We start from the raw sequence: 144179 nt of genomic DNA, 5'->3' as shown, positions 1-144179 counted from the left end.
GTGGGGGACATCTGCATGGACCCCCCCCCCCACCCCGCATATGGACCTTACACTTTCCACTCTAACTCCAGGGTCAACTGAGGTGGTTTTCATCTTCCCTTTTTCCTGCAAAAGAATGTTTCTTGGGCCCCAGCACTTGAGCAGCAAAGACTTAACCGGAGCCCAAATTCAGTGCTAGCAATGCAGAGGAAAGACCACAAGGCTTGGCTTCTGCCCTGATCTTCTGGAAGAGATGTCTCAGGTCAGTCAAGCTCTATGACAGCAGGGCCCTCTGTCCTTGTAACATAATTGAGTCTGGGGTATAGGGATGCTTCTCTCTCCATCCTTCAAATTCACTGTGGCAGAAGGATCTGAGGCAAGTCCAGGGAAAATAAAGAGAAAATAACCATCACTAAGGGAAAGTATGAGCAAGTTCAGTCCTGAAGGATGGATACTGTAACTCACAGTAAAGTTTCATAGGGAAGGAGGGAAGGAATGAACAAATGAATGAAGAAGGAGAAGAAAGGAAGGAAGAAAGGAAAGAAGGAAGGAAGGAAGGAAGGAAGGAAGGAAGGAAGGAAGGAAGGAAGGACGGAAGGAAGGAAGGAAGGAAGTCAAGATATCCAGGCTAAATTTAGCACGAATGAAACAAGGAAGTAGTTTGGTGGCAGTGGCTTACAACTGTAATCCTACATACACAAGAGGCTGAGAATTGAGGATCACAGTTCAAAGCCAACCCTGGCAGAAAAGTCTATGAGACCCTTACCTCCAATTAACTACCAAAAAGCTGGAAGTGGAGCTGTTCCTCAAGTGGTAAAGCACTGGCCTTGAGCACAAATATTCAGGATAGTGCCCAGGCCCTGAGTTCAAGCCCCAGACCTCCACAAATAAAAAATAAAATAATTGTGTTTGAGTCTTCCTGTTTTGACTTCTGGCACTGTTACTGAAAGAATCTGTCCCAGCCATCCCAGGGGACCATGCAGAGGTAGTCATGGACAGGAGAAGAAGGTTTATAAGGAGGTTTATTAGTGGAGCCATATCTACCATGGGAGAGGGAGCAATATGGCATCTGCACCTTAATCCAGGTGGTTGTTTATGTAACTCTGGGGCTAGAGAGGAAGTAGGTAGGTCTGAGTGGCAAGTAAAGGGACCAATTATAGCTCTAGGGCAGGGAGTTCAGGTATGGGTGGAGCTGGAGGCTAGTGAAAGGGGCTGAGGACCTGGGGTGGGAGAAGTACTAAGTTACTAAAAAGCAAAGCCTCTTAGATGCCATGATAACAGAACCATTATGCTCTGAGGGCTGCTGCGGCTTCATGTAAATGACTCAGTAAACATGTCAGAATGTTAGCTATCCACAGAGATGAGTGTACAGTTGAGGGAGGTAAGGAAAGGTAGCAGTTAAGAAGCATGGTGAAAATAGAAAAGGACTGGGAATGTAGCTTAGTGATAAAGTGCTTACCTGGCATGCATGAAGCCCTAAGTTCAATTCCTCAGTACCACATAAACAGAAAAGGCTGGAGGTGGTGCTGTGGCTCAAGTGGTAGAGTGCTAGTCTTGAGCAAAAGAAGCTCAGAGACAGTGCCCAGGCCCAGACAGTTCAAGCCCCAGGACTGGCATAAATAGATAAAACATTAAAAATAAATAAATCAAGGTAAAGGAGAAAATGGAGCTTAGTTTATAGTGGAGAGAAAGGAGATAAGTTGTGTGATTGGGAATCACTCTAGTTAATGTTTAAAGGGGAGAGCACCAGGATGACACTTTGCATAGAAAAAGGGACATGGAGAAGGAGAGATGGAACAGAAGGAAGGACACTGGAGCCCTTCTACACTCCAGGCTTGGCCAATGATGCTAAGGTGGAGCCTGGATAGGGCAAAGATGACAAGGGGGTATGATGGACACGAAGATGGGACAAAGAGAAAGAAGATCCTATTTGCAAATTCACAGCCTCCTTAGCTCACTTCCCATGTGTCACAGGAAATAATCACTGTCTTGAAGAATTATTTTGAGAATCAAACCAATCAACAAATACAAGGCAGCTTTGACCTCACAAGGACTATAGCAACCTTGCTCCCTTTATCTCCTGCTCTGAAAATGATGTCTTCCATTTTTACTTATTTCATATGGGTAGGCTTGAAATCATTCCTGTGTCTAAACCTCCAAAGCTGTCTAGTTTCTGATTTCTCTTAATCAATATTCCTTTTGATTCCATGAGCCTTTTCAAATTTTTTCCTTTGGTTAGGTAATCATGTTCTGTTACATGCAACCAGGACACTTTAGCTGATAAATTCCGATCAAGTAAAGAGCGCTGTAAGTCTCTCTAACATGTGACTGTTGTCAAGAGTACAGTTGACTCCATCCTGATTAGGAAAACATGGTAGGAAATGTTGGGGGGTGGGGGAGTAGATTACATCACCCTGACCCCAAAATTCTGCTACTGTAAATGGCTTGCTTAACTCGTTTGTTGCTTGCTCTACTACCCCCTGCGTCAACCCCCTACATTTGTGCTGTGCTTTTACCTTTATAAACCCCAACTTGAGGACTGCTCCGGGTCACAGTGTCAGCACCTGAGTCTGCACTGTGTCCTGGCCAGTCAGTTCGCTTTTTGCTTCCCCAGTAAATGCATCTTTTTGCTTGAGACTGTCTCTAAGTGTTGGACTTTTGGAGGGATGTGGAATTTCCTCCCTTGAACCCGGTAACATGACAAGATCAGCTTCTGGTTAGCATAGGCATACTTGAGAGCGGTTGAGGGTCTCTATAGACAGAATAATGGCCCTCAATGATATCACATCCTAGTCCCCAGAAAACCATGACTATATTATGAATATTATCTAAATATACTATAATATATGTGTGTGTACACACACACACACACACACACACACACATACACACACACACACACTTGTCAGGATTTTTGTTAATTATTTGCAAGAGAGAGGAAAAATTGTCAGTATCCTTACTGATCACTCAGGAGAGAATAGCTGTAAATGCTAAAACGTCCTCATTCATCCTTGGGACAGTTTCCTAGCAGTGCAAACTTAGATTCAAATCTTAAGGAACTCCACAGAACTTGAAAGTTTTTAAGCAAAATATATTTTGAAACAAATCAGACATCTGGTAGAGGTAGCATTACAGACCATTTTGCAGATCCCAGTGTGTCAAGATTTTAAATTTGCCAACATTCTCTGCTTTAAGAATGACCTCTAATAATTCCAGCTGATCAAGCACTTTCTTGCTTTCTATCTACAATGGGTTACCCCTATAATCCTACCCACTCAGGCAGGTGAGACCTGAGGATCACAGTTTGAAGCCAGCCTGGGCAGGAAAGTCCATGAGACTCTTATCTCCAGTTAAGCACCAAAAAAAAGCTGAAAGTGGAGCTGAGATTCAAGTGGAAACTAGCCTTGAGCAGAAAAACTCAGACACAGTGCAAACTGAGACACAGTACCCAAGCTCTGGAGTTCAAGTCCAGGAACAGAAAATATTTTTTAAAAGAATGTCCTTTGATAATTCCAGCTGATCACTTTATTATTCATCCAAAATAGACAGAGCACAGCAGTGTACCTACATTTGTTTATTTTTCTTAATGATTTTAAGTGCCTTTTGATGATAAGCAGTGAGAATACAGAGGATTTTAGTCCAGCTTCTTTTTCTTCAACTCTATGTAACTGCTTTACATGTCAGAAGGAGTGACCATGGTAATATTTTCTGAGCAATAAGTGAACTGAATTGCACTGTTGAAGATGCCCAGGAGAAAATACTAATAACCTGAGGAAGTCTAATTGTTTTATAGAACCCCAGGGCTACTAAAAGAGAAGGATGGATACATTGTTCTGGGTGATCAGAACATGCTGCACCTCATTCTAGCTCACATGAACTGCATTGTAGGAAGCAACGCATCATCCTTAAATCCCTTCATCTCCCGATCTCCAAGCCACTGCCCAAGCTGCTCAAATAACAAATGGTACACGTAGACTAGGGCAAACATTTGAAATGCAAACCCAAAAGGACGATTTTATGGATCTGTACTTCAGGAAATTCAGGGAAGATGGAGGAAGCCAGGCTGGTATCATGTTTGAATCTTTCTTAATAATGACATATAATTAGCAGCTCAAGGGTACTTGATATATGCCTGTAGTCACAGCTATTCAAGAGACTGAAGTGGGAGGAATGTGAGTTCAAGGCCAGCCTGAACAACATAGGAAGACACCATCCTGGAGGAAAAAAAAATGTAAAATGCTATGTATTAAGGCCTTATTTACTGAAAATAAATATATCATTCTCCAACATTTGTTACTGCCATTTTTAAAAAATCTATAAAACAATATAAAAATAAAAATAAAATTCTATGGACATTTACAACAGAAATATGTGGTAAATTATTATTACCTTAAATTGTAAATTTGGATACGCCAAATAATACAGTAGTCACCAGCCCTGCTTGATGTGGGCAGTGTATAGAATAAAGCCCAGGAGTTATAGCAGCAGCTGGTGCACCAGAAGACAGGAGACCCCAAGAGCAATTCCTCAGGGAGCCGGCCATGAGTCCTGTGGTTGAAATGGGAATTTCCCATGCTGACTGAGAGCAAGGTCCTTGTCATAAAGTCCAACGTTTTGGAGGGAGGGGTATCTTTGTACTGGTTTTTATTGAGATATAATTAATATACTTCATAATTTACCCATTTAAGGAATATAATTCAATGACTTTGTCACATATTCACAGAGCTATGCAATCAGTATCACAATATTAGGCTATTTTCACTTTCTGAAAAGAAAAACCTCCCAGACCCCTGATGCCTATTTGCAGTCACTCCCTGCTTCTTGCTGGTGGCCAGTCACTGGCAGCCACTAATCTCCTTCATGTCCTTATAACTTTGCCTGTTCTAAATATTTAAACAGAATTATAAAAACAAATCACCTTTTATATCTGTCTTCTTTCATACTGTTCCAATATTCATGCATTTATATCAGTATTTCTTTTTCATAGCTGAGTAATATGCTATTGAGTAGATTTGCTTCTTTGGTGTTTTTGCTCATCTGTTGATGGACATTGGTTTGCTTCTATGTTTTTAAAAAATTTTATTGTAAAGGTGATATACAGAGGGATTACAGTTACATAAGTAAGATAATGAGTACATTTCTTCAATTTTTTTTTCTCAAGGCTAGCACTCTACCACTTGAGCCACAGAGCCACTTCTGGCTTTTCATATATATGTGGTGCTGAGGAATTGAACCCAGGGCCTCATGTATACGAGGCAAGCAGTGTACCAGTAGGCCACATTCCCAGCTCGTACATTTCTTTTTGAACAGTGTTACCCCTCATTTTCTCCCAGCTCCCCTTCATTCCCCCTAAGTTGTAAAGTTCATTTCCAACATAGTGTCTAGTGAGTATCACTGTTGCATTGGTTCTCCCTTTGTCCCACCGTTTCTGTGATTTTCCTTTCCCTTCCCCAAATCAGATAAATTTATACACAAGACGAAGGGTATCTAAATGAAAAACAGTGACAACAAGGAAGAAACCAAATGGGGTGAAGAGAAAAAAGAACTGCAAACAAATGCACTAAAAAAAGCTCTTGTTTCCATTTATTGGTGTTCATTTTGACATGCATCATTTTATATGGTCATTTGCATTGCTTCTATCTTTGATTATTCAAAATAGAGCTTTTGTGTACATTAATGTACAAAGTTTGTTTGGAAATCTGTTTCAAATGTTTTGGAAATATGATTAAAAGTAAAATTTTTGGAGCATGATAATTTTTTGTTTCACTTATTTAAAAGCAGCCAAACAATTTTCCACAGTAGCTGCACCATTTTACATTATAGTATATTATCTGAGGATCCCAGTTTGTCCATATCCTTGCCAACATTTGTTCTTTTACTTTTTTATATTATAGGCATCCTTTTTAGTGTAAAGTGGTTTCATGTTGTGGGTTTAATTTGCATTTACCTAATTGCTAATAACATTTAGCACCTTTTTGTGTGCTTGTTAGCTTTTCATATATCTTTCTCGAAGAAATAACTATTTCTATTCTTTGCCCTTTAAAATTTTCTTGTTCTTGTTGAGCAAAAAAAAAGGATTTTATATATCTAGGATACTAGACTCATCAAATGTATGATTTACAAGTAGTTTCTCCCACTATGTGCGTTCTCTTTTCACTTTCTTTTTTGCCAGTCATGGGGCTTAAACTCAGGGCCTAGGCACTGTCCCTGAGCTTCTTTTGCTTAAGGCTAGTGCTCTACCACTTGAGACACAGTGCCACTTCTGGCTTTTTCTATGTATATGGTATAGAGGAATTGAACCCAAGGCTTCATGCATGCAAGGCAAGCACTCTACCACTAAGCCCATTCCCAGCCCAAAGGGTATATTTCTTTTTTTTTTTTTTTGTTTTTGGTTGTGGGGCTTGAACTCTGGGCCTGGGTGCTGTCCCTGAGCTCTTCAGCTCAAGGCTAACATTCTACCACTTGAGCCACATCACCACGTCCAGTTTTCTGGTGGTTAATTGGAGATAAGGGTTTCACAGACTTTCCTGCCCAGGCTGGCTTTGAACTGTGATCCTCAGATCTCAGTGTCCTGCGTAGCTAAGATTACAGGCGTGAGCTACCAGCACCTGACATTTTTTTCTTTTTCTTTTTTAGCTTTTATATCAACTTTATTCTCAGAGCCAACCTGCATACAAGTTAAAAAGAAAACCAAACAGATCACTGTCAACTATTTTAGGAATCATATTCCTTCTTACATGTACCAAAAACTCATTCAACAGTGAGTTCTGGGTTGGAAAGGAGGATTTACTGTTTGCACAGCTCCAGTTCCATCTTTTTGTGTGTGCTTAATTGGAGGTAGTCATCTCATAGACTTTCCTGCTTGGGCTGGCTTTGAAATTTGATAATCAGATTTCAGCCTCCTGAGTAGCTAGGATTACAGGCAAGAGCCACTGATACCCAGCTCTTAGTTCTCTCATTTAAGAAACCATTTCCAGAGCCAAGATCATAAATACCTTCTTGTAGACTGTCTTCTAAGTTTCAGTCTTGGGTCCTTTTTGAATTAATCTTTATATACGATGAGATAGGTATTCAATTCATTCTTTTACATGTGGATGTCCAGGTGTTTTATAATCATTTACTCTCCCCCCACCCTCCATTTAATGGTTCTCTCTCCAATTCCCAACACAGTCACCAACAGGCCAGCAGGGGGTGGGTGGGGATGTAACTACATTGCAGCCACTCTTGTAAAACAAATCACCATTCTACTTTATAACAAAGTAAGATGAGATCCATTTTTGCTAACATAAGTACAATCAGGAGTGGCTTTTCAACTGCTGGCATCAAGTATGACATTTTTGTCTACCCAGTCTCAACAAGAATTTAATGTTATCTATACCCAGATAATATTCATATTATCCATCTTCTTCTCAGTATGTCTAATGCCCCTCATCACTGGTGAGTGTTCTTTCAAATGCACCTAACCACAACCTAGCTTATCCAAACCATATCTCTAGCCCTGCTTTGCCCACATACAGCTCACTGCTTCATAACCAGGGATATTAACTCTCACATCACTTAGGCTATTACTTTTACCTATGGTGCCCTGTGTTTTCCTCCTCCTTCCCATTTCCTACCTACAGACAAGTCCAATTTCTTCTCTACCTCCCCCAGGAAGCCTCCTCTGATTTCTTTCACTCCATTGTTATGTTTATGTGAATATGTTGTGGCAAATTATGACACTTCATCAGCCACCATCTTGTACAGCTTTGAACCTGTTCTATGCACTTCAGATTGTGTCTTCTGCATCCATTTCAATTTGGGTTTTTCCAGTCAAATTTCCCCAGAATACAGACACTGAGAAAGAGATTAGAATGGAGCAAAGTAATTACTCCCCTCAAGAGGGAGGCAAGATTATTTTCAACATGCCATGTGAAGCCACACCTTTTTGTTGTTGTTGTTGTTGGCCAGTCCTGGGGCTTGGACTCAGGTCCTGAGCACTGTCCTTGGCTTCTTTTTGCTCAAGTCCACTTGAGCCACAGCGCCACTGTATATGTGGTGCTGGGGAGTTGAACCCAGGGCTTCATGTATACAAGGCAAGCACTCTTGCCACTAGGCCATATCCCCAACCCTGTTGTTGCTGTTTCTCTTGTATTCCCTTCCTGTGCTCATACCCCCGCTACCACTGCATCTCATCTGAGTACCCAGGATACTATATATACATGTATTAGAACTAGGTAAGGGAAAGGGAATATCAAAATCGAGAGATAAAGGATAGAAAGACAAATGATTCCAAAAGCAATACTTACGAAACTATTTGGTGTAAACCAACTGAACAACTCATGGGGGGAGAGGGAAAAGGGGAGGGGGAAGCCGGGTAAAAATGAGGGAGGAGGTAACAAGCTGAACAAGAAATGTACTCACTGCCTTACATATGAAACTGTAACTCCTCTGTTCTTCACTTTGATAATAAAGGGGAGAAAAAAGAGGGAGGCAAGCAGAGGGGAGGCCAGTGGAGCCCACACAGAGAAGCTAGGCATCTTCTGAGAAATTCACCTCCTGCTGCCAGCCTTCTTTCTGCCCTCACTCAGAGATGTTGAATCAAGCCTGGGGCCATCATGTTGCCTCTAGGTAAGCATGTGGAAGAGCTGAAGGAAAAGTGAGAACCCTACAAAAAGAACCTAGAATGTCTTCTCTACCCTCAGAGCTCAAACAGAAAACTTTCATAGGAGGAAAAGAATAGATCACTCAAACAGTATTAAGGCAAAAATTTGTCCAAAGGAAGCCTATCCAAAGATCAGACTTTCAATAAAGTCCAGAAAAGAAAATTCAGATTGGGGAAGATAAAAAGAATGTGTTAGAATTGGAAATGATGAACATCATAGCAACACAAGGCAGAGGCAGAGTAATAGTTCACTCTCCTCCCACCCACAGGAGAACAAATTCTAGAAAAGAGGAGGCTCAGAACAACTGAGCATAGATGGGGCCAAGCCAGCTGGGGTGATCTATGTGACTTGAAAGTACTATTCACTCCCTCCCACTCAGAGCTAGTCAACACACCAGACAGCTAGAACCTCCAAAGCCTCTCCCTGCAGCTTTAACATCTGAATTGATTTGAGAAGTTTGCTGGGAAGGGTAAAAGTCTAAGGCTTCTGGAAATCAGAATATCTTCTGCCCCAGGCACCCTGGGACTTTCATTGGGGCTTTCATCTTGAAGTCAAAAGCAAGATTAAATCCATGCCTCTTTCAATGATGCAATGCTTTTCTTTAAAACTTTATTCACCAACAAGCAACACAGCACATTGCAAGGTCCTTCCTACCTCCTCCTTCCTCTCCTCCTCCTCCCACTTCTCCTTTCTCCCCTCCTCCCCTCCTCCCCCCTCCTCTTCCTCCTCCTCCTCCCCACCTCTCCCCTTCTCCTCCTTCTTTTTGTTCCCTTCCTGGGGCTTAAACTCAGGGCCTGTGCACTGTCCCTAAGCTTTTATGCTCAAGACTAGCACTCTACCACTTGAACCACATTTCAACTTCTGCTTCTTGCTGTTTTGCTGGTTTATTGAAGATGAGAGTCACACAGATTTTCCTATCCCCTGGGCTGGCTTTGAGCTGTGTTCCTCAGCTTTTAGCCTCCTAAGTAGCTAGGATTATAGGCATGAGCCACTGGTGCCCAGCATGCATGAACGCTTGCTAGCTTGCTTATTTCCTTCCTTCCTTCCTTCCTTCCTTCCTTCCTTCCTTCCTTCCTTCCTTCCTTCCTTCCTTCCTTCCTTCCTTCCTTCCTTCTCTTTTTCATTTCTTTTTTCTGTGTTGGTAGGGCCTTGTGCTTTTGCTTGACTTTATCACTCAACACTAATGCTCTACCACTTGAGTCACACTTTCACTCTTGGCTTTTTGCCATGTAATTGTAGATAAGAGTCTCAGGCCTGTGCTGAAACTCGATCCTCAGATCAATACACAGATCCTGAATAGCTAGTATTATCGTTCCAGTTCCATGTGTCTTTTCCATTTATTTATTTATGTTTTCGTCTTAGCTACAGAGGGTGTTATGGGGTTCAGAAATTGATTATCAATGAGACCACTCAGATGACAATCGGGGATTAAAAGAATTTTATTGAGGGAGAAAGTACTGTCATGCCAGGACTGCACTTGAGGTCGGGATCTCAAGATGCAGTCCCAGGCCATCTCAGAAAGCTGCTTTTAAACCCCAAACCACAGGAATGTTCCCTTTTACTAATTGTATTTGTAATGGAGTAACCCCCCCCCCCCACCAAGGGAGGGGATTCCTGGTTCCTACTAGAGTCCACCACTCAGTCTCCAGCAAAAAGATGATAAAAGGATGGATTTAGGGGGGGAGTGAAAAACGAACCGACCGGCCAGGGTCGCAGCCCAGACTCGGGAGCCACCACATGCAGCCTTTCAGGCCTGGTTATAACGTCAAACAACACATAGTCAAACCTGCCACACACAGGTGGCCAATGGGGTTACAACACTTACAGAGCATGCCAGGTCACACACAGGTGGCCAATGGAGTTACAGTCTGTCTTGCCATATCTGTTTGAACCAACCTATCATTCTTGTTAGAATTGGCGCCATGGATTTGGTAGGGCTCACATGATGCAGGTGGATATGCCTACTCATGGGGGGGCACAGGTTTAACCCTGAACATTCCTTGAGCCTTCTACAACTCAGTTGGTCAAGCAGTTTACACAATCTTATCACAGAGAAAGGGAACTTCCCTGGATAGAGAGGGGGAGATCTTAGCAAAGATGGAGTTGGCTTCTGCTCTCTTTAACTGAGATTGTGTCAATGTGACATCCCTCAACAGCCAATGATGGCGCTGGTCAGATCTGACCTCCATATTACAGTAGTGGCTCAATTTCTAGAAGTGTCCAGAAACTAATTCATTAGTTTCCAGAAATATCCAGAAACCAGTTTCACTACTTTCGATCAATGTCCAGAAACTGGTTTCAAACAGGTCAGGGCATCTTGACCATAATGGAAACCATCTAGCCATCTGGTGACAAAGCAGGATGTAGCTCTCCTGAGGGGGAGGGAGGTGTTACAGGTGTGGGCAATTGCAACTACACAATACAGAGCAAAACAGGTGTAGGCAATTGCAACTACATAATACAGGGCAAAGGGCCAGTTTCAGACAAGTTTCACATTGAACAATGACATTAATACTGAACAATATTAGCAATAGTTGTTGTATAAAGTTAGTTTAGTAACAGATTATTACATCATTTCAAGGGGAAGATTTTTACTGTAGTATGGAGGTCAGGTCTGGCCAGCACCATCGTTGGCCACATGTTGAGGTGTGCTTTCTGGCATCTTGTGTTCATGGGTGTGCCTGAATTCCTAGAGGAAGGGAAGTCCCATCCCCAGGTTATAGGTGTTCCCGAATCCCTGGTGACAGGGGTGGACCTTTGGCCTATAGGTTACTGAACCCGTCAATCAAGTGCCTGGGACTGGGAGCTTCCTGTGACCCTGCCCCCTGATCTGACCCTATTTAGGGTCAGATGATCTTAGGCGCCATTATGTCATGCTACATGTCTCTGTCTTTACATCCCGTGTCCTGTCTCCTGGCTCGTCTCCGGTCACCATGGCATCCCAAGCCAGCTCTCCATTGGAGCTGGATTGGTTTGTTGATATTGTTTTTGTTCTATTTTTCCTTTCTCACCTGTTTTCCGACAGTATTAAGAGTATTTGTAGGCTGCAGACCTTTGTAACAACTGACTGCCTGCAGGCTGCTAATGCTCTAGTAAAGACTCCAATATTCAATCCTTCAAAATGTGGCTTCTCAGATAATTTACTATGTAACATTATCATGCCATTTCCATTCATATGCAATGGATTTTATTCAGTCTCTATCACTTTCTTCCTCCCATTCTGTAATACAATCGAAGAGCCAGAGTGAAGAACCAGAGTAACTCCATATTGTACTAAGACCCCATTCTGTACCGACTGACCTTACTGTAAGCCCTAAAGACCATAAAATGCCCTGTGACAGAGAGTTCTCAGAAAAACCATAAATACCCATAAGAGTGACCAGCAGAGAAGAAAAACAAGTTTTGGAGTTACTCCAGAACTCCCCCACCCAGGTGTGGTTTCCAGTATCTAATTAAAACCCTGCAGCTGTGCATGTATCCCTCTTGCTACACCCCTATGGCTTAACCAATCAATTTTAAATGCATCGGTCCCTTGATCTGACCAATGACCCTTTCCAGATTCCTTCCTGCCACCAAATGCACCAAACATGCTTTAGAATTATTCTATAATTTTCCCATGGTGTGTGTTGATTTGTTAAAAGATGCTATGATGTATGCTAAGTCCCTGCCTTCCTCAAAGAAACAGCTGGAAGCCCTAGGCTCAGGGCCTCTTACGTCACCACGTGCTGAGGACTGAACCAGCCCAAAATAAACGCCCTTTTTGCTGCTTGCATTGGTCTTGGTCTCTGGTGGTCTCTTGGGGGATCCGAATTTGAGCATTTCACAATTTCAACAGGATTCCTTGTTCCTTGTATTTATTGTGTGTGTACAGATCCTGGGGCTTGAACTTAGGGGTTGAGCACTGCCCCTTAGCTTTCCCCCCCCCCCTTAAGGCCACAGCTCCACTTCTGGCTTTTTGCTGGTTAGTTGGATATAAGAGCTTCACGGACTTCCTTGCCCAGGCTGGCTTTGAAGAACAATTCTCAGATCTCAGCCTCCTGAGTAGCTAGGATTACAGGCATGAGCAACCAGTGCTAGGCTTCTTGTTCCATTCTCATATACGCAAACCACATATCTCCATGGACCAGATTCATGTTCTGTCACATTGGAGGGATATTTTTTGATAGCTCTTTATACATTATATATTTTATAACTCAGTGTGTGTGTATGGGTGTGTGTACGTGTGTGTGTGCATGTGCTGATACAGGGTTTAAGCTCAGGGCCTCAGTGCTATGATTTGGATTTTTTGCTCAAGGCTGGCATTCTACCACTAGAGCCACAGCTCCATTTTTATTCGCTACTGGAAAATAAGATTTCCTTTCTGGGCTGACCTGGAGCCATGATCCTCAATTTCAACCTCCTGAATAGCTATGATTACAGATGTGAACCACTAGTGGCGAGCCCTCTCTGTAAATCTGTATCTGCAATTTATCAAGTGTTATTTTTATCTTGTTCTGTTTTTCTAATGTATAATAACCTCAATGATGCAGTTTCTAATGCAGTTTGCCATTTCCAAATTATGAGCCTTGGAACTTCATATTCTTTTTTTTTTAAGTTTTTTTTATTTTATTAATTAAATTTTTTTGGCAAGGTGTTGTGCAAAAGGGGTACAGTTACATAGTAAGGAAGTGAGTACATTTCTTGTGATATCTTACACCCTCATTTTCTTTCCCTTCCCTAGATCAGGTAGTCATATATATAATACTCAGTGTACCAAAATCATATACAGTAACCACGTAGGGTATGCCAAAGGAAATTCACCTAGAACTTTAAATGTAACATCAACAATAGAATCCTCCTGTCTCCTTCTCTTGGAGTTGTTTTTGCTTATCTTTGTCTTATATGATCATGTGAACATAGCTGTTGAGCTATTGTAATCCACTGATAGGTCTATTCTACACCTTTTTATGTTGAGTAGTTGTTTGGTTTTTAGAGACATAATGTAAGGTCGCTGACTCAAACCTGTGGAAAAAACATTTGAAAAGAAGTTTGTTGTTTTGCAGACCTGGTCTCTACTGTCCCCCCCACAGTCATATATCAAGGAGGCCATGCCCCTTTGTTCTCTGTGTTCTAGGCTTGTCTCGCTCAACATTAATTGGAACTTCATATTCTTATTATCACTTTACTCTTTTACTTTTCTAGGGTTAAAAAAATTGCATCTATTGGTCTTTCTAGGGCTGGCGTTTCTCTTAAGAAGACTGGAACTAAATTCCTTGATCCTTGCTACCAGAGAAAACCTTAAACAACTACAGGCAAGGTGTGGGATGTAAATCATCCTGATGGATATGGTTAACTCTCAGACTTCATTCCAGTCCTCCTTTGTATAGTTGCCTTCTATGAACTTTTTTACAATGCAGAAAACGGCATCTGAGGCACACAAGCTGTTCTCTCCACTCTTTCTCACTCCTAGAGTTATTTTGCTTCTGTCTCCCCTATGGATGGGGATACAGGACCTGTAGCACCAGGGAGAACAACCACCATGGAATTCCAAACTCTGTAGAGCCTCCAGCTGGCATGGTCTGCCCTGGGATATATGACCTGTTTGTCCCCGGTCCTTGCAGCAAGCAGGTCTTTATTATTGTTGATTCTGGAAAATGTCCAGGTTTCTGGCAAAGGGTCCCTTACTAAAGGGCTCTGAATGAAAAAAGACCTATGTTTACAAGCTGAGGTTAAAACACAAACAAAAACTACCTGAAGTCATGTTTAGGGAAGCATTAGAGGGGGTGGGTGTAGGGGAAGAGGCTCATCTGCTAATTAAAACTCTGAGCTGTGGTAAGAGGAACAATTACTCTAAAGCACTTTCTCTCCTTACATTCCTGCAAACAAAGTAGCTTCTACACCCACACAGTAGGAAAGACAAACACCAATTATGCCTGGATATTTCCTTGGACATATTTTTTCTTTCTATCTCCATCTGATCAGTTAGCATTACTTTGGTAGCAGGTTGAAGGTTAGCCCATTGCTTCACTGGAGAAATGATTTCCACCCACTTTTATTCTGAAGCAAATCTATAGCACAACAGCGAGGAAGCAGAAACCAGCACCAAGTCAAGCCCAGAAGACATTCCTCAGAGCCAAAACTTCTGGATGGTTGAACTCTAGCAATAGTGTACATCATGTAGGAGAAGAAGGTGCTCTTAAATTTATATTTCAGTAGAAAATAGAATCGAAAGAATATGGGTAAAAGATCTGCAGAAAGGCGGATGGTGCTATGGCATATGTTAACGTATAGAGGATTAAAAAAAAACAGATTTATTTCCAACTGTAGGTATAATGCAGTCCTGGCTGAGAGTAGAACACAGCATTTTTTTTCTTGCTTGCTTCCAATTTTTTGTGCTTATGCAATCATGAGTGAAGCTGCTATAAACAGCCATGTGCAGGTTTTTGTGTAGCTGTACATTCTTTTCCGTTTGTCTTCACAGATTTTAGGAATCTCCATAAAGACAAGCAGTGGGTGGTGAGGTGAGGTAGCTATTCTAAAGTTTCACACAATTCTTAGGTCTCTCTGGAGGTAAAAGTCCAATTTATACTTTCCATGGGAGGCAGTGCCTTTGAGCCTTTTGGCTATGCCAAGGGAAAGCACCAGTCCTTTCTGGAACACCAAGGAAAGACACTGGATTGCTTCACTCATAAGTAGCCAGGCACCTGTGACTCATGCCTGTAATCCTAGCTATTCAGGAAGCTGAGACTTGAGGATCATGGTTCAAAGCCCGCCCAGGCAGGAAAGACTGTGATATTCGTATCTCCAGTAAACTACCAAAAAAGCTGGAAGTGGTGCTCTGTTTCAAGTGTTAAAATGCTAGTCTTGAGCACAAAAGCTCAGGGACAGCACCCAGGCCCTGAGTTCAAGCCCCAAAACTAGCCCCTCCCCCTCTCCCCCAAAAAAGCATCTCCGTGTATGGCAGCATGCTGCTCTGCTGTTGCTGTTCCCTTGGGGAAAATTCCTCTAAACATGGACTGCAGTAGACCTAAAACATTTTGTGTCAAGGTGTGTTTGTGTAGGTAAGTGTGCATGTACATAGGTGTGTGCACACAAGAATTGTTTTTCAAGAATTTGCCCCCTGTGGGTGGGAGTGGAATGGAACAAGGAAGGGAGCAGGAGGTTGCACCATCACATCTTCACATTCTTTTACATAAAGGTTGACACCACATGTTAGGGCAGATTGAGTAACTGACCTCAGGAAATGCATCTCTGTGAGTACCTGGATATGGTTATCTAGCTAAGGGGAAGGTTGAACAAAGGCAAGGACTCAGAGGCAGATTCTCCATATCTGATAGGAGTGAGCATCTGAGTGTCATCGGCCCTGGAAATGTGTGAGATGTGAGGAGTGAGGGGTTGAAGTTACACTCCATCTGCTTTGTTCTCATAACTCAATGTTGTGGCCATGGCCCCTCGACCACCTCACTTCCCCATATCAATGTACATGACAGAGGCACTTACCCAAAGGTAATGTCAGTGTGATTCCTTGTAGACTACATCAGTTTTTATGTGAGGAACTAGGACAAGGAGCTGTGTTGATGTAGCAGGTCTTTCTCTGGGAGGTTGCAAGAAGGCAATGTGATGAGACAAAAAAAATTCCTGACATCAAGTAGGACACTTAAGAGGGGTTAAACATCTGGAAACATCTGAATTACCTAAATGTGTGGGGCTGCTTTTCTGTGTGTGTACCAGTGATGGGGCTTGAACTCAGGGGTTTGGGTATTGCCCCTTTGCTTTATTTGCTCAAGGCTGGCACTTTACTCCCTGAGATACACCTCTACTTCTGGTTTTTGGGTGGTTCATTAGCAAGAGAGTCTCACAAACTTTTCAGCCCAGGCTGGCTTCAAAACATGATCCTCAGATCTCAGCCTCCTGAATTGCTAGGATTACAAGTAGGAGCCACGGTACCTTGCAAACTGATGGTTCTTCACAGGGGTAGTATTGTCCTTTAGGGGACATTTAGCATGTGTTATGATTTGTGTATTAAAGCCCTACAGGCTTATGTCCTTATATTTAGGTGTTTTTATTAGTAGGATTCTATAGCATGATGGCTGTTTCTTTTATTTCCAATCAAGACCCTTCTGCAAATCTCCCTCTTATCACCATCTTGGAAAGCCTGAGGAACTAAAAGTGGCTAGAGAGGAATGGGAAGCAGGATATTTCGGGTCCTGGTGGGACTTCTTTCACAACAATGCTGTCTTTTGTATCTAGCTTCCACTTGCCAGGCCAAGATACTGCTCATGACGTTGCATCCTAATTAATCTACCCTTTCACCATCAGCCCAACTCTTTCCACAATTAAGTTGTTCTCTCAAGTAGTTTGTTACAGCAATGAGAAGAGAACTAATACAGAAAATGAGTACTAAGAGTAGGGTCCTTGCTGTGGTAATCCAAACTATGTGGTTGAGAAACCATTCGAACGAGATTGTGAGGGGATTTGGAAGAGTTGGTAGACTAGAGGAAGTCTAGGATGCTGTGAGGAGAGCTTTTTCTAGATCAAGCTCAAGAGTACAGAATGCTGAGACAAGTGAGAGTAAAGACTGCTCATAAGGCAAAAGTGAGAAGTCTATTGGGAAATGAACAAGAGACCATTCATGTTACATCCTGTCAAAGAATTTGTCCTCATTTTGTTCATGTCCTATGACTTTCAGTGAGGCAGAATTGAACATTATTGTATGAGCCAGACATATTGATGTACACTTACAAATCCAGTAATCTCAGCAGTTATCAGTTACCAGCTTACCCCAGCTTTCTGGGGGTAAACTACAACACCTCCCTGTTGTATTCTTTGGCCAGGTAATCCTACTTTTCTTTTTCTTCTTTTTTTTTTTTTTTTTTTTTTTTTTTTGTATCAGACATGGGACTTGAAAGCTGGGCCTGAACACTGTCCCTGAGAGTTTTTGCTCAAAGCTAATGTTCTACCACTAGAGTCACAGCTCCAACTACTAGTTTTTTGGTAGTTAATTAGAGATAAAAGTCTCCTAGACTTTCCTGCCTGGGATGTCCTCTAACCACAATGCTCAGAACTCTTCCTCCTGAGTAGCTATGATTACAGGCATGAGCTACTAGCAATTCTACTCTTTGTGAATCAACACTGATAGCACTTTGGGATCCTTCTTTATTGCACTATCACATGAGCATCTAAATTCTTTAACTTCTTCCTTGGTGATATAGTTTCTCTACCTTAGTACCATGGACATTTTAGATTGAATGTCCTTTGTCCTGAGACTTTCCTGTGTAGCTAGTTAGGAGGCTGAATTAGGATCATGAGTTGAAGCCAGCTTGGACAGGCAAGCCCATGAGACTCTTATCTTCAATTAACTACCAAAAAAGCTGGAAGTGGTGCTGAGGCTCAAGTAGTAGCCTTGAGCAAAACAAGCTTAAGGAAATTGCCCTGGCCCTGAGCCCAAGGAGACAGACAGACAGACAGACAGACAGACAGACACACACACACACACACACACACACACACACACCACGACATGCTATATAGGTTACTTTTCTCATTTCTGTGTCATAATACTGGGGGAATTATTTAATTTTAGTTACAGTTTCAGATTTTAGTATGTCATCTGTGGCTCTTTAGACTCTGGTCCGAGGTGAAGCAGAACATCAAGACATTAAGAGCATGTGGAAGAGGAAGTTTCTCCCCTCATGGCAGAATGGATGCAGAGAAGAAGGACTGGGACTAAGATTAGCCTTCAAAGATACCCCACTGATTTATTTCCTCCAGCTAGACCCCACCTCCTCAATTGCCAAGAGTGAATCCAGCCTGGGATCCAGTGTTCAATATATGCAGGTGTTGGGGGTTTTTCATATTTAGACCGTAGCATTCCCCACTCACCGTCTCCAAAGGCTTATGTCCGTCTTATAATGAAAAATGCATTTAGTTCATATCCAAGAATCCCCAAAGTCTGATCAGTTCCAGCATTGTTCAAAACTCTTCAGTCTTCTGTGTCTCAGTGCAAACTCTTAGCTGCAATGGCTAAAAGTAAAATTTAAATGAAAGTTGTATACTAAAAGACACGGGGACACAGGGAAATCTTGCCATTCTAAATACAAGGAATAGGAAAATAGCAAGAGAGGATGGAGTCAAAGCAAGACCCAAACCTATCAAGGCAAACATTAAATACTATAGCTCTGTGTCTGGCACCTGGGACACTAGGTGTTATGATAAGGGCACCAAAGGGTTTGGGTAGCCCTGCCCCTATTGACTTGCCATTTGCAGATTACATGGCTTGTTTCTCAGGCTGTCTCCAGTTGTTACTATAGATTGTATAGGCAGATGGTCCACATTTCTGTCATCTTTAACATGCATGAGTCCCCTGTGAAACTCAGGCTACACTTTCACAACTTCCTGCATAACCCTGTCTCTCAGGCTTTCTTTGAAATCTCTATGGAAGCAAGCCTCCATGAGCACAAGATTTACCTTCTGCATTTCTGTAAAAATGGCAATCATGTGTATACCATCAGAGTCTTCCACTACTCCGGCTAACAGGCTGCCTTGAATCACACTGCAGCAGCCCCTGAGGGACTTTGTTTAAACTTGAGCAGAGCCTTCTCCAGGCAGTCATGGGCATGCAGAGCTACCAGCAGAGTTCATCTCAAAACAAAGTTTCAAATTAGTTAAATTTGATCCATCCATGGGGAAGCCCCAACCAGTTCCTGAGATGCCCTCAACTGGAGTTGGGGGGGGGGGCAGTTAACTCAGGAGGATTGTGATTTGAAACCAATAGAACAAACATTTGCAAGACTCCTTTTTATTTTTGGCCAATATTAGAGTGCAGCTATGTAAGTCTGTCATCCCAGAAGTAAAATATGTGTATGAGTATCATTGTCTAGGCTGTGCTAAGTGTAAAAGCAAGACTCTATTTAAAAAATAACTAAGACACAAAAAGATGGGGATATGGCTCAAGTGGTATCATCCTAGAAAGTGACTGGGCCAGAACTCAAATTTAATACTGCAAAAAAAGTGGAAAGAAAGAAAAAGAAAAGAAGGAAAAGAAGGGGAGAGGGAGAGAGAGAGAGAGAGAGAGAGAGAGAGAACAAAACAGTGTATTAACTGGGCTAAGTTTTAGTTGTTTCTGGAGTCCCCGCAACAGGACAAATTTCCTGTTTTTCTGGAGTATGAGTTTTAATTGAGAAAGTAGTAATCATGTAAATTATAATAGTCCTGGTGAATTACTTCGTTCAACCCATCAAATCTGTGAGATGTACTATTTTAATTTCCATTTATAAGACATTGAGGCAGATAGGAGCAAGCAGCTTCTACAGAATCCCACAGACCCCATCCAGATTTTTTTTTTTTTTTTTTTGGCCAGTCCTGGGGCTTGGACTCAGGGCCTGAGCACTGTCCCTGGCTTCTTTTTGCACAAGGGTAGCACTCTGCCACTTGAGCCACAGCGCCCCCTCTGGCCATTTTCTGTATATGTGGTGCTGGGGAATTGAACCCAGGGCCTCATGTATAGGAGGCAAACACTCTTGCCACTAGGCCATATCCCCAGCCCACCCCATCCAGATTTTTTTAAACTACCATTTTAATTTCTTTTTCTTTTTCTTTTGCCAGTCCTGGGGCTTGAACTCAGGGCCTGGGTACTGGCCTTGGCTTCTTTTTGCTCAAGGCTAGCACTCTGCCACTTGAGCCACAGCACCACTTTTGGCCATTTTCTATATATGTGGTGTTGAGGAATCAAACCCAGGGCTTCATGTATACGTGGAAAGCACTCTTGCCACTAGGCCATATTCCCAGCCCTTCTTATAGTTAGACAATCTTTAGAGCTTAAGTGGCTGCATGAGTTTGGGCAGCATTAATTTAATAGCTCTTGATTCTTAATGTATACAATGGAGTCAATACGCTCTCATAAAAAAAAAAACATCTATTTCATGAGTTTGTTGTGAAAAGTAAATGAATTAACTCAAATCCTTAGGACAGCATTTGGCATACAGTTGTATAAGGTAAGGAGAAAATGAATAGAGAATCCCCCATTAGACCAGTGATTCTCTAAGTGTGGTCCACGAACCAGAGGCTCAGTATCCTCTGAGTACTTGTTAGAAATGTAAACTCTTGTTCTCCAGCCCCAGGCCTGACTTCTGGAGTGGACTCAGCCACCTGCATTCAGACAGCTCTCCAGATGACTCTGATGTATGATTAAGTTTGAGAACAAATGGATATCCCTTCTGAGGAGATGATGCTTTAACTGCACAGGACTGATTCCCAGTAGGATGCCTTCTCTGGTTATAAACATTAAAAAAGCAAAAACAAAATTAACTCTATGTCTTCCCTTCTCTTTTGTTTTTCTATCTATCTATCTATCTATCTATCTATCTATCTATCTATCTATCTATCATCTATTTTGGTGCTGGTCCTGGGGCTTGAACAAAGAACCTGGCTGCTGTCCCTGAGCTTTTTTACTCAAGGCTAGCACTCTACCTCTTGAGCCACAGCTCCTCTTCTGGTTTTATTTGGCAGTTAATTGGAGGTGAGTCTTATGGACTTAACTTCCCAAGCTAGCTTTGAACTGTGATCCTCAGATCTCAGCCTCTTAAGCAGCTAGATGACAGGTGTGAGCCACCAGTGCCAGGCTGTGATTTTCTTTTACATTGCTATATTCAGCAAACATCTTCTCATCCTTGGGACCAGATGTCTTCCCTGGTACACTGAAATACCCTGCACTGCTCTCCATCTTTAGTGAGCTTCCCTCCTTCCTCCTTCCCTCCCACTTTCTTATCTTCTTCCCCTCTTTCCTTTATTGAGACCCCTGGGACTTGGGAAGATAGGGACAGGAGGCCCCTGGCTCTATCCTCTGGGAACCTGTCATCCAGTGGAGAGACTAACAGGTCTCTGTCCATGACTGGCTTCAAGGTGTGGGGGGCTGGTGTACCAGTGAGGCCTGGGGTTGAGGCAGGTTCAGGGATGAGGACAAGCTTCTCAAGGAGGTGACACTTGGTATGAGACTTGATGAAACTGGAAAACAACTTGATAAAATATTATTAAAAATCATCTGGAAGGAAAAACACAAGAACTATAATATCAAACAGTGAATGTTTTTTAATAACAGCACAAAAGATAATCATGGGAGATACATGGAAATACTCAGGAGGACTGAAAGGTGCTGCTGAATAAAGATGATAGAAATGTTCTACTGACTTTTTTTTTTTCAAATGAAAACATCTAGAAGTGCATGAACTGCTACTGGCCAGGAAGGGAAGAATGACATTTGGTTACTGTTGAATGCTTCCTAATCATTCTCTGCTAATGGTTTGGTTTTGCTGTTCTTGATTACTTCAAGTCTTTGCTTACCCCTCATCTTGCCATTATGCACACCTCCTTCCTCCTTTCTCCCTGTGTTAGTGAAAAAAAAATCCCCATATTTAACGCCCAGGTCAAAAGCTGCCTTCCCCAGGAGGCCTGCTCTGCTTCTTCTTATTGGAAGCAATTACTCTTTGCTGGCAAGGTCAGCATCCCTTGTTGATTCTAACTTGCTCTAGCACATTTTCTGCATTACACTTATGGCAGAAGTAGATTTAGTCTCATAAATGGAAGGTCCCCCAGGATCAAGACAGCATCATAAAAAAAAAGACAGGATCATACTATTGTAGCAATGCCTAGTCTCAGGGATAAGGGTTAAGCCCTTTTAGGTTTATAATAGTATGATATACAACATGAAGGTGAGAAGACAGGACCACCATCTCTTACTGCATACCACAGCTGCAGAGAAGCCAAAAAATTTCATTTGTAACCTTCTGACATACTTTAATAATGGAAAAAGGGGACAGGAAAGCAATTTATGATTGCTGATTAAAAGACAGTAATAGAAACAAGAAAACTTTATTTGTTAAAAAAAACTTTATTCAACAAAAATGTAATAGAATAAGCTGGGTGCTGGTGGCTCACATCTGTAGTCCTAGCTACACAGGAGGCTAAGATATGGAAGACTGACATTCAAGCCAGACTGGGGAGAAAAGGATGAGACTTCATTTCCAAAATAAACAGAAAAAATAGGGCTAGAGGCATGGCTCAAGTGGTAGAGAACCAGTCAACAAGCAAGCTAAACAAGTGAAGTGTAAGGCCCCGAGGTCAAGCCCACCAAGTACCACCAAAAAATGTAATAAAGCAAATAAAAAGAAGGAAGAGAAATGATAGAAACACTATGTAACAAATTAATGAAATCACAGTATGTTAAAATGGATAAGGATCCATAAAGGAGTGTCAATAAAGAAAAGATCAGAAAGAAACTCACAAGCCAACAGGTTTTATTAAACATGAAGTGGGTATTCTTCAGTCTGGCTGGAGAAGAAATGTCATGATTCCCTTACAACTAAGGTTTCTTCTATTGGGCAGGGAGAGTGAAGTCAGGTGGGGCAAAGGTCAGGGGTCAGAAGGGCAGGATGGGAACAGGAGAAAGGGATCTTTGTGCAGAGATGGGGTCTTATCTTATGTTTTACAGAATATTGTCCCAATTGGTAAGGCCCTCAGTTCACAGGTTATCTCTTTTGCAGTTCCAGGTTATGTTCAGGAAGGGAGGCCGGGAGAGGAGATGATTTAGTGAAGTCTGTAGCAAGGGCTAGTTTCTAAGATGTGGCTATCAGGGGGACAGGTGAGTGTTTTTATTTTAAGTCATTTTCCATCAGTCAGTACCTGGATTCCTTTGACAACAGACACACCGCTGGGCACCGGTGGTTCATGCCTATAAACCTAGCTACTCTGGAGACTGAGATCTGAGGATTGCAGTTCAAAGCCAGCCTAGGCAGGAAAGTCCTTGAGGCTCTTAACCTCTAATAAACCACCAAGTAAAGTCAGCAATGAAGCTGTGGCTCAAATGGTAGAGCACCAACTTTGAGCAAAAGAAGCTCAGGGACAGCACCAATGCCCTAAGTTCAAGCCCCAGGACCAGCAAGGAAAAAAAGGCATACAAACAACTCCAACAAAAGAATACATAAAAAACAAATCACCTTGAACAAAAATGTAGCCCTCTTAGTTGTTAAAGAATTTCATATTAAAATATATCATTCTATACACATTAAAAATTGTTCAGAATAATAATATTTTATTCAAGGCTGTCAGTCTCTCCCTCTTGTTTCTTCAAAGCCAGAGTTAAGAGAACAGCAGAACCATTAAATCTCTCAGAGGTACAATTTGGAAATAGGCAATAAGAATAATCATGCCATGACTACATTTTAACTAAATTATTAAATTTGGAAGAAAATATATCAAGAAAATAAGGCCCCAAAGAGGAAAGATTCTACTAATTAAAAATTTAAAACTCAACAAACCAAAGGCCTGTCAAGTACTATTAAGGTTTGTGATTTTACCCCCGTGCAAACTGACAAGTTATCTTGCTCCTGTTTCTTAGATGCAGAAGACATGAGATACCTGGGTCAGAGGCAAAGGTCTGTTATGGTCAAAAGCTGTAGCCAGCGCTTCCTGTTTGACTTCCCCAGGCTTCCTAAGGCCCGAGAATAGTAGGAAGGGTCCATGCTGGAATCTGCCCAGCAGCTGGCTGCATCTTGGGAGAAGAGCACCAAACACACATTAACAGTGGACTTTCCCATCCCCCAGGTGAAGAATCCACCACACCCGTTAACGCTTTCCACCAACCAGGCTAGGAAAGAGTTAATGAGCAGTGTTGAAAGACCTTACCGGGATATGCAAGGATGCTTGGGCTTATGGGTCTCCTCTCCCAACAAACTCCAATTTATTCATTCAACGAACTCATTTGAATGTGTTAAATCACCAGCTGTGCACTTGGCACAGAGCAGGATGCTAATATGGCAGGGAACGAATTTCCTGCACAAGAACAGCTAACATGTTAGTGGGGAAGACAGAGAAAAGGAAAGCAATTACACAAATACTATGTTCTCACTTCTGTGAGATGATGTAAAGTACTAGAAAACAGTGTGAGAGAAAGTGCCTGTGCACAAATAAGTCATAGACCCAATGGGCAGGGAAGATCTAGCTGGCATGGGACATGGAGCAAAGACCCAATGGAAGCAGTAGGTAAGCCTCACCTGGAAGAGCATCCAGGCAGAGAGAAAGGTACACACAACCCCAAGAAGGAGACACCAATGTCATGTTCCAGGCAACAGGAGGCCAGAGTGTCTGGACTGAAGTTGCCAGGAGGAGAGCAGTCAAGCATGAAGGGATAGAAATCCAAGAAGAATTGTAATTAAGGCAAAATAAAGTCTTGTAAAAGACAAGCATGTAAACATTTTTTAAACAGAAAACTATTTGTATTAGAGCTAAAGCAATGACACTGAGCCACTGGTCCAATGTATGGAGGGCCAGTTGGTGCCATGGACAGAGAACTGGAGGTCAAATCTGAGTCCTACTAGCAGTCTCTAAGCAAGTGTATTAGTCAGCTTGAGCTGCAGTATCAAATACCACTGACTTGGAATATTGCTCATTAAACAATAGCTATTTCTGACAGTTCTGGTTCAAGGTGTCAACTGATTCTCTTCCTGATAAGGGCTCTCTTCCTGTCTCGTGGGCAGCAGCTGGTAGAAAGTGAACTCTCTAGTGTTCCTTCTTAGAATGACACTGCCCACTGGATTAGGCTTCTCCCTTATGACCTCATTTAAATTTTTACCCCTTTATCTCCAAACATAGTCACATTGGGGATTAGGAATTCAACATTTGACTTTGGGGGAAGAAGATGCAATTCAATCCATTACAGAAAGTTGCAAAACTTCATATTTTTATCTGCAAGTGAAAATGGTACCTATAAAGGTTGCTGGTAAGTTTGACTGAAAATGTGTGAAAGAAACTATATAGTTGTGTCAAATATCTGAGAAGTTAAAACTATAAAAAGCACAATATTTAAAGTAGATCAGAGAGAACAATCGAGGTCTATACTCAATTTGAATGAACAGGGATGCTACCAGCATAAGTGTTCAGTGAAGCATTATTTACAATAGCTATGATATGGAATCACCAACCATCTACCAACCAGTAGATGAACGGATCAAGAAAATGTGGTATATATACACAATGGAATTTGATGCTTCCATCAGAAAGAATGATATTGCCTTATTCATAAGGAAATGGAAAAACTTGGAAAAAAGCATACTAAGTGAAGAAAGCCAGACCCAAAGAAACACAGGCTCTATGGTTTCCTTCATTTGTAATAATTAGTATATGTCTAGGATAGTCCTAGCAGAAGATCACAATAGTTCAATGGCTAGGTACATATGACCATAAAAAATGATGTTAATCGAAATGAACTCCAAATATGAAAACAAGAGGGTTTTTTTTTTAATGTACTGTGTAAGTTATTTCTTTTTTTTTTTTCTTTCTTTCTTCCCCCCCCCCCCCCCACACACACACTTTGGCTTATCCCCTTGTCACTGTTTTTGATTCTGGTAACCTGTGTCTTGTAAATACATTTGTCAGATTTGGAGAAGGGAAGGGGAATAACAAAATAGTGAGACAAAGGAAAAAGAGTGAACCAATGCAACAGTGATACTCCCAAGACACTATGTTGGAAATGAATCTTATAACTTGCGGGGGTGGGGAGGGGGATTCAGGGGGCCCGGAAAAAAACGAGGGAGAGAGTAACAATGTTGAACAAGAAATGTACTCATTACCTTACTTGCCTAACTGTAGCCCCTCTGTACATCACCTTTACAACAAAAGTAAATTAAAAGAATAGGGATGGTCATTATTATTAGTATTTTGTTGACTGTGGGGCTTGAATTCAGGGCCTAAGCACTATCCTGAGCTCTTTTGCTCAAGGCTAGTGTTCTACCACTTTAAGCCATAGATTCACTTCTGGTTTTTAGTGGTTAATTGGATAAGAGTCTCACAGGAACTTTTCTGCCCAGGCTGGCTTTAACTATGATCTATATATTATGTTTCTGTCTATCTATCCATCTATCTATCTATCAATCTATCTATAATATGATAAATTACCATGAGGGGCTAGTCATTTTTACTGAACACTTACTTAACCCTGTGATAGTGGCTCTACTTTTAGTTTTCTAACAGTCTCATGGCAAGTATAATTGCCCCGTGTGTGTGTGTGTGTGTGTGTGTGTGTGTGTGTGTGTGTGTGTGTGTGTACCCATCCTAGGGCTTGAACTCAGGGCCTCAGCAGTGTACCTGAGCTTTTTTTGCTCAGAGTTAGCCCTCTAGTACTTGAGATACAGCTCCACTTCTGGATTGTCTCTCTGTCTCTGTCTCTCTGTCTCTCTCTCTCTCTCTCTCTCTCGTGTGTGTGTGTGTGTGTGTGTGTGAGAGTGTGTGTGATTATTGGCAATAAAAGTGTCATGGACTTTCTTGCTAGTATTACAGCCATGAATGCCCAGCTTCAGAGTTTTATTTAAAGTGCATAATGAAACTAGTCGAAAGCTGCATTGCTTTTGTTCCAAGAGTGCAATAGAAAAAAAGAATATAACTAGCTGGCCGTGTGAGTGCTCAGTAGAACCAGTGGGCTCTACACTCTACCCAGTAGAAGACTGCAGAAGGCTGTGTAGGCTGCAGCAGGTGGAGTGACTGGCTGGCTGCCCCTGTTTTCCCAGTGGCCCCACCCATTGCGCCTGGGCAATCTTTTCTGAAAGTAGGACACTCCACCAATGGCCTTCCTCTTCCTTCCTCATGTGCTCACAAGCCCGCACTTTCTACACTCTACACACCAGACACAACAGCCCTTAGCTTACACAAACATGACAGCACACTCAGAAGACATAAAAACCAACTTGCAAAGGAGTCAAAGTAAAAACATTTGGACTTTACAAGACGTTTAGCCTGATGATAAGGTTAGAAACTGGGGGGAAATGGTGTCCAGGAAAGACTTACAGGAGACACTATGGATGTTCCCTAAGGTGTTGAGAAGGAGCTGGTGGAGGGAGGGAGGGCTGTATCTCCAGGCACGCTGGCCTAACTGCAGTGAGAGTGAGTGTCAACAGCTGGGTTGGAAGAGGGAAAAGATGACACACTCAGAGCAGAAGTGTTCAGGGAACATGGTTTGATATTGGTCCCAGAGCAGCTGGATTCTGGAAGCTTCTGAGAAAATTAACACAATGAAATGAATCATTGAAAAGAAAGTGGAGCCTGGCTCTGGTGGCTCATGGCTGTGATCCTAGGCACTCAGGAGGCTGAGATCTGACGATTGACATTTGAAGCCAGCCTGGACAGACAAATGCTAGAGACTTTTAATCTGCAATTAACCAACAAAAAGCCAGAAGTGGAGCTGTGGCTCAAATGGTAGAGCACCAGCCCTGACTGAAAAATCAAAGGCATAGTACCCAGGCCCTGAGTTCCATCCCTAGTAGCAGCGTCTGTGCACATTCACACATGCAAAACAAGAAAAAGAATAAAGAAATAATGAAAAGGAGAAAGAGAAGAAAACAGAGATTAAACTTTGAAATATTTTAACATCCAAACTCTATTTTTGAACAATCCTCAAAGTAAGAGCAAAAATATTAAAACATACAAATGTTCATACTGCACCAATGAATGCCAAGCGTGTTTTTAATTCTCTGTTTTTGGACCTCTCTATATAAATTTTTCTGCCTAAAACTAGTTTTTATTTGGCCAATTTCTCTTAACACTTTCCCTGTTGCTATATATTCTCTTCATAGTTGCACTTTTTATTTGTGCTGCTTGATTTATCACTTGTATACTTTGGGCGACTCAATCTGAGACAATTTTCTCATCTTCGAAAATGGAGGTAATTGCAGGGAGCTGATGGATTTTGACTGATATGATTAGGCAGTTTTAGAAAAGTCTGAAGCTGGGTGTTAGTGGCTCAAGCCTATAATCCTAGCAATCAGGAGGCAGAGATCTGAGGATGGTGGTTCTAAGCCAGTCTGGGCAGGAAAGTCTATGACATTCTTATTTCCAGTCTCTCTCTCTCTCTCTCTCTCTCTCTCTCTCTCTCTCTCTCTCTCTCTCTCTCTCTCTCTCTCTCTCTCTCACACACACACACACACACACACACACACACACGAAGCCAGAAATGGAGCTGTGATTCAAGTAGAAGAGTGCTAGCTTTGAGCAAAAAAGTAAAAAGTTCTGGGACAGCACCCAGGCCCTGAGTTCAAGACCCAGGACTGGTACAAAAAAAAAAAGTCTGAAACTTTTTTTGGTAGAGGGAGTTGGTAGAGAGGGAGGATACTGTCACCTAAGTCTTTTATCCCTTTGCTGAAGGGTCTATAAAATAACTAGTGGGCCAACGCAGTCATAATATTCAATGTGCACATGTGAAAGTGGAACTGGGTATCTCAAGGAGATGGGTGGGGTTGAGAGACATGAAGGAGAACGATGAAAGAGGCGACTCTGATCAGAATGCGTGTACTCAAGCACTGATACATTGAATTGAAACTCCTTTGTACAACTACTTAATGATACTTTAAAAATAAAAACAAAAGCAGTTCTTGAAAAGCAAATAAATCTACCACTCCTGGGCTGGGAGTGTAGCTCAGTGGTAGAGTGCTCCATCCTCAGATTCTAGCATGCTGGAGGCCGTGAGTTCATATCCTCTTCAGGGAGGAATCACACCCACACCCCCAACTCTCCCACCTGAACTTGGAGGACTTAAGTCTTCGGGTGAGGGTGAGGGTGGGGGTGGGATGGCGGAAAGTTGGTTGTGTTGGGGTAAGACTAGAGCTGGCTCAGAAGCTGGACATGACCTCTTTTTCAAGCTCTCTGCCAGCACATGCAGTAGCTACATTTTAATTTTACTTTTTCCAGGGAGTCAGGGAAGGCCCGTGGAGCGCGTGGGGCCGAAGTGCTGAGCACCGGAGGGACAGAGCCAGGTGGAGGACGTTGCCATTTGCATACTCCAACACCTGGGTCTGCTACTTGGGCTAGAGGGACAACCGAGATGCCCGGAAGCCTCCAGCGGGCTTTCCCGGGCGAGGTGGGGCCCGCTGTTTTCCGGACCTGCCGGGAGGCGGGAATGAAATTCCTCCTGGATTTCCTAAGCAGTTCGATTCCCTCCTCCGCGGACTGCGCTGCAGGCCTGGCCTCCCCCGGCACCCTCCCAAGAGTGCTCTCCAGCCCCCCAGCTCCAACTGCGGCGGGCAGGGGGGTGGGGCGATGCAGCAAGCCCCGCCCTCCTGCGCGCCCCGGCTGCGGGACCCGGTCCGCTTCCCCGCCCTCTGATTGCAGGCTGCCCGGGGACCCGCATGCCCGGCGGGGCGACACGGGAGAGACCCCAATTTTTCTTGTCTTCTTTTTTTCTTTCCTCCATTGTATAACAGGTTTCCCGAGGGGGGCGCCCAAGGGAGACTGCAGCTCAGCAGAGGAACCCAGGCAGGGCGCCCTACGCCCCTTGCCGATCTTCCCCGAGCACAGTGTCCCCTCCTACTTGCTCACCTGTGGGGTGCAGAGCCCGAGCCCGTGCGCCATGGAAGCCGCGAACCTCTCGGTGGCCACCGCAGTTCCCCTGGGACCTGAGACCTACAATGGTAGCACGGGGCCCGGCGGGGTCGTGGGGTCGAGCCCGGGTGATGCCGTCCTCCCTGGCCGGGCGCCCCCATTCTCTGTCTTCACCGTGCTGGTGGTAACGCTGCTGGCGCTGCTGATCGCTGCCACTTTCTTGTGGAATCTGCTGGTGCTGGTCACCATCCTGCGCGTCCGCACCTTCCATCGCGTGCCGCACAACCTCGTGGCCTCGACGGCCATCTCGGACGTGCTTGTGGCAGCCGTGGTGATGCCATTGAGTCTGGTGAGCGAGCTGTCGGCGGGGAGGCGGTGGCGTCTGGGCCGAAGCCTGTGTCACGTGTGGATCTCCCTCGACGTGCTGTGCTGCACCGCCAGCATCTGGAACGTGGCGGCCATCGCCCTGGACCGGTACTGGACCATCACGCGCCACCTGCAGTACTCGCTGCACGCCCGCCGCCGCGCCTCGGCGCTCATGATCACGCTCACCTGGGCCCTGGCGGCACTCATCGCCCTCGCCCCACTGCTCTTCGGCTGGGGCGAGGCATACGACGTGGGGAGCCAGCGGTGCCAGGTGAGCCAGGAACCCTCCTACGCCATCTTCTCCACCTGCGGCGCCTTTTACCTGCCGCTTGGCGTCGTGTTGTTCGTCTACTGGAAGATCTACAAGGCGGCCAAAATTCGGTTTGGTACCTGCCGCCGAGGGGCTGTGCTGCCGTTGCCCGCCACCGTGCAGGTGAGGGTTCAGATGTGTTCCTGGGGGGATCTGGGGCGCTGGGGAAGGGGGAGGTTTGGGAAAGGGAGAGGGCGTGGACGCTTGCGCGTGCGCCAGGGCCAGTCGCCAACGCAGCTGGAGCGCCAGAAGAATATGCCATCTGCTTTTGCGAGGAACTCCTGGAGCCGCCTGTCAATTGTGCATCTGGTGTGCCCGCGAAGGTCGCCATCTGTGCGGCTTACGCCACGGACTAGGTTTCACCACTCTCACACGAGGACTGAACCCCAGTCGGTGTTGTTTGCAGGTGCAGCCTCCCTTCACAGTGGTGGGATCGCTGCATTCTCTGTGCCTTCCTTGCCTGTCGAAGTTGTGTTCAAATCAGGCTCGGCTTCTTGGGTCTGTCTTGACTTGCAGGACTGTGATTGGCTAGAATTAGACTTGGTATAGAGGAGGAAATTCCTCTCACCTGTATTAGTTTGTTTCCATCGGACCCTATTCCATCCCCTGCAGTCTAGTGATGCCTCAGCAATCAACTACCTGCCTCTTCCCTGGTCAAGGGAAAAGTGAAGGTAAACAAAACAAAACAAAAGAAAACCCCAAGCGTCACTGGGTGCGGGCGGCTTACTCCTGTAATCCTACTACTCAAGAGGCTGAGATCTGAGGACCGTGGTTCAAAGCCAGCCAGAAAGCAAGCCCAGCAGGAAAGTCCACAAGACTCTTATGTCCAGTTAGCTACAAAAAAGTCAGAATGGAGCTGTAGTTCAAGCGGTAGAGTGCTGGTCTCAAGCACAAGGCTCATGACAGTGCCCGGGCCCTGAGTTCAACCCCTCTCCCCTATCCATGTGCCACTTTCCCTTGGTTATCTCAATGGTAAGGATATCCTCTAGTGGTTTTGGGAAGAAACAAAAGAATGGATTGCAATCCCAGCTTGGGACATCTGTTGCTTAATTTATCTGTGCTTTATTTCTTATTTAAACAAGTGTATTCCTACTTTATACAGCCCTTGGTGAAGATTCCAGGAGGTCAGGAATGTAAGACATGCTAAGTGAATACACTGGCTAGAGAAAAATGAACAGGGTATTGACTGGCAGTATACAAGGAATGTAAGATTCCATTGGATGTGTAATGATTGAGGAGCTGCATTTGTAAGATCTCTGATGTTCTATGTGGAGGCTTTTTATCTTTTGGCCAGTATCTAAGATATGCTCAGCTACCACCTTACCCTGGAGATCCAAACTTTGCTCAGGTATTCCAGGCAGTAACCTCCCAGTCTGGAGTACAAAAGGGCTCATTTCGTACACCCTATTTTATTTTATTTGCCAGTCCTGGGGCTTGGACTCAGGGCCTGAGCACTGACCCTGGCTTCTTTTTGCCCAAGGCTAGCACCCTACTATTTGAGCCACAGCACCACTTCTGGCTTTTTCTATATATGTGGTGCTGAGGAATCGAACCCAGGGCTTCATGTATGCAAGGCAAGTACTCTACCATTAGGCCACATTCCAAACTCCCATACATCTATTTTAAAATAACAATACATGGACTGGGCAAGGAGTGCAGAAGAGTGGAAGAGACAGGGAAAAGTCTAGTTGCTGTTTTTATTTCAGAAAATTAATCCAGATACTTTGGCTACCACACAAGCACATGCACTTTAAAAAGCAGGCTCTTTTTTTTAAATTAAATGGTAGAGGAACTTTTTAACATAAAATAGGAATGTCAGAACTATAATTAGAACGTGATGGTAAGGAGAGCTTTATTTAAAATTAATGATGTTCTTTAAAAGGTCCCTCGGAAATGCCTGGGGTGATTATAGCTTTTCTGTCTGGTTACCAAGGTAAGGCTGACTTTTAATAACTACATCAAACCAGCAGGCACCCATAGAAATCAGAGGGAAGTGGATACTAGAAAGATTTGCCAAGCTGATTTTCCTGGTCATTTAGGGAAGATTCAATCCAGGAACTGAATGAGGAAGGTGATGTAAAGAAGAGATGAATGGGTGGAAGGATGGCAGTCAGGAGTGATTCATGATTGGAAGGAAGGGCTTTAGGGGCCAGGGCAAAGATGGCATTTAGCCACTCCTGGCATGTACCCGGGGCAAGCTCTTCTCATGATGGGCCTTAACTTTTTACCTATCCTGGGGTTTGAACTCAGGGCTTCCAACTCATTTAGCTGCTTGCTCACTGGTGGTGCTCTACCACATCAACTGCACATCCAGCTTGGCATTTTTGCTAGTTAGAGGTGGATTTTGGAGGCCTTTTCTGCCTGGGCTCTTTTCAGACCTCTATCCTCCAGAGCTCAGCCTCTTGAATAACTAAGATTACAGGTGTGAGCCACTAATGCCTGGTGGCATTACTTCTGTAATACACAGAATTGGTTTGCAATGTCTAAGAGCCATGGGAAGCTGAGACTGTAAATGAAATAGAGCATCTCATTTTGAGGGGCGGCATCAAGGCCTCACTTAAAATCCTGTGTAATGTTTCTGTCAGCATTTGCAAGTCCTCTGGCTATGTGAAATCAAAGACAGATGTTTAAAATGATGTGCCAGGAAATGTATCCCTGTACTTTCCCCCACCTGCACCCTAGAGGCAGTGATGCTGAATTGGATTTAGATGCTGTGAAACATCTGCATTTCTTTGTGAGGGTGGCAGAAGCCTCTTGATGACGCTGTGTACATCCTTCATCTTTTTTCCCTCAAGAATGCGATGGTTAGGTCCCAGCTTGAAAACAGTATCAGAAAGGTATCTTCTATAGTTCTTGGACTGGGATTTGACCTTTGGAAAAATGCAAAATTTGAAAGTATGAAGGATAAAAAAAAGTGAATGTGGAGCAAATTTTGTCTTCCAGGCACTGTGCTTGATGTTTTATGTTCACCTTGGACTAAATGGTCATGATCATGGTCCAGCACAGTGGTCTCCCACAGCCTCTGTTAGGAGAAGTAAGCATGAGCGGCAGTAATGTACTACCCCCATCTAGAAGAAGTTGATTTCACTCTCATACTGAGTTCAGTGTGGGTCTGGTAGCTCTCCCACATAAATCTCTTGTAGACAGTAAGGCATGGATTTAATTTTTAACTATGGTATCTAGCACAGGTGGCTTCCAAAGTTGATGGGGAAAGAGAGGGGTGTGGAGATGAATCAGCTGGTAACTGTCTTCTCCTGGAGTGGACATGACACACAGGTATCAGGTGGAGAAACTGGTAGGTGCCAAATCCAAAGGCAGTACGTGCTTTTCATTACTTCGTGCTGCCACCGGGCATTTGACTTCTGAGACCTGCCCCTCTGCACCTGGACATCGCACCTGCAGAGGAATCAGACAGCATAGCCAATCAAGGTGGGCGCCAGGAAACAGGATCTCCAAACTACCCACAGCAAGGGCGTCTTTCCAGGAGGGCTAAATGCAGCAGAGCACACACATACTGTCAACATCTCTCAGTGAACAAATTTAATTCCTGGCCTGGCTGGCTGACTCATGCCCTTCCTTTCCCTCCCCCTCCCTCCTTTCTTCCTTCCCTCCCTCCCTCCCTCTCCCCTTCCCCCCTCTCTCCCTCTCTCCTCCTTCCTTCCTTCCTTCCTTCCTTCCTTCCTTCCTTCCTTCCTTCTTTCTTTCTTTCTTTCTTTCTTTCTTTCTTTCTTTCTTTCTTTCTTTCTTTCTTTTTCTTTCTTTCTTTCTTTCTTCCTTCTTTGTGCCAGTACTAGAGCTGGAACTCAGAGCCTGGGCATTGTTCTGAGCTCTTTCACTCAAGGTTGGCACTCTGCCACTTGAGCCATAGTTGCACTTCTGGCTTTTTAATGCTTAGCTGCAGATAAAAGTCTCACAGACTTTCCTGCCTGGGCTGCATAGCTAGTATTACAGGTGTGAGCCTGGTACCTGGACTTTCATTTTTAACTAATTAATGCTTGTTTGTTTTCCTTTTCAGATTCAATTTGATTTTTGAATTAGCATACACTAGAAATACAAGGGGGCTATATTGTAATAATTCCATACATGTATACAGTGTGCTTTGAATAAGTCCACTTACTCCATTCCATTATATTCCCAATCCTCATCTTTCCTGCCCCCTTTTCAAATAGAATTTGAGGAGCTAAATAAGCTGTCTTCAAATATATGTGTGTATGCATGTGAATATGTATGTGTACATATGTGTATATGTGTCTGTACCTTGAGTCTCTTTACTGCACACTATCTTTTCCTTTCCAATCCCCTCTAGACAGTCCTCATTTTACATTTATGTCCTGTATTGTTATTAATCATCATTATCATTTCAGCTCTGTATTCCACAAATGAGCAAGAACATACAGTATTTGACTTAACTCACTCAACATAATGACTCCAATTCAAATATATTAAAAAGATTATCTTTTCTCTCAAATGTGCACTTAGCACCTATGTTAAAAATCATTTGGCTGTAGGTGTGTAGGTTTACTTCTATTGATCTATTGTTCCATTGATCTATGGATGTCAGGTGGCATAATACTTCCTGCCATTCTTTTTGCTCAATTGCTTTGCCTATTTGGGAGTTCTTCGGGTTGGGCATACATTTTAGAACTATTTTTGTGGGGCTTTTCCTTCTAGTTTTGCAAAGACTCCCATTGGGTAACTGTACAAGAAATGTATCCAAGGCCTAACGTATGAAACTGTAACCTCTCTGTACATCACTTTGACAATAAATAAGGATTTTTAAAAAAGACTCCCATTGGTATTTTGAAAGAGATTTCATTAAATCTGTAAATCACTTTGGGTACTTTGGACCTTTTACCATCAATTTATGAACACAGGATATCTCTACATTTTTGTGTCCTCTACACAGCATTGGTAATACTTGTAAAAGGAACTTTTAAGCCATCTAGACTGGGGCTAACCTGGATTGTCCTGGGTCCCCTAACTTCAAGGACTAGTACAGTCCTAAGAAGAGGGGAGGTGTGTTACAGATCCATGCTGAGTCTGAAACAGATGTCAAAACTCAAGTCTGTCACACCAGCCTACAGGTGTCTGATGCTGGAGCTTGTCTGGGGTGTCCATCTATGAGCTCCAAGTTGTGCATGGCGCCTTCTGTTTCTACCAGGAGCTGTGTCTCAGCCCAGAGGGCCTGACGCTTGGTTCCAAGATTAATCTTTGTGCTTACTTCCATGCTGTGCTCCCCAGAAGCTTGAGTGCTGCTCCCACTCTGCTCCCTGAGGTTGGAGGAGGGGTGGAGGCAGTCAGCTCCAGGAGTTCGGCTATCACTTCCCTGTAATATTCTTCCTGGCTCCCACTGTATCACAGTGCTTGTCCTTACCTTTACTTCCATTTTTTTTCCCTCTCATTAGGTTGTTAGTAGAGAGTAAAGAAGGGAAAGAGAAACAGAGAATGTAGACATCTGTGGTGCTGGGACTGTTTACACATTTGACTTTGTAATAAGCATCTCCTTAAATCTATATGGTTCCTAGACAATGTTGGAAGAGGGCAAACACAAACTCTAAACTCTTTTTTTTTTTTGTAGATTTCATAATTTCTTGCAAATTACGTTTCTTTTTTTCTTTTTGTCTGGGTGCTGTCCCTGAGCTTTTTAGCTCAAGGCTAGTATTCTAGAGCTACAGCTCTACTTCTAGCTTAAAAAATTGTTATTATAAAAGTGATGTACAAGCGGGTCACAGTTATGTAAGTCAGGTGAAGAGTACCTTTCTTTTTAGAAAATGTCATCCCTTCCTTTACTTTCTCCAGTGTTCCCCTCCATCTCCACTCACAATTGACAAGTTATATAGTTCATTTTCAACAGTGTCTAGTGAGTACAACTGCTGTATTTTTTTTTCCCAGTCCTGAGGCTCAAACTCTGGGCCTGGGCAGTGTCCCAGAGCTCCTTTTTGTTCAAGGCTAGCACTCTACCACTTGAGCCCCACAGTACCACTTGCTTTTTCTGTGTAGTTTACTGGAGATAAAAGTCTCACAGACTTTTCTGCCTGGTTTGGCTTCGAACCCATGATCCTCAGATCTTAGACCCTTACTATCTGGGATTACAGGCATTAGCCACTTGTGCCCAGCACCACTGCTGCCTTTGTTCAACTGCTGTACGTCTAGATTTTTGAGGATTAATTGGAGATAAGAATTCATGATTTTTCCTGCCTAGGCTGGCTTTGACCCACAATTCTCAGATCTTAGCTTCCTCAATAGCTAGGATAACAAGCATGAGCCAACGATGCACAGCAGTAAATGGAATCTTTGAACTTCCTGCAAAGTGAGGCATGTAGCTCACTCAATTTGCTGACCTTACTGAATAGTGCCCCGGAGGGAGATGCTCCATGGGCCTGGCCTTCTTGGAGGGCTCACCTCAGGGGTAGAACCCACAGCAGTAATCAGGACTCTGAAGATGGACTGGGCCTCATTCCTGGACATGGCCCAATAAGGGACATATCAGAACAGCAGGAGAGGACAATGCGTATAAATAACAAGACCTTTCCTCTCTCCTGGCTCCTTCTCCATGTACTGAGCATAGCTGGTTTGGAGTGCAGAGAACTGAAGATAAAAGACATGGTCTCAACAGAGAAGCTGGGAATGTAAAAGGAGATGATTTGGGATCAGATGATTCTGAAGCTGGAAACACAAATGTAGCCTATCTTCAAGAATGCATTGATTTCACTTTTCCTTTCTCAGCATCAATCCCAGTGGATTGCCATGCTTGAGCAAATGAACTCCCAACAACAAAAACTATGTTTTTCAGACATTAACACGATAACAACTGCCCCTTAAGCAAAAGTGCATTCTGTCGTGTGTTTTACTAGAATGAAGGAGTGGTTGACTTACATCAAGCCCAACTGTGCTCTTGCTTTTATGCTTACAAGGAATATTCCTTGCTTGGTTTCTTTTGCACACGAAAAGCAGCTGAGGTAATTTCCTGCTCTAGGTTGTCAGACGAGCTAGACACTTTGTTTACGTGGGGTGATATTTTGGTTACTTGTCTCTTGAAAGCACTTTGGAGAAATCACACTTGGAGCTTGGATATAACAGAGAAAATGAAGTCCAGCAATTCCAAGCCAATCTGAGAGCAGTGCTTAGAAATGGGGCATGTCAGTTATAATCCAACTTCACATCAACTCCACTACGGGGAGCTCCCAATGTCCTCTCTCCTCCCAGAGATGTGATGCTTGATTATGCACTGGTCTGGTACTGAATATCTGGCCCAACATGGCAATAGCATTTTCTAGAGAAGGGAGGAGAGGAACATGAAGCTGATGTCTGAGGTCCTATGCTACACTACAATCTCACTGCAATCCTCAGAATGAACGTATGCTATAGAAAACGTTTGTCTTTGTTATAGGTGAGGAAATGGCACTTGAAGTGGATTCATCACTAACTGTGAATGCTCTGAGCTTTGTTTTCTCATTCATTCCTACACAGCTGCTGTCACAATTCAGGTCCTAGACAAACATTCAGAACTGTGAAGGACCTCTGACTTTACCCTATTTGCTAGTTAGTAAGTCAACCTACTATAGTTTACTATGTAGAAAGAAAACACTGGACTTTTGGTATGGAGGTCAAGGGAGGCTGTCAGGTCATGTGAGCTTTGTGTTCCTGGCAGTCATCTTCCCACCGATGCTGCTCAGGAGGTATCTGGGCCTGCATCATAACCCAGAAAATCTCAGATCAGGGCACCCAAACCTTGTCTAGAGTTGGACAGTAAATAGACCTCATAATTTTAACTTGTTATGTGGTCCAGTCCCTTTTGTGCTACTATAACAGAATCTCTGAGATGGGATAATTTATAATCAAGAAATTTATTGGCCCACCATTCTGGAGGCTGGTGGGGAGAAGGACTTTCAGTACTGTCATGGAGAGACAGGTTTGGAGAGGCAGGAGGTTTGCCAGTTCTCAAGCCCCAGTCTGACACTGAGGCTCCTGCTTTTATTATTTAGCATTGGAAGGATCTTTATTCTCTTCCATCCTTACCTTATGATATATGTGTGAGTGGGTGTGTGTGTGTGCGCGTGCGTGTGCGTGCATATATATGCATATTTGACCTTAACCTATGTTGTATACATATATTTATACATGTATGTACATATCTATCCATCATGCTATTGTGGTACATATTTTATGCTACTGAGGTTTGAACTTGTTAGGGAGATGCTCTACTATTGGAGTCATGCCTCTATAGCTTTTTTTTTTTTTGCCTGTGGCTGATATTGGAATGTTATTCTCCTATTTGTATCTCCCATGGAGATGGGACTACAGGTAGCCTTTTGGTCCTGGGGCTTGGGCTCAGGTATTGTCCCTTGAGCTTGCTTGCTCAAGGTTCATGCTTTGCCACTTGAACCAGAGCTCCACTTCTGGCTGTTGGGTGGTTAATTGGAGACAAGAATTTTGTGGACTTTCTTGCCTAGGCTGGCTTTGAACCATGATCATCAGATCCCAGCTAGGATTAAAGAAGTTAGCCACTGACACCTGGTTCACCTAATATTTTTTTTTTGATGAACTATAGTTTAAGTGCTTTCCTTCCCTTTCCCTTCCCTCTCCCCTTACTTTTCCCTTTTCCTTTCCACTTTCCTTTCCTTCTTTTTGTCCCTCCCTCCCTCCTTCCTCCCTCCCTTTCCTTCCTTCCTTCCTTCCTTCCTTCCTTCCTTCCTTCCTTCCTTCCTTCCTTCCTTCCTTCCTTCCTTCCTTGCCAAGGCATGCCAAGGCATTGTGCATGCTAGACAAGCACTCTAACACAGAGCTACATCCTTAGTCCCCAAAATGTTTTGTATACATGAAGCCCTGGGTTCAATTCCCCAGCACCACATATATACAAAAGGCCAGAAGTGGTGCTGTGGCTCAAGTGGCAGAGTGCTAGCCTTGAGCAAAAAGAAGCCAGGGACAGTGCTCAGGCCCTGAGTCCAAGGCCCAGAACTGGCAAAAATAAATAAATAAATAAATAAGGTTAAAAAATGGTTCTTGAATGAAACAAGGAATGTTGAACAAGACTACACCAACTTTATGTTATTTTAATCATATATTGTTTTTAAGTTAGTAAACCTTTTAGAGCACTTCTAATTCCACAGCTAAATTGAGCAGAAATTGGTATTAGCATGTATTTTCTCTCCCATGCCCATAGAACTTCCTACTACCAACAGCTCCACACTATAATAGTACATTTGTTAAAAACTGGTCACTCTACGTGGATAATCAGTAACATACAAAGTCCCCAGTTTATGCTAGGGTTCAATGTCTGTATTGAATTTTGTGAGGTTAGACAAAATGTATAATACCATGAATCCACCATTGTGGTACCATACAGAGAATATCCCCGAATATCCTCTCTGCTCAGCTCAATTATCTCAACCTCTGGCAATCGGTTTCTTTTTTTTTTTTTTATTCTTATCTCTGTAATATGATCTAATCAGAATCATGCAATGTAGTCATTTTAGTATGGCACTGTTCCCTTATTTGTAGATATTTAAGTTTCCTCCATGTCTTTTCATGGCTTGGTAGTTCATTTCTTTCTAGAACTGAACAGTATTCCATTGTCCTGAAATATTTATCTACTCGCCTACTAAAGGGCATCTTGACTGCTTCTAAGATTTTGTTTGTTTGTGGTTTTTTACTTATTTATTTATTTTTTATTTTTACAGTTATGGGGCTTGAACTCTGGGCCTGGGTGCTGTACCTGAGCACTTCAGCTCAAGGTTAGCACTGTACCACTTGAGCCACAGTGCTACTTCTGGTTTTCTGTGGTTAATTGGAGATAAAAGTCTTACAAACTTTCCTGCCTGGGCTGGTTTTGAACCTCAATCCTCAGATCTCAGCCTCCTGAGTAGCTAGGATTACAGGTGTGAGCCACCAGCGCCCAACTGCTTCTAAGTTTTGGCAATTAAAAATAAAGTTGTCACAAACAATTTGGGGCAGGCTTTTGTGTAGATATATTTCTTCATATGCTTTGGGTAAATACCAAAAAACACACTGCTTGATAGAATGGTATAAAGTCTGTTTAATTTTGATGGGAACAACCAGTCTTCTAAAGTAGTTGTACCATTTTTACATTTAAATGATAACAGGATGTGGGAGCATTTTTCATATGCTTTTATGAGACATATATATTCTTTTCTTCGATGTCTGTTAAAGTGTTTAATCCATTTTTAAGCCAGGTGGTTTTGCATTCTTATTCTATAGTTTAAAGAGTAATTCATAGAAGTTGGTACTGTGGCTCAAAGTGGTAGAGTGCTAGAGAGCTCAGAGACAGTGCCCAAGTTCTGAGTGCCAAGCTCCATAACTGACTCCCCCCCTCCCCCCACCAAAGAAAAATTCATATTTGGGTGATGGATCTTTATCTGATGCATCTTTTGCAAATATTTTCCCTTACACTATGACTTGTCTTACTTTTGTTTTTAGCAGAAAATATTTTTAATTTATTTTTTGTGTTTATGTAGTGGCAAGGAATTGTACCGGGCTTCATGCATGCTAGGCAAGCTCTTTACCACTAAGCCACATTCCTTACCAGAAAATATTTTTTTAATGAAGCCTGATATGCCAATTGTGCCCTGGTATTGCACCTAAAAATATTATCATCAAATCCAAGGTAACAGAAATGTTCTCCTATGCTCCTTTCTGGGAGTTTTAAAGGTTTGCACTTTACATTCAAGTTATGACATATTTTCAGTTAATTATTTTGTGATGGGTATAAGGTCTACGTCTTTGTTCTTTGTTCTTGTGGATGCCTGCCGTGGTTCCAGAACCAAGACTATCTTTTATCCAATGTGTTGCCTTTGCTCCTTTGTCGGAGATCAGTTGACTATATTCATGTGGATCTATTTCTGGGGTCCCTATAATGTTCCATCAGTATATTGTATATGTCTGTTCTTTCACCAGCACAACATTGATTTGATTATTGTAGCTTTATAGTATATCTTCAAGATGGGTAATGTCCTCTAACTTTGCTCTTCAATATTGTGTTGGATTATCCCAAGTTTTGTTGCTTCTCTACCTAAACATTAAATGTAATTTGTTGATATTCACCAAATAACTTGCTAGCATTTTGGTTGGAACTATACTGAACCTATAATTTCAACTTGAAAAGAACTGACACATTAATTAAGTTCTTTGATTTCTTTCTTTAGTTTTGCTTTTTTATTTATATAGATATTGCAATTATTTTGTTAGACTTGTATCTAAGTGTTGCATACTCTGCAGATGCTAATGTGAATAACATTGCATAATTTCAAATTCTACCTGTTCATTATTGGCATGCAGGAAAACTGACATTTTTGTACTGATTTTATACCCAGAAACCCTGTTATAATGTATTATTAGCTCCAAGGGTTTCCTTATTGTTGATTCTTTCAGAGTTTGTCATCTGTGAAGTTGTATGCCTTCCTTCCTCATCTATGTATTTTCTTCTCTTATTACAGTAAAGATATCCTTGCATTGTTCTTGATCTTTATGAATTGTTTTTACTTTCTCATTAAATAGTGTTCACTGTAAAATTAGTTTTTGTATATACTTTTTATTTAAAGTTGAGGACATTCCCATCTATTATTTTATTGAGACTCTTTTGCTAATCATAAATGGTGTTGGATTTTTTTCCCATCTATTCTTATGGTCATGTGGTATTTCCTCCATTGGTTGATGTGATGGATACCATTAATAGACTCTGGAATGTTAAACTAGCCTTGCATTCCTTGGATATGGTTGAGACTTCCATACCTGAGATATACCTGGCATATAATACGTTTTTGTATATTGTTGAAGGCATTATGCTAATATCTGTTGGAGTAAATATTTTATTTCTTTTTGCTTGTATGGTTTCTGGAAGTCAAATGCATTTGTTATATTTGTTCCTTCTTTAAGTGTTTTGCTTTGTGTTTTTTTCAAGAGTTTCCCCCCCCTTACCTTGGCATTTATCCTTTCTATGTTTTGCTCTTCCTGGAATTATGGTTTGGTGGCTGACATTAATGAAGGGACCTCTCTTCAATGATCAGATATATTACTTCTCTTCCAGTTCCTTCTCTGTTATTTTCATTGCATTTATGTCATCCTTGGTAGTTATACCAGTGTTCTTAGATGAGTTTTTCCCAGTCTTTTTCTCTTTGTATTTCACTTTTGGTAGTTGCTACTGTTGTATAGCCTTGAGTTTAGAAATACTTCCCTCGCCTATGTACAGTCTCCTAAGGAGTCCGAAGGGTGTCCTTCACTTCTGCTACTCTCCCATTCATTTCTGGATCACTACCATTTCTTATTAATTAGTTCTTAGAGTTTCCCTCTCTGCCTAGATTGTCTATTCTCATATGTGACTTATCTTTTCTAAGGCCTTAGCATTTATAGTTCTTAAAACTGTTCTGATCTTATATCTCCCAACTTAACAGCCACAGTGACTGGTTCTGATAATTATTCAGTGCCTTGTATTGTGTGTGTGTGTGTGTGTGTAAAGGGGTCATGATGTATGTAACATGGTGGGTAAGGTATCTGGAGGCAGGAAGCATTAATCTTTTTGGAGTCTGTATTCCTATAAACTTCACTAATGTTAATGAGTCCCACATCCCACTCAAGTGGGGTAGGAAGGGTAGAGGGTGGTGGGTATTTCCCCTTCCTTGTGTAGATTAGGCTCTGGTAAATTAACTTCTAATGAGGGTGGGCCTTGTTACAAAGATCAGGATGATCTGCAGTATTTGAAAATGGAAATTCCATTCCACTACTTGAAAGCACAAAGTGAATTCTCCAGTGTTCACTACAAGGACTAAATAAAACTCCTGAGGAGACATGAGTGTGAACCTTTGCTCTCCACCTTGCTCACAGGGTTATCACAGTGTTTTTAACTGTTAACTTCTCCACTGTGAGCCTCCAGCAGTTTGTCAACTACCCTTCTAAGTTTTCTACCCATAGTTTCTATTCTGGTAAGCTGTGATTACTGTATTTACCTTTCTTTGGAACAGCATTCAGCCTGGTGATATCACTTCTCTAAGAATTGTTGCTGGGCAATGGTGGTACACTCCTTTAATATGAGCTACTCAGGAGGCTAAGACTGAGAATCCAGGTTTGAAGCCAGCCCATGAGGGAAAGCCCATTGACTCTCATCTCCAATCAACTACTAAAACAAAACAAAATGCTGGAATTGGAGCTGTGGCTCAAGAGGCAGAGTGCTAGCCTTGAGCATAAAAGCTCAGAGAAAACTTCCAGGTCCTGAGTTCAAGCCTTAAGACACACACGCACACACAGACACACACGCGCACACACACACACACACACACACACTGATTTTTTCTTTTAGAGTCTTTTTTCCTTGTTTCCCCATTTTCTTTCTTCAGGTGAAGGAGGAACCGAGACTGAGATGGTGTTCACAGCACGTTGTCGAGCAAGTGTGCCGTTCCAGGCAAGTGGTGAGTCATGGAGAGAGCAGAAGGAGAAGCGAGCAGCCATGATGGTGGGGATTCTGATTGGTGTGTTTGTGCTGTGCTGGATCCCCTTCTTCCTCACAGAGCTCATCAGCCCTCTCTGTGCCTGCAGTGTCCCCCCAATCTGGAAAAGCATATTTTTATGGCTTGGGTACTCCAATTCTTTCTTCAACCCCCTGATTTACACAGCATTTAATAAGAACTACAACAATGCCTTCAAGAGTCTCTTTACCAAGCAGAGATAAAAGGAGCTGGAGAAATATGTGAGCAGTTGTATTTCCTTTCACCAATGATGTAGAAACCGTCACTTCACAATTGAACACTAATGATGTTTTAAGAATCACATCATTGGGCATGGGCCATAGAGAGCTCTGTGTCTTTGTGAGAGCTCTCACAAAGACAGAAAATGAATGACAACTGTGCAGTTTTGCCTTCTACATATGTGCTTACCTATGTACACAGCAGACATCACTAACTGATCATGGAATTCTTTCCCACTGAGTAGAAACTCCACCTCTGAATCTTTTCAGAATAACATCTTAGGTAGTTACTGCCAATTGGTTAGAATTGATGCATCAAAGCTGATTTACCTTCTCTTTGTCTAATACTGTTTCTCAGTAAGGGTCTTTCAGGTCCATCAGGAGACTGTTACCTTGTGAAAGACCCAGCTACCCGTTTTCAACCAGACTTAGCTTGGCTTTCTTAGCACCTTAAAACATCCCCAACAAGATAGTGTACCTCAGTTTGTTAGATGCAACCTATACTACTGAGTCAGATTCTTAAAGAGGAAGTCTGGTGATATAGTACCATGTTTTCAGTGATTTTAGTTTTTAAGTAGTGGGCAATGCCACTAGATACTTAGGTTGGTCTTTAGACTGGTTAAACTAGAATTCTCAGTGACATAAGCAGCAGCTCTTAAAGTTCATCACATGATTTCACTGTGGCTAGAGGTGAGAACTGCTGGTGAGGGGTGTGTGTGTGTGTGTGTGTGTGAAGTCCTAGGGCTAGAACTCAGGGCCTGGGTGCTGTCCCTGAGCTTTTTTTTCCCCTCAAGGTTAGCACTCTACCACTTGATTCACAGCTTTACTTCTGGTTTTCTTGGTAGTTAATTGGATTTAAGAGTCTCATGGATTTTCTTGCCCAGGCTGGCTTGGAGCCACGATCCTCAGATCTCAACCTTGAGTTGCTAAGATTATAGGTCTAAAGCTACTGATGCCCTGCTTCTGCTTCTTTACCACAGGGATAGCAACTATGAGAAATTTCTGGTTGCTTCACATACTGATTTGAATGTCTAATAAAAATAACTTTTAAGGCATTCTTTACTAGGCTTTGGATCATTTTCTTCATGACCCACATAACAAAATGGGAACTAAAATGCTTGCTGTAGGACTTAAGAACACCACCAAGAAAAACTCTATGTAACTACTGAACATGGTTTGTACCTACAACAAGCTTCTATCTCTTGCTATATGTCTATGGCTCATCTGGTGTTTCACTATTCCTACTGAGTCTTCTGAGCTTGGCTTTAAGCTTCAGGTTATGACTAGGCCTCATGTCCCCCACATACCCTGCTTAGAGCCAGCAAGGAATATAACTTTCTCAAAAGAGAAGAGCAAGAGAGTTAAGCCAAACACAAATGTATTTTCAGAATGCATGTGAAGTCTGCTTAATAGCACAAGGCAAGCAAAAGTCTAAAGCCAAAGGATGGAGAATTATACTGGAGGCCTCTTCTATGGGAGAAATGAAGAATAAATGAATTAGCACTAAGAATTTTAAGGGAGAATGCAAAAAAAAAAAACCAGTTCAGAGTATAACAAGGATAACTGTTGTGAACATTTTGTTTCAGTTGCATTTTCACCTGGATTATTCCAACAGTCACTTAACAAGACTCCTGGCTTTTGCCCCATACAGTCTGCAGTCAACAGTGTCACTTGCTAGTTACTCTACCTAGAACCTTCCTCACCCAGGTCTCTGATGGATATCTTCCTTAGCTTCTGAATATAAGGAAGACCTTACAGATTTAGACACTCTTGATCCTTCTTCCTAATCTTACTCATGTTGAAGCAACAAATACTCTCTGCTTATTTGTTTGTTTTACCACTGAAAGGGGTTCTAAGAAAATAGTTTCTGGAGTGCATCAGTCTCTGCTGTAGTTCCAGTGCTGGAAAGAGTAGAAAGTTAGATTTTGTTGGCTGAATGCACCAGTTAACAATGGATTTTTCTCATAGAAGAACGTGGAGGTAAGTGGGCCTCATGTAGGTTCGCCCCCCTCATGCTGTCAGGGAAGTGGGTTCTTTCCATCTTTTCACTCTGAAAATTAAGTATGTCAGTATGTCTTAAAAACTCAGGATGACTGAAGTTCCTCAAATCTTGTCTTTTTCTCCACAATTTGAGAAAACAGGAAAAGGAGGCAGAAGCTTTACTTTTGTATCTCTTTGTCATTGGCAGAAATCTCTCTCTTGGAGGCCTTATCAGTTTCCCCTTTACAGCTTTAAGGTTAGACACTTGTCTATATATTAAATCTTGGTAAAGAGAAATGGGATTGATGTAAGGGATTTATAAGAACTCTCATGACTCCTTTCCTGGAACTGGACAAAACCAGAGTTTTACTAATGGAGAGCAGTAGGATTTCTCTGCCTGCTAGCACGTGACCCACAGGTTCCATCTCTGTCTTTTGTCAGCAACGAAGTAACACTGTGATTGTCATAAGAGCAGGAGGTGATGGCGCAGCCTCAGTGTGTTGTCAAGTCCCAGCTTCCTAGTCCATTGCCCCTTCCCTCCCTGCAGTCAACAAGCACAGCTAGTGGGAGCAGAAACAGACTCCCAAAGCTCCTCAACTATTGTTCTCAAGACCCACACAAAAGTGCAGCTGCCTCTGACTCAAAGCTTTACCTTCTTCATGAGAACTGACTTAAGAAACTAGAAGCTTTTTCCATTGTTTTTTAAAAACTAAAGCAAATTAAAATTTAAAAAACTTTATTTTTGAATAGGTAATATATGTACGCATAAAAAATTCAAAATATACAAAAGGTATAAAGTCACTCCCACTCATCTTCCCAGAGGCAACCAAGGCTACCAAGTTGCTGTGTAACTTCCTAGAGATTCTAGGCATATGCAAATAGACATGCCACTGACAAAAGTGTGAGTATATGTACATAGACACACATACACACATATATACACCTACACACATCTACCAACCTGGTTTCTCCATTCCAAACACTGCTATACAAGACTCATCATCCCCACCACTCCCCAACCCCTGCCTTAACCATGCAGCCTGAAGACAAAGAGCAAATCATAGGAACTGGCCATAATTTATTTCACTGCTTATGGGAGTTTCCAACTTTTTGCTACTACAAACATTGCTTCTGTAAAAATCCTTGTGAATAGGAACAATTGTTAGACACGGTATTGCTGGTCATGCACTTGCATTTGTGAAATAAATTGTTCAGTCTTCTTCCATCGAGGCTACTGGTTTCATGATTCTGCCAGTGCTGTCTTAAATGTTTCCTGCAGCCTGTCACACTAACCCACTTCTTGGTTTCATGTGGCTGAGACATTTCTACCAGTCAAGATACCTTCAGATTCATGGAACATTTGGAGTCAAAATATATTAATGATCTCATGTGACAATAGTATTTTCCCTTTCTGTTTCCCTCCTATATAGGGAGGAAAAAATTCTGTAATGTAATCCCTTCAAAACGTCTGAAAACTCTTGACACCATTTTCTGTTTCAACCTTCAAGATTGGAGAATAAGAAACACATTGAGCAAAAGCTGCCAAAGATGCTGAGTAGAACTGCTGACCTATTTCAAACTAAGCATAAATTAGAGGAAAGGTTAAATCTAAAACTGGCTACTACAGGGATGCAAAGCTCCAATTTGGAGAAGCCAAGTTATCCAAGCAGTATTTCCTGCTCATCCGCCTTGAGCCAGATGTGGGGAAGACCATAGTGTGACAAGGAAGGTCCCTTGCTTTTGCTACCTTTACACATTCTTGAGAACAGTGTAGTCAAGAGACCTTGCAAAGGGCTAAGAGACATTCAGGCAGCAACTGGTGCCATCAAGGCAACTTGGATCTGGCAGGGCACAGGCAGTGATCAGGGCAAAGTTAAATGGCTTTGTATATGTATTAGGCAATCAAAAAAATCATCGTCAAAGATGTCAGAGGGGACTGAGCTCAGGCACAGGGAATGTCCATGTAGGGTGAGACTAGACTCATCTGGGAAAGTGACAAAGGCTGATTAGGATGCAGAGTACTCATGATGTTGTTTTTCAAGCTGTGGATCAGGTACCAACTCTCCTCTAATGATCTCATACCATATGACTATTGTGATAAGGTTAGAGACTGTTATACATTATCTTCGGCCTACCTCCATATGTTGTAAGAATGGTGCTCTCTGTAAAAGACCAAAAGGGCATGACAGTTTCTAAGATGTGTCAAAGCACTCCCCCAGGCCATGCCCAACCTCAGGGAAAGACAGTGGCAGCCATGCTGATAGGCTCTTCACTGTACTGCTCAGTGTTAAGAGGTTCTTTTGCCTATGTTCAACATTGAGTAAGTGGTAAAGAACTTCTTTTTTTTCTTTTTTTTTTTGGCCAGTCCTGGGCCTTGAACTCAGGGCCTGAGCACTGTCCCTGGCTTCCTTTTGCTCAAGGCTAGCACTCTGCCACTTGAGCCACAGCGCCCACTTCTGGCCATTTTCTGTATATGTGGTGCTGGGGAATTGAACCCAGGGCCTCATGTATACGAGGCAAGCTCTCTTGCCACTAGGCCATATCACCAGCCCGTAAAGAACTTCTTAAAGGGTTTTTCTGCACAGCATCTTTCAAACCAATTACAAGCAATCAGAAGGGACTCTGGCTTGGACAAAATAAGTGGGAGAAGTCACTGTCTCAGCCAGAATAAGTGATAAAAGTTATTACTAGAATGCCTAGTTCCCTCTTAAACTGAATATCAGTCAGTCACTTGTAGAGCAACAGAAATCCGGGTGGATCAGGCTGCAGACCGGGTAGACTGTCCCAAATGCTCTTTCAGGCAGGTCTGCTTTGTCACTACAGATATGCATGGGGCCTGTCAAGGTGACAACCCCGAGGCCACAGGAATTGTCCCTTGTGAGGTAGTAAAAGAAATTCTTGAGACCTTTCCCTTCTCTGCTCAGGGTCTGAGGAGGGCCTAAGGGCTACAGTGTTGTTGGGGAGTGCTTCCCCAGCCTGCTGAGGAAAGATTTCTGATGTTCACTCATGTTCCTAACTTCTGATTCTGCTGCCACTCAGGAAACCTGCTGGCAGAAACCCACTGTCCTCAAGATAGGCTAGCAACCAGAGTTCTGCTTAAGCCAGAAGATCTGAAAAACAAAAGCTTATTATTCCTGACAAACTTGTAATCTGCCTAAAACATTTTCTCCTCTGTATTTTGACGACGGTTCTTTAACACATTACACCTCCCTCTAGTGGTGATGGCCTAGCTGTCCACCAGCACTGAACAGAGGCCCAGTGACTCCCAGATACATCTGAGCATCAAATTGTACCTTGCTCATGGGAGCTCTAAACCAGAACATCCCCAGGTAACCTATGGGTGGCATATGGGAGAAGGGATGCTACTGACCAGAAGCTGGCTGAGAATGGAGGGTACTAGCGGCCAGCTGTTATCAAGTTCCCTGCTTTGAATGGTCTGCTTCTGGTTGAAAACTTAGTTACGTTAAATGTACACTTAAAAAGGTTATTTAGAATGCATCTTCACACCTTACAACTCTGAACACCCAGAACAACATGGTGCTGCTGCACTCTGCCTGGGCACTAAGAAAGGTATGGCAATGGAGCGCTTCCCGTAGGTACCCCAGTTGCTTCTGGAACGGCCAGGAGGCTCAGCAGCTCCACAGCCTGGGAGGCCTGGCTACACAGCCCACCAGAGTCCTAATTACTCATGAATCAGGTTTTGTGGATTAAAAATCACGGTCTCTAATACCTTCTCTATGTCAAAACCAATGAGAAACATTAAAGCAAAGGTCTTCACTTTGGAAAAAAGTATGGTTACTTCTCACCAACACAAACACAGAGGACACGTATTCTGTGGTAACTCTAGAACACCACCTGCTCCTGCCTTCCTATACCTGTGGCCAAATTCATTCTACCTGCTCATAAAGCTCAGGCAGCCAGAGATGGATCTTTTTCATAAGGTAAGACAGATTTTTCTGAACTTAAAATCTGCTGGCTAGACAATGTATGTGCACGAGATTTATGCAGAATGGGGTAAAATCTCCACACTGGAGTTTATTGACTATGACCAAGGGGCCAGGCTTCTGACAGCCAGGGCAAAAGGTCTACATTTGTTTCAGATTGCTCATTTCCCAGGATGAAGCCAACCCCTTTGCTTCCCTTCAAATCCCTCTGAAATCTGGTGGCACAACATCTTTCCAGCCTGGTCTCTCATGACTCTACCAACCAGCTTGTGTCTCATGCCAAGACCCCCACCCCATCTTTTTGTGTGTTCTGTACTGTCGTGTACCCTCGAGTTTCTAACAATTTTCATTGAAAGCAGCCTTCCTAATATTCTAATCCTTTTCCATTTTCTCCATGAAATCTTCCACAACTCTGAACTACACTACCTGCTGTCTCTCTCTGCTGCTCTGATAGGAGGGAGAAATGTACAGATCTATTTCCTTGCTCAGACTATAACCTGCAATGTGGGTACATGGAATGTGCTTTCCATGAAGAAAAGGCTGATCATGTGTTGCCTGTAACTCACATGAAAACTGGGACACAGAAACATGTAATTCCTTATTCCCTCAATACAAGGCCCACTTTCAATGTTTCAGGTGAAATTAGCATGTAAGAACTGAACCAACAACACTGAGCTTTCATTCTAGTTCTTTGTATGTCACCCAAGCCTACAGAGTGACACCAAGAAGAGTTAGGAACAAAAGGCACCATGGTAGGTGAAGAGCCCAAGTGATTTGGCACTGTGATATGGGCTGATCATTTTCCCATAGCCTTCTGTTTGCAATGGAAACTCCTGGCCAAGTTCTGGGAGATTGTTCCCCTGGACACAACCAGATGCCTGAAGGATAGAGATTGTGCTTTACATTTGCTGGATCTCCCTCAGGGCTTATTTTTTTCTCAGCAGTTGCTCAATTAATACTAGCTAAACAAAAGAAATTCTTTTTTATTGAGTCCATACAAATACAGGTACCTTCATTAGTGCAATGTTACTGGAGGAATAACAGTCAAATGAAAACAGAAAATGAGTACTGCTCACATTTCTTCACAGGATGATGAGTGGTATCCAACCCAATGTTTATATGGTCAGATTCTATCCACTATAGCCAACAGAGATGAAATGGAAGCAAATAGGAGAAAGAAAACATCCAAGGAGTTGAAATTAATACATCAGCATCTCTCTACTGTCAGTTTCAGAACCATTCCATGATCTTGTAGTTGATACTTGGCATGAAAAAAAATCAGTAGCATACGAACTGGCTGGGAAGGTTCAGGAGGCCTTGGCTTTCACCTTGGACAGCAGCACCTCGTTTTTGCGGCCCTCCTGGAGAAGCAGAGAGAGAGGAGAGGTGTGACTATACCAGCACCCACTTGGCCCTGCTATCTTGCCAAGTCCCTCAGGAGTAGGTTCTGATAACTAAATCAGCATGGTCAAACTCCCTGGAGATCTATTATCTTTTAATACCAAAACAGATATGATGCCATTTCTATGCTGCCAGACTGAAGATACAAAGACTAGTGGTTCCAAGACTTGTGCCCTTCCTTAGCTCTCTAAAGGGACAGAAACAGAATGCAAACATGAGGCCTATGAGGTGAGAGGGATAAATAAATGGTGGAAAAGCACCTAAGGGATTTTGAGAAAGGCAGCTGGTGCACTAAACAGTGAGCAGAACACTTTGACACACTACACTAGGTGTAGTCTCAGCTTTAAGGAAAAATATTATGGAAAAATGTATACAGAAAAGGGCCCTTTGTAATTATTTCTTGCTATAATTAAAAAGTAAAGTGTCTTGTCCCTATTTCTTTCTGAAGACCACAATCTGTGTACCTGCTCTGGTGAGATGAACATAAACTTCATTTTAACTTTAACATGCCCTGCCCATCTCCCCCCTTACCTCTTTAAACTCTTTCACAGTCTTAAAGTACAGTCTCTGCTTTTCTAACAGTTCTAAGTACTGGTCGTTCAACTGATCTCTTCTCATTTTGTTTTCTTGTTTCTTCTTTTCCATCTGTTGAAAATATTTTGTGAAATAGAGGATGATGAAAAGGCACATGACAAAGGCAGCTGGTAACATCCAATAGCAACCATTGTTAACATTTCCATGGATTTCCTTCCACCTATAGATGCTGAGGCTGGCTCAACAACTTTTATTTCTTTGTATGACATTACAATTCACTCAGCAATTTAACTCTCACTAGACATCAACTGATTACATTATTTTTGTCACTACTCACAATTTCACAAGAAACAGGTGGGTAATTCACAAGTGGGACATTATATTGCCTCTGGAGGACATTTGGTAATGCCTACTGGTGGTTTTGAGAGTCACAACTGTGAAAAAGAGGAGCCACTGCTTTCAATGAGTAGAGGACAGGAATGCTGTTAAGATCAATGTACAGGACAGCCTCACATCCAAGGTCCAGCATGTTAGTGGTGTTGAGATTAAAAAAAAAACCTGACATAGGAAATTGTTTGTAATACAATAAAGATGCATACCACCTTTCCACTTGACATCACCCATTTCCATACTACAAGCTTTCTACAATTACTTTAAAAACCATACACAGTCCTTCCTGATCATTGCTTATTCATCCTTCAAATGGTAGGCAATATGGGTTATCTTAGATTATAATCACATACTAGAGGCTTGATGTTGATTTAGAGATTCATTAAAGGTTACCAAAAACTTACTGGAGCTCCCAGATGTAGCAGTGAATAGGTAAGTCCTTGCTTTCACAAGGCACACTCTAGAACAGATAAACTAAAGTTCCCACAAGCACCAGGACTTGGAAGACAATGGAGGGTTGGAGAAGGGGGAGATAACACATAGCTCCTCAGAATGGAAGGTGAGGGGGACCTCTGAGGAGGAGCACCTAAGCAGAGCTGACAGTGATGTGTACTGTATTTTCTGAAAATAAACTCAGAGCACTGGCCAGTAGAAAGTGAGAGCACACCCTTTTTCTTTTGTCTTTCTTTCCTGTGATTTTACCCCTGATGTCACTGTAACTAATTTTGGTACCCCGGATATTGTAAATACATGTGTTGGAACTAGGGAAGGGAAAGGGAATATCAAAACCAGGAGACAAAGGATAAAAAGACAAACCAATGCAACAGCAATACTTACAAAACTATACGGTGTAAACCAACTGCACAAATCATGGGGAGAGAGGAAAATGGGGAGGGGGGAGGTGGGAGGGGGAATGAGGGAGGAGGTAACAAGTTGGATAAGAAATGTATGCACTGCCTTACATATGAAACTGTAACCCCTCTGTACTTCACTTTGACGATAAAGAAATGAAAAAAAAAGTGAGAGCACAAAGAGTCATAACAGAACCAAAAGCTTATTACATGAAATAATGAATGATGATGATTTTGGAAACAAATTTAGTTAGTATACACAAGTCACAGGTGAACTGACTATACCTGAGATTCAGTACTTCTGCCCCCTCTCTCCACAACAAGGGTCTCTGCTGACCTCAAAGGTGAAATGTAATCTGGTACCTAATGCCTACCTCAACATTGTTTAGGGGGCCCAGGACTGGACACAAGAGGACTTATTTTTTGGTTCAATTCTGATCCTGTATCAGTTCCTGAGTCCCAAGTCTCTGTGCCCTCTCTTTCCATAGGTCTACACATGGACACCTGCAGCATACCTGCGCTAGGCCTTAGGTATGGCAATCTGCCTTTTGCCCAAATCTTTCAGTGGTGGTAATCTCACCTGGGAACTTTGGCCAGTGTCTTCCTGCAATGAGGAGGCAGGTTTCCTGTAGTCAGCCTTCCTCCTTGCTGACAGCAGATCTCTTGTGATCCCAACACCAGCACCAGCCCAAACTTCCAACACACTGCAATTCAACTTGCACTACTATTTCTCCTTTGACTCCACTGTAAGCCACCAGATACTTCCTGTTGCACTAGAAGGGCTGACAGCTGGCTTCCTCTCTTAGCATAGCAGCTTTAAACCAGATCCCTCTTGCCTAATTAGTATTTTAGCTAAACATCTGGCCATGACCAATTATGTTCTAGTGATACAGATAATACACTTGAATTCAATTATGAATCCACTCAGGGAAGTAGGACAGCAATAGAGGAACCATCAGAGCTTAAGGCCCAAAATGCCTATGTCAAATTCTAGCTCTGCCACTCATGTGGACCAGTGGACAGGCTATTTAATGTTTCTCAATGACAGGTTCCCTCTTAGCTATGACACAGGGATGATATAATCTAGATCACAAGTTTTGTTATAAGAAATGTGTGATGTTAAATGTTAAACAGATGATAGACTCTTTACTTCATAGTAGCTCTTCAGTAAGGCAGCTTTGCTTTTTAATACTCAATGTGCCAGAATGAATGAGCTAAGTGGGCAGAGTTCCCTCATGCTCAGAGTACGGAGCTCTAGTTTCATTTTCATATTCCCTTCAGCACCTCCTTGCCACTCAGACCACTCCTATACCTTCCTCATCTCCTCTTTACAACCAGGGTAACAACTCCATATGCTTTTGCTGAGTGAGCACTTGTTCCTAAAATTCCAGAGATCCAAAGATGTTACTTCTCTGGGTGAGGTCAAAATGCCTACTCACATGATTCCCTCTTTATTCAGAAGCCCAGATAAATAGAAATACTTGGTTTACCATGTTTACCCAATGCTAGACTATCATGCTGCCAATTCTGGAGGACAGAGACTCAACTGTCACATCAATGGAAGAAATCCCAATCCTGGCATTACAAAGACAGTGGTTTTCTTTTTTCTTTTGTAGTACTGGGGTTTAAACTCAAGGCCTTGTGATTGCTATGGAGCTGCTTTACACGACTAGCACTTTCAGCTTTAAGAATTTTTCAAATAAGGGCCTGCATTTATGCACACAATCCATCTATTTATCTTTCCCACATATCTGGGATGATAAGCACATGCCACTATGCCCAGCATTTTCTCATTTGTAGAGGCAATACCACTCAAAGTTTTCCAGTTTCTTTTTTTGTTTGTTTGCTTTTTTGACAGTAGTGGGACTTGAAATCACAGTCCAAAGCTTCCTAAAGCAGCCACTCTATATTTGAGCCATGGTACTAGCCCCACTTATTTAAGAAGACTTTTAAAAGATCTGCATAGGGCTGGGAACATGGCTTAGTGGTAGAGTGCTTGCCTCGCATGCATGAAGCTCTGGGTTCGATTCCTCAGTATCACATGAACAGAAAAAGCTGGAAATGGCACTGTGGCTCAAGTACTAGAGTGCTAGCCTTGAGCAAAAGAAACTCAGGGAGAGAGATAGTACCCAGGACCTGAGTTCAAGCCCCAGGACTGGCAAAAAAAAAAAAAAATCAGCACAGTGGGGTGCTGGTGGCTCATGCCTATACTCCTAGCTAGCTAGAAGGCTGAAATCGGAGGACTGAAGTTCAGAACCCAGGCAGGAAAGTCTGTGAGACTCTCCAATAAACTACTCAGAAAACACCAGAAGTGGTGCTGTGGCTCAAGTGGTAGAGCTCTAGCCTTGAGCAAAAGAAGCAGGGACAGAGCCTCAGCCCTGAGGTCAAGCCCTAGGACCAAAAAAAAAGGCATAGTGATTAGCTCAGTGGGTTCATGATGCCTCAGAACTGCTACTCAGGGCAGTCTTTGAAACTAAGGTACAGGCAGTGAAGGGGTAGGCCCTGCCCACTGCAGTCAGATGCCTGGTGGGAAGCTCTTTGGAGTGTGGTAAGGATGAACAGCAAACTCCCAAGTCCTCCCACCCACCACAGTGAAACTTGTGACACTACAGAAGATAGGTCTGCTGACCTTCATCCTGCTTTGCTTAATTCCTTCTACAATCTGTTCCATCTGCCGTAAAAACTGGTCCCGGGAAGCAGGGGATGCCATGGCTCTGAAAGAGAAACCAACAGAGGTATGACAGCACACAGAACCAAACTATGAGAAAATGGGGATACCAAGGAGTCAGCTCCGTGTCCATACTGTTGTCCCCAGAGGCAACTAGACCTTCCTTTGTAAAGTGCAGTGGCCTCATGGGGACACTTAGGTCTCAGGCAGTTAAGATTCTAAACCTCTGAGAAGGGCAGTAAAGTCATCCTGGTCTAATAATATAATATTGATCTTTATTTCCTCATTCTCCCCACAAGTTCACTAATCTGTATTTTCTTACTGTAAAATAAATTGTAGCTAAAATGACAGATGCACTGTTTAATTTATTATTATTATTATTATTATTATTATTATTATTATTTTTGCCAGTCCTGGGCCTTGGACTCAGGGCCTGAGCACTGTCATGGCTTCTTTATGTTCAAGGCTAGCACTCTGCCACTTGAGCCACAGCGCCACTTCTGGCCGTTTTCTATATATGTGGTGCTGGAGAATCGAACTCAGGGCTTCATGTATACAAGGCAAGCACTCTTGCCACTAGGCCATATTCCCAGCCCAGATGCACTGCTTAAGAGATGAACTAAATTTGGTTTTAAAAAGTGTGGATTGGGCTGGGAATGTAGCTTAGTGGCAGAGTGCCTGCCTAACATGCATGAAGCCCTGGGTTCGATTCCACAGTACCACATAAACAGAAAAAGCCAAAAGTAGTATGGAGGCTGAAGGGGTAGAACAGTAGCCTTGCACAAAAGAAGCTCAGGAACGGTACCCAGGCCTTTAGTTCAAGCCCCAGGACTGGCAAAAAAAAAAAAAGAAACAAGAAAAGGTCTGGATTGAGGGACTTTCTTCAGGATAGGTAAAGACATTCAGAGTGTTCCAACCAGGGCTGGGAAGCCTGGTCCTGTTGCTAGAGGCTTTCGAATGTGCTAACCATTCCACCTCGCTCTGCCCCTGCAGAGGGCAGGCCACTGGGAGGATTGGAGCCACACAGGACTTGGAGTTCCTCCAAAGGGTGGGCTGACAGAGCAGGGCTCTCACAGCTACCCTCACTGAACACTCTCTCCAGGTCAGGAAGGAAGATGACACTGGTTTCAGAAAAGTTACAAGATCATCAGGCACTCCCTGAATCTTCATTGTTCCAGAAAGCTAGTTGGGTTCCCCCCCCCCTTTCCATTTTGTTTTAAATTTAAAGCCTGTAATTTATTAAGACTATTCTCAATGTATCTTTTCACCTATCAGGGCTAGCAGAGGTTTGTACAACAGAAAGAAAGCCCTGGGCTGCCCAGGAGTGAGAGAGGTTGGAGGGAGCATAGGTAAGATAGCCCACCATAGACATACTTGAGGGCTGATGTGATCTGTGAGAACTTTAACACCATCACATGTTTGCAGGGACTTAAGGACAGTAGACCAGGCTCATGTGTTCCTAGCTGAAGGGGTGCAGTATAAGCATTATATTCTAGCACTGAGCCCTGCACGCACTTTCCCTGGGCATGCCATGGGCAAGGTGAGGTGCACTGAATTACAAAGTGCAGGAAGGAAGGTAGAAGGTACTTACTGTGAGAAGTTCTCATGAATTGAGTTGAGCAGGCTAATCTAGGGACATAAAACAAACTATAAGATTAACATATTAAATTAGGCTTTGAAAGCTTGCTTCCTCTCCACATATTGCTTCTGAAATGAATGTCTACCTCTTTAGGAGTAACATATTAAAGTTACTTTAACATAGATTAAAGTAACAACATGAGAAAGAAGAAAAGAGTAACATATCCTTAGTCCTTTACATTTCTGAGAGAATTAACTTCTATCTACCTAAAAGAAAACTCCTCTTCTTAAAAGGCATTACCACAGAATCGCAGAAGGAAGGCTAATAATGGGCCCTGAATACCAGCTGTGAAGATTCTATGATAAAAAATTATCTTCACAGCTATCAGCACACAGCGTCAGGGAGAAGACGGAAAACAGTTCCCATCCTATTCCTTTCCCCAGAATCTGCCTGCCAATGTGGCCAGCTGCCAGATGGCTGTGAGAGCCTCTGAGAGCATGCATCCTTCATGGCCCCATTACCATAGAAACTGCCTTACTCCCTCACAGTAAGATCCTCTATCTGCCCCAGTGATACAGTCTCAGGAAGGGCTGGGTTTGGGGCCAGAAACCTGGGTCCTCTTGTGTCTGTGTACCTACTAAACCTGTAGGCTCAGGAGTAAGGAACTTCCATACTTAGATTTTAGGTTCAAAATCTAAAATATTACAGGCATAAATGCAATTGGAACAAAATACATAATCTACATTCAAATGCAGCTTTTTTCCTTTGTTAATATAATTTGGAACAAAAAAAATCAGCATTCCACTCCCTCAATACCCCTAGTTTTCTTAAAAAAAACCAAACTGCATCAACTTTGTAAACAATGTCGAAGAAAGGGCAATGGAGCTCAAGGTGTTCTGAGAAGGGGTTGCACTATCAAGTCTTCACTTCAGAGCAGAGCTATTTCCTAGGTCTAATCCAAATCTCACCAAACATACTCATTTATTCATTTATCAAATGCCTGGGATATGCCGGTACTGTGTAAGGTCCTGGATACAGGTAAACATAAAACTTAACCCTTCTCAAGGAGTCTGTCTTATCTGATTGTACTAGATAACAAAAACACTGATGCTTTGATTTGGGTTCAGAGAGGATATAAACCTATAGTATTGTTATTACTAAAGTTCATATTTTGTTGCAACAGAAGTAGAAAAATAATAATAATAAAAATGAGGTATGTCAACCTCCAAAAAAAGGTTAGACAGGAACTAATATGTATTGAGAATCCACCATGTGCACTTTGTCTCCATCATGATTATCACCAATCCAATTCCTGAGGGTGGAAAATTGGCCAAAGTGATTCCAAATCTGTGGTCCCTCTACTCTCCTGTTCTGTTGTAAGGACCAGGTCTGTTCTCTTCATTAAAGCATAACTGCTTATTCTTCCTTAATCATTTGTCATTTGGGTGGTTCCTGAATCAGGAATAGATCGAACTTGTACAGGAAAGTGAGAAAGTGGGAGAGGTGCTAGTGTCCACATCAACTCCTTGACGCTGCTTTGAGTTCCCATTCATTTGAATTCATGCCTGTGTCTGTCACTGAGGATTAAATGGCTATTTTCCCCATGTGAGCTATAATAAGCCACACAGACTCTGCTTCATTCAGTGGGTTCCACTTATCTTGTAAAACTCAAACTAGCTCCCCCACCTGTGCTTCCCTATATTTTTTTCATGTTAGCATTCACTATATACAACAGCTATCTACTAGCTTCACTTTACCACAGAAAATGAACTCCCAAGGAACCTTACACTTCCTGGTTGATCAATCTCAACATTTGGCATACAATATGTACTCTTTCTATGTAAATGGAATGTAACCATCCCAGCTATCAAGACCATCTGAACTTCCTGAAGTCAACTATACTGTTGGTTGTTCACATGAATTATTTTGTTTTGAGAAATAAATTCTTACCTCTTTTTCCAAATAAACCTTTTTATCATCCAGGGTATTGTATAAAGTGAAGAACTGCTTGGTTTCTTTGTGTACTGCAGAAACTAAATGCAAAGAAATCAGGATATGAGTAACAGCAGAGATCCAATTGACCTAAGTTCTCTCTTCTCATGAAGCAGGTCTCAGGTCTGCCAGTCTATGTGAGGACTGAATTGCCTTGGCAGCTTCTGAAACCAATTGACCTAAGTACCCTGTTCCCATGAAGCAGGTCTCAGGTCTGCCAGGTCTATGTGGGCACTGAATTGCCTTGGCAGCTTCTCAGAACCAATTACATGAGGATAGCTATTGGCAGGACCCCAGTGGAGTCAACATTGCAAATTATTGCCATAAATGAGATGGCAAAAAACTGGGTGGGGTTGAGGATGATGTTGATGATAAACTGATATAGCTATTTTGGTGCACTTGCTTGAAAATGGTTTTGGTGTCAACATGTCCAGTGGATAAAAAGAATGTAAAACACACACACTGGAGTTTTACTACGCCACTAAGAAAAATAAAACTATGTTGTTTGCTGGAATGGAGGAAACTAAAGATGACCATGTTAAGTGAGCAAGTCAGTCCTATAAAGACAGGTACTATGTTTTCCCCCTTCTAATTTGTGCAGGACAAATGAAAGCAAAACAAAACAAAACATTGAAGTCATGAAAGTAAGAGACTTCTAGGGAAATGAAAAGGAAAGGGAATAGGTATAAGAGTGACAGATGGGTAAATATGATTAAAGGATAATATATGCATGTGTGAAACTTCTTACTATGTACAATTTAATGTATACCAATAAAATGACTTTAACTTATGAAATTTACTTTGATATATACAGATATACAATATTGTCGTAGATGGCAAAGACTAAACTTAAGGTAGAACCTATTTTCTGCTGACAGCTGTCTTTGCTGACATATACCTCTGATCATCCAAGGACTGTTTGAAAGTTCTGGCTGGTAGGTCAGCACATGGGGAATAAACTGACCTAGACTCCCTGAGGAAGGACAGAGCTTGAGCTTGAACAAGAAAGGCTATTTTGGAGGCCAAGGCTTCAAAGCCAATTTTTTTTTTTTTTGGCCAGTCCTGAGCCTTGGACTCAGGGCCTGAGCACTGTCCCTGGCTTCTTCCCGCTCAAGGCTAGCACTCTGCCACTTGAGCCACAGCGCCGCTTCTGGCCGTTTTCTGTATATGTGGTGCTGGGGAATCGAACCTAGGGCCTCATGTATCCGAGGCAGGCACTCTTGCCACTAGGCTATATCCCCAGCCCTCAAAGCCAATTTAGTGAAATTTACCTAGTGGAAATTGCAGGGCAGTGACACTCTAAACTTGGGGACTGGCTCACAAGTCAAGATGCAGACACATGAGGAGTAAGACACTAGCTGATGGGGATCACTGGATACTGACTGCATACTGATGATGTGAAACTTGTACCATGTACTAGGGATTTTGAAGCTTATCCAAGTACCAGAGAGATATTAAATAGAAAAGATTTTAGACCAAGAGTATAAAAAGATGATTAACTTGATGTTTGAGAACGATCTCTCAGCAAAAGTATAGAGGAGATTAGACATGGAGACAGGAAGAGGCTTTAGTTGCAATCCAGAGAGAAGAAACAGACCTGAAAAATACTATGAAACATAACTGGTAAGCAGCAGTGATTCAGGGAGGACTGAATGGGTCCATCATTGCTAGAGGAAGATGGGGTTTGGGTATCACAGTAATACACAAGAGGGAAGACAAGAGAGTTAGCATTTGTCTGGGGTGGGGATGGATGTAGGCTTACAGAGTCTGAGTTGGGTGTGGACGGATTTTGTCTGATAAAGTAGAAGGGATCTAGGAACATGTAACAGGAGGAGTCACGACAAGACATGGAAGTTCATTGTGTGCTTAGGGGCAGGGTGTGGACTGGTAAGGTCTCTAGGACTAGGTTCAGCTCAGGTACAGTAAGAATTTAGTAGTCAAGTGCTATAATTAGGTGAGCCAGTAAAGGACTTGGGGAAGGCACTGCAAACAAGCTAATGGTCATTTATCTGAGATAAGATGCAAGTAAGAACAGAGATGGCAGAAGAAGTAGGAGCAGAAGGACAACTTTTGCAGGACATTATGAGCCACAAAACATGGTCACTGATCAGACTGGTCCTGGAAGCCTAGGTAAATATCATGTTATATAGCAAAGTCTTTATCAGCAAGAAAGGACAAAGAGTGAGGAGTGACCTATACATGCTGGCATCATGATGCTCTATATAAAACTGGGAAGTAGAGCCAGAGTCCTGGGAAGGCCATGTGATTGGCCACAGTGAGGACTGGTTAAGAGCATGTTTCTAAGAGCTCAAATGGCTTAAAGAATCTATCTGTAGAATAAGCAATGAGAGCACCACAGTGCTGCCCCTCAAATCCTCAAACAGCATTGACTATAAAATAAAGCCCCAAATACAGTCATAATATTCAATGTACATATGTGAAAATGAAACCAGGTAACTTGAGGGGATTGGTGATGTTGGCAGAGATGGGAGTGAATGATGGAAGGGGTGACACAATGCCCAAAGTGCACTGTACATATTAACTGATATGCTGAATTGAAATTCCTTTGCAAAACTACTTAAGGATAATAATAAAAACAACAATAATAAATGAAGCAATGAGGGCTGGGAATGTGGCTTAGTGGTAGAGTGCTTGCCTAGCATGACCAAAGATCTGGGTTTGATTTCTCAGCATCACATAAACAGAAAAAGCCAGAAGTGGTGCTGTGGCTCAAGAGGTAGAGTGCTAGCCTCGAGCAAAAAGAAGCCAGGGACAGTGCTCAGGCCCCGAGTCCAAGCTCCAGGACTGGCCAAAAAAAAAAAAAAAAAATGAAGCAATGATACTTACTGGATACTATGTTAAAAATGAATTATACAACTTCTGGGTGGGGATGGGAGGGAAAAACTGGGAAAGAGCAAGGGAAGGGGTAACATTGTCCAAAAAGAAATGTACTCTTTACCTGGCAAAGTAACTGTAACCCCTCTGTACATTATCTTTATGATAATAAAAGATTTTAAAAAATAAATGATAAACAAAGCCCCTCTGGGTTGGCATTTGTGGGTTGTGCTCTGGTAACACAGCACCACACTGGTGGACAGAGCCCCTTGTCTCCTGTCTCTCCCAGTCTCAAGAGCTTATGTGTGGTGAATGCACCTACTCTGGCGGTAGAGTTCAATAAATCTCTTCTGATACTGTATTAGTTCAGCTCGGCTGGGTACTTCATCAATCTTGCGATGCAAAATTGCTATTTCTCGATTTCTTCGAGCCTAAATGCAAAAACAGGAGGAAACCACAAAGACATGAAATCTCCAGCTCAAACTGTTCTGAGAGTTAGTTCTGGCAGCCACTCACTCTTTGGATATATCTATTTAGTTAAGTACCCAGAAAGATCTTGCTGGCACTCTTGTTCATACTCCCATCCAATTTCTTCTCTTTTGTGCTTTTTCTTAGTGAACAACGCACATATCTATAGAACAGAAACTAGCATTATCCCTGACTCCCCTTTTCTCTCTTCCAGTCATTGTGCGTTCCTTCAGAGCCAGCTTCTCATTCCCCACTGCCATAGCATTTCATATATCTTGCTGCCATTAGCAGACGACCGGTTTAACTTCAGCTTTCCTCAAACTGGTCTGAAGCTGCCCTTAATAGGTTATTTCCACATAATTTCCCTTGCGTGTTGATGCTTTATGGACATTCAATTCTCAACCAGGCAGTTCCCAGAGGCTGAGTCATACCATTTACTGTTCCTGAGCTCTGACCTGCAAGGTAGAATCTGTAGGGAGCTTTCAGTCAGTTTCCAAATAGGAGGGAGTAGTGTCTTGATTTTATTTTATTCTATGTCTTATTAAAGATTAGATCAGTACAAGAATATATCTGACTCACCCAAACTTGACCCCCAATCTCAGCAAAATAATTAGGAGCCAGAAGGAGAAGCAGCAAAATCTTACAGGCCCCTGCTACCAATTGATTACTCTCATCATAGCCTGGCCTCTCCATCCCAAAGAACAGAGTCAGACTGAGTCCAAGGGCATCTTACAGCTCTTACGTTTCCATGAGCTGGATACTAGCCAAGAAAGGGGTTTAAGAGATAACAGATTGTACTATGCCATTCCATCAATTGTTAAACTCAGCTAAGTTTATTCAACTGCTCTCTGGTGCTAGTAATTAATGTCAATTGGTCCATGTTGAGGGTTATCTTGAGATCTGAAAATGAGGCCTTGCATTTGAGCTCTAAAGAAAATGTTCTCCCTTGACATTTGAGCTCTGAAGAAAATGTTTTCTCTGACACGTCTGTTTCAACATGATTTAAGTGCTTCAGATGTTTGTATACACCTTGTCTCAAAAAACTCACATAATAGGATTGACCTACTAAAAGACAAAATGGTAGAGAAAATGTGTATTTTTAGTTCCATTGGTAATAGTTGTCTGTTTTGTTTCCGTTGGTTTAAGAGATCCTTGGGAGGGAGATTTCTGCCTCCTTAGTGGACCTGAGGAATACTTCAGTGAGGTCAAACCTGAATAGTATATACAGAAGTTATTTGACCTCCAGGCACTCAAATAAACAAGAAATGATCTAGAATAAAATGTCTGCAGATGAATAAAAAAAAGAAAGGGGTTTAAAATTTTAATTTTGTCCAGTGTATATTTAGTTTCAGAGATGGTTTTAATTTTGACTCTGCATTAGTTTTAGAGCTGGGTTTAAAAGCTACTTCCCAGGACTTGATGCCACTCTTTCAAATCCCTGGTTATCAGATAGCTAGATGGCACATCTAACTAGAGAGGACAAGTACTGGAACTCGAATCCCACCTGTGGCAACTCAAATTCTGCCTCTGGGAAAGAATCTAACCTATGTGTGTTCATTTTGTTAATGGAGCACATGAAGCTTACAATATTTGCTCTCTACATGGGGTGAAGTTAAACTCAAATGAGTGAAAGACACCAATGTGTGATGCTATTACCATTTTAAATCATGACTCTCCAGATAGAAATAGGACTGTAAGCATCAGCCTCATTATCTTCTCTCTCTAGTTTTCAGACACCAAGACATTCTACTTCAGTAACTTCCTACCTAGTTAGCTGTGTCTATGGACTATTAGTCCTTGTTACTTACCTGTAGTAAACGAATCTTATAAAGCTTCTCTTTCTCCATATTATACCGTCTGTCTAGGTCTTCCTAAAAATGTGAAAAGGGCATAATTATTTGGGAATGAAAAACGTTAATTCTTTGGCGGGGTCTTTAAAAGTGTTCTATCCCATTTTCCTATCTCAATCCTTCAAATTCCTGTTCTCAAATGCCCAAGTTCAAGATCTAGGTCTTATCTCACATGAAGTACTTGGTATTTTTTATTTTGTTTAAAACTCCTTTCATCAAGGATCCAGCATGAATCCAGTGGTTCTTAAATGAAAGGCCTCAAGTTTATGTACCCTTATCATTCCATACTTAAAATCTATATTTGTTTGTTTTTGTCTTAATTTTTTTTGTGTGTGCCAGTCCTGGGGCTTGAATTCAGAGCCTGAGCACTGTCCCTGAGCTTTTTTGCTCAAGCATCACACTTTACTACCGAGCTGCAGCTCTACTTCTAGTTTTTGGCAGTTAACTGGAGATAAGTATCTCATGGACTTTCCTGCCCAGGTAGGCTTTGAATTGGGATCCTCAGACCTCAGCCTCCTGTGTAGCTACGATTACAGGCACATAGTGGTGCCTGGTTTCAAGTCTTTTTTTTTGGTCAGTTAGGAGGCTTCAACTCTGGGCCTTGGCACTGTCCCTGAGTTCTTCAGCTCAAGGCTAGTGCTCTACCATTTGAGCCACAGCACTGCTTCTGGTTTTCTGGTGGTTAACTGGAGATAAAAGTCTCACAGATTTTCTTGCCCAGGCTGGCTTTGAACCTTGATCCTCAGATCTCAGCCTCCTGAATAGCTTTCTTAACCACATCTAGCTGGTGGATAGAGAACACTTTTTTTTTTTTTAAATCATTGCAGAGAGCTCTTTTGGACAGCACTGAGATAGAGAAAGAGACTAGCCCCACACTGAACTGGTACAGTGGGAGAAATGGTTGGACAAGTTATTGACTCAGAGAAAGCTAAGAGACAGCATGATGTGTCTAAACACACACACACACACACACACACACACACACACACACACACACACAAACTAGCTTAGCTTCAGAAACCTATGTGCACTGTAGGAGTCCTGAGGCCCATTATCCTAGCTGAATAGAAAGAGGCATCCTTGAAAAAGGCCAACAGTTACAGCTTCCTTCTTTCTTCTCCCATCCTCTTTCTTTCTTCCTCCCCAGAGGTTTGTGGATATGCTGACAATACTGACTTAATTCAGAACAAAGATAGCAAATTTGAGCCTGTAAGCTAAATCCTCTAGCTTTTGGGTCAAACTTATCTCTCTGCCAATTTTTGTAAATAAAATTTTATCAGACTATAGTTTCATGCATTCATTCATATAGTGACCATGACTCCTTTATCAGGTGGGCCACCGAGCTCAACAGACTTATTATTTGGTCCTTTATAGTACAAGTTTTCTGACCTTAGTATATGGTACAGTAGAGAAAAAAAGTCTTTCCCTCCACACTACACTCTCCCCTCAGAGCCCATGGGCTGTAACAAGTACATGTGGCCAACATAGGCTTTCCCTTGCTCAGTTAAACTGATAACACAGAAGCAGAATGCCTGCACACCAAACTGGGAGAAAAACTCACTCAAATGGTGGCACTGAGGGCCTTCCCAAGAAGCTCCTGCCTCCATCTGAAGAGTAGATGTATAAAGTGACACGGTGCCCCTAAAAGCCCAGCAGATGAGGAAGCAGTTGTATAGACATTTTGGTAGGCCTGAAGGCAGTCTGCAAAGAGGAGAAAGCTGGCTGCCATGCCCTTTATGCCTGTTGTGTGGATGGCAGGTACTTACATTTTGAGTCAGCATGGAGGTCAGAGCTCCATGAGGCTCTCCACTAGAAAAGGTCTAAAAGGATGAAAATGTGGAAATCTAATCAATACCTTTCCTAGGTAAGGGAGATAGAAGTTGAGAGTATGGTTGTAGAAAGGAATTCAGGGTGGGGAAATAGCAGAGCTAAGAGGAACCTTGACACTCACCAAGCAGATCTGAAAAGAGAATAGGAAGCACATAGCCTATATATGAGACCAGTGTTTAAACTGTTCTTAAGTATCTGTCAATTGCACCCTAATGAGCTAACCTGTGACTCTCTTCAGTGTAACAATCCTTTAAAAAAATATGCTGAGGAGAAGAAATGGAACTGGGAACTCAGTGATCTGAACAAAATCAGGGGTGGCCGAGCTGATGGCTCATGCTTTGAAGGTTCCAAGCTGGAGATCACTCAAAGGCAGTCTATGTGGTGATAGTCCTAGAGCATGACTGCATTCCCGGTTCTCCTGCTCATCTATCCCAGTATCTCACAGACTGAGGAGTCATGTTGGAAGAGGCAATCTCAAAGATGCTTTTACTAGGCCTTGTGAATTAACTAAATCTGGACATTTAGTCTTCCACTCCTCATCCTACACTTTGCACATTTGACCTGAATTATTCCCTACATCAGGTACTTTATAATTACCTTGGGCTCTAATAAAGAAGAGTATAAACATCTTGTGACAAACTGACCTTAAAATAGGCAATGACATCTTAAAAAAAACTGCCAAAAACTCAGGAGACCACCTAACTTGTTTCTATTCTGCTCCAGTGGTAAAACAATAACTTTTCTGGAAGTCCTACAAAGACTAATGATCTACCAGACCATAGCTCCCAACTCTTCCTATTTAACCTGAAACCAATGCCTATACCCCTGCAGATGGCAGAAGATATATGTATGCACTCAAGTGCTGTCTTCTCATAGCTGCCATGTAATGTATCTCCTTTCTTTGCCTTTCACTGTATGTCTCTCTTTATTAGCATATGGGGGCAAATGGACTGACTTAACATGGGACTCCTAAACTTTGGACCTGGGGTCTGAAAACTTAGTTTTAATATATCCTAGAAAAATGAGCAAGGAAGTCCCTCTAAGGCTGGGGTCTTCTGTTGGGCACAGTAGTCCTACACATCTCAGAATGGTCACTGGAGAGGGCCACGCCAATGGTGGGGAACTTGGAGGGTTCTTGGTACTGATAGCTTGGAAGAATCACTCCCCTTCCTTGGAGCTCAGGTTCTCCTTCATTTATGGGCAAAAGGGGAGTTGTAGTCAATGGGTCTACAGCTATTCCAGGTCTCAAATCCTAAACACAAAGACTCTCAGGAAAAAAAAATAAACAAAAATCTCTGAATGAAGTATGACAGGAACAACAAAATCCAACAGATCCCTACAATATTATTTAGTAAGAGAAAGACATTATATTCCTGTTCTACTATATAGAAATGTTCAATGGAATTCTACTCTAGTTCTCTTGAGAACAAGTCCTTTACATGGCTGCTCTCATAGCTCTAGGATTCTAGTAGAAACTCTGCACTGTTCTCCTCCTTCATGTTCACAGTTACCTTTTGTCATTAGACAGTAGATAGGGAGAATGGATAAACTAAAGGAAACTTAAAGAACAGGCTACGCTGAGTGGGAAATGACTCAGACATTTCCTAAGTGTAGACAAAAGAGAGGTCAGAGTTGTATGATTTGGCAATTCATGTCTCTGGTTGCTTTCCACTATGGCCTTTATCCCAAAATGAAGAGACATAAAAATTCACAAGGGGAAAACAGTAGAGAGGTTCACTTATAAGGTTATGTTTAGTAAACTGGCTTTCACATAGATTGCTGGTTAATCCTGAAGAAGAAATATTTTAATGTAGTGATAATGCAGCTGCTGGTCTTGAGGATATACTTACCTTTTCATCATCTCCTGGTGCTCTTTCAGCTTTGAGGTTTTCAATTTCCTGTTGAAGCCGTGTCATCTCCTCCTTGAAGAGCAATATAAACATTTACAAAACGCCAACAAGCCAGAAATTAGATGCAAGTCTTACTTGCTCTTTTATAAGTTCATAGCAGGGCAAAAAAAAAAAAAAAACCAAAACAAACCCACACACAAAAAGAACTCCACCCCTAAAAAAACACACACACAAAAACCCAATTTGGAACTAGCTGCTCTGATGCCAAGGTAGGTGTTTTTCGGGAAGAGGGAGGCATACATGACTTCAGTCAAATGGGGCCTTCCTTTCTTTCATTTGTCAGTCCTGGGGCTTGAACTCACTCAGGGCTTGGGCATTCTCTGAGCTTTTTTGTGCTCAAGGCTAGCTCTCTACTACTTGAGCCACAGCACCACTTCTGGCTTTTTACTGGGGATAAAAGTCTCATGAACTTTTCTGCCCACGCTGGCTTTGAACCATGATCCTCAGATCTTAGCTTCTGAGTAGCTAGGATTACAGGCATGAGTCACCAATGCCTGGCCATTGGGCCTTTCTTTCTGAAGGCCTGGTGAGGTGTGCAATAATAGTTGGGAAATGACACAGTGAGTGACTTGGAGCCTGGTTCCAACAGACTCATCTGCCTCTTCTTCCCAGCCTGCCTTGGCCTTATCTACCTGCTTAGTATTCTCTCTCCACTTCACTAAGTAAGGGTCTCCTCCACTTGACATCCTCCCTACATCCCAGTAGCTTCCATGTGGGACTGATCCTTTCTCTTCCTAAGCCATAAAACTAGCTGGGCCTCACTTCCAGCCTCCAACTGTAACACTCTTATGAGACTGAAAGTTCCCAGATGGCAGGAGCTTGACCTTATGAATGAGACAGGCAGACGTCCCAGGCTTTCAAGGGCACCTCTGGCTTTGTATGATGCCTAATTTTTAAAATATTATTTTATATAAATATGAAGAGGCACTTAGGCATTGCACTTTTGTGTTTCTCTCCTAAGAGAATTCTCTTTTGGTCTCATTGTGCATGAGTATCTAGAATCTTGTATAATTTGTCATATCCCAGTGTATTTTAGATCTAATTTCTGCATATCAGAGAGAACATGGGCCATTTGTCTCTCTGAGTTTGGCTTACTTCTTCATATTTATATAAAATAATACATATACCAAAAACAAACTCCAAGATATAGAAACAAGAGACCTCTTTTTTTCTTTCTGTTTATAAAGTTTTTAATGATTCTGTCCTCTTTACCTTATATATGATGCATTCAAATGCATATCTTTGGAAGGTCAGGGGAGGGTACAGAACTCAAGTGAAAAGAGGTGAAAAAGTGCAGGAGTGGAGCTCACTGGACACTGATAAAAGTGTACTACACAACTCATGGATGGAGACGGAGGGAGCGACTGGGAGAGAATGAGGGAACAGAAGACCCTGTACTCATTACCTGGCTCTTGTAGTTGTAAACCATCTGTAAATAACCTCTATAACAAAGTAAATTATTGAAAAAAAAGAACCCTTTCCTCTCGAGACATTTGTAAATTAGATGATATTCTTGGCTTATACTCTCCATTTGGAGTTCTGGCACATGATTATTGTCTCACTCCCTCTGCTATCTCTCTCGAGTCTGGCATACAACTGCTTGAAAAGTCTGCTTTTTAGACTGCACTAGACAGCATGCCCCAATAGCACAGGGGAGGGAAACCAAGAGCTTTACAAAAGTCCTGGTTTGTTTGCCAACACCAAAAAGACACTTACCCGGCAATGTGCTTTAAACTCCTGTTCCTGACTTTTCAGATTTTCATTCATGGCTACAAGTGCTCTCAGGTTCTGCAGAATACTGAGGAGAAAAGACCAAACACTGATGTATAGTAGGTCATTATGACTTCTTGAATTACAGCTGAAACCAGGGACCAGCTAAAAAGGACTGCCTTTTAATTTCCTTTGTCTCCCCAAGAGGTGTCTAATGTGTTCTCTACAAATGGTAATGATTTTCATTCAACTGACATTATTATTCATTTGTATGCCTTAGACCATCAGGGATCCAAACAAACATTACATTATACATCTCAGAATTAAAATATCAACTGTGGAAACATCAATGAGTTTCAATAGTACTGGATATATTTAATGATGCCAATTATTCATCTGTACTCAGGGAATACACAGTATTGAAAACCATTTTTAATATTCTTTCTGAAAGGAAAACATACTGCTTCAGGCCATAACAACAGCACTGGCCTAAAAATAAAATTGTCAGATGTCTGACAGCACTATCCTCCATTATCACAAAAGAAAGGTTTTAATCACAGGGCCAAGTAGTCTGAAGGTACTTCCTGCTACCAGTGTCCATCATTCTGGGAATGTTTATGACTTCACAATCAAGTATGCCACACACACCTGGGAGATTTTACTACCCAAACAGTCAAATTGAAAGGGGCAAATGGTCAGTGCTGCTGCTCCTTTGACCACAGTTAATTTTACCAGGGGAAGAGGCCCAACTGCAGCTTGGTCTGGACCCAAAAAACTCCTCTAAGGAGATGGGGATGAATTTCTGTGCTGGTAACAATAGAGAGCTCCAGGGAGGAGGAAGGAGCAGGGACAGGAACAAGAGGAATGCTTTTCCCCACATGCCTTTGCATACTGTAAAATTATTATTGTTTTAGTTATTTTGTGTTGTGTTGGGTTTTTTTTCCAGTCCTGGGCCTTGGACTCAGGGCCTGAGCACTGTCCCTGGCTTCTTTATGCTCAAGGCTAGCACTCTGCCACTTGAGCCACAGTGCCACTTCTGGCCATTTTCTGTATATGTGGTGTTGGGGAATTGAACCCAGGGCTTCATGTATATGAGGCAAGCACTCTTACCACTAGGCTATATCCCCAGCCCCTTGTTTTACTTATTTTTAAATATTTACTTTGCAGCACTGCGGTTTGAACTTAGGACTTTGCACTTGCTAGGCAGGCATTCTAGCCCTGCACCATGCACCTAGCCCATATAACTGTTCTATAAAATAGAAAAACAAAAACCACGCTGCTCTGATGGAAGGGAACTGGGAGGAAAGGTAGGTAACTCAGTGCAGAGCAAGCAGATCAGTAAGTATCCAAGCATCAGTCACTCATTCTGGATAGATGACTTTAACCCAGAATGGGGCCAGAATATATGACCTCCTAGCTCTGTCCCCTGCTTAAAACAATTAGGCTACTAGATCCTGGCAAAATAACCTACTTCCCATCTGCTGAAACCTCTTACCTTGGATCAGCTTTTGCTTCTATCTTCTCTAGAGCTGCCTGCTCTTTGTCCAGTTTCTCACTGTGACTGTTTAACTGCAAGAGAGAATGGGGCATCCTTGTTGGGACCTAGGAGCAGAAAGGAGAAAGTGCTCCCAATTTCCTTCCTCCTGGCTTACATCTAGACTTTCAGTAAATGGCCGAGCCCACCAGATTTGGCATTACATTGAGAAGAGATGGGTGAGAGAAATGAGATGGCAGGGAAAGCAGTATGAAAAGGTCAAAATCAGACACTTCTAGACATAGTCTGATGCTCACAGAAATCTTGGCTATGGCTTCAAATCATAGCAGTGAACAGATGGAAAGCCAAAAGGAATGCCAAGAACAGATGTCTTTTGGTAGCAAGAGAGAAAGAGTTGCAAAAGAGAAAGAGAGAGATAGAGACAGAGATAGAGACAGATGGATTTATATCTCAAAATAAGACTGTCACAGCAGAATTAAAACTTTTTAGCCCCTTGAATAATTCTGCCTGTTTTTTTCTTTCTGATGCATGAAGGACACTTTAAAGAAACCCAGATTTTGCTACATAGAGTGCACTATAAGACCGAAAATGTTACTCCTATTTAAAACAGAAAGTAAATTAGCTCTTTTACAATCTACTATCTACTGCTAGGAAAAAAAAAAAGTGGTGCTCTAGAAGTATCTGTTCCTTGCCTGGTTTCCTTAGCTAGCAATCAGAAGTGGAAGATGAGCCATACTAGAAACTGGGTTACATGAGTCAAATGCTCCCCCCACCCTGTACTCTCCTTTGATACCCTTGCTACCACACCACCCAAGAATTCAGAGTTTGAGCTTTTATACAGCCTGCTGCTTGAAAATCAGGTGTCATTCCTATGAGAGACCTTGCAACACCTTTTCTGTGCTCTTTCCCTCAGGGAGTTCCTCATCTCAGCCCACAACCATCTCTCCTGTCAAGGCACCTGATGGCTCAGTACATGGCTGCATGCAAAGCTGACAGCATAGGGTCAAATAGCATCATGTAATGCCCCATGTCCTCAAATGGCATGAACTCTGAAGACAGGAACACATCTCCTCCAGGAACAAGTGAAACTCAGTGTTCTAGCAGCAACACTAGTCAGAAGGAATTCTTGACAGTGGGCCATGGAGAAAGGAGGATCTGCTTACCTCTGCTAGTGTTTTCTTCATTTCATTGTATTTGGATTGTAGATTGGTATGATTTGTTTGTAGCTATAAATGAAAGACAAAAGATACTTACTCTCATTTGACCTTTATCATTAGAAATGGGATGCATATGTATCCCAATCTTACAGAAAAGTACATTCATGACTCCAGGGTTAAAATGCAGATGTACTGAGTTTTCTATAGCTAACTAACCTGCCTGCAGCCTACATGCTTTATTTCAGCACTAAAGTTTCTAACAGAGTATGAGGAGTGGGTAAATATCAGATAGAAGAAAGGGTTCAAGACTTCAACTCTCAGGGGCTGGGGATATGGCCTAGTGGCAAGAGTGCTTGCCTTGTATACATGAGGCCCTGGGTTCGATTCCCCAGCACCACATATACAGAAAACGGCCAGAAGTGGCGCTGTGGCTCAAGTGGCAGAGCACTAGCCTTGAGCGGGAAGAAGCCAGGGACAGTGCTCAGGCCCTGAGTCCAAGGCCCAGGACTGGCCAAAAAAAAAAAAAAAAAAGACTTCAACTCTCAGACAAATAAAATAAATTATCTTTACTGCTCAGTTACTTAATCAGAAACTTACATCTTATTCTTTCTGTTGTTTCCAACTGGCCCAACTACATAGCCAGGAATGATTACAAACTGTTGGGTTGGCCATCTTTAGGAACATTAATAGGGGCTGAGTGGGATGGTTTACATCTATAATTCCAGCTATTCAGAGGTAAAGATTAACCTCAAGAATAGCAGTTTCAGGCCAGTCTGGGCAAAAAGTTAAGAAAACCTCATCTGGACAAATAAACCAGGAGTGGTAGTTCATGCTCATGATCCCAGTTATGAAAGCAGTCATAGGTAGGAAAATCTTAGGCAGCAATAAAGTTGGCTCTCAGCAAAAATGTAAGATCCTACCCTTAAAATAATTAAAGCAAGACAGGGCTTAGGAATATGGCTGAAGTGGCAGAGTACCTGCCTAGAACATATAAGACCACAAGGTCAAACCCAACCAAAACCAAAGCAAGCCAAAAAATGATTAACGTAAGAACACTAACTTCTTCCAGATGTTTGGTCTTCTGCAGAATCTGCTTGTTCAAGGAAATGACTTTCCGATGATGTAGCTGGGAGCTTCCTAATTTTTCTGGGCTTTCTTCAGCTGACAGCTCAGATTGCTGTGGGAGAAAGCCCAAAGCACTTAATTAATTCACTTCGGGTCACATGATCCATCCCTAGACAGTCTGGATGAAGCACTACCGGGCAGACAGTCACTAAGCCAGGGCTAGTACTTCTTCAGAACCACAGTCCAGAGAGATTCTGACAAAATGACTAAAGTTCCCGTCAACAAAATCTGAATTTTTGACATGGAAAACAAGAGTAAAAATATAGGGCCATGGGTGAAGATGAAGCTCAAGTGACAGTGTACCTGCTGCTGACTAAGCAAACCAAGCTGGAGGTTCTGAGTTCAGACCCTAAAACCACAAAAAAATAAAAAAAACAGAACAGTAATAAACCACCAGGTCACATGGCTGTGGTTATGCTGGTAAAAAGGCATCATTCTAGAGTCTTAAGTAGGGGAATAACAAGGTCATAGTGCTATCCTCATTAGACCATTCTGGAGTCATTGAGACAAAGATGAACTGATTCACTTTTTATCAAGTATTATAAGTAACCACTACAATGTATAAGCACTTCAAAGCACTTACAATGAAACCAAGTCCCCTAACTTATTTTCTCCTATAATTCCTTATTTCTGTTTCTCTAGTGTTAAAAGAGGATCAATCTGAAAGGAATTAAAGTTGCTGAGAGGCCAGGTAGAAGACTTTTGAAACAGTATTTAAGTGAAGAGGAGATGAAGCAGGGCTGAATAGGACATCTATAAAGACTTCCAGGACTGGGTGAGGAGAAGAAGAAATGAGGCAACATTTGGAGAGAAAATGGCCATTGCTAAGTAATAGCCGGCCTGGTATGAAAACAAACATTTGCTTTGAGAAACCCTGAAAAAAAAAAAGTCTACCTTATATAAAGGGTTATTAGAAATGGCTTTGTTAAACTGCCAACTATCTCTCACAAAATTTCCTTTTCTACTAAAAGAAGCCCCAATTCCAACCTGATTTTGAGTTTAAGCCCAAATGCAACCAACTGTATGGCTGACTTGAATTTTCCTGCATGTTTTCCTAGTGATTATAGGCTTGCAAATCTGGAAGATATATCCCTGGGGAAAAGAGATGGGAAGTGAGAAGGAGGAGAAACTGCATGGTCATAACCATCATTTATTTTAGTTAAGGATTTCTATGAATAATTCAATAGCATTATTAACGGATGATGAGTTTGCCTGCTTAGTAAGTCTGGAAGTGGGAAACAACCAGCTGAACATGTTGCATTAAGCAGTAAGAAACCTCATTTTCTATCCTGTGGGCATATTGGTTACAATGGAAATAGAAAACATACACATTTGGTATCACGACATAGCTAGCCTTGAAACCTGAAACTTTGAAAAAACTCCCAACTAATGTATTTTAGCCAGTCAGATTTCTAGAAAATGGAATTAATTTTTTAAATTACTTTTTGATACATCAGACACTAATACCCTTATGTCTAGGAAAGAAGTTGTTTTTGAAAATTATTTTGGAGCAGAAGGAAAGTGGGAGGAGGAAATATCATCCTCCCTACTTCTACATTACTTTCCAGGCTCAAGTATCAATTAACTAACCGTATCTTCTCCATCTGGACTAAATCACTCTAAACTATGTCATTAATTTGGCCACTTTTGTACATTACATCCTTAATAGCTTTGTTCTTATTTCACAGGGCTACATGGCTATGGAGATGTTGATAACATACAGGCAACAGGGCACCATTTGAGGGAAAGTAAGGAAGTAATAAGATTGGTTTAAATATCCAACTTGACACTGATTTCCTCAGCATTTTTTAGGAAGTAAAAATGTTGAGAACTACTACTTTAAGGGGCCTGGCTCACTGCAGAATTTATTCATTGACTGGAAATATAATAATCTACCCACTGTCTGGGACAGATAATGGGGCAGGCCCACTAAGAGGTGGTGTTTCATTTCATAATACTGAGAGAGGAAAGACTTTGATCTTACTCTCCTACTATCACTTATTCAGAGGACCATCCAAATATAGAGAAAATGTTTTCATTACACAGAAGAAATCCTTTCTAAATCCCTAAAATGTTGGTATCATAAGATACCCTCTAAGAAATAAAGGCTTTCAAAATACTTTCAATACTAAGTAACATATTCATTCACTGTGGAGCCTCTTAAATTTGCAGTACAAAGCATTAATGCACATTAAGACCAGAATACTCAGTACCATTTCCATCTTAAAGTGACTAATATGCACATGTATAGGACAATTATAAATATAAACTTGTAAGTTCCTATATTTTCCTTGGGTGGAGCCATGGTGCCATAGGAAGCTGATTTGTGTAACAAGTTTTGAAACAGATAAAATAATTTATTCCAAACCTGAAGTGAAGAAAGTTCTCAATCTAGTTATTAGAAAGCTGAAGATTCTATTATTTAAACTTATGTTTTATTTAGTAGTCTAATCTTTTTTCAAATATCCTCCTTAAAGCCAAGAGAGCTCAGACTGAAGAAAGAAGTAGGTCCTTCCAGCAGTAAAGCTCATCCAACAGTATGTTCACCAATAGTCACAATGGAAAAGAAAGCCAAAGATAATCATATTGCATCCTGAACCACAGCAAAGCTAGGTAGATAGGGAAGAGGTGTCTTCTGAACCCTCAACAGTAAAGTTAAATCTGAGTGCATCTTAACTGTCTATTTGCAAAATGCAACAGAAAAAGCCAACCATCAGAAAGCCAACCATCTACAAATACATACTTTGTACTTACACTGGAGCATGGGCTCAAGTGCTAATCTAATTTTATCCAACAATTTCGGGTTAAGGACATGTTTTCAAAACCACAATGTGGATTAAGATGAATTCTGATGCAGATTCAATGTTTCCTAATATTTGAAAGAAAGTCACAACTTCTGTTCTTAGAGAGAATAGATTAAACGTCATTCAATAGTATTACTCCTGTTCCAAATGGTAAATATGCCCAAGAGAAATCACAAATGACTACATTAACTAAAATGATATAATTTCACAATTAAAAAAGACCTGAAAGGTTACCAATATATTAACTTTTTTGTCAATGCCGGAGATCAAACCCAGTGTCTACTACTGAGTTGCATCCCTAGAACTAGATCCAGAGCTTCTCTTTCATTCCCTTCCTCTACCAAAGGTCACTGAGCTGGTAATAAAAGGATTACTATCGCCTAAAGTGCCATAGTTCGTTATATGGATCAAAGGAACTTCAGTGTGTGGCATCTTCACCAATCTTTAATTGAAAATAGGTTAAAGGATTAAATACAATATTTTTAATTTTTTCTAAACTTAAGAGCTAGCACGAATGTTATATAATTTTGTTCAATCAAAGTGCCTCCTCCACCTACCCCTGGAGGTATTGCTAATCTTAAACTTTGATTTTTATGATCTAGTAACAACTATCCCACATAAATCTTGACACTGGTGTATGGGTAAAAAATACACAATGAATCTGGGTGCTGGTAGCTCACATCTATAATTGCAGCTACTCAGGAAGCTAAGATCGAAGGACTGAAGTTTGAAGCCAGCCTGGGCAGGAAAGCTCATAAGACTCTTATCTCCAATTAACCAGCAAAAAAACCCAGAAGTGGAGCTCAAGTCGTAGAGTGCTAAGCCTTGAGTGAAAAAGCTTAGCAACAGTGCCCAGGCCCTGAGTTCAAGTCCCATGACAGACATTAAAAAAAAACACAACACCAAAACCCACAGTAAGACCTTGTAACAATAGCCCCATGTTATCCTCCAATTTAAATTCATATACTACCTGGGTGGTCCAATTAAACTTTTAAGTCAGGACTACATGCAAAATATGCTTGGAAGTAGCAAAAACAGACCCTCCCTGGAAAAACAGACTTTTCAACTCTAGGTCTAAAAGAATTTCAGCAATGGGGGATATATGGTGAATTCAAAGTGAAAACTCAAAAGCATGAAAGAAGTCAATGCATCACATCCCCAAACCAGTGAGAACAACAGAATGAGTGCCAAACACACATGAAACAATTGTAGTTATCTTTATCCACAGCTCCTACACCTTGCTTTCTATAAGAAGTTGGTATGTTTCAAAATGGTGGCTGCTATTTTCTGGACATCATAGCTCATACATGACCTTTAAAAATATTGCAGTCTGAGCAATGCAGAATGATAGCACAGGGCCATCTATTTTTCCTTCATACATTGTCCTACTAATGGAACCAATTATAAAAATACACCTTTCAATATTCCTGACTCCCACAAATGAAATTGTATGAATCATAGAGACTCATATTTATGCAGCCTTGGTAACTCTGGGGTTTGCTCTGAACTCCATGGTAAGCAACAAAGTAACCATGCTTAGGATGCAATGAACCTTTAAGAGGTATGAATGAAATCTGGCAAACTGCCTACTGGCAATCTAGATCTTCTGAAATTAAACAGTTTAAGTTTTCTAGTGATGCTCTATGTGATGCTCAATCCAACAAGGCTAATGTATTTTTCTGTACGCTGATGAAAACCTGGAAATTTACAATTTGTATGTACAGGTTGAAAGAATGCACTAGGTTAACAACTCATCAGCTAAGACCATTCTCATTGTCATTAGTACTAATTTCAGTTACTGTGTTATATCACAAAGAAGTCAGGAAACCTGGAACAGACTGGAAAAGCAAACTTACCTAGCATTATTCTCTACAGATTTACAGGGTTTCTTCCTCTCAGTTCTGATTAACTTTGACTCTTCCCACCTTCCATGGCTTAGTTCAACTAAACTTTTTCAGACCTTATTATGTGTGGGGCATAGAGGTAAGCAACCAGAAAGTGAAAGAAGAAAAGATCTCAACACTGCATCTTCACAGACTCCTGAGGCAAAATGAAATAAAAGCAGTAACCCTCCACATTCTTCTCAATGTTTGGGTTGTGCCACCCATGAAAACGAGTTTGTGAGTAGTGCCATGCAGGAGATGTCAGGGGTGGATCTCCTGAACACCACAGAAGAGCCTATTTTATTTTAGGAAGGGGACTCACCCTAAATAGCTCCACTAGGAGAGTGCTGTGCATTAGGAAGTAGGGAAAAAAATAGGAAAGACAGAATTGTGTTCTTCCAGACAGATTTAGACATGACTGTAATACCTGTGACAGAAGGTGAAGAAATGCCATCCAGAGTGATGAAGCTTAGAACTTTACCCAATATCTCATCTTCCTGATCTCAATCTGGGTTTTACTACCTGTGCCATGAGCAGAAGGTTCCTGGAAGAGAAATTCTCTGTGTATTGCCTGCCAATTCAACTCTCCAGGACAGATACTAGCAGGCAGCAAAACTGGATTGTGAGCAGGGTGCTAGTGGCTCATATCTAATCCTAGCTACTCAGAAGGTTGAGATCTGAGGATAATTTATGGTTTGAAGCCAGCCTGGTCAAGAAAGTCTGTGAGACTCTTGTCTCCAATTAACCACTAGAAAACTAAAACCAGAACTGTGGCTCAAAGTGTTCAGGAACTTTGCATTGTCTGAAGATGACAGGCAGAGGTACCTGGCTGCTTTATTATAAAAGTGTTCTTGAGCTGGAACCTGTATGATTTCTAATATGCTTATTTATCTGTCACCTTACCTTATCTTGAAAATCAGGTTGTTGTTTTTTTTTATTGTGTTGTCATTCATTGGGGCTTGAACTCAGCACCAGGGTGCTGTCCCTGAGCTTTTGTACTCGAGGCTAGCAATCTACCACTTTGAGCCACAGTTCTGGTTTTAGTTTTCCACTTAACTGGAGATTAATATATGACTCAAGTCCTCCCTTATGATTCACTACACCAATACAGGAAGGTACTACAAGACTGAATAGTTTGAGGTCAGATGTCCAATGCAGTGACACAGGAAAAGGAAAAGAAGGTGAGGAGAGGGTGGAGGACCATAACCAGCTGTTGAGCACTGGCATGCTGGAGGGCCAGTGGGCATATGGCTAAAGAGTTAAGTGGTTCAAAATACATGTTTTTCATAACTGAAAAAGTTCACCTGAGATTTCATTGTCACATTACCATTTGTTTGGTGTTTTTTCCCAAGTTGTTGATGTGCTGAGTGGCTAGATACAATCTATATCATCCACTGCATCAAATATATTTCATCTTTATCTTAAATTAGTTAAGCTATGGTAAATTGTTACAAAACTTACAGATGGAGATCCAGTATTATGGATTACGCATTTCTTTTGCCTATCACAATTGAACAAATTGCTTGCTGTAAGTTTGATCTTCAAGTAAGGGAAAGTTTCAAAGTAAAGCTATTTTACTGAGTCAGAGATATATGCCAGCTTCATAAAGGTCATCCCACACTGAGAAGAAAGAAGTTCATCAGACAAAGAACAATGATCATATCAACAGAAGATACCCAAGGTAAAACTTCAAATTTCTGCATGAAGGAAAGGCATACATTGTATACACAGAATCCTATCATTTGTCTTCAGCAGCCTCAAAAAAAAAATAAATAAAAGATTGCTTGGGAGCACATTTTCTTAGGAAAAAAACTTCTTTAGAAGTTAATGTTAAAATAGGCATAAATGTAAAGCTATGCAATATATAAAAGACATCCCCACCTTATGGTCAAGAGACAAATTTTTTTTTTGTCCATCTATATTACAACTTGAAAATCATGAAGGTATGAGGTAGTGTAGTTACTTGTATTACATGCTGGCTATTAAAAGTAATGCTAAATTTTAAGCAGTATTACACTTGGCCAATTATCAGATGTTATTAAAACAAACCATTAATACTAATTTGTTTCAGTTATGAAAAACATCTATTTTGAACTTGTAAATATTTTAAATGCTTTATTAAGGTATGTGATAAACTATTCCTTGAAACCTGTTGGAGAGAATGAAATTGAAAGCCATAATGGCAAAAAGATGTCATCCTGATTATAAAATATATAACATTGATGTTTTTGTACCTTTCATAATATTTTGTAACTGCAATAAAACCACTAAACATATATCCATGTCTGATTAAAATCATGTTTCATGAAAATGACACTTTCATAGTATTTAATTTACATGTTTCCTAATCTGCATATCAAATGTATCAAAACTATTAGATGATGATAAGTTGTCACTTAAATAAAATTTTCCTAAATTGCTAAACAACAACAACAAAAAAGAGTTAAGTGGAAGAACTGAAAGGACAGTATTCGCTGATGGCAGCATCCTAAGGTGGAGTAAAAATTATCCGCTATCACAGGCTATTCTCCAGAGGAGATTTTCTTCCTTTCGTGTTTTCAAATGTGCATCTTTGGGCTATTCCCAAGTTCTAATTACCTCCTAAGATTCTCATCTACTTCCCAAGATCGAACTTCAAAACACCGTAGAGGTTCGGACTAACCCGGAGAACAGTCCTCAGAATCAAAAGGTCAGATAAGTACTGGTGCCAGGACTTCTTAATTACCAAACAGGAACATTTCCAAAACCTACAAAGAACAAAATTCTCTCCACAAATAAGCTCCTTCATGACCTAAAATAAATTTTACTTTGGAAATAAGATCATGGTACTAGGCTAGGATGCTATACTTTGAGGAGCTTGTGAGCACATTATCATGTGTTGTTCTGCAGTAGCAGGAAAGGTCACTTTGATACCCCAGACAGAAGCTTCCACAGCTTTCAGTAATCTATGTGTATGATTCTAAGTGTCCAGGCTCCATTATTTTCCCTACTACTTGTTTATGTGATCTGTTCCCTGTAAGGCAGACAGTTGGATGGTTAGTAGAGACTGAAGTGGCACAGTCATTGCAAAGCCTGGGAGGCAGAATGATAGACAGCAGAGGCTGTACCTACTCTACCTAGCTAAGAAGACAGGTTTCAAAAGTACACAGTCCTACTGAGCACTGGTGGCTTGCACTTATCCTAGCTACTGAAGAGGCTGAGATCTGAGGATCATGGTACAAAGCCAGCACAGGCAGTAAAGTCTGTAAGACTCCCATCTCCATTTAACTACCAAAAAACCTAGAAGTGGAGCTGTGGCTCAAGTGATAGAGAACCAGCCTTGTACAACAAAGCTCATAGAAGGTACCCAGGTTTTGAGTTCAAGCCTTAGGACCTTTTCACACATACATACATACACAAACCTGAAACTTACTAGCTACATAGTACTGGACAAATGATTCCACCTCTATAGTTTCTTCTAGAAAAGTGGCTATATCATATATTTATTTACTGATCACTGGCACTGGTGGCCAGAAAGAGAGGCTCTGAGGTAACAAAGAGTAAACCACATTCCAAACCCACATTAACAGGGTGTTTCAACTGCACATGAAAGTATAAAGATGGAGGCAGCAGAGGGTTACAAGGAAGAATCAACATCAGAAAGCACAATGCAATTTTATCGAACACATTCTGGGGGAGAGTATTGCACTCTGGAGACAAAGGGAGATGAAACTTCTTGGCCCAGAGCCTCTGGACATTCATGAATTATAAATCTGGAAGTGTCTTCAACATTCCTCTTCCCTGCTGTTTTATAGGTACCACATTAAATTGAGTTACACATATCAGAGACTGGCTTAGAAACACATGGATTATTTATCATGTACTGTTAGAAGAACTTGTGAATTTTACAAATGAAAGAGGAGTCTGCACATGTTTTCTACCTCATTTTTATAGCCAATGCCTGTGGATTTTGCAAACACTTGTTCCAGAGAGGTTACACAATTTGTTCCTTGGTTCTAAAATATTTTTTTCACACTTTATCTATACTCCCAAAATTATCGTGTCCCTTTTCTTTCTAAGAAAAAAAGTACATGCTGGTGAAAATCTTGCTTGGGTTTTTAAGTTTCTTAAGCATTCTTCCATTTCATTTCTACTTCCACTACTTCTGTTTTGTTTCTGAAATGTGAAGGCAAGAGTAGCAACTATAGGTGAAATGCAAGTGCCTAATTTCACCTAATCTACAGCCGTAAGAAGAAGGACAAGTAAACTGTGCACAGGTTTAAGATGGCTTGCTGATCCCACCTCCCGGTGTTCACTGTGTAATCCTTTTCCCTTGAATTCAGGTAACAGCTGTGACTTGTTTACAGCCAACAGTATAGAGCAAAGGTGACAAGATGTATGTGATTAGGTGCACATTTTACACAAGACTGTAATGTCCACCTTGCACAAAGACACCCTCTCTTCTGGGTTTTGATGAGAAAGCAAATAAGGCAAGGAACTGAGGGTAGCCTCTAGCTAATTGCCAGAGAGAAGTTGTATCTTCAGTCACAAGAACTAACTGCTGCCACTGGGCACATAAGCTTGGGAGCAGACCCTTCCCCATTGGAGTTCCAGATAAGGCCCTCATCAGTACCTTAACTGCAGCCTTGCAAGAGTTTGCAACAAAGGAATCTGCTAAACTGCTAAACAAAGGAATCTGCTAATTGCTGACCTGTAGAACCTAAGATAATAAATGTGCAGTATTCAAAGTTACTACATTTATGGTCACGTTGCTATGCAGCAAATAACTACAGAAACAACCCAAGAAGAAAAAAGCACCTTCTGCCATCTGAGAGCTAGCCTTGTACCATTAGTAAGTACTTGATGTTGTTGAGAGCTAACATGCATACATAACTTAAGTTTGGATATTAAATATAAACAATTTCAAGGAGCACCAACACCAGAACAGGCCACTGTGACTGTGAGCAAGGATAAAGGCAAAAAGCATGGTCAACTCTGCAAGTACACTTGAATACAACGAATCAAAAACAGCACTCAACTCACAAAAATGCCCCAATACCCCTTATACTTGCTAGACAGTTTTTATCTTGATTTGTTCCTTTCCCCCACATGTCTTATATATAGAATTTATTATGATTCTTTTTCTCAAATGTACTCTTCCCAATAGCATATAACACAGAACAAAGCTTCATACCTTTGACTCTTCTCCCAAACCATGAAACTCCTTCAAACCTTGGTGGGTTAAAGGAATCAATTTTATACTTAGTATATAGCAAGCTAGACAAATTAATATAAAAGCTAGAAATGTCTAGAACATGCTGAAAGGGTCATTCACTACTGATAGTATTTTATATTATATTGTTACAACTTCTTTGTAGCAACTATCTAAGTCCCAAAAAACCTCTAGCAGAAACTACTGGCTCAATTTCAGGTATTATCTACAAGGCAAATGGAAACAATGTAAAGTCTAATAAGAGAGAACTATTTGGTGGATTGTATTACTACAGAGATTATACAGGTATCAAAATAAAGTATAGAAACAGAGAAATTTTTTCAGATGCCATGCAACAGCACCAACAACAAAATCCCATAGTTGAAGAACAATAACGTGCCAGGCAGCGTTTAAGTCATTTAATCTTTACAATGGAAAGGAAAGTAATATTCTCTTATAGAAGAAACTGGGGCAAAGGAAATTAAGCAACTGGCCAAACTCACATAGCTGAGAAATTGAGGAGACAAATATGAACTAAGATAACTACTCAACTCCACATGTTAAGTTTAACATTTGCACTATTGTACTACTCTCAGACATAAATGAACACTGCAACTGTGCGTAACTGTGATATCTGGGGATAAACAGAAGATAACATGCAAATGTGAACAACTGTGATACTAAAATGCAGTTAATGGCAATATAATTTTAAGAAACATCCATTTTGATGGCAATGATCTACTTGATGGAAACAGACAAGAAATGGGCATTTGACTTTCTCTAATTTTCCATACAAAGTTTAATTGGACATATCCTTGCAAACAGATGATACTGCTTTCCCTCCAAAATTACTTTGAATTATACTCTGTTGTACCAAGAATGGAATGGAAGTGGAGACAGTCCAGGATTAATGGTATCATGCAGTGCCTAGAGATGGATCAAGATCACTGTGAAATGGAGAGAAGAGAGAATGCAGGAGAGGGGAAACAGAAGCCCAGGGGGAGCCATGGCAAATGTGAGACTGAATGAGAGAGGGAAGCTTTTGGATTCCCAGGTGAGGAGAGTTTGGGGGAAGAAGGTGCACTTCCAACCCCCCAGAGGAGCTGCCTCAATCACTTTCCTCCTACAGCAATCAGAGGTCCTATCTACTCACAATAGGCAAGTTTGCACACAGAAATCAGTCTCCATAGAAATGGCAACTCTATCTAGATGTCTTTTCCCCTAAAAATCTGGCTTCAGGAATACTAAGGCAACACAGGGAGGAACAGAGCCATACTCTTGTTACCAGCTGTGGGTGCTGACAGAGGCTTAAACACTTTCTTCTGGAGGGAGTAAATGAATCACTCTTTTCAGGATTATATCTACATGTCTTCTGAGTTTTACCATAATGAAAATCTTTTTCTGGTCAAATCTCCATTGGCACATTGACTGTTTCATCCTTTCTATGTGGCAAATAGAGAATCTAGGAAAGATGGATTAGGAAGTGTGTGTTCAGAAATATCTACAGTACTTGGGGGACAGAGCAATAAGGAAACTCCATCTAGACATTGTCTCATTCACTGTCTCGCTCAGAAACCCTCTCCCTTGTTGGTGAAAGAGGACCTCTTGCTGTGTTTACAGTACATTACACACATCAGGTTATAGGCAACAATTTTCCCCTGACCCTACCACCTGTGCAATCATTTCAGAGGTCATCAGGATGGAAGTGGAACTAATTTGTTCTCAGGGCTTTGGAAGACAAGGGAAGCAAAGCTAAACACTCTAGCACACAACATTTAAAGAAAGTAGGCTGAGTATGGATAAGAAAGGAAGAATGTAAAACAATGCCTTGTAAATCTGAGCGTGCCCACACTACATCTCAGCCAGGTCAGAGTCAGTTAGGAGTGAAATGATTAATCACCCCCTTCCTGAAATATTCAAGGTCCTCTCTCAGGTTGGAAAAAAAATTTAATGCTGAAATATGGTTGTGAGGATTTTGTTCATTCTATACTCTTTTAGTAAAGTAGAACAAAAATTTTTGCCTTGGACTTGGCTGAGTTATGGGGTTTGTCTCCTAAGTGGCAAAAAGCCTCATTCTTCACCCCAATCACCAAACTGAGCTCAAGTTATAAGATGTGTGATAGGGAAGGAAAAATGACTGTGTTATACCTCAGGCAAGGATGTATCAAATGTGATCACTGTTCACAGATTTTCACAGACAGATTTTCTCTTAATATTTATAGAAAAATGGGTACTGTAGAACAAAATTAATGTAGCTAATGGGCAACTGCTGATGGCTGAGCATGGTAAAGCCTAGTATCTGTGGTTTTGACAAATGTGGCTAATGAATTAGAACCAGATTCCACACTGCAGAGGAGGGGCAAGGAAGTAGAACAAAGTATGGGGCAATTCCAGCAGACACCCACCTACCTTATCTGCATATTCAGACACGATCTGCTTAATCTCAGCAGAGCAGAGGCCCACAATCTGGCCCACGGAGCTTGCGGTGAGACGGCTCTGCAATCACATAGGGGTGTGTTCTCAAGACCATGGCTTGTCTTTGGCAGAACTAGAAATCTTGAGCACTCAGTATTATTGAAAAATAATATTCTGGGAGGAAAAAGATAATGTGGCTTTGTCTGCTTATTCATCAACAAGGGAAACAACAGGCTAAGCTAAGGACAAAGTCAGAGCCACCACTGCTCTATCTCCTGAGTTCTAAACTGGTTGTACTATCTTCTTGGACTCTGGCTGCCCCAAGAAAACCATGCTTCACTTTTATGTCCCATGCCCTGGCTTCTCAAGGGTCACCAAACACAGCTGCCAGGGCACTTAGGGATCTAAAGATTCAAGGAAGATCAAAAACAATCTCAGACCCTCTTTACTGCCAGTTTGTTACTGGTCTCAAAAGAAATGATCCTTTCCAAGCACAAGGAGAAAACTCTGGATAGGCCTTGAGCTCTGGGAAGACCAGTTATAAATGTGAGATTCTATCTTCTACCTAGTTGTTATTAGAAGGAAATAAAAACTAGAGGCTCCTTCCACAGGTGGATCCTATAGTTATGGGGAGGCAGGCTGGCCACAGCTTGTCTACAGAGGTTTGGTGACCTGTCACAGCAGGGACATCCTCCAAGTCTCCCTCTTAGAGGATAGTGCTATGCCTTATAAAAAAAAAAGTTCCCCTAAAAGATCATCCTACAATAAGGCCTTATAGGGCTCTAGAGAAGGTGGTACCACAGGAGGAGGCCCTCAGGAGCAGAAGGAATGCCATTTCCCCATTTCCACATCCCTTGTCCTTCTCCCCCAACTCCTTACCTCCTCACTAGCCATGGCAGTCATCTTAGTCATCAGTGACTGAATTCGCTGCTGGAAGAGGAAAGGAAGGAACAGCAGTGAGCAGTTCTGACTATTTAAGACTGAAGCAAGTGACTATACAAGCTCTGCCTGGAAGTCCCAGGATTTTGTTCCTTGATCTGGCTTAGTGTAAGCCTCACAACAAGTGATGAGAAGAAACTGCAAGGTGTGGAAGCAAACTCTTATGCAGCTGGCCCTCTGGGAAAGCTGAGGATAGGAGCTCTCCTAAATGATGTAAACTAAAACCTCAGAGGGCTGACCACATACCTCTTCAGCTGCTCGAAGCTCATCTTCTTCATGGGCATCTGTTTTTTCTGTAGTTGAGAGCCCTGTTGCAAGTGATGTTTTTTTGTCTTCAGTCTGGAAAGGGAGATGTCAGAACAGGTGAATATTAGACTAAGCAGAAAAAGACAACATTGCCAAGAGGTACAAGCCTGTGAGAGGATATACATTTGTCTGGAGATATATTAATTGGGAGATCTGAATTGGCTTGAGAGAGTATAGACATTTCAGAGGCTGAGCCCACATTCCAGTCAAAGGACAAGCAGCCTAGGTAGGTGTCTGGGGATGGTGAGACTCATCTGGTCCCAAACTGCCTGATTAAATTAATATTAGGCTGCGCACTGTGGGGCACACCTGGAAGTCAACTAGCTGGCCCCGCCTGTTTCTCAGTCTTGGGGCCACTTGTGGCTAAGATGGCGGTGCCTAACAACAATGCTGCAGCTGCTACAAGTGTCTTTGGTTATAACCCAGAGGCGGTTCTGTGGGCTGTGACACTCCGGCTCTTCCGCCCGACCTTTTCCTCGCTGGGCTTGTCTGGGTTGGGGCTTGCCTCCTCCCCCCCCCCCCCCCCCCCCCCCGTGTCTCTCCAGTGGGTGGGGGAGGAGGGGATGAACAATGCACAATCTCCATACTTGCCCTTTCTCTTTGGTGGGGTCTTCCCTATACTTTAAATTTCAGGGCAGATCACTGCTATAGCAGTGCTATTTCAAACTGCCAGTTAAGACCATTAACAGGGCATAAAAGTAATTTAGTGGGAAGAACTATGATTTATTTATATAAATAAAAGTAATACAACATATCAGAGTGCATAGAGGTTAAGGTTCAAATACTACTTAGCCCAAGTTTTTATTTAGTTATAAAAAATATTGAAAATGACTGTCTGAAGGACAAAACTCTAAAGTGCTTCATCTTTGGATCAAACTGTATACTTTGGACTTAGACCTTGGGATCTCAATGTAGTGACATACTTAAGATAGCCCGATCAATCATTTTTCCTCAAACTTAGTTGCCAAATCTAGAGTTCTTGGTTTTAATTGCATCTCTGCCATCTATCTAATTTAATTATCTCTGCCATGTAGCCTATGTGTCTGAATATGTGCCTCTTTCCTGGAAGACAGGAATATCTTCCTTATTGAGTAGTTTCAGGGAATAAATATATGCAAAGCCCATTAACAAACATCCTAGCACACAGCAAGAGTTTGGAACTATAAGATTTATCTGACTGCTCTGTTGGTGATGATTAACAATCACTAAGGAATAAATACATGCATATATTAATGGAAATCTTTAAGACTCCTTCATAAAGTTGGAAAGCCTATCTTGATTTCTCTGGCTCTTTCACATTTTGCTTCCCGGCATAGGACAGGCCTATTAATTTATTCTATATCATTGCTAGCATCCTGTTCTCATCAGTCCAGAGGCTGGTCATCATATAATACATGTACTCAGGGACTTCTGGAAGCAGACTTAACATTGAAAGACCCCACTCTACAACTCTGAGGTCAAGGCTTCAATCACCCTTTACACCTCCAGCCCTAGGATGAGATGAGACTGCTGCTAAGTTTTGGCTTCACTGTTTGCAGAGGTGGCAGGTTGACAATTCTAGGACAGAGATGTAGGAGCCAGAGGCTCCTGCTTCGCCTGCCTTCCCAAGGCCCAGCACTCAGCAGCAGCCTTTCCCATCTACTTCCTTCCTGGGTTTACCAGTGAGCAGTTGTTCAACTATTACTATCAGACAGAGGGCGAAATGGAGTGTGGTTGTCATTTCTCAAATATTCTCTCCCATTGTTGATTCTTGTCTTACCTTCTCTGCTTCACTCTGGCGGCTAAATCCGTATCTCCTGCCAGCCATGAAAAAGGAGTTCAATTACTATTCAAAAATCATAATACATTCTAAACTCATTTTTAAAATTTATAGGAAAAACAATATTGAGGATTTAGGCTATTTTTTGTTTACCCAAAACATATTCTACCAGTTTTTGAATAAAGAGCCGGCCATGCTATTTGCTATACAAACACTGTAAGAGAACATTCAGATACTATAGGGTACAACATTTCGATAAGCACAGTTATTACTCTTTGAATCAGAAATTGCATTTCAGAGCCACAGGGTAAGCTAAAAGCTTAAAAACTATCTGTGTGAACAAATGTGAATGTGTTTGCTCAAGCTGAACATGCTTTCTAATATTACTTCAATAATAGTTCTGCACATAGTTTATTCTTATGCATAATCCAAGCATGATGTTAGTAATATGGATTCTCTTCACACAACCTTAAAAGTTAAAAACACACAAATGCACTTTAGTTTACATAAGTCTATTTTCTGGCTCTATTAAGCTAAGTAAAAAACACAAAAGCAACAACGTAAAAACTATTCAACAACAACAACAAAACATATAATGCAAAACACCCAGCCTCACATACATACTTTAGTTTGTGGGGAAATAAAATTATATGTAACCATTTAAGAAAACCAAGTTGGGGGATTCACTCTATTCTTACTCAGGCTACATCTCAGTATGTTGCCTGCACTGGTCTGGAGCCTACAGTATTACCTCCTCCTACTCTTTCGCACCCACTTCTTACCCAATTTCACAATGACCTCATTCCTCTTTATCAATGGCGACATTTCCCATTGGGAGAAAATAGGACTGCCTGAGCAGCCTCATGTGCCTTCTCCTTTATGCCTGCAAACTGCTCGGCCTCACCCCCGTAGCTCAGCTCACACACTCTTGCTCCATCTACTGCCTGAACAGGGAGCTTTGCACACATTGTTCTCTCCTCCTGTTTCCCTAGTTTCCTCAGCTCTAAAGATGCTTCTCCAAAGCTCCCATAACATGTATGCTGTGCATACAAGCAGTCCTGATTATTCATCCTGCATCTGCGTGTATTTCTTTCACTTCCCAATCTGCTGGTTTCATGTCTGCATCCTTTTCCTTGAGGGCAAGTATTCTACTTTTACATTTTGTATTTATTGTGTTTACTTAATGAATAAAATAAAATTTAAAAATGCAGGAATCAGATGCCATAAGAATCATTTAGCCTAGCAGTCAGTAGGTTGCTGTCTAATTGGACAGACTAAAAAGTCACTACTGGGCAGTAGGCTCATCTTTTAGGCACAAATCTACAGTTCTGAAGTGTAGCCAACTTAAGGTCATACCTCGAGTATCTACACTAATTCTGTAAAGAACCTATGGCACACTCTGAATGGCTTAATCAGTATTGACTGCCTCTCTCTATACTGCAGAGGCTGGAAAACAAGAGGCTATTTTTCATACTAGGATTCTGACCTAGGATTCTGAGTGCTATCTAGGAACTAGGATTCTGAGTACTATCTAGGTCCCAGAGTTGGACATGTGGAACTTATTTAAATAAGGAGAGACAGAAGATCCACTGTGTTGCCATGGGTTACACTATAAGCAGCCTGGTCTGGGCCAGCAGCTGTCACAGTGGCTTCCGGGTTTCTGCAGAAGTAGTATGTTCCCCTTGCCAGCAGCAGTAACAATCAGCTTCCTGATTCCTCAGGCTGTTAGCCAGCTTCTAAGCTGGAGATGGAGGCAGCATCCTTAGCCCAGCTCAAATGTGAGGCATGGGAGTCAACAATGACTGAGCCTAGTTCCCACCACTCCCTATGATCAATGAAGCTCTTCTGCTGATTACTCATAGACATTTCATTTTCTACCAGGGAACCCTGAACAACATGGGGTCTGGTCAAAACTCCCCATTCCTGTAAGTATCCTTACAACATTCTTTGTTCTTTCTTTTGTCTGAAGAGAGACTATCAGAGCAGAAGACACCCTGTGGCAAACAGTCATTTTCTAAAGCCCTAAGAATGTTATAGATTTTCCAAATAAAGCAGCAGACAACAAAACCTGTGTGACCCAATTCCCAGACCCACCTATTTCTCCTTCCCAGACAGAGGCTCTAAGAAAACTACCCTGACCACCTAAAACTAAGCTACTCTCCTGTGTTTCTGCACTTACACCATAAGCACTCATTGCTTTGTGTAGAATAATTACCTAGGGGGGGTAGCCGCCCCTAGGTCTGCTTGTTGAGCTCCTAGGGGAAAATTTGCTTAATTCATTGTTTTATTCTTAGTGAGATGTAATACACATAATACAAAATTTGCTGTTTTGAAGTATATATTTGAGTAATTTTTAGTGAAGTGTGCAACCATCAACACAACACTGTAAAAACAAGAAAGTTCTATCCCCTAAAAAGAAATTCTGTATCTACTAGTAGTTAGTTACAATCTCACCTTCTCAGTTCTCAGCTACCATTAATCCATTGTCTATCTCTACAGATTTGCCTTTCTACAAATATATGTACATGAAATCGTGCAATATGTGGCTTTTTACATCTGGCTTCTTTCAACTAGCATAACATTTCAAATTTATTCGTGCGGTAGCAAGAATTATTAATTCATTCCTTTTATGGGTAAATAATTTACCACTGAATAGGACAAATATATTTTGTTTAACCATTGATTAGTTGTTTCCATGTTGGGGGTATTTTGAATAAAGCTACTATGACCATTCCCATACAACTATAGTCACAATCCTATCCCCACTGCCTAGTTTAGAGCCAGCACAGAACAGGCACTCAGTATATTTTGCTGAACATAGTGCCCAGCTAAGTTTTCTAAATGCCTTCTTCTCCTGTGACATGGTAGCACTGCCTACATGACAAAGAAGAGCTAGCTATAAACGAGAGTATCCAATGTAACCACTACTCCATCTCCCACAACCTCATCTCCTACATGCCAGACACAAAGCATGTATTCTAAAAGAAAATCCTGAAGTCTTCATTGGGTACGGACCTTAGGTTTGGAAATTTGCCCGAGTACAACCCTGGCAGCAGGAACAAATTCTGGGATTAAGACCTATTGCTCTCACACTCACAATTTGAGAGGAGTCACACACAAAACCTATGCCTTGTTCTCTTCCATAAAGGGAGCAGGGTCCATGCTGGCCTCAATTTGCATTGTCCAATCCAGGATGGGCAGGGTTCTTCTAGTTTATCTAGCCTTCCCATGGTGACAATGAAACTATCAACACCAAATGTACTCTTTAAAGGTCCCATGTGAAAGAGAACTTTAAAGCAAGACATTGGAATATTGTCAGAATATCTCAGTGAGGTGACCAATTATCTGAATCTGGCATTTTTTTCATCCCTAGGAGTATGATTTTCTATAAAAATTCCAACATGAACAACCCAGATCAACAAATCTCACTACATTCCACTAAATACTCCCTAAGCTTGGAACACGTGACTCAGTTTCTCTTTCCACCTTTGGCTTTCCCAGAGTTGTGCAGCTTCTCCTGTCCACTTGGAGTTGGGCTTGCCCAGAGGTACCCCAACATGGTTTCTGGGGCAGGAGTCATAAGAATGCAACCCAACCATTTGTGTGGGGCTCCGTACCTAGGAAGGTCTTGAATGTAGTTATTGTTGTTGTCCTAAAATTCTTAATAGTCAGTCATCATTAACAATTCTTAGTAAGTGGCCAAGCATTTTCATTTTGTGCTGGATCCCAAAACTATGTAGCTAGTACAGGTGGTGCCTGAGTCAAAGGAGGCACTCACCTCTGGGAAGCAACTGGTAAGCGTTAACAGCAGCCACCACACTTGGTTTTGGGACAGAGCTAATTCAACTTCTTTTGGAAAAGACTAGTTTTATGCTTGCAAGGGAAATACTTAACCCCATACTATTATCTCAAAACAAGTAATAAATAGAGTTACTGCCTTTCCTTGGAAAGCTACAATAATGAAACTTAATTTCTACTGGTTCTCTCTAGTACCTTAGAGGAGCAAGCCACCAGGTGCTCAACTCAGAAAACTGCTAGTGGAGGGTGCAGTTAGTTTCAGCCATCCAACAAGGGCTGGGATGTGCAGCAGAGCCTCCTAGCATAAAGAAAGGAAGCAGGAGGAGACATACATCAAGGGATCAATTACCCTATGTAGAGAATGCATGACATTAATGAAGGTTAAGACCCAATGTCAATCAATAAATTCAATGCAGAGAACTATGTCCTTGCAGTTTTTTTTTTTAAATGAAAAGTAAGGATATAAAATAATAACTGTTTTTTTTTACAAATGAGATATTTTACAGATGTAATAAAGCTTCAAAACTTTCACAGCAAGTCAAGACTTATAAAACTTAGTAATAAACAGGTGAAATGTTTCTATTTCTTCTATTTACTAAAGATCTTAATAATGACAGGTCATGAAGGGCACACCAGTCAGCCTCTGCAAATACTCCAAACCCCCTAACTTCCTAAGCAGGGCAGGGCCTGGTACAATTTACACACACCTCCAGAGAGGAACTGCAAAGGCTACCCATGAAAATAGGCAATAACAGAGAAAATGTCTTGAAGCTGAAAAGTTTGCCTGAAAATAGAAAACTTAATCAGGTAGAAGCCAACCCAACTGAACCAAATGAAGCAATTTAAATTATCTTTTCTTTTAAATGGTTTTATAAAGTAGACACTAAGACCCATTCATTACCTGCCATATTCCAAAAGTGTAGCATGGATTCGAGATTCTTCATCGAGTAGCTCCTCTGCTCCCTGCTGGCGTTTATATTTCCGATGGGGTTTATAAACATCCTAAGTGGATAAAAAAACAAGTTACAGGATGTGAAGAGCTCTCCTGAGCTATCTACTGGATGTCTTCAACAAGTCAGGGGGAGAAGGTTTTTTCCATCATGGACTGAGGAGTCTTTGCTCTGCTGCAGGTCTGGGGGGCCCTCGGGGTGGCTGCCTTCAGAAACTACTGAAGATACAGAGGCAAGATTGTTGAAAACTCAGATGACTATGGTTACCTGAGATAATTTGCTTATACCTATGCACCTGGTTTTCTGAGAAATAGAAAAGGCTTTACCATAGGAAAGCAAAGGTTAATAATGAAAGCGGTTCCTTTGCTCTTGATTTTTTTTATTAAGATGATCTGTGGTCACTAACAAAGTACATAAGCATATGAACAATCCACCCAACATATACTGCTGGTGTTCATTGTGAGCCCTGCTATATTGTGTACAGATTGAAGCACAGCACTTACTTCCATGGCAAGAGTAAGTAATGGTACTTAGTGAAAATGTTTACTTAAGATTACAAAATTTTGTACATAACAAAGACTCTTGTAAAAAGGTTCAAATTTTCCCCATTGATAATTCTAGTCAATTTACTTTATTTTCTATTATTCTAATTTGTTATTATTTTATTTTCTATCATGAAAAGTTTCAATCTGTGACATACATTACATAATGTCAATAATTTTGTGGAAAATGGACTGGAACGTGCCTGTAATGAGACTGGAGGCTGTTCTCACCGATTGCTGCCACAAGTGTTCCCTGGTTTGCTCATGGTTTCTACATAAATAGGAAGCTATAAATAACACAAAAGAGTTTCACAGTAAAGTGAAAAATATAATAAAACTGCATGACGCAGTTACTGTGTATAATTTAATTTCCACTGAGATCTGCTACTGTAGCAGTGCTATATAATTGAACTTAACTACTATCTTTCTTGGTTACCAATGAAAGAGTCAATGACCCAAGACAAGAAATTGGATTCTTCTATAAAAGGAATGGCTCTAAAATAGCACACTGAAATGAACAGGTAAAAGGACCTTTCCTTTGACATACAATGGCAATATTGGCTTTTTTTTTTTTTTTTGCCAGTTCTGGTGCTTGAACTCAGGGCCTTGGCACTGTCCCTAGGCTTCTTTTGCTCAAGGCTAGCACTCTACCACTGGAGCCATAGCACCACTTTTGGCTTTTGCTGTTTATGTGGTACTGAAGAATCGAACCCAGGACTTCATGCATGCTAGACAAGCACTCTGCCACTAAGCCACATTCCCAAGCCCATTACTGGCTTTTATATATACTTTATAGTTTATACTCTCATTTACATTTTACTTTTTGCACTTTCTAGCCACTATGAAGATGAGGTAGGGCAAATGCTACTATTTTCATTTTACTGCTATGGAAACAGAATGAAATAATAGTATTAGGTCTAAGGCAGTATTAGGTTAAGGGCGGGTGCAGTGGCTAATACTTGTAATCAGAAGAATTATAGTTCAAGGCCATCCCAGACAAAAAGTTAGTGGAACTTTCTCAACAGATATATCCAGTGTGGTTGTATATACAAGTTATCCCAGCTATGATATAGGCACAGGTAAAGTAAATTGTGGTCCAGGCCAGCTTTGGCCAAAATATTAAAACCTATCCTGAAAAATAACAAAAGCACAAGAAGGATAGGGATGTGAGAAGTGTACAGCATTTTCCTAGCAAACACAAGGTCCTGATGAGCTCAAACCTCAGTATAACAACAAAAAGAGATGAAACAGGTAATACCAAGTTCCAGATACCTTTGCTTTTCCATTATATTAACTTGCCCAGTAGACCTTTCTATCACCACAAGTCATTTCTTCAAGATATCAAGTCTTACTGTGTAAACTGTACTGTAACATGCACCATTTTAATGGTCTGCATAAACAATGGAGGGCTAATGTCCCTCGTTTCCAGGCCCACTATAAAGAACTACTGCAATGTCATCCATTAAAGCAAAACAAGTCAGGAGTACTGATGCCATTTCCCATCTCTGCCAGTAACCAGCTCCCTGAGTTTTCCTTTATGGGTCTCATTTTCCTTATATGTAAAGTAAGGATAAACAGAACTTGAAAGACACTCTCAGTCTCTCAGTCTTTGTGATTATTTTAATTTTATGAATATATGACTTAGTAAATCATTCTGTCAGTTTAAAGCTGGAGACTGATTTTTAAAAATATACTATGCTTTACACATGATTACACTCTTTTTTTTTTTTAAAGAAAGGTATAAAGACTCAGTGTTTTTTCCATGAACAGTAACAGCTTTCATTTTTAATGATAGGTTTGTGTCAGACAGGCACAGACTGTTATATATGCACTGACCATTACTCCTCACACCTTTGAGGGCAGCTATCCTGTTTTCTGTCTATAAATAGGCAAACAGTGTAGAGTACAAATAACCTGCCCACAGTTAACAAAGCAGTAAGTTATAAAGATGGGATAACACTAGAACTGGAGCTCAGAAAAACCCCATACATGTTTTATACCTCAACACAGAGCATCCCTCATTGTAGATTCTGTTATTTTTTCTTGGCAAAGGATAAACGACATATGAATGGCATTACTAAAAATAAGGTGACCCCTCTGTACAGCAGAGAACTCCTGCATCAAGAGATCAAATCTGCATTCCCAGGTCTAGCTGCCAGTAAGGTCACTTGTCAGAACAATACCTCTTGAGCCCACATTCTAAACGACAGGGCAGAAAAGTAGAACAGCACAGCACCTAGGCAGCATCTGTAGCAAATCTCTGATGGCTGCCCTTACAATGATGGTAGACAACTTCTTTACTGAAATAACAGAGCAGACATGAAGCAGCCACTACCAATCTGATATTTTACACCCAAAGGTTCAGTGGATGTGACCACACCCAACTTAGCAGGAAGCAACATTTCTCTAAGTTGCCTCCATTGACCTTAACTGCTCATTCTCATGTCATACCCAACTTTGACATCCCTCAGCCTAGGATTGCCTCCTCCACCAAGAGGTGTGCAGAGTCCTGAAAGATCTCATAAGCGAACAACAACAATAAGTAAGCTGCTCTTGTAACAACCACCAAAGGAAGGCCTGAGATAAGAGCAACAGAAATGCTGAGGGATGTACAGATATTATTTGTGTACTATTTTCCCCAGAAATAGCCTCAGATCTTGTTCCTAGTCTATTTTCCTTTCCATAAACAGGGCTTAGTGTGCAAGCTGACCTCCTGGCCTATGAGATCTAGCACACAATCCATCTCACACAGTTTAATTTGGCAGGTAAGACTAAGGTGTGTTATATAAATAAGCTGAAGACAGCCTCTATATCCTAGCCCCTGAGTTGTCTAATTCTTTGCAGAGATTCTTACCTCAAAATTTGGCCAGCATACCAAACTAAAATTTACGCATATCCAACTGCTTTAAACACATCCAAAATAGGCATATATTTAGCCATTTAAAGAGTGTCTATTTTGCATATTTTTCAAAATGTCATCCTTTAAACTGTTAGTATTTGCTCCAGGACAGTTTGGTAACATCAAGACCTGATTCCTGCCCTTCAGGGATGTGATGAGACTCCCTAAGTACTGTTGAACACATTACCGTATGGCAGAGCCTGCCCCAGGATCCTTGAGATATTTCCTTGCCCTTTTCCACTCTGGACAGTAGCTCTGTGCCTAAAGTCATGGTGAAGCGAGAAAGTCTATGTGAAGCGAGATGTAAATTGATGGATATGGGGGACTGCCTGCTCAGAAGACAAGGAAGTGGGTTCCTGAGTGGCATCTACTCTCACATCTACAAATGGGAAAAGTCACAAGAAATGCCCCAAAAGATAAATAATACCTGTGATTACAGAAATAAGTCAGCAACAAAATGGCAAAACAGGTGCTGAAATGTGTGGCAGAAACTGGGGAAAGTAGAAAAGCAACAGAAACTGTTATGTGGGAGTCAGATATAAAAAAAACAAAACCTGCCTGCCTTTCTCTAGCTCTACAGCTACACAGACAAATTATTATCACTTTTAATGTTTTGTTTTTTCCCCCCAGTACTGGGAATTGAAATCATGGCCATAAAGCTTGCTAAGTTGGTGTGCTACCACTTGAGCCATATTGCTCACCCTTTTTTCATTGGTTATTTTTGAGGTAGGGTCTTGCTTTATGTCTAGACTGGCCTAGACCATGATCCTCCTATTTTTGTGCTTCCTCATTCATCTATGATAACAGGTATGCTCCATCATGTCCAACCACTGTGCTCCCCCATAGCTAGGATAAGGTGAGTATCACATCTTGCCATTGGTTGAAAAGGAATCTTACAAATTTTTCACTCAGGCTAACTACAACTACCTGATTTCTGTCTCCGAAGTATTATTAACCTTTCTGAGCTTCAATTTCCTGATTTATAAAATAGAATAATCTGTAAGTTTATATTGATGAGGTAAATGCCTGACTGGGTGCCAGGCATATAAAAGGCATTCAGCTCAAAGCACATGGAAGCCATGCATATTTTATAAAAGGCAAGAAAGGGCTGGGAATGTCGCTTAACAGTAAGAGTGCTTGCCTAGCATGCACACAGGTCTGGGTTCAATTACTCAGCACTACATAAATAGAGAAAGCTGGAAGTGGTGCTGTGGCTCAAAAGGCAGAGTGCTAGCCTTGAGCAAAACGAAGCCAGGGACAGTGCTCAAGCCCTGAGTCTAAGCCCCAGGACTGGCAAAAAAATAAATAAATAAATAAATAAGAAGGCAAAAAGGCCTGAAAACTTGGCATATGTATGGTTGAACATATTTTATTCCATTATTTTCCCTTCCCAGTGCAATAAAGAGCAGACAAGAAACATTGACAAGATGCCAGAAAGGCAAAACTGAGATATATCTGGAAGCAGAAAACCTGAGCCTTGCAAGCCACACCTGTCACCTAAGACAGGCTTCTTCTTCTTAACAAAGGGAATGATTTTCCTTGAGGGGAATGATAACAAATTGTATGCTGTCCAATTTTGTTATGCTGGGTCACAAAAAAATATGCCAGGAATAAACACTATAGGTTCAGAGTATTTTGCAAACTTTTGGGACTCTCAAGCCAACTAAGAAAGTGCCAGAAGAAGTGACAAGAGAGAGGGATGGAAGGTAAAGGTAATGGAACATAGCTAGGCACCTAAGAAAGCAACTTCTGACATAAGATGTGTTTTCAGTAAATAAGAAAAAAAGAAAGTAAAAACCCACTAGCCAATCCATAAAAATTCTTTAGCATAAATGGTAAAATGTATTGCCATGAAAATGTATTGAAGATAAAGTGCACATATCTACTGCACAATATAAATTCTGCTGTTATTTTCTTTTGTAAAAAATATTTTTATTTCTTTTGTATAGAGGAGTTCACATTTCATAAGTCAGGTAATGAGTACTTTTTTTTTTTTTTTGGCAGTCCGGGCCTTGGACTCAGGGCCTGAGCACTGTCCCTGGCTTCTTTTTGCTCAAGGCTAGCACTCTGCCATTTGAGCCACAGCACCACTTCTGGCTGTTTTCTATATATGTGGTGCTGGAGAATAGAACCCAGGGCTTCATGTATGTGAGCCAAACACTCTTGTCACTAGGCTATATTCCCAGCCCTCTGCTGTTATTTTCTTATTAGCTGAAAACAGTCTTTTATCTAGGGGCTCCTAGCACAGTGATTACAACACTTAGTATTGCATCTACCATGTTCACTGTGACCTTGCACAATCTATGTAGCCTATCTGGGTTTAGTTTCCTCATTTGTAAGGAAGTACTTCCTGTGATAAGAACCAGAGAAATTTTAGATAAAATTAGATCTTGTTTAGGAGCTATTTACTAGTCATTATTATTACCTTCCTAAATGTTATTTCCAAACTGAAGTGGCTTGAAAAAAAAGACCTCCCTCTCCCCGCAAAAAAGGCCAACTTTATTATAAATGAGAAAAAGCAATTTCTTGTCTGATTCTAAAGGCCTGAGCTATTCCAGGTTATGGACATTCAAGGCCATTTCACTGAGAGGGTGGTTGACACCAATACTGATCTCTAAAAACTATGAGTTAATGTAGCCAAATAAAGTATTATTTTCTACTTCCCAGGACTTGCTGAGATTTACAGGTGACGGTATTCAATTAAGCATATAAAAAAGCTTAGCTTGGGCTTATTGTATCTGAATATGTTAAATACAGACTAAGTTTAAAATTCAAATAGTGTAGGCTTTATAGGGAAAATAAAATTTCCCTTCTTCTCCACCTATTGAGTTGCCAGGTCCCTCAAAAGTAATATTGTTACCTAGTTTTCCTACCTTTCCAAAAATGTAATGTCACCTAAAACTGGGGAAGTAACACCATATGCAACTAACTAGGTACTATCTTTCATGAAAAATATTAAGAGGAATCTTTAATAGCATACAAAAGATTCTATTTTTTTATTTTTATTTTTATTTTTTTGCCAGTCCTGGACCTTGGACTCAGGGCCTGAGCACTGTCCCTGGCTTCTCTTTGCTCAAGGCCACAGCGCCACTTCTGGCCATTTTCTATATATGTGGTGCTGGGGAATCGAAGCCAGGGCTTCATGTATACGAGTCAGGCACTCTTGCCACTAGGCCATATTCCCAGCCCAAAAGATTCTATTTTGGCAAGCAAAAAAGTTACAAAATTAAATTAAATTATGATTCTAAGTCAACTTAAAAATACATGAACACATTAGAATGTTAGTTACTATGTTATCTTTGGGACCTGAAATGTCTTCATTGGTCCCCAATGCAGCAATGTTCACAGGTAGATTTAAATGCTGAGAGCTCTGACCTCATTATATACTAGTCTTTTGATGGATTCATACCTCAATGGGCTATTGGAGGGGGTGGAGCTTTAGGAAGTAGAGACTAATTGGAGGAAAAACATCACTAGGGTCATGTCACTGAAGGATTTGTTTTGTTCCCTCCTCTTTCCCCTAGCTCTTTGCCTTCTAGTTGCCATGAGCTGAACAGATTTGCTATACCACACTCTCAATCAGGATGTTCTGCCTTGCCAGAAGCCCAAAGCAATGGGGGTCAAGTGATGATGGACTAAAATCCCTGAAACCAAAATAAATCTTTGCTCCTTATAAGTTGTTATCAGGTATTTTGTCACAGTGATGGAAAGATAGCTAACACATATATAATTAAGCACTAAAAGTAGCTATTTCTGTGTTGAGATTAGTGCTGGTTTTCTTTAGCTTCATCTATCAACCTTTAAAAAAAGAACTTTCAGTCAGGCCTTGATATTGTACATTAGTAAATCCTAGCTACTCAGAAAGTTAAAATCATGAAGATTGAAGTTCAAAGCTAGCCTGGGCAGAGAAGTCCATGAGACTCAAACTCCAATTAACAAGGAAAATACCAGATCAAGTGGTAGAGCACTAGCCATAAGCAAGAAAGCTGAGTGAAAGCACAAGGTTCTGAGTTCAAGCACTAGTACCAAGCATGAAAATGAAAGAAAAGAAACTTTTAGGATGTTCTAAATTGAACACCAAGCTCACAACCAAGAAAGAAAACTACTCTGGTAACCAGGTGCTGGTGGCTCACACTTGTAATCCTAGTTACTCAACCTGAGCAGAAAGGCCATGATACTCTTAATTAATGAATCACTAGAAACTGGAAGAGGAGCTGTGGCTCAAAGTGGTCGAGTGCTAGCCTTGAGCCAAAAAAGCTTAAGAAGAGCACCCAGGCCCTGGGTTCAGGACCAGCACACACACACGCACATACACTCACACAAGCTATTCCAGTGTCACATAATTATCTCTTCTTTCTATTCAATACTGCCACTAAATCAGAAGACAATACCCGATTTCAAGTACCCCTATCTTAAAAGTGTTCAATCCCATCCATTTCAAGATGGAATTAAGTAACACACAGAAATTACAATTACAAAATGACACAGACATGTTTGTTTTACATGAGCATATCTTATCTTTCATCATCAAATGACCGATGTTCTTTTCAGAGAAATTATTTTGGGAAACCACAAATTTACTCTCAAGATGATGCAGTTCCGAATCTTTTATCAAAGAAAGACTCCATAGTTAACTTACAAAGCCATACAAACCAGACAACCTCAATCTTGAAAATTATATGATACAACCCAAGTTATTTACCTGGAATTTAAGCTAGATGACTTTAATAGACTATCAATTATAAAATCAATTATAGCTACCGGTATAAGCATGGCTGAATCCTACACAAAGGATTGAGTAGAATGGTAGGTATGATATGAATTAGACGAAGTGAACAAAACACAAATAACACTAATGCTATTGCTGGAAGAGAGAAATGTACATCAGGCACCGAAGCTTCATTCCTTGAGCTTTAGGAAGACAGAGAGATTGCCTAGGTTGTGTTGTTGTTGTTTTTGGCCAGTCCTGGGCCTTGAACTCAGGGCCTGAGCACTGTCCCTGGCTTCTTTTTGCTCAAGGCTAGCATTCTGCCACGTGAGCCACAGTACCACTTCTGGCCATTTTCTGTATATGTGGTGCTGAGGAATCGAACCCAGTGCTTCATGTATGCGAGGCAAGCACTCTTACCACTAGGCCATATTCCCAGCCTCATTCCTTGAGTTTTGTAAGGCTTCAGGGACCAGAAGTACTACTGACAAGGATCCCATGGCTCTGAGTGTTTTGAAAAGGACCCAAGCTCTAGTCTGCTCCACCATTCTCCATGATGGGGAGGTAGATACACATGTAATACACAGTAATCATGTGTAAAGTGACTTTCCCTCAGAACTACACTGCCTCACCAAATCTATCAAAAGGAAAAAGGTGGTGCAGTAAGTTCAACTTACCACCTCCAGTTTATCTTCTGCTCTCTAGAGCTACGCAAGTCATCCCTGTACTGGGACCAACAAGCATTTGGATACTTTTCCCTTAGTTCCATAAGTGGAACTAAAAACATAGATGTTGGCAGTGGCAGAATCTACCTCACACATCCATTGGAGGTCAGCTCCTAGACAACCCCTGCAATTGACACACTATTTAATCTAAAGGCCTCACACTGTTGGAAGAGAAATACATAGGCAAGAGTACTTACGGAGAGGTCAACAACCGTCTTGATGGCCTTGTCTTTTCTCTTTCTGAAGTCATCATCCTGGAAGACAAAATCCAGGAATTAAGCAAATCCCAGGTAAAGAAAACTAAAGCTGAACACTGGTGGCTCACACCTATAATCTCAGGAGGCTGACATCTAAGGATCAAGGCTGGAAGCCAGCCTGGGCAGAAAAGTTCCTGTGAAACTCTTACCTCCAATTAATTACTAAAGATAACTAGGACTGATGGTGTGACTCAATGTAATGCTGTGGCTCAAAGTGTTAGAGCTGTAGCCTTGAGCAAAACAGCTCAGAAACAGTGCCCAGGCCCCGAGTTCAAGCCCCGTGACCAAAAAAAAAAAAGAATAACTGAATTGTTCAGAAATATACTTTAAAAATGACTTCCCATAACTACTTTGCCTGATATTTCTAACAAATTAGAATATTTTCTCTACAGAAAAAGACTGGGACTAGTGAAGATGTCTTCAAAAGATCCAGTAAGGGGCTGGGGATATGGCCTAGTGGCAAGAGTGCTTGCTTCGTATACATGAGGCCCTGGGTTCAATTCCCCAGCACCACATATACAGAAAATGGCCAGAAGTGGCACTGTGGCTCAAGTGGCAGAGTGCTAGCCTTGAGCAAAAAGAAGCCAGGGACAGTGCTCAGGCCCTGAGTCCAAGTCCCAGGACTGGCCAAAAAAAAAAACAAAAACAAAAACAAAAACAAAAAGATCCAGTAAGAGAAAAATAGGTCATGGAGAATAGTGCTTAAGACAACTATTCTCATTCAAATCCTAGTAAGCACTGACATTTCAGGTAAGTTAACCAAATTTGAAGCTTCAGTTCCTCCATCTCCCATACCTATCTGAGAATAGGCAAAGAATAGAAGGACTGCCATATACTAAGATTTTGACAGTGTTTTAGCTATTATTATAATTGTTAAAAATTGTTAGTAATGTCTCTCATAAGTGGTTACTCCAAGAACCTTATACAAAAATAGGACCTTATAATTTAATAAAAGTTCTGGATCAAAGGGCAAAATTTAGAGAAAAATGACAAAATTGTAGTGCTTCACACTCAGTGGCATTTAAAAAGCTGTTCTAAAATAGTGGAACAATGAGTGAATTAATTCAGCAGTGATACTCACTAGACACTACGTTGCAAATGGATTTTACAACGTGGGGAGAGATTCCACAGGAAAAAACTGGGAGAAAATGAGGGAGGGAGTGACAATGTTCAAAAAGAAATGTACTCATTAACTGACTTATGTTAGTGTAAATCCCTCTGAATATTACTTTTAGAACTTTAAAAAAAAAAAGAGTTGTTCTAACAAGCCATCAGGCTCCTCTTCAATGCTGGGGTGAAACCAAGGCAGGGCAGAGATGCCTAGAGCCTAAGCTACACTGCCTCTTCCTGAGTGTCTCTGAGTAGATGCTAATGCTGTTCGGCTAATGTATTCAGCTAATGCTGAACAAGAATGAAGGACACAATACTGACCTCCGGGAGACTGTAGGTTTTCTGGAACTGGGCTACAGAGTAGGAGCGGATGTAGTCACCCATCTCTTCTTTTGTTTCTATAGCTCGTTTCACCAGCCACTGGGAGAGAAAGTGAGGAAAGATGAGTTGAAAAGAAAGAAACTTCATTGTATTGAAGGCTACTCAGAGACAACATACTTGTGAGTTCAAATTGGCAAGGCTGAACCAACTAGGTGAAAAGAAAAAGAACAGAGTAGAATAAACAAAGAAAACAAAACAAAACAAAACCCATCAGCACATACTAAGACAGGCTACTCTAGAGGAAAAGCAATTGGCTAGGCACCAGAAATTCTAAGACATAGTGGGACCAGTGCCAAGTAGCTGCACACATGCTTTAAAGCTGTACCTCACATCATTAGACATCAGTTTGCCTCTCTATAAAGGAAAGATATATTCCATGACATTTCTGATGGCACGGAGCTACTATAGGAGTGAAAAATATCGTAATACTAGAGTGATCTGAAAGTACCTGAAGCACAAGGCTGATAGCTGATAGAATATCTTTCCACTACTGGTGCAAATGACTGATCTTACTGTAAACCTCCCTATTTCCTGTGCTGCTTGCACCACAGACAGGGTATTCTCCATGGAGAATAACAAGTATAACTGTTCCTTCAACAGATGAAAAAAATCCTGATATTCAGAGGAGAGAACACTACGTACTACGTCAAGAGCCCACTGGATTAGCCCAACATTCTCTCTTCTATCTCATGACATTTCCAAGGAAGAGTCAGTGGCCAACTGTAACTGAACCCAAGGCACACACAGATTATGTATTTGCTCACTGATCTGTAGCTGCAAAAATGTAAAGCTGGGAGTCAATACTTGGAGGCCTTTTCACAACAGATCGTGAGGCAAATGGGTATTAATAAATGTTTCCTTGCTCCACTGAGTTGACAACTGGAAGCAACTACTCTTTTCTTTACCCAACTTAAAACCCCGTGTATAACTATACTTCCCCCCTCCCTGCCCCCCATATTCTGTCAGAGATGCAGGTGGTGAGGTAAGGTATTGAGTGCAGAAAAAGCCTTTGATGCTTCTTCCTGGTATTCATTCACTTCCTTCATCACTGAAGGACATAGTTGCCACTCTCTACAACAAAGCAGCTACATCTGCAAAGCAGTTTGGAGGTAGTATAAAAGCATAGCACCACTTGTGAGGTCTGTCTAGGCAAGTAGACACATGGCCCGTGCAAGATGCTAGTACAAAGGGCCTTGTTTAGAAGACAGTAACTCTAGTAAAAGACATGTTTTGGAATTAGTGGTTCAGGCTAGGGTGGCTGCAGGTAACTATGTACCATGTACCCTATGTACCATAGAGTGTAATCCTATGAAAAATGCTCTTTTCTGGTTAATATCTTTCATTTTGTTTTACTACTCTACAGTACCCTGCCTCCAAATAATGACCTCAGGTACCAACTTAAATCACAAGTGGAGGTGGCAAATGAGGCAGTATTCAGAACCACTTAGCCTCCCATTCTCATTCTCACCCAAGACCATTCGTGGACAACTAAAGCAGCTGCCTCAGTGCTCAACTCAATTTAGTTCTGTTTTCATTTAGGTCTCAAGACCCAGTTTCTGATCCTTCATGTCTGTTTCATTTTCAGATGTGCCTCCATGAATCAGATATACTTAACCGATACAACAAGGATATAGTTATTCCTGGTCTGGATCCTGAAACAAGTGATTGGGTATGGAGTCCCAGGAGTCTCCCAGCATGAAGAAAGGGGCCTTCTGGACAGGCAGGCTGTGCCAGAGCTCCCCTAGCATGAGACAAGTACATACTTCATGGTACTCATGTCTAGCATGGAAGAAAAAAGATGTATCCTAGACTGCCAGTGCCTGGAAGTTAGATCCATTTTCTTCTCAGCTAACTTTCTTTCTTTCTTTTTTTAAAAAATTATTATCAAACTGAATTACAGGGAGGTTACAGTTTCATACCTTAGGCATTGGATACATTTCTTTTTTTTTTTTTTTTTTTTTTTTTTTTTTGCCAGTCCTGGGCTTTGGACTCAGGGCCTGAGCACTGTCCCTGGCTTCTTCCCGCTCAAGGCTAGCACTCTGCCACTTGAGCCACAGCGCCGCTTCTGGCCGTTTTCTGTATATGTGGTGCTGGGGAATCGAACCTAGGGCCTCGTGTATCTGAGGCAGGCACTCTTGCCACTAGGCCATATCCCCAGCCCCTGGATACATTTCTTGTACTGTTTGTTACCTCCTCCCTCGTTCCCCCTCCCCCCTCCCCATTTTCCTTCCCCCGCCATGAGTTGTTCAGTTCATTTACACCAAACAGTTTGTAAGTATTGCTTTTGTAGTTGTTTGTCTTTTTTTACCCTGTGTCTCTCAAATTTGGTATTCCCTTTCAATTTCCTAGTTCTAACACCAGTATACACAGTTTCCAATATACTCAGATAACATACAGAGATAGTGTAAGTACAACCACAGGAGGGTGATACAAGAAGATCATCATTAATTGAAGCTACAGTTACATATGGCACGTTGAATGTAGTTACAACTGTGATATAACAATCGTTTCCATAATGTGGAGTTCATTTCACTTAGCATCATCTTATGTGTTCATAAGGGTACAGCTACTGGGCTCTTGTGATCCTCTGCTGTGACTTGCCTAAACCTGTGCTAATTATTCCCTATTTGGGAGACCATAGAGTCCATGTTTCTTTGGGTCCAGCTCACTTCACTTAGTATAATTTTTTCCAAGTCCTTCCATTTCCTTACAAATGGGGCAATGTCATTCTTTCTGATAGAGGCATAAAATTCCATTGTGTATACGTACCACATTTTCCTGATCCATTCCTCTACTGAGGGGCATCTGGGTTGGTTCCAGATTCTAGCTATTACAAATTGTGCTGCGATGAACATTGTTGTGCTGGTGGCTTTAGTGTGATTTTGTTTGTGGTCTTTTGGATAGATACCCAAAAGTGGGGCTGCTGGGTCATAGGGGAGTTCTATGTTTAGCCTTCTGAGGAATCTCCATACCGCTTGGCTTGCCAGAGTGGCTGAACCAGTATACATTCCCACCAACAATGAAGTAGGGTTCCCTTTTGGCCACATCCCCTCCAACAGTAGTTATTGTAAGTTTTCTTGATATAGGACATTCTTACTGGGGTGAGATGGAATCTCAATGTTGTTTGGATTTGCATTTCTTTTATGGCCAGTGATATAGAGCACTTTTTCATATGTCTCTTGGCCATTCCCATTTCCTCTTCAGAGAAGTCTCTTTTTAAGTCTTTAGCCCACTTGATGAGGGGCTATTGGTTCTTTGCGGTTTTGTTTTGGATGAAGGTAATTTTTTTAGTTCTGCATATATTTTAGATATGAGGCCTTTGTCCGTTGAATGGCTGGTAAAGATCTTCTCCTAATCTGTGGGCTTTCTGTTTATCTTTCAGCTAACTTTCAGAGTGTTACTGTAGCTTTGCCAAATGTTGTGAATATGAGAGATCATGTCAGACAACTATGTTAACAGTTCCCAATTACTTACTGTTCTCTGACTAACCTTTCACTAGTGCCTAGAAAGCAGGAAAAACCTTCAGACAGGTGGGAGTTTTTCATAATGCTAAATGTATTCAATTTGAAGTACTGTCCTCTTGTCTGAGATCAGGTATTAAATGGTCTTTTAGGAAATGACGGAGAAAGCAACATAGTAGCTACCTTTAAAAATGTTCTTTCTTACCTGGCAAACTACAAGTGCAAGCTCCAGGTTAACCTCTATTTCTGCTTTCAAGTTTTATAGGCCCACGAACTAAGCAATGTGGCAATTACTCACCCATGCTTTCCTGTCCAGACAGGAGTGTCTCTAGCACAGTACTCACAGTATGAAACACCAACAGGACCTCAAATGTCCAAGCTGATTGGGAAGATCATTTCTCACTCATCTTCTGATATCTGGAATCAATGTGCTGCCCCCACTACTTTAGCATGGTCTGGAGTAAGATCTAATGCTTAGACATCCAGGCTTTAGGAGAAAGGTCAACAGCTTTACAGTATGACTCTTAGAGGTTTCTGTAATCAACATCTGGCCCTAAACTCACCCTTTCACAAAAAGGATCAGGTACTATCTCCTTGCCTCACAGAGACAGAAGTCTAATGACAATATAAATCAAATTCTGAGTTAAACTCTCAGTCTCAAATTTATTAATATTACTTATGAATTTACAAAATCGATGGCATTTCATTCCACTAGACTTAGCAAGTAAATAATAAGAGAAGCCAGTATTTGGTACATTTAGAGTACTTAAAAGATGAGCCAGTCCTTCTTCTAAGTTCTCTACACATATCAATTATTTCTCATCCTATCAAGTATACACTATTATTCTCCATATTTAACAAATGAGAAGTTAAGTCATTTCCCAAGGCCCACAACTAGGAAGTTGCAGAGGTGCAATGGGAACATAGAAGTCTGGAGGCAATGCTCTTACATAGCCCTAATGTGGAATTAGAAGATTTTTCAGGCAAAGGCTATGCAGCAATTTTCTCAGCAGCTTCAAGAGTGGTAGAGTAGGAAAGGCATAAGACCTGAGATACAGAGGTTAGATGGGTATTCTTAGTTGTCCATTCCCTAGTTATCTGTCCTTTATCAGACTTCCTAATCTCACCTTCCTCAAAGGTAAGACAGGAATTGTAATAGATGCTTTGAACACTGCTAAGTTCAGAATTAATGTACTATCTACAGGCATACTACCACTTGTTGGTCTTGGAATTAGGCCAAGATCCATTCAGTGTGTGTGTGTGTGTGTGTGTGTGTGTGTGTGTGTGTGTGTGTTTTGATTTGTTGGTTTTAGTGAGTTTATTTACTGTTATGTATTCCATACCCTGAAATAAATACTACTTTCTCATCTATTTCTCATTTACAAATAAACTAAAAACTGTTTTATACTTTGTATAAAAATACTGCCAGGTGCTGGTGGTTCATGCCTATAATCTTAGCTACTCAGGAAGGTGAGATCTAAGGATCACAGTTCAAAGCCAACCTGGGCAGGAAAGTCAGTGAGACTCTTATCTCTAATAAACTACTCAGAAAAAAACAAAACAAAACAGAAGTGGTTTGGAAACCGTCTATACTGGTATTAGAACTAGGAAATTGAAAGGGAATACCAAAATCAAGAGACACAGGGTAAAAAAAGACAAACAACTACAAAAGCAATACTTGCAAAACTGTTTGGTGTAAGTGAACTGAACACCTCATGGGGGGAAAGGGAAAGGGGGCGGAGGGAGGGGGGAATGAGGGACGAGGTAACAAACAGTACAAGAAATGTATCCAATGCCTAACATATGAAACTATAACCTCTCTGTACATCAGTTTAATAATAAAAATTTGGAACAAAAAACAAAAAACAGAAGTGGTGCTGTGGCTGTAGTGGTAAGAGTGCCAGCCTTGAGCAAAACAAAGTTCAGGAATAGAGCTATGGCCCTGAGTTCAAGCTCTAGGACAGGCACCATAAACAAACAAACAAATGTAATGTTCCATAAAACTAAAAAAAAAAAAAAGATGATAGCATGAAAAGGGAATAAGGAGTGGCAGAGGGCAACATTACCATGTCCTGCTGTACAAATCCACACCATACCCACTAGATCTAGGATCCAGGCCTCAAAGCCAGATGTGTTTCATGAACTGCAGTTTGTGGGCTAGGAAGCATACAGAAGATCTCACCTGCACAACAGGAAATATGTGGATGAAGTCCATGCCCTGGATCTGGTGGGGCTCTAGCTGGTGTGGGCACTTCATCTTCGGAAGGACAGAGACAATCTTTTCAGAGAGAGCTCTGTGCAGGGAAAACAATGCAGATGAGAACACTCTGAGTGGCGTAAAGACATTGCTCAAGCCTGGGCAGGAGCCCAGAACCATAGTAATGTCAGAACATTCCCTTGACTGACTGCAAAGTGAGAAAAAGCACACAGTTAAGGGATGTGCACAAAGGTTATAAGTCTTTTATTCTAAGATTTTGTTCTTCCTACTTTTTTAAATGTTAAAACTTTTTTTTTTTTTTTTTTTTTTGCCCCAGCACTGGGTACTGAAGCCAGGGCTTGTGCTTATTAAGCAAGCACTCTGCCTCTTAGGGTATATTCTCAGCCATTTTTTGGTTTTTGTGTTTGTTTGTTTTTCTTTTGCCAGTCCTGGGGCTTGAACTCAGGACCTGAGCACCATTCCTGGCTTCTTTTTGCTCAAGGTTAGCACTCTACCACTTGAGCCACAGCTCTACTTCTGCCTTTTTCTGTTTATGTGGTGCTAAGGAATCGAACCCAGGGTTTTATGCATGCTAGGCAAGCACTCTACTGCTAAGCCAAATTCCAAGCCCTGGTTGTTGTTGTTGTTTTTTTTTTTCTTGCCAGTCCTGGGGCTTGGGACTCAGGGCATGAACACTGAACCTGGCTTCTTTTTGCTCGAGGCTAGCACTCTGCCAACTTGAGCCAGAGTGCCACTTCTGGCCTTTTCTATATATGTGGTGCTGAGGAATCGAACCTAGGGCTTCATGTATAGGAGGCAAGCTTTCTTGCCCCTAGGCCATATTCCCAGCCCCCCCACCCCCCACCCCCGTTTTTGTTTTTTGAGATAGAATCTCAACTAATTTGCCTGATTGGGTTTGAAGTCATGATCCTGTTATCTCCTACTTATCTGGAATTTCAGGGGTGTGTCACTATGCCCAGCATTTTTATTGTTTTCTTTAAGAACACCAATGCTGCTTTTGAGTCTTCTCACAGTGAGTGAGGTCTTTTCTCTTTTCTCCAGTGAGGCATGGTAGGTGGTCAATAGACTTTCCTCTGTTATATTCTATTCAGCAGGATGAGAGCTCCCCCCAGTGGCAACGTATCTGTTTGTGTAGAGTAACAGATTATCCACCATTCAGTAGTTTAACATCTAGAGGCTGAGACCCTCAGAACCACCAAGTCCAACCCCTTGCCTTTGACACAGTTCTCCTTGCCACTTCTCAGAACCAGCCTACTCATACAGGTCATAAAAGACCTGATATAGGGAAAGATAAAGCCAGTGGACTTCAGGGTTTATAGCCCTTTTAAACTTGCCTCCCCCAAAACACTGGGAAGTCATGAAGCACTAATTCTGCTAGGAGAGGAACATGGAAGGAAACACTAGCAGGATATGTGTAGGGTAATGGGGACAAAATCAGGAAGATTTCTTACAAAGGTACACCAGTCCCAATTGGGCCCCTGGATCTCATCATGGATCCTCCAAATTCCTAAAAATCAGGAACTACAGAGGTCACCAAACAGGTCCTAGCTAAGATTTTAGCATAATCACATTAAGGGGGCTTGGTCAGACTTTATATTTACCTATTTAGCATAGCTGGCATCAAACTTGCAATCCTCTTGTGTTAGCCTCCTGAGTATTAGGCCATTACCTTCAGCCAACTCCCTAGTTGTTAACTGCTCAGTACACTTTTCCTTTCATTGAAAACCATTTAATAGGGAATGAATTCAACCTGGATCTGATTCCAGGCTCCCACGCCCACTCTGGGACTTTTAGCAGGCAAGTCACCTAGTCCAATACTCATTTCATAAGATAATGAGCAACTACTGCATCCTACCTGTGTTGTGAAGGTTAAATAGTACAATATATGGCATAGTGCTAAGACACAGGTTTCCCTTTGCCTGGGACCATCTTCCCTCAAGTCTCGGCTCCTATAACATCCCACCCTGAATATCCTACTTAAAACATGAATTGTCTTCTACCTGATGTCTCTCCCTGTAATACTCTTCTTAAAAATTTTGGTGGGGGGCTGGGGATATAGCCTAGTGGCAAGAGTGCCTGCCTCGGATACACGAGGCCCTAGGTTCGATTCCCCAGCACCACATATACAGAAAACGGCCAGAAGCGGCGCTGTCGCTCAAGTGGCAGAGTGCTAGCCTTGAGCGGGAAGAAGCCAGGGACAGTGCTCAGGCCCTGAGTCCAAGGCCCAGGACTGGCCAAAAAAAAAAAAAAACAAAAAATTTGGTGGGGCTGGGAATGTGGCTTGGCGATGGAGTGTTTACTTAGCATGCATGAAGCCCTGGGTTCGATTCCTCAGCACCACATAAGCAGAAAAAGCTGGATGTGGCACTGTGCTTTAAGTGGTAGAGTGCTAGCCTTGAGCAAAAAGAAGCCAGGGACAGTGTTCAGGCTGAGTTCATGCCCCAGGGCTGGCAAAAAAAAATATGTGTGTGTGTGTGTGTGTGTGTGTGTGTGTGTGTGTGTGTGTGTAAAATCTTCCTCTTTTAATCATTACCATTACATATCTTACTTCTATATAACACATACTTCTTATGAAACACAGACTTATCAATGCAGAGAAGACCACTCTGAAGAATCTCAAAACTTAAGCAGCATCTTTCCAGGAAATAAAACTAAAGTGTAGAACAGGCAAGAAATAAGCATTATGCTTTGTTTCTTTTGACAAAATATGAATTTTATTTAACTTCATGGACATAATATCTCTGTAATAAAAAATAAAAAGGTTAAAAAAATCCTCTCTAGATTTGGCACAATGGAGGAGTACAGAGCCATACACAAGGACTGTGCAGTGCCTTCTAGGAAGGTTCTTTCTATGGGCAGCTCAGTGAGTAGCCACACCCCCAAATGGCAGATATTAGGGATACAGGGTTGTGTTGCTCACAGTTAGAACTAAGAAAAACATGACTGTGCTAAATAATATTCTTTTTCTAAAAATCACATAGTATAGGTATTTTATTTTATAAATAACATTACATATAATAAATACCATAAGTATACATTATATAATAAAATATGTAAATATATTTTTTGACAGTGATAGGGTTTGACTCTCAGAACCTTACTCTGGCTAGTGCCAAGATTAAGAAATATCTGTCATGAGCAGTGGCGTTTTGTATCTCTGCTTCCTGGCTGCTATGGTGTGATCTGCTGTTCTGTCACTTACTCTCTATAGTTATGGACAGAAACTGTGAACCTAAATGAGAATTTCCTTTTCCTTATTTATGTCAGGTTGGCAGAGTCATGACAGAGCTAATACATACACACATCTAAATATTGATCTTCTGGGCCTCTTTTTATACTTTGGATAGATAAGTACTAAAATATTAACTTAAATAGGAACTTTTTAACTTCCAGTACTTAGAACGTGGCAGGCACACAAATAAGATTTCTTTAGCAATTCTTCCTAGAAAACCTATGTGCTTGTACTGCCATCTCTGCTATAGCTCCTCATTTGCCTCATCCCTTTTAGTCTAAGGTGCTGAGATGTACCCTTGCACTGCAGTGCAAAAGATATCTTTAACGGACCCGGGACAGGATCTGAAGAATTCTGGAGAATTGGAGTTGATGACAAGACTTCCAGTCTGGCCCTTCCAACTGTTCCCAAACAGACCACTTTTCAATTTCTCTGGACCATTCTGACAACCACAGACAACCCCATAACATATAAACCTTTTTGTTTTGGATGTTGCCACTGATGATACCCATCTTAACACACTCTCCTGGCTTGACAACATTGACAAATGTCTAGGCACCCTGTATTCCCAAACACTGGAGGATGGAGTCCCCAGGAGCCATCTACTGAGGCTGCTGTTTTGCCTGGCTAGGAGGATCATCTGAAAAAACCCTCTGGGCTTTCTGAGAAACATCCCACCCTCCTAAGTCCCTGTACAGTAGATACGGCTGGCTCCTGTTTTGGCCTCAAAGGATAGTCATCAGCCAAGATCCTACTTGATTTCTGACCGCTAATGAATAAGTTTATTGTTACCCCCCTCCCCTGCCCCAAGGAGGTGGAGGGCAGATCCAGCATACTTCCTCCCTTTGAACCTCAGGTGCACACACCCTCCCCAATGAGCAGTGATGATGACCATGTAACCAATGTGGTCCTCCATTCATCACCTGGGGCTTACATGCTGTATACAACCACTGCACCCCCTCACATCTTTGACAATATAGCCCTAAAAATCAGGCAAATTACCCAAGCCTGTATCTCCTATAGAAGTAATTGAAGGTAGAGACACTGGTAATCAGGTGGCCAAGAAGTATTCAACAGCCAGAGAGACTAAAGCAAGGAACAGCATGGTGTCTTCAGAGGTTACCATGGGATCTAACTCAAGCCCTCTCAACACTACTGTACCTCCTGCGGCCAGATAGAGGTCAACAACAGAAGACAATCAACTGCTCCAGGCCCACTCAAAGACCAAGAATGAGCACCAGGAAAAACAGCACAAGACGTCCCTAATGCCCATCACCTCGACTATACAAACATAGAGGGACAAACTTTTATACCTTTAAAAACAGTACTGAAAATAGCACCTACCAGCTCTCCACAAGTTGAGGGAAAAGTTGTTGGAAACATCATCACAAACACTAGCTCATCAGCATATGATGTAAAATTAGACAGGTCCTCCTCAAAGATCACTAAGAGGATATCATTTGACCTTAGCCCCAGTAGAGCTGAGCATGAAGTCACTAAACACCTGGCTGCCATGGATGCAGCCAAGGAGCTGGAATGGGGCAAAGCTACTTCTCTTATCATGAGTGTATATAAAACCTCAAACCTCCAAAAGGCAAAGGGAAAAGTCACTAGAAGCCAGGTTTCCAAAGCTACTTTGGGAATAGAAGGTTTATAACAAGATGGGACCACCTTGCTCAAAAAGAGCATGCAAGAAACAGAGCCCCTGATCAGCTGCGGCCAGAGCCGTGGACATCCAGGCCATTGGGACTCATTCAACAACCAAAGACAAGGCCATTGAGACCAAGATCACAAAAGTAGCAGGCAAACCCACTGGACTCCTACCTACTCAGACGAAGGGGTCATCTGTCATCAGTGAAAATAAATATAGTACCATAAGTCACCAGAGCCAAACCAATAGACTTTGCCTGCTAGGGATAATCTGAAAACCACAGAACCTAAACCACACAAGAATGAGTGAACAACAAAATATGTGCTTCAAACCCTGTGCCTCAGCCAAGTTAAACTTTTGCCTCTCATATTTAATCCAAAAGAAGCAAAGGCAAAAGAATACTGAGTTTGATCTTAAAAAATTATAGCCATCAATATAATTGCATTTGTGCCCATGTGGAAAACCCACAAGAACTAAGCCTGAATGTGGTCAGAGTGGATGCCCAAAGCCTCCTCAGAATCCATATGAATGCATATTTTCTAAAGACATACTTCTTTAGTGCCCCAGAGGTCATAAAGAGGCACCAAGGAAGAAAGATATATACACTGGAAAAGGAAACTCAACTTCAACAACAGCTGCAACAAAATAGGAAGTAGTACAGAGAAGCAGTGTTTGTTAGGAGCTATAAAACATCCTTTCTGGAACATTCAGTCACAAGTAATGAGCTGTATAGAACAATTTCTAACCAGCCTCCCTCCCAAAAAAAGAAAGAAGAAGGACATGAAAATACAGTTATGTGGGGAAAAACATAAACTTTAAAGAACAACACTAAAGTTTTTTAAGTCCACAGATAAAGACAACAGTTACCAAAACCCCCTTTCACTTTTCAACTAATAGAAGTACCAGATATAGACATATACAAGTCCTAGTATGAAAAAAAAATGACAATGATACACCTGCTAGGGAATGGAATATACCTAGACAATAACTTCACTTCAACAGAGAAACTTATTACAAAAGTAAGTGCATGAATTAGACACATCTAGGTGAGAGATGACCAAATAAAAAGACAGAAGACAAAACCACCATTGTCAACAGGGATCCTTGGGAAGGCTTTCTTGTCAACATAGACAAGGAAAACCAACAGGAGACACAAAAAACAGTTTTTCTATGCAGAAGTTTGGCAGATAAACCTAGGTTAGAAACTGAAGGAGGAACCAACCCAGATGCCCCTCAGTAGACGAATGGATCAGGAAAATGTGATACATATACACAATGGAATTCTATGCCTCTATCAGAAAGAATGACATTGCCCCATTCGTAAGGAAATGGAAGGACTTGGAAAAAATTATACTAAGTGAAGTAAGCCAGACCCAAAGAAACATGGACTCTATGGTCTCCCTCATATGGAATAATTCGCACAGGTTTAGGCAAGTCACAGCAGAGGCTCACAAGAGCCCAATAGCTATACCCTTATGAACACGTAAGATGATGCTAAGTGAAATGAACTCCATGTTATGGAAACGATTGTTATATCACTATTGTAACTACTTTCAACGTGCTATGTGTAACCATAGCTTCTATTATTGATGATCTTCTTGTATCCCCTTCCTGTGGTGTACCTGTACTATCTGTATCTTATCTGAGTACATTGGAAACCGTGTATACTGATAGAAGAACTAGGAAACTGAAAGGGAATACCAAAATCGAGAGACACAGGGTAAAAAAGACAAACAACTACAAAAGCAATACTTGCAAAACTGGTGTAAATGAACTGAACAACTCATGGGAGGGAAAGGGAAAGGGGAAGGGGGGAGGGGGGAATGAGGGAGGAGGTAACAAACAGTACAAGAAATGGTATCCAATGCCTAACATATGAAACTGTAACCTCTTTGTACATCAGTTTGACAATAAAAATTTAATTTAAAAAAAGAAACTGAAGGAGGAACAAAACACAAAATTACAACAATAGCAAAAGGAATGTTAATGAGGGAGAAAACAGACTGAAAAACTGATATGAGCATAATCAATACCCAACAGAAGGTGCTTCAAACACCACAAAGAACCATCCAGAAGATACCAAGAATGAATCCAATGAACTTCCCACAACTACTCATGAACCAAAAACTGGAAGAGACATACAGAAATATCTCTAAAGGAAGTTCTTCAATTTGAAGATAATGGAGAATTTCTACTATGGAATATCATTTTGAAGTTTTTCATAACAATATGTTAGTCATATAGCACTGATTCTGGTTTCATAGACAAGAACACAATTGACATGGCTAGAATCTTACTAAACTGTCAAACATCTTAGCAAACGGAAAATTGTACATTTCATTTGAAGTTTATCCTCATTCACAATGTCTGGGTTACATAAAGTTGATTATACTTTCCCATACCCAGGAGCTTTCATGAACCATTAGTTCATACTGTCATGCTATATTCTCACAACAGACTGCAAGTCTTCCTCTGTCTTTTAGGACAGACTAAATGTTGACCAATCATTTGTGAGACTGTGAAGCCTCGCCTAGGAATATGACCCAGTGTTTCAGCAATGCTCCAGCATAGGAAGGTATAATCACTTTTATGTGCTCCAAAAATTGTAAGTGATAAAAATTTCAAATATAAATTTTCACTTTATTTATGTATAAAACATATTTATCTAAAATTAGGCTAGAAACAATTTTCACTGAGACTTCAGTTTTAGTGAAAAAAATTACTTTAGTTTGGAAAAATTGCAAACAGCAAAAAAACTTCAAAAACAATTTTCTAAAAATCTTCATTTGTATGTGAAATGAGTTTATATGAAATTGGATACAAGATACCATTTTCCTTCAGCATGCATTATTTTCAGTATTAGCATTTTCTATGTGTAGTTTGTGCTGCTTTCAAAAACTTGTAGGAAATGCAAAATTCCCAACTTTATTTTCCCTTAAGACTTCAGGAAAAAAAATGGACTAATATCAAATTCTCCTTCAAGGCAATTTTAAATACTATACTCACTTTCTCTAGTAATACAAGCTGTTGTTTAAAACTTTATTAATAAAATAACTAAAATCCTACTTGTGATTATAATCCTAAAAGAAAGGATTTGCTTGAGAGTAAGCGAGAACAAGGGAAGGGAGAAGGAGAGGCTAAGTGAGGAAGAGAGGGAGGTGGAGAGAAAGGCTGAGGGAGGGAGAGAGAGGGAGAGAAGGAGAGAGGGAGAAGAACTTTTTGAGATATCCTTTGGTCTTAACTTCTTAGGAACCGATTTTCCTTCTATTATGGCAACTATGAATGAGTACCTTGCTGCAATTTTCTCCTTTTGTTGGCATCCAGAAAGCTTAGGGACAAACATCTGCCTATCCCAGAAAAACAAAGTATTTAGTGACTCATCATTCATGCCCTTTATCTCCACTTTTTTTTTTTCCTTTTCCTTTGCTTCACTTTTCTAACATCACTGCTTCAAATGGTATTGTAAATCATCTTTAACCCTTTCAGAAGTGGTTTTACTTGGGGGAGGTAATACTTCAGAAAAATGAAGACTAAGCCATGGAATCATACATTTCTGAACTGAGGCCTAGAGAAATGGCCTTTCAAAGATCACAGCTTCCCACTGAAAGGTCTGGGAGCAGAAATGGGTATGCCAAATGTTCTAATATTATAGCCAGGCCAAAGCTACCGAAGACTGAGCAGGACACCCACAGGTAAAAATCTCAAGCCAGGAGTTCACACCATTTTCTCAATGGTGGGTAAAAAGAGGTTCTGTCTTACACAAGGAGAAAGAAATAGTTTACTTTCCTCCTCTAATCAACTTCTATACAGATTAGTGTTTTTGGAAAAAGATAAACTAAGGAGTTACTAGAAACTCTCATTAAAAAAAAAATAGCCTGAACATGAAAGCATTCTTACATATTGGCTGTAAGATCTTGGCTTCTTTCAGCCTTGGTTCCATCTGTAAAATAGGGATGATACCACTGTAATAAAAAATTAAAATATGTGAGGCATCCAGTACAACTTCTGGCACACAGCTGACACTCAAATTCCTCATAGTCCTGTTCACTCATGTGTGTATGAGTGCGTATGCTGTTTTCACACTGTGGTAGCAAAGCTGAGTTACTGTAACAGGGACCAATGACCATGTCTAAAAGTTTACAGAAAAAAGTTTGCTGATCCCTAATCTAAGGTAAAAATAGACAGTGTATTATCTAGTTTATAATACACATCAAAATTAACATATAGCACAAAGAATAAGAAGAAGCAAAGTCTAATGGTGTAAGGTTCTCATTCTGTACATGTATATTACCTGAAAATTGGCTAAAAATCTTCAATTCATAATATAAATATTAAGGCAGTAACTTTTTGTAAAAGTATCATAAGCTGAATGAAGACAGAAAAATGGAGCCATAGAAAAATACCCAGTTAATGCAGAAAAGGGAGGAAGGAAAAATTTAGAGGAACAAAGGAAAACGGAAACAAACACAAAATAAGTAGCAAGAAGGTAAATTTAAATGTAGTCATATCCAAAATGCCTTAAATACAAGCAATTGAACATCATGAAAAGATAGAGATGAACACACTGGAAAAAGCAGAAGACCTAACTACACAAGGTCTAAAGGAAACTAATTTCTAAATTTTAAAATGAACCAGAAAAATTAAAGTAAAAGAATAGAACTAAGGAACAGAAGAAATGAGGATGATCACAATATAAGGTCACATCTGGCTTTGGAACACAGAGGACTACTTTCTGACACAATTATATTTTATTTAATCTGCACTACTTAAGCAAATGAATAGTACCCCAAATAGGCATATGGGGTAGGTAGCCAAACAAAATAGATATGCCACATGGTCAAGAATAACTAAGCTGATGCTACAAATATTGGAAAGGACCTACATGTAAACATGTAAGAGTTTATGTAAATAACAAATACAGTGCAAGGCCTTGAAATCAAACTCCAGTACCACAAAATAAATAAATAAATAAAGTAAATACAACTGGACAGGGTAACATATAGCTATAATCCTAGCATTTGGGAGGATAAGATAAGACTGCAAGTTCCAGGCCTGTCTGGGATATACATGAAAACCCTCAAAAAAAATAAATAAAATAGGCACAGACAGCCTAACATGAAAATTAAATATATATATTATATATGAACAGGTAAGTACTATTTCTTCAAAAAAGTCCCTTCTCCTTCTGTACAGGCTCTTCCATGGCAAACTCTAATAACTTACATTTTTTGACCTATTGTAGAATTTTCCTGAAAGAGCAAGTCAACATCTACGTCAAAGCTGCAAGTGGTGATACACCAAGTCATTCCTCCTACTACCTGTAAGAAACAAAGCAAATATTTGTTTTCACTTTCTGAAGAAAAGAAAGCAGAAGGTAGATAAATTATAAGTAGCTTATAAAGATATATTTAGAAAGTGTGTTCTCCTTTCCTATGATTTATCTAAAATAGCACTACTAAGTAAAACTCTGCAGTGGTGAAAATGTTCTGTACCTATGCTGTTCAATACATCAGTTGCTGACCATGTGGGCTACTGAGCACTTCTAAGGCTGCCAATGTGACTGAGAAGTTGACTTCACTATTAAATGGACATATTACATATAGATTCTATTCATAATGAAAGGGACAGATATTAATTCTCAGCTGAAAGATTTCTGAACTTGGTTTCCAATATGCCAGATCCAAGGAAATTTGTATTTTGCAGACCAAGTACATGAGCACCAAAAGACTGATATTTTCTGGCTCATCGTTTATTTTCCATGCATCTTAATAGTCTCATTCACATAGATGACAATCCCCACTGTACTTTGCTTTTAGGAGTTTTCTGAAATGAAAATGAGGTTTAGGCTAAAAATCTATTTTGAAATAAAATCCTTTTCAGATGTAGCATGACATTCAAAAAAACAACTGAATCTCATTTTTGACTATATTTTAGACTCAAGGGAGATATCTATTAAAATTCCAGGCCCCACCTCAGATTGAACAAACCAGAAGTTCAATGGGTGAGGAGCAGACACCTGTGTTTGTTACAAAACAACTCAGAATAACTCTGATAAGCCCAGGACTTAAAACCAGGACTGTGATCCCTGAAGCACTAAGTCCTGGTTTTCTAATGACTTCCTGCCCTACCCTGCCATTGGTCTTGGATGGCTTAGCATTCAGTCCATTTATTCTACATATGTTGGTTTACTTGTCTGTCTTCTGTTTTTTTACAAAAGTGCTACTCTTTGAGAGCACCTACTATTTTAGCTCTGTGTCCTCAACATCTACTACTATGTCCTATGCAAGATAATTGTTCATGGAATTGCTTAAGTGAAAGCAGTAGTGACTTCTCCCTCTCAGAAACTCAGAGTATATTCCTTCTACAGAATATCTGTCAATTATTTAGGAACGTGGTATAACTCATTGCTAAGATTATTTTTGGACATAAGCTTTATAATCTGTACCCAAATTAGCTTCTTTCAATCAAGAAACTGTTTATTTTGCTTTCTTGCATTTTCTAAAAGTGTGCATAGAAGATGACTTAATCTTTATCTACTGACTTATTACTTTCTTTAAATAAGGAAATTTTAACATACCCATAATGAATCTGTATTAGGAAGAATGGAAACATGGAAATGAAGGAAGTAAAAACACAATCTCAGGGGGCTGGGGATATGGCCTAGTGGCAAGAGTGCTTGTCTCTAATATATGAAGCCTTGGGTTCGATTCCCCAGCACCACATATACAGAAAACTGCCAGAAGTGGCGCTGTGGCTCAAGTGGCAGAGTGCTAGCCTTGAGCAAAAAGAAGCCAGGGACAGTGCTCAGGCCCTGAGTCCAAGGCCCAGGACTGGCAAAAAACAAACAAACAAAAAACCCCACAATCTCTTCCTTTGCCACAGTCATCCTGATAATACATAGTATAATGGTTAGAAAGGTTTCCTCTTACTTTGTCAAAAGGTGACAAGCCTTTAATTCTTGCTCTGAAATACCCAGCTGCAACCAAGAGTTCCAGAATTTCAGTCAGCTTGACATTTTGTTCTTCATCTTCTCTTGTTTCCACCTAGAAAAAGAACAAATGTGGATGGCAAATCTACCTTTCCATAAAAGGACACCATTTATATCTTTGGTTGAATCACTGTACCAAATTCTTTGTAAATATGACAAGCATCACACAGAGGCACGCACACTGTGTCCCAAAAGATGGGCTCCTAGCTTTAAATACACTTTTAACCCTCACAGGTGGAAGCAAACTGTTCATAACAGGCTACAGGAATCAGGGGAATGAAAGACTGGTGGACATTACCTCCTTCTCTAGCACAGTTTTCTTTGTTTTGCCTTTTTAAAAAATTTTAAAGATAGGGTTATGTTGTTGCCCAGGCTGGTCTAGAACTCAGAACTCCTTCCTTAGCCTGTTGAAGTGTGTGCAACCACACCTGACTTTAACACAGTTTTCTTGATAGGTTTCTCAACTAAATTATAAGCTCCTTACAGATCAGAAAAAGACATTTTAAAAAACTTTATACTCATCCAAATCTGGAAGTCATTAACAACAGAAATAAGAACAAAAGAAAGAATTCAATATGTATTCTTCCTTGCACAATCCCTTTTGGTTTCTAAAGCAAATACAAGTAAAGCTGTCACCCCAGATCTTTTAAAGGGTAATTACTGCCTTAAAAATAATGTCATCTAACATATGTAAATGGAATTTAGTTTAAAGTTTTAAATTTATATCCTTCCTCACATTCCTTCTTCCACTACTATGTAAATTTGTCTAAATATTCTAGTACTTTTGCATCTAGTGCTTTTACTTTCTTGAACTGCCTTTCCTCTCTTCCATTATTATAGAAAATAAAAAGCTATGCAAAATACTAATGCGTCTTGACTCAAAGATTCTCAACTCATCTTTGACTACTCCTTTATGCAACAATGTCAATGAAACCTTCCTTTACATTTTACATTCATCTTCCCCTTTCATGCATACTTCATGTAATGACTTGCTTCTTGTTTATTTGTTTTGTTTTTTGTTGCCAGTCCTGGGGCGTGGACTCAGGGCCTGAGCACTGTCCCTGGCTTCTTTTTGCTCAAGGCTAGCACTCTGCCACTTGGGCCACAGTGCCACTTCTGGCTGTTTTCTATATATGTGGTACTGGGGAATCGAACCCAGGACTTCCAAGCCCTGGCAAGCACTCTTGCCACTAGGCCATATTCCCAGCCCAATGACTTGCTTCTTGATCTCACTGCTAATTTATCTTATTCAGTCCTTCCTAAACCTTCCCCATTATCCTTCACTAGCTCATACCCCAGTCTTCATTACAATACATTATAATCTATCTATAAAATAAACTCCACATCTCTTGGGTTGGCATTCAGATCTTTGGTTGCAACCTACCTTTTGAGCTTTATCCTTTCTCTTTCACCCACCAAGGATAATCTGAAAGCAGTTTCTGCCAACTCAGACAAACACAGTTTCTCAGCTTTTTCACTGGTCATACCATATTTCCCTCTGTATTCTCAAACCAAGCACAAATTGCCTTCAAGTTATACCTCCTCTTGGATACCTCAAAAATATATGACTATTCATTACAAATCTAGCCAGAACAGTCATTTCTCCATTGCTATTTTATGCCATTCATACAAATTAAATATTAGCCTCTCCTTTGTTGCATGGCTGGTGCTGGGTACATAACTGTCTTTCCCACTGAACTGTTAGCTGGTTCAGGAGAGGACCTATGTATCACACATGTGCTTACTCCTCTTTACTAAAACATTTAGCTCAAAGGACACACATGTTAAATACAGAATTAAATGCTTAATCATTACATTAAGTGCAGGACCTAAACTAGTCATATAATAGCAAAATATTTCCATTATGACAATGGTAATACAAATTCAATTTTATATTGAACTACAAATTGTCAGTAATCAGAGAATAAATATTAACATAAAGTTGAATATGCAATTATTAGAGACGGAGTAATTCCTTTATATAAGTTGGAGTGTGGTGGGGGAGGTGACAGCCATGTGCCTTAGCTCATTTTCTCCATTTACCCATCTCTCAAATGATCTAGCCTATCCTAAAGACTGACTTTTACTAGTCCCTAGTGGACTGTTACTTCCAGACTAATTCCTACTAAACAGTAATATTAATTATTTACATCTTCTCTTTATTTCTGCAAAAGATTTTTAGATAGCTGATAAACATCTCCAAATGAAGATAGTCAAGGAAAAGAGAAAAGAAAAAGCAGTTATGGTCTATGATGGCATAGTAGAAAAAATAAGATGATATATTTTCTTATAACTCCTGGGATATAAAACAGGAATCCTTCATTTCCTTGGTGATCATTTGTCATCAACACACTTCCAACAAGAGGAAAATACATCACAGGAAAATAATCTTGCCTAACTCATACCTAAAGAACACCCACAGGCCACCTACTGCAGACACATTGCCCACGTTTCTTTTTTATGCACTCCCAGAATGGAAAACTGTACTTTTGCAATATAAGCTGTGAATTAACTGGCACAAGACACTGAATGCAAATGTTTAATGCAAGTTCATTTTGTAGATTAACACTGAAACAATGGAAAAAAGCCACTACTAACGGGAAATAAAAAGGACACCTTTTCTTAAAGCTATAAAAAGCTACCAAGGTAGTTAATACATCCAGTTGTTAAAACTAAAACTCTGATAAAGATGAATAACTGTGAGCTCTTAAACCAGGCCCAATAAATTTTCAATTGCACTTCACTGTAGTTCATATAAACTAGAAGGGAGTGTCTAGTCTAGCTATCTTTCTTTCACAGTCATACAAAAGGAGTTTCAAAAGCTGCATTTATTGAATTGACTGGACTAGTGACAGCTTGATGACAGACTAGTCTTTGCTAGTAGTTTGATCATATTCAGCATGACTTTCTACTGATTGCCAGGAACTGTCTAAAGCTTTTGGAAATCAATGACAAATCAGCCCCAGCCTCTGAGCATATATATTGCTTATTACGTTAGAAAATCCTTCATTGGCTTGGAGAATTTAAGGTAGATCTTAGATGACTAGAAAAGAGTCTAAAAGCAGGAGCCCAAGTAAAGCGTGAAAGAAAGGCTAGAATGAAAAAGTGACAAAACTTCAAATATCACAGGGCAGATCTTATTCTTCACTATCCGGGTGAAATAAAGGAAATGTGCATGTAAGGTTTCACCTAATGCAGTGGTTCTGACAACATCACACTTACCAGGTATTCTTAGAACAACAAAATAAATTCGTATCCAGACTGGCCCACACTGATAACCCCACAGTCCTTCCACAGCTAGACACAAAGCACAGTGATTCTTAAATTTAGGACGATGAAAGAGCTGAGGATTTGGAACGGGCTCAGAAAAGCAAGGCCATGCACAGGGAGGCATGACAGCAGTCCACTTATGTCAAGGAATCAGTCAGTGACCCAATGCTTGCATCACAACCTTAATATGGGAACAGTGTTTCTCATTTCGATTCGGAATTGCAAACTACACTAGTTTCTCATCAAACGAACCGGAAGACAGATGCAAACTCCCTCTATGAATGATGTCTGCAGCCTAAGTAAAAGGCAGTTTCTCTTTATCCCCAGCCAACGCGGAAATGAGAAAATCACTGGTGACTGATCCTGTCCTCGTGGGATCGAGTGAGTACTTAATTAAAACTACCTTTAGAAAGGCACTTGCAATCATCTTTCTGGGGAAGCAGCAACGTTTCTGCTCAGGGCTCGGTCGTGACCACTCCACACTACAGAAGAGCGCAGTCCCTAAACCGACACCTCCTGGGTGCACGCCTGGCTCCCAAACTTCTGGCAGCTCGCACCAGCCCGGAAGGGACAAATGTAAGGAGAGCGGCAATTCCTCTGGGCAGCGAGAAGGGTGGGGCTGGTCCCCCGGACCCCGCGGGCCGGGGTGTGGGGTGGGGTGGGAGACGGGCTCCCAAGGTCTCCGTCCTTTGCACTCCCCGACCCAGACAGACGTGGAGCGCGTCTCGTGACTGCTGCGCTCCGGAGCCTCGGCCCCCAGAGCGGACCCCGCAGCGCTCGGGGATGGGGGGCGCTGACCCGGACAGCAAGGGGGCGGGAGCCCGGGACCCCCGGCGGTGCTCAGGGCTGCGTCGGGGCAGGTGTGTGTCTGGGAAGTCCCCCGAGCCCCGAAACACCCGGGACCCCAGCAAGTGTGCCCGCCCGCCGGACGCGCCGTCCCTGTCCGGCGGTCGGGGGGGGGGGTCTCCCTCGCGGAAGGCACACCTGAGGACGGGGTTGGGGGCGCCCAAGGCCCCGCAGGCCCCTCAGAGCCCGCAGCCCCCAGGCCCGGCCCTCTCCTCTGAAGCCCCGGCGCGTCGGGACTAGGTGCTTACCTCCGGGAGACCCTGGCCCTCGGAACCCTTGGGAAGTCCCATGATCCAATTGGGGTGACAAGGGCCGGCAGCGAACCCCGCCAAGCTCTGCGACGAAGCTGTCCCAGCTGCCAAGCGGCTACGGGGTGGAGCGCAAAGCGGAAACTTCCTCGGCCACCGCCGCCGATGGCCGGGAACTGGGGCCGGCGGAGCATGCGCAGTGGAGCGAGAGCCCGGCCTCACTGCGCCTGTGCGACTCTAGCCGCGAGGGTAGGCGGGGCCAGGGTCCGCAGTACCTGCTCTGCCCCGCCTGGGTGGAGCGGTTCTGGAGCACTTTATGCTCGGTCTGGAAGGTCCCTCCCCTCCACCTTAAGCACTCTGTGGAACGTGTTTTGTTTTGTTTTTTTCCTGCGTGTTAAGGACATTTTGCATTCCAGGTCCTTCCTAGCTTTCTCCTAGCATCGGATCCCTAGCGACTCTGTTGGGCCACTAGCCGAACTTCAGCAGCCCCCTACCTCCCAAGACAGTCCGAGCACTGGTGACTGGAGATTCCAGACCCAGTCCCCAGAAGGTGGAAGCCCGTAACTGCTCTGTAAAGGGCTTCCCACCCTCTGCTAGTTTTATGATGGAGACAGGTGATATGTGCAACCTTTTGCCATAAAAGAGATGGGGGTGGAGGAGGAGTGAAACTATGAGCTCCTTAAGATCAAAGGCGTCTTATATTTGCTTTCATTTTTCTATGAACATTTTATTCATGGTTTTTTTTTGTTTTGTTTTTCTTTCTTTTTTTTTTTTTTTTGGCCAGTCCTGGGCCTTGGTCTAAGAGCCTGAGCACTGTCCCTGGCTTCTTTTTGCTCAAGGCTAGCACTCTGCCACTTGAGCCACAGCGCCACTTCTGGCCATTTTCTGTATATGTGGTGCTGGGGAATTGAACCTGGGACTTCATGTATATGAGACAAGCACTCTTGCCACTAGGCCATATCCCCAGCCCGCTTTCATTTTTCTTTGCATCACTAATATCTTTTTAAACAAGTGTCTGATAAGTAAACATTTTTCCTAATGAACTTTGATTTTTGAATCCTTGTTTGTATTCTTGGAGTTTGTCCTAACACTGGGAGAAAAGGTTTACTGGAGCAAACCAGTTTCTCAAATGAGCTAGAAAATAATTCAGGAAGTGGTGTATCACCACTGCCCTCCCGCCCGCCCAATAACTTGAGAAATCAATGTATTCTTAAGGTGCTGAAGTGAGAGCTCTTCTTTGGGTTGTATGATATCTCCATCTCACCAATGGTGATGCCAATAAAACTCAATTTCTAAGGTGCCCACTCATAGATTTCCAAATATTTTTGTACACTTGAAACTGTCCTTTACTGAAATGGTATTAGTTGAGAAGAAAGGGGGACTGAGAATCATCTGTGACCAGATATATGTTCAGGCTGAATAGCAACACCTCACAGTGTGGGCAAGTGTAAATAGCTTAACACAAGGCAGTCCTGGACAAAAGGCCTGAGGAATAACAGAATTTAGGTACTCTCTTTGTTAATGCCTTTGCAAAGTTTCAAACAAATATGAGCAGCTGGCATTTCCGGAGAAAACCGTCCCATTTACTGTCTGTGTCACAGATGATAATGACAAAGTTCAGTTAACAGCATGCTATTTTTTCAAGACATTAGTGAAACAGCTATCACAGCTGTAAAGGAAGGTTGAGCAGCATTAAAGAAGGGAACCCCTGCACAGTCTTGGAGAAAATAACTTTTTTGTCCTTAAACATTTTAATATGCATTATATTTAAATTGAACATTATGGGAAATCATATTACATACACATATGTACCTAAGCATTACATTTTAAAATAAAAATTTGCATCTGGGCATTGCTCTAGTGGAAGGCTTGAAATTTTTTTTTGGTGAACTTAGAGCTATCAGATAACCATTGTGTTAAATGTGACTACATACACAGATAAAGTGGGTATTCAGGAGGTATAGTAGCAGTTGTCCTGTAAAAGCCTGTACACCCGAAAGAAACACATCTCCTCTTGGCTTCTAGTTGCAGTCATATTTCTTTAGAAAGCAGGCCAGTTTCATCTGCCACCATGCTACCTTTCAGGGCTGGTGATTGTTCTGATGGTGAGAGTTCTCCTCTTTTTTTCTTTAAAGGGAGAATTTATTGCCTTGAAGAAATTTGTTACATACATGACAACTAATATTGCAACCACAGCTCCTTGAATGAGTCTAGTCAACACATCACTCCAGTGGTGTTTGTAATCAGAACCTCAATGTGCTGTACCACATAAATGAGTACAGCAACAAGACCAAATTGTGGTGTGGGATGTAAGAGCCTTGCCTAGTCTCCCTTCATTCTGGCTTGAAGATAAAGTGCCACAAACAGCATGCAGTACATGGAGAACAAAGAGTGGCCCGAGTTGAAGGACAATCTGCCTTCCTTTACTTTTTGTGCATTCCCCCGACATATGTAGTTCTCAATGTAACCATCACTACAGTTGATTTTTGGCCAATCTGGGTCACAAACATCCAAGAAGTGAGGCCGAAGTCTGCCTATTGAATACCTCATTTTAAACAAAGGGGAACATATATTTGTGAGGAGTCTCTCTGATAAGTGGGGTATTCTCTCCCTTCTCTGTTGCCAAGTAACCCTATATACATTCTATCTCCCTGATGAGCTATTGGGGAAATAAGAAGCAGTCATTTTGAATGTTGAGTATCTGTGCTGTGTGGTACTGTTCTAACTGTAAGATTCTCTGGAACCTCTCAAATATTTTCCAGTTTGGGAGTAAAATGGCAACATAGTAAAAAGCTTTTTGTTAAAATACTCTTTATCCAGGATGCGGATTTATTTTGCTGCTTCTTCTTCTTCTTCTTCTTCTTCTTCTTCTTCTTCTTCTTCTTCTTCTTCTTCTTCTTCTGCTTCTTCTTCTTCTTCTTCTTCTTCTTCTTCTTCTTCTTCTTCTTCTTCTTCTGCTTCTTCTTCTGCTTCTTCTTCTGCTTCTTCTTCTTCTTTGTTGGTCATGGGGCTTGAACTCAGGGCCTGGGTGCTGTCTCTGAGCTCTTTTGCTCAAGGATAGTGCTCTCTCACTTGACCCAAGGTTCAACTTCTGGGTTTTTTAGTTGTTAACTGAAGATAATGGTCTCACAGACCTTCCTGCCAAGACTGGCTTCGAACCGTGATCCTCAGATCTCAGCCTCCTGAGTAGCTAGGATCACAGGCATAAGCCACCAGTGCCCAGCTTGAAGATTTTTTTAAAGCTACAGTCATGCAGTTTTTAGATGTCTCCTAGTTCCACTCTGGGCTCTTTGACCAAGGAGATCATGAACTTCTATAGCAGGAAAGAACCTTAGGAGGTATTCGAACCTAAGTTACTGAGTGGCACTGAGTGGCAATGCCAGATTTCTGTCAGGGGCTTGATTTCTGATTTACAATGTACTTCAGTCATCTATCAGTTAATATCACTGAGTCCTTTCCAAGCCAGTATCTCCCAAACTTGTCTGCACATAGAAGTCATTTGGTACCATTCTCACAGAATATCTAACTTACTTGCTCTGTAAAGAGACATTCCCCCTTGGAATATACTATTTTATATTTAAGACTTGGTTAGAGGAAATAATATATGCTCTAATAGGTTACAGTGGCACAGAAAATTCAAGATTCATAAACAAACTAGGAGTCTAATTTTAATGAGTTCCTGGAAATTCTTAGTTATGTGCTATTCTATTTTCAAGGGGTAAAAAATCTTATAATGTACCATGTAACATTTCTACAGTAAAACAATAGCAAGCTGATGTAAAATCCCTCTATTCTGGACTACTGGTAAAAACAACCTGGTGTGTCTATACACACACACACACACACACACACACACACACACTGCACATACAATTTTATGTGAGTTAATGAAGTAAAGAAGTCCATACAGGACCTAAGAAATGACATGGAAATCATCAGGAAAGACCAGTCAGAAGGAAAAGAGATTCAAAATCAAGTAGCTGGCCTACAGTCCCGACTAACTGAAGCAGAGGATCGAATCTCAGGAGCTGAAGATTCCTTAGATTCTATGGAGAAAGATCAAAAATCAATACAAATCCAGTCCAATCAACAAAACAGATCGCTACAGGAGATTCAAGACACAATCAGGAAGCCCAATTTAAGGATAATAGGTATTGAGGAAAACTTGGAGAAAGAGGTTAATGGGATAGGCAACCTATTTAACAGAATATTAGCTGAGAACTTCCCAAACATCCAGAAGGAAAGGCCTATACAGATACAAGAAGCATTTAGAACCCCAAATCGACCAGACCAGAATAGGACATCCCACCGACACATTGTGATCAAAACAGCTTCAGCAGAGTGAAAGGAAAAAATACTCAAAGCTGTTAGGGCAAAGAAAACAATCACATATAAAGGAAAAGCAATCAGAATTACCCCAGACTTCTCAGCAGAGACCATGAAAGCAAGGAGAGCCTGGAATGAAGTATACCAAACTCTAAATAAAAATAACTACCAACCAAGAATTCTGTACCCAGCCAAACTCTCCTTCATAGCCGAAGGTCAAATAAAAGTCTTCCACAATAAGGAAAAACTGAAACAATATATCTCCACCAAACCAGCTTTACACAAAATCCTTAAAGATGTACTATACAGGGAAAATAATCAAGATCCCAACACAGACAGAGAAATGAACCCTAATTATTAAACACCAGATCAAGAAATGGGAAGACACAGCTTTAAACAAGATAGTGATAATGAAAGGAACAAACAATCATCTCTCAATCCTAACTGTCAACATTAATGGATTTAATTCTCCAATCAAACGACATAGGCTCATAAGTTGGATCAAAAATCAAGACCCATCTTTCTGCTGCCTCCAAGAGACACATCTATCCAGCAAAAGTAAACATCTTCTAAAAGTGAAAGGCTGGAAACAAATCTATCAAGCAAATGGCCCCCATAAGCAGGCTGGAGTTGCAATCCTAGTATCAGACAAAATTGACTTCAAATTAAAAAAGGTAAGAAGAGACAAAGAAGGTTACTACATACTAGTAAAAGGATCTCTCCTACAGGAAGAAATAACCATCCTAAATATCTACACACCAAATGCAGGAGCACCCAACTTCATCAAACAAACACTACTGGCTCTAAAAACACTCATAGACCCAAACACATTGATAGTTGGGGACTTTAACACTCCACTATCACCTCTGGACAGATCAGCACGCCAAAAACTGAACAAAGAAACCACAGAACTAAACAATTTCATAGACCAACTAGACATTTACACTTCTAGGGCTTATATATACAGAGATCTAACAGATTGTCATTATAAGAAAAAACCTAGAATCCATGTAAATAGCCCATAATAAGGTACTGATTGAATATATCAGTATATTCATTGGTGCAGTATCATATTACCAGTTGAAATGTGCACTTCAGCAAGTCATAAAAAAAATGATGAGAGATGAGGCCATATAAATTTTAACAATGTCTGCCTGTCAAAAAAAGCGTTAAAACACTTAAAAGGCAAACTGGAAAAAAATGTTCCTTGCCTGTGACAAGAAGTCTTACAAATGAGGAAGAGAATTTTAATAGAAAAAATGAGCACAAGGCTTGAATAGAGGGCTCTCAAAGAAATTGTCACTATGATGTATGAAAAAAATTCTAACTGTATTTTTAAAAAGCCAAAATGAGGTCTCATTTTTATATGGAAGAAATAATTGATGTTTTAAGGACCATAATACCAATAGCACACCCTACTCATTAAGTTTTCACAATGGTTCTGGAAGGCAATTTGGCCAAGTTCGTTGTTCATCAAATATTCCTTCAGTGCCTACTATGTGCCGGACTCTGGGATGAGTATTCAGTGGGTATACTTCAGCAAAACATGGAGTTTTCACAGCAACTTTGTCTATTTTTGCTGCTGTAACAAAGTGCTATAAATCAAGTGACTGTAAACTACAAGAGTTTAATGCTCACAGTGCTTGAGACTGGGAAGTCCAAGATCAAGTCACAGGCAGACTTAATGACTGGTGAGGACTCATTCCTCATAGGCCATCTTATCACTATAATCTCACATGACAAAAATAAAGTAGGCTATCTCTGAAATTTCTCTTATAAGATCAGTGATCCCATTCATAAGGTCAGAGCCAAAATCACTTAAAAAATTTGATTGTTAAGGTGATATACAGAGGAGTTACAGTTACATAGGTAAGGTAGTGAGTATATTGATTGTCAAACTTGTTACCTCCTCCCTCATTTTCTCCCACCTTCCCTCCTCCTCACCCCCCCCCAGTTGTACAGTTAGTTTACAACATATTGTCTTGTAAGTATCACTGTTGCATTTGTTCACCCTTTGTCCTTTGTCTCACCATTTTAATGTTTCCCTTTCCTTCACTAATTCACATAAACATATATACAATACCCAGAGTAATAAAATCAAATACAGTGACAACAGGGGCTAAACCATAGGGAAGAAAAAATGCAAGAGAAAAAGAATAATTATGAATAGCATGTAAAAATACAACAATGAAATTACTTTCTGAAAGTTACACTTTCTAATTATCATCACCTTGGGTTCCAACACAGCTGCTACAGATGTCAATTTTCCTGTACTAACCTTGGGTTCCAACACAGCTGCTACAGATGTCAATTTTCCTGTACTAATGTTGGGTCATAAGAATTTTTTGTTGTTAGAGCAACATGGGCAGATCTGAGATTGTGCCAGCTCAGGAAAAGTAGTAAGAACCATTCCATATTCCCTCACTTTTATACTAGTGCCAGCTACCACAAGTACAACTTGGTATGTTCAGCTGTTTTGGTATGAGGCAGCCAGCTCTTTCAGCTCTTTCAGCTTGGGCTCTTGACAGCAACGGACAGAAAAGAATGAACAAAGTTGACAACCAAACCTAACATGAGTAGAATATCACTGTTTAATGTAAGCCTTGAGATTTGGGGGTTGTTTGTTATGCTCCCTTGTCAGAACACAGCCTAATGTACTACACAAGGAAGAGTTATCCCCCTCAACTGTTATAAGCACACAAGTTCTTTCCCTGAAGACCACTGGATACAGAAAAGGAACAAAATGGAACTGTATAATGGACAATCAACAAACAACTACAATAAAAGTGATATAATTGAGTTCTGAAGTAAGTGCCATTAGGAAAAATGGATGGGTAGGATGAGTGGTGGCTCATGCCTACAAGCCTAGCTGCTCAGGAGGCTGAGATCTGAGGATTGAGGTTCAAAGCCAGCATAGGCAGGAAAGACTATGAGACTCTTACCTCCAATTAAGCACCAAAAAAGATAGAGGTGGGGCAGTGGCTCACATGGTAGAGTGCTAGCTTTGATCACAAAAGCGCAGGGACAGTGCTCAGGCTGAGTTGAAGCCCCAGGACTAGCACATTAAAAAAACAAAAGCAGGAAAAACAAGAAAAGAGAGAAGAGGAAATATTTGGAATGTGGAGTTAGTGAATGTTTCTCCACAAACTTATCATTTAACACCTGAAGAGGAGTGAGAGTTAAATACAATTGAGAGAGGGAGCATTTTGGTGGTGGACATGGACAGATCAGGAGAGGCTCTTAGGCAGGAAGCGAGGGGCAGGCAGCTCACCTGGGGGGAGGGCACAGGAAAAGGTTGGATTCTATCTAAACTCAGAGTCAGATAAGGACTTTTTGGTGTTTGTTTGTTTAAATTAAAATTTATTTTGTAAACACACAAGTCATATCATTAGTGTGATTCAGACTTTGCCCTATACAAATGAAATTTGAATTTCAAATGGAGAGATTGCACACATAAAATGATTTCTACTTCCATTCATGTTATGGGGACTAAATTAACAGCAACAACAGAAACACTACCCTAGACTGTCTAAAACAGAAGGAAACAACTTAGAAAATGCACGTCTAAATAAACTATATAACAATATCCTTAGTCTTTTTTGTGGTTGTTGTTGTTCTTTTCGTTTTGCCAGTCCAGGGCCTTGGACTCAGGGCCTGAGCACTGTCCCTGGCTTCTTTTTGCTCAAGGCTAGCACTCTACCACTTGATCCACACCATCACTTCTGGCTGTTTTCTATGTATGTGGTGCTGGGGAATCGAACCCAGGGCTTCATGTATACGAGGCAAGCACTCTTGCCACTAGGCCATATTCCCAGCCACTGGAAATACAGTCTTATCATGCATACATATGGAAGTCGATGAGAAATAACTCAAAATTGCCTTGGAAGAGATGAATCAGAAAATCTGTCGTCTGGATTAATGTGAGAGACTTCTTTTTTTCATGTTTGAAAAACAAGTTAAAATGTACATTTATTTTATTTTTTGAAAAATTTTTATTGTTATGATAGAAGTGATTTACAGAGAGGCTACAGTTACAGAAGCCAGGTAATGAGACTTGTTAAAAAAAACATAAATCATACTTCTACTATTTCAAAATAAACTAAGATAAAAATGTGTTAGTAAGCTTCACACATATATTTATATGGATACAAATAGGGGGGAAGTGTGTATTTTTTCATGGTCCATACTTACAGAAACATGCAATACTTCTTACATGACATGTGTGGAAATATTTCTGCACACATGAACTAAATAATTCTGCCCCAGATAGCAGCTAATCAACCTATTATACAATTCAATTCTGATGCTGCCTACCTGGAGAGTTGGATCCAATGAGTTCAAGGTTCATTATCACTTGTTTGCCTCCAATCTCAAGGGCCAGTCTCAAGCATAGATTATACCTAATGCTTCTGATCAATTTATTATAAATCAAGGCTACCATGACATTTTCCTTGAGTTTGATTAATTTACTGGAGCAGCTCGTGGAATGCAGGAAAACTTTATTACTTGTAATAGGTCATATTATGAATGATATCCTTTATAGGTTAGTCAGCTTGCTCTGAGATGTCTAGGGAAGAGTATGGAGGAAGGTGCACAGATCTTCCAAGCCCTCTCTGGGCGCACTACCATACAGTAACTTCCATATATTCAGCTATCTGGAAGCCCCTGAGACTTTGTGTTTTAGGATTTTATATTTGTTTCATTACACCATTACTCACTGATTACACCATTACTCACTGATAATGAACTCAACCATCAGCCTCTTCTCCTTCCCAGCAAAGAATTGGGGCTGAAATCTCAGCCCTTTTCTGATGACCAGCCCATGCTGAAGCTACCCTATGGGCTGCCAGACTCTCATCATCATTAGCTTACAAAAGACATTCTTCTTTTTAAAATTTATTTATTGCCTACTGATAGTCCTGGGGCTTGAACTGGGGCTGTTCCTGAGCTTTTGGGTTCTTTTTTTTTGTGTTCAAGGTTAACACTCTTACCACTTGAGTTATAGCTCCACTTCTGTGTGTGTGTGTGTGTGTGTGTGTGTGTGTGTGTGTGTGTGTTTAATTGGAGTTAACCAACTGGACTTCATAGGGCTTTCCTGCTTGTGATGGCTTTTAACCACAATTCTCAGATCTCAGCCTCCTGACTAGCAAAGATTACAGGAATGAGCTACTGGTGCTTGTCAAAAGACATTCTTATTACCCCAGAGATTTCAAAGAATTTAGGAGACATACTTCAGACAACTGGGAGGAAGACCTAATACTTATTTTTACAGCTTTTTAATATTGTAGGTTTATAAAACCTTACCTTAAGAACTTTTACATTTCTTGATAATGACAAAAAATTTACTGCAATTCTTCTAGATTCTTTTATTGGACATAATAACAAAAGTACTTACTCAAGTTTACCTGAAAAGATAACAAAAAGAGTCATTAATTTATATTTGAAGATAATGAAAATTATAAAACATTATCCAAAGTATTATTATCCTAGCAAACTGCTTTGTGAACTACAGTATCAGCACTTAAGAACAATAAAGTTAACAGTAAAAGAAATCTGAATTATTCTGGAAAGAAGAAGCAGGGAAAAGGTCTTGCTGTGGTACACTTACTCATGCAGACTCATGATGAGACAGAATCATCTTGGGAGCTGGGGATATGGCCTAGTGGCAAGAGTGCTTGCCTTGTATACATGAGGCCCTGGGTTCAATTCCCCAGCACCACATATATAGAAAACGGCCAGAAGTGGTGTTATATAGCTCAAGTGGCAGAGTGCTAGCCTTGAGCAAAAAGAAGCCAGGGACAGTGCTCAGGCCCTGAGTCCAAACCCCAGGACTGCCCCCCTCCCCACCAAAAAAAAAAAAAAAGAATCATCTTGGAAGGTGACTTGTTTCTGATACTAAGTTGTACCAACACAAGACAGAATCCAGTGCCTGGAGCAGACACATTGATGATTGGCGGTGTTGGATGTAGTGAGCTACTGAAGACTAGGTGGAAAGGGCTTCTGGGGGTAATAAAAAAAAAAGATTTCCTGCTCCAGTTGGACATGTGGATAAAGAGTACATGAGAGTGTTCATGATAAGTACGTTCAAAAATAGAAAAACTGAATAAGACCTAAGCATTTATGGAAAGAAAAATAACTTACCATTGTGAAAATTAGCTAGACTTCTAAGTTTGAGTAAGGACAAATAAGAAAACATAAGCACCAGGTTGATTTTTTTTTAAGCAACACAATTATTTGCTAAGCTTACAAATATGGACTATCATGTTATTCACTGTAATGGATATAGAAGTGAGTGGTAAAATGGAAGAATGGATAGGAGTTATGTTCATGACTGTGGTTTTCCCTGGGGACGGAGGAGGAGGAGGAGGAGGAGGAGGAGGAGGAGGAGGAGGAGGAGGAGGAGGAGGAGGGAGGAGGAGGAGGAGGAGGAGGAGGAGGAGGAAGGAGGAGGAGGAGGAGGAGGAGGAGGAGGAGGAGGAGGAGGAGGAGGAGGAGGAGGAGGAAGAGGAACAGTGAACATCATTACCCATGATGTTTTATTTCTTGAGGACAAGAAGAGAACACGCACAGCAATATCTGAGAAATGTAGATGATGAGCACATAGGGGTAATTCATTCTATTCTTATTTTTCTATTCTTAATTTTCCTTCAAATTTGAATTATTTTATAATAAAATGCATTAACATAAAAGAAAAATAACTGCAAAAATAAGTTAGAAGTCAGAAAGACATGGCAGAAGATGTAGACTCCTTTGGAAAAACTTGACTATGAATAGAAAGAAAGAATTAATGTAGATAATGGCAGCATAATTGATAGGAAGTTAGTTTCATTGTCTTTTCTTTCAATATGACAAAGATTTGAGTTTCCCTTGTCCAACTGCAGGAAGAAGCTACTTGAGAAAAGAGCCATGATACTCATAAATTTTCACCAAAAGAAAAAAAAAAAAACCATTATCAGTTCCTCAAGAATAGATGAGGTGGTTGTGTGTGTTCTGAAGACCTGGGCATGTAGGCTTTGCCCTGAACAAGTGGACCAAGACTGGATGGGTGGTTATGGATGATGAATAATAAGTGAGGCTATATTAGCATACGTGGCATCAAAGTGGCCACCAGGTGGCAGATGTAACAGCCAATAATCCTTTTCAGAGAAAGCATTTCAGAGAGTATCTACACAATAATAGATCTCAAGTGTAAGTGGAAATTTAGGGCTGTCCTAGTGTTTATTGATTTCACGTATCAGATAGCTTTATACCAATTTAGTATTCCCATGAGAAGAAACTTGCTTCTATAAAGCGAACCATGGAAAACAAAACAAGCAAGCAAACAAAAAAAAAATCATCTACATGGACTTGAAAAATAACTTGCTATACTGCATCTGGAGTGTCCTCCAAAGGTCCATGTGTTAAAGGTGTACACCCACAAGATTGCACTGTGGAAATTAAGAAGTTGGTCCCTATGGGGGATTTTAGGTCATTAGAGGAAGACCTCAAAGGAGATATTGGGATGCTAGTCTCTCTGTCTTCCTCTCTTTCTCTTTCTGGCCATGAAGTCAATAGGTTTTCTATAACCTGAACTCCCAACATGATCCCAAAGCCACAGGATCAACCAACTATGGATGGAAAACTCTAAACCTGTGAGACAAAATAAACTATTCCTCTTTATTTACGTTGTATTTGTTACAGTGGCAAACATGGAACTGCATAGGTATGTCTATCCGTCTTTTCTTTCTCCTGAAATCCCACTAAAATGATGAAAAGAGTAAAAAGAATTAGGGAGAAAACCAAAATATGATGTCTCATAGGTCACAACATGGTATGGACGAGAAACAACTTGGGTTTTTATCTTATCCATCTTTAAAGTTTCTCTGTCAATCATCCTTTACCCATACTGTACCTGGACTATGTCCTGTATGGATTTGAAACCTCTTCTGAGCACTTTTGTAGATTAGTATGCTCTCATTGTTGAAATGCACACTCTCATCTAATCTTTAGTTTATCATCTGATCAAAACTTTCCCTTTCTTGTCTAGGTCTGGCCTTAAATCCTGGCAAATGCAAGTGAAGGCATATGGATTATTCTTTTTCATTCCTCATTCTATTTTCTTCTCCTATTGGTTAACTAATTGATACTTCTCTTTCCCTGTCATGTCCAAGGGAAGCATACACTTAACAAAGGAAAAAAGTATCATTAGTGGATTTATCTGGCATTGTGCCTCTGTGTAGCAGGTGTCCCAAAAAGACCCTATGCCCTATTGAAAATGGAGGCAGGTTTTGGGTGTTTTTTTTTTTTTTTTTGCAGCCTTTTCTTGATTCTCTCTCTCTCTCTCTCTCTCTCTCTCTCTCTCTCGCTCTCTTGCTCTCCTCTCCTCTGCTCTTTCTCCCTCCTCCTCCTTCTCCTCGTCCTCCTTGTCCTCGTCCTCGTCCTCGTCCTCGTCCTCCTCCTCCTCCTCCTCCTCCTCCTCCTCCTCCTCCTCCTCTTCCTCCTCCTCCTCCTCCTCTTCTTCTTCTTCTTCCTCTCTCTCTCTCTCTCTCTCTCTCTCTCTCTCTCTCTCTCTCTCTCTCTCTCTCTCTCTCTCTCTGTCTCCCCCCCCTCAGAAAGATGAGGGCTATTGAAAGGCTCTAATCTCTCTGCTTCTCATGCGGGGAGCCTAACTACAGAGAATTTGAGCCTAGTTCTTCTCAGAACACTCTTTCCCACACACTACCAAGGGAGCAGGACAGAGCAAGCCCGAAGGTTTATGCAGCTAGCAGCTGCCTAAGAGATAAAATGCTAGTGTTCACTCCAGGCAGATAATCCCAATGTCTTGACTGTGTAACATGAAGCCTTCTCTTGCTTAAGCCAAGGGGTAGAGAGAAGTATTTACTTTAAAGGTTTACATTCCCACATATCTCAATGCCCTCCAAATTTGTGAATCTAAAGGGTCTCAAGTCTTTTAGTTTTCTTCAGATATGAATTAGAGGTGGAAGATAGACTAAGGGCAAGGGGGCCTGATTTACTATGAGTACATAATATGTGAATTCTATATTAATGTCTAGCATCTTCTTTTGAATGAGAAATTATTTACTTTCAAGGCTTTGGATCTCACCCCAAACCAACTTTAAAGTCTGTTATAATTACAAATTATAGATAAGTACTAATTGTATATTACTAGAGAATAAAATGGACTCCTGGAAATTAAAAATGATATGTGAAAATTTAAAACTCATTGGAAACATTGAAAGATGGGACCAAGGAAATGTCGACTGTAGGGAAATACATTTTCAAAGAAATAATAAAGTAGTGTCCTGGTTGAAAAATACACTCAAATGCCATGCACAAGGAATAGAATAATAATCCATATCAAAACATATTATTATAATGTTTCAGAACATGAAAGACAAACATGAAGATGCTAAGATTTGGCGGAGAGAAAGATCACATCACATAAAAGAAATGAAAATGAGAACAGTATGATTTCTCAAGAGCAACAGTTGAAATCAGAATGCAGTAGAACAGCATGTTAAAAGTCTAAAGAAAAAACATTTTAATGGAGAATTCTATACTATAGTAAGATTTCAGTCAGCCAATGGGACAAAATAAAAATAAACTCAAGCATATAGTGTGTAGTGCACACTACACTAGATATCTTTGTGATGTCCTTTGCTTGCTCCTCTGCTAGCAGAGCTTGTTGAGTGTAAAAATGTGCTGACTATTGTATGTCATTGGCTCCTATGCAGATTAGAAGTGGACATATGATTCATGTAAGTGGATGATTTCTTCAAAGTGGGTAAATTTCAGCATGCACATTGTTTTCTTCTTTTTCATTCTTATCTTTCTGCCTGAACATGAAACACAAGTTGGAATCCCTCTCCCCATTTCTTTACAACTTTTTATTGTCCAGTATGTATTATCCTAAATTCTATGATTCATTCCACTTGTAGTTTTAAAAAGAACATTGAAAGCTTTCCCTGACTAAACACAATAAATGTTCTCCTTTGATGAAAGATGTGTCATCTTGCTCTCTGTATTCTCATGTCCACTGCAATAGATACTGAATTATGAGGTTTTAATGAGTACATGAAGCAAAGAATGAACAAATATCATTTTCAGGTATTACCATCTAGGCACGTTGTCTTTATTTTTATTTTATTTTCTATTCCTTGTCTTTTTCCTTGAAGGGTAGTGCTCTACTACTTGAGCCATGCCATACATGTGGCTTTTTTGGTGGCTAACTAAAGGTAAGAATCTCATAGACCTCCTTGCCAAGCCTACCTTCGAAACTTATTTCTCAGATCTCTGCCTCCTGAGTAGCTAGGATAACAGATAAGGGTCATTGGCACCAAGCTCACCTCTGTCTTGTTTTAAAACATTTGCACTTGGTTCATTTTCCCTTTTTCTTATGATTTCCATGATTTTAATACCCACCAACAAGATCCTTCTAACTCCTTGAGTTAATGTGCCTTTGATTATCTTAAGAGACAAAACTAAGTGTTTTTCAAATTAAATTCCTTCTTGCATTCCCATTTTCCTCTTCCACATGTTCTGTTAACTCACATCAGAATACTTCCAGTAAGTTCCTAAAGTTCCTTCACTTCATAATAACATTGCTGCCAGATTTATCATTTAAGCAACATAGGTCTTTGGCTTAAAGCCCCACTTATTGAAAAAAATTATTTTAAGTTTTGCATTTACAATCTAGTCTTATAACATACTTTGCTCTCTTCACCTCTTACAGTCACCCTAGACTTCTTACATCCTTTCAAATGTACTTGGAGTTGTCCCAGTTCTTTGCACTTGTTTATATTATTTCTTCTGTCTTGAATTGCACTTTCTTTCCAGCCCATGGCCCTTCATCTCAACCAACTGATGTTGACTCCACAATCCTAGGCTCAAGCTTAATGCCACTTTGTCCCATAAAGCATTACTCAAAGACTTTAGCAGAACGAGTCCCTAGAGCCTCTATGATTATAATACCACTTGTCACTTATATGTATAATAGCATGGTCATTGATGATTTCCTATTTCTCTAATGCTTAAGCACCTACCACAAAGCACCTGAAATACTCAAAAATTGTAAGATGAACTGAATTGAGATTCAAGAAGCTATCTCCAATTGCAGTTTAAGTCTAGAATCTTGTGAAAGTAGAAAAGGCAATACAATGAATATCTACTCCCTTAGGAACACTGCCTCATAATTATTTTAAAAGTTTTCATTTTAGCAAAGGACTTTAGAAACTACTCCTTTCCAAAGCTCCATTGAAGCATTATTTTCCTAATTAATTATTATAGAAGAGTAACTATTGCATAAATCAATTTCCAACTAAGTTTGATGGTGATCACTAATGAAATAGATTGGAGATCTAGAGCTCCAAAGAGAATGTTTTCAGATGAATAATATATTTTATTTGTTAGCAGCCCTCAGGCTCAATTTATGGTGAAATTAACTGAAAGTAGATTGCAAATAATTCTCAGTTCATTGTCAGTCTGCATTTCCAAGGCCCTGAATAGATACAGAATGATGAAAGGTAATTTTGTTTTTCTTCGTAATTGCTTGTGGATAATACCAAAGCTTTTGAAAGAGCATGAAGCTATGCATTTTGAAAGTCCAAAGAAAATGCAAAGCTTGTATTGAATACAAAAAGTTTCCATATGTCAGATATAGTAGCATGAACATTTCTTGACTTTCTACAACCCATTCCTCTAAAATTATATACAACAAATAACCATGTTTTAGACTTTATATATGAAAACATTATTTTAAATTTCAATAGTAATTACTAGGATGCAATATCAGAACCTAAGTAACTTGAGAGTTAATTCTGAAAGGGATTAAAAGACAATAAAAAGTCTTTCCTATTGCATGAGGAATCAGTGGAAGTTTTCCCATCTACTAAAAATTGCAAGAGGAGAATAAAAACGGTCTCAGAGTTTTTGTACTGCAAGACTTTTACATGAATGAATGTATGTTATGATTCTCTAAAAAGGGAAAATAACATGCAACATGCCCAAACTTATTCATAATCTTCTGTAGGATGCCGCTACAAGAAACTCAAGGTTTTATTCACTAAAACGTGTTGAGAGATGTTGATTTGAACTCTCACAGCACAGTGCAGAGATACTTTCTATTAGTTAGCAATTTAAAGTATTATGATGAGCAGTAGCATTCTTTATCTTATTTCGTTTTTGAAATAAGTGCAAAAGATACCCAGAAAGCTGCTGTTGTTACTTTATTTTTTGGTTTTTCACAGAGTACCATTTCCTCTACCACCATCATCTTCCATTCTCTCTAACATTTTTTTTTATTTGAAAGCCCGCTATTCTTTATTGGGTACAGGTTTTTGTTTCTCTTCTCTGGTAATAGCTAGGAAACTATCAGAAGCATGGAAGAGGCAAGGAAGAATTCTCATGTATACTTCAAAGGAGCATGGTCTTATTCAAACCAGGATTTTAGAATTCTGTAAACAGAGCTGTGAACAGCAAATCCCTGAATTTGCGGAACTCAAATACTTTAAGGTTTCCCTTTCTGAGCTTCAATGATGAAGATTACCTGCTGAGTCAATTTATGGTAGAGTTGCACCTATGCCTGACCCAGCATCAGGAGAGGCTATGTGGAATCTGTGGTAACAGCAAAGCAGTGGTCCTGACAGCTGCTCTCTGCCATCAGTGATGCTGGTGCCTAGCATCCTACACCCACACTTGACACAATGAGGCTGCTTCTCTTTCCTGTTTTGCAAACTGCACAGATTCCTTTGCCACTTGTATCCAAGGCCACATGAAGGGAATTCTGCTAAACATAGCCACTTTTAGCTAATTTGTCACTCATTGCACAAGTTGGCACAGGGACATTGCTTCTGAGGCGAAGCTTTCTCAGTATCTTGTTTGGCGGTGGAGTATATATCTGCCCAGTAGATGGCAGGGCTCAGGATCAGGCGGTAGCCATCAGAGTGGGACCTTCCTTCACCAGTTCTTTAGCTTTGCATGTAGCCCTAATGCATAACCCCAAATCTGCTGGTGTTCCCCATTATGTCCTATCTGTGTCTCTAGAGAACAGTCTTCTTATATTTTTATGAGAATCAGAGACAGTGCCCCATCTGTGAAGATGACAAAAAACCACGAATGGGCTCAATCTAACAGATTATTTTTTTCAATCTATTTTCAGCCTTGAGACTTGTGGTTGCTCCCCAAGTCCCTGTACACTCCATTTTAAAGTAATCAGGATTCTGCCATTCTTTACACAAATGGCTCACT

At 41.0% G+C, this 144179-nt stretch overlaps 2 protein-coding genes across 3 annotated transcripts; one reads left to right on the top strand and one right to left on the bottom strand.

Annotated features, from left to right (window-relative positions):
• The first annotated feature begins 29988 nt into the window (after positions 1-29988).
• Positions 29989-45124, top strand: LOC125368373 (5-hydroxytryptamine receptor 5B-like). The gene is made up of 3 exons (XM_048369317.1): positions 29989-30765; positions 31440-31460; positions 44006-45124. Exons 1-3 carry the CDS (start codon positions 29989-29991, stop codon positions 44312-44314), a joined length of 1107 nt encoding a protein of 368 aa, XP_048225274.1. The 3' UTR covers positions 44315-45124.
• Positions 45125-51216: 6092 nt separating this feature from the next.
• Positions 51217-126797, bottom strand: Ccdc93 (coiled-coil domain containing 93). Of its 2 annotated transcripts, XM_048330149.1 has the most exons (24): positions 126630-126797; positions 122207-122320; positions 120501-120595; positions 110359-110470; positions 104656-104754; positions 103165-103221; positions 94045-94145; positions 89346-89382; positions 87527-87619; positions 87221-87271; positions 86336-86422; positions 73984-74100; positions 72930-72992; positions 71767-71840; positions 70278-70359; positions 68502-68573; positions 66588-66641; positions 64780-64842; positions 62826-62934; positions 59627-59709; positions 57689-57726; positions 56059-56143; positions 52186-52299; positions 51217-51614 (listed from the first exon to the last, which is right to left on the bottom strand). In XM_048330149.1, exons 1-24 carry the CDS (start codon positions 126669-126671, stop codon positions 51561-51563), a joined length of 1896 nt encoding a protein of 631 aa, XP_048186106.1. In that variant the 5' UTR covers positions 126672-126797; the 3' UTR covers positions 51217-51560. The 2 variants fall into 2 exon arrangements, with proteins under 2 accessions (XP_048186106.1, XP_048186107.1); XM_048330150.1 differs by lacking the exon at positions 66588-66641.
• Positions 126798-144179: the final 17382 nt, after the last annotated feature.

The sequence above is a fragment of the Perognathus longimembris genome, chromosome 20, assembly GCF_023159225.1.
Source record: "Perognathus longimembris pacificus isolate PPM17 chromosome 20, ASM2315922v1, whole genome shotgun sequence".
Lineage (NCBI taxonomy): Eukaryota > Metazoa > Chordata > Mammalia > Rodentia > Heteromyidae > Perognathus > Perognathus longimembris.
Note: the sequence above shows the minus strand (reverse complement) of the source record. Positions and strands in the feature narration are given on the sequence as shown.

Bases quoted from the DNA above. Each gene is read 5' to 3' on its own strand.
- LOC125368373 (XM_048369317.1), top strand. From the start codon at position 29,989: ATGGAAGCCGCGAACCTCTCGGTGGCCACCGCAGTTCCCCTGGGACCT. The intron at 30,766-31,439 runs GTTCAGATGTGT...CAAGCCCAGCAG, and splicing joins CCGCCACCGTGCAGGTGAGG to GAAAGTCCACAAGACTCTTA. The intron at 31,461-44,005 runs GTCCAGTTAGCT...ACCGAGACTGAG, and splicing joins AAAGTCCACAAGACTCTTAT to ATGGTGTTCACAGCACGTTG.
- Ccdc93 (XM_048330149.1), bottom strand. From the start codon at position 126,671: ATGGGACTTCCCAAGGGTTCCGAGGGCCAGGGTCTCCCGGAG. The intron at 87,620-89,345 runs GTAAGACAAGAA...CTCCCTTTCCAG, and splicing joins GCCAGAGTGAAGCAGAGAAG to ACTGAAGACAAAAAAACATC. The intron at 66,642-68,501 runs GTAAGTATATCC...TCATCCTTTTAG, and splicing joins CACCAGGAGATGATGAAAAG to ACCTTTTCTAGTGGAGAGCC.